The sequence below is a fragment of the Pteropus medius genome, unplaced genomic scaffold (assembly GCF_902729225.1).
Source record: "Pteropus medius unplaced genomic scaffold, Ma_sr-lr_union100, whole genome shotgun sequence".
NCBI classification, from domain to species: Eukaryota; Metazoa; Chordata; class Mammalia; order Chiroptera; family Pteropodidae; genus Pteropus; species Pteropus medius.
The window spans coordinates 47,243,479-47,387,190 of record NW_024349800.1 but is presented as its reverse complement, the minus strand read 5'-3'; the positions used below and the strand labels follow the sequence as shown (position 1 = coordinate 47,387,190).

Below are 143,712 nucleotides of genomic sequence, written 5' to 3'. Positions count from 1 at the left end.
GATGTTTTTGGTCCTGTGTTGCTTTTAAAAACACCTTTTAAAAGAGCAGAGTATCTGATAAGTAATTTTCATAGTAGTGTTTCTTTTCATCTCTTAAGCTAAATTGACTGTATAAGATATTACTTTGTTTAAATTAAAGCATACTGTTTAAACCCATAGTGTTGTATTTAGAAAAGTTGAACAGAATGTCAATGTGCATTCATGCAGAAATCATTTCATCTGCATCTGTTCTAAAAGAAGGGGGGAATTAAAGCAGCCTATCTAAAACTACTGCTTTGCAAAGTGTTTCAGCCTATCCTCAGTTTTGTGTTGATTTTGACAAGTCTGTAGAGACTAATAGTTTCATCAGAGGACTAGTTCTTGTTAGCATTATTTTCTCAGACCTTCCCTAAGAACTAAGAAGTTCAGCTATTGAAATTAAAACTGTACTTGGTCCCTTCAAATGAATAGGGATCAAATTCGACTCAGGGTGTTATTTTAGCCCAAAATTTACAACATTACAGAGTATTAAAATGTAAATGTTTCTTTATCCAAACTATTTCTAGATAGTCTAGTACTTGTTTCTGGTGGAATAAATGACATTAAAATTGGCTAATTTAAGCGAATGAATAGGTGTTTGAGTGCTCAATTTCTAGGTCTTTGTTTCGAGAGGAAATTTGCCTCAATTAGCAAAATCTTTCTGTCATTGGTATTAGAAGTGACTTCTGAGTACAGTTAAGATTTTAAGTTTCTCTTATTTGCCTTTGGGCTCTTGGTTAGGGGCATAGGGATCTGATTAAGTAGGTGTATAATATTGCATTTGAGATAAGTGGACATAAATTCTTCTCTCCTTCACCATGGACTAAATCTTCAAGCATTAAGAACCGCATTCATTCTCGTTCATTTCCATACCGGCCTTTGATTATATGCGGATTCCTAGTAGCATGCCTTACCTATAGCACTATGTGCATTTGCTGTCACAATAAAGTATATTTTGTCTTGCATTGGTGCAATACTGCTACTTATTTTCCACTGATCCCTGTCTAGTAATCATCTTGTATTAGTTTTTACCTATGAACACATATGTCATACCTTTGAAAAGCTATAACTTTATTCACTCGGCAGCCAGGTGACATACTAGTTTTGTTAATTCTACAAAATTTATACCTAGAGATACTGAATTTACCAATATTAACTTCCTGAGATGATTTTGCCTCAGATATTTACTACTACAGTTTAGTTTATATAAAATGTCCTATTGCTAGGGTGACTTTTAGGTGACTGTGGCAGATATCACAACAAGCAATATGAAATATCCAGTCAGTTTGTGTTCTTTACACAAAAGCAAACACATTGAGTTGGGAAACCACTAACAAGAATGATTTTGCTTTGGGATGGGAAGCTTAACCAAATATAGGTGAATATACAACATAATATGTGGGTTACTGAAAGGTGTATGGGTTAAACTTTTTCCTTTGAACACTTTAGAATCAATTACTCTTAGTTTTAGGTGACAGTGACCATAAGTTGTTTTGATCTTAAACAACATGAGTGCTTTTATTTAAAGAGACCCTTAAAGCGAATATCCTAGGTTAAAATTTTGTTAAGCAATTTTGTGATGTTTAAAGTTACCATCATGAGTGGGTACTTTGAGATTGGAGGAGAAAAATAGTACCATGTCTGTTTTCTAAATTTACCTATTCATAAAAGTCATATGGGATGTTTAAATGCAGAGTATGGGCCCCATCCCAGGCCTGAATCGGTCTATAGGTAATTTTTGATTGGGCGTGATTGGGAAACTACAGATCGTAAAATATTCAGAGACATGTTTATGAGTATTCATTTCCACAACATTTATAAAAATATCTCACAGTTTAAATAGAAATTACACTAATCGCAGGTCTGGCCAGCCTCCCACCAGGGGCCATATAAAACCTAAATTTACTTCTAGGGAAGGTGTGAATTGGAAATAGAGCAAGATTAAGTTGAAAAATCCGGTTAGGCTAGCATTTTGCACTGGACGTAGATACCTGTTATAGAAATATAGCAGAACTAAGAAATTAGAGTGGATACCCATTCTAAATTGGGTGTGAAATGTATGGCTTCTTTATTTTAAAATATTGGGACTCTCTATACTGACACTTATGTATTTAGGCATAAAATATACATTAGAAAAGCACCATTAAGGGTTTTGTGATCCTCACTGAGTATCACTTTACATATTTGAGTTTTTTTAATCATTTGCAATTTGATGGGAGGCAAACAGTGAATTGAGTCTCCTTTTCCCTCCTCCAATATTGAATGGGTCTCTGAGTTAGAGTCAAGAAATCCAATTTTTTTTGCCAACTGCAAAGATAACCTATGTGCTAATTCACAAGAATCATTGGTCAAAAGGTTATTCAAACTAAGAATATGTGGTTGTGTAAAACCTGATAAAAGTAGATATTTGTTACAAGAGGCCTGCAGGCTTAGAAGTGTAAATAAGAAAAAAACAGGTTAATAGGATTTCCACCTGCTTAAAAACTTGACTTAAAAATGGATAAGAACAAAAAATGGATAAGAACAACAGTTGAACTGACTTTTAAGGAGAGGCAGGGTCTCTGGGAAAGAGTTTCTAGAAAGATCACTGGACTCCAAGACCTGTCTTTAATGCTGACTGATTTATTGGCTGTGACTTTGGGAAATTTGTGATTTAACCTCTGAAACTTAGTTTTTCCAAGTATGAATTATAAAAACAAGCCCTATCTTAAATGATTCTCGTTAGAATGTAGTGAAATATTTGGCCTAAAAACCTGTTAATTATTATGCAAATGTATGGGATAACTACTTATTTTTTCAGTAATCCTGAACAACCCTTCGCAGTAATCTAATTTTGCTCTAAATTAGAGAATGACCAGACCACTTTCAAAGTTCTTTAAATTCTTACTAGTCTTGATATGTACTGTTAAACCTTTAAGCAAATTAGGGCATGAAGTCTGTTAATCAAATGTTACAGTCTTGACCTTTTCTCTGTAAGGAATCTCATAATCTACTACAAAAGACAATTTACTTTGCTTGCAAAAAACATTTTTCACTACCATGGAGTAGAAGGAAGAAAGATAAAAGGTACATTGAATATAACCTCAGTGATAATGTAAATAAAAAAAGCCTCCATTTTTCTCCCCAAAGGATCCTACAAGAATTTCAACTGATATTGACTAGTTACTTTTCATGCCCAATTTTCTTTCTCCTGTGTTGTTTCACATTACAGCCGTAATAGTGTTAGTTTTCAAAGAATTCTAAGGTTGTGAGAAAAGCGGTGGTTTATATACCGACTCATCTCATTTTAATCCTCTTCCAGTTTGCCCTAAAAATGAACAAGTTACCTCTTGTCCCTGGATTTAAAGTGCAAAGACAAATATGAGCTAATAATTCAAAAAACATATCCAGAGCAAGGCCCAGCTTTAAAAGAGGTATTTGTGTTCTTGAGGGTTGACCAGAGGTTTTCAAGGGGGAGCGGGGCGCAGCCTTGAGAAACTCCACTGAGGTGCCCCTGAGTCAGGAGGTTGGCTTCATCTGTTACCTGGAATTTCCTCTTCACCAACCATTGAGTTCCTATGGAGGGCCTCGCTACTTTCTCAACTAACCCTCTCTACCTGTAGCCTTCCCATGAAATACTGGGCAAAGTGGAGACATTACATGAATGCATGATAATTCCATGTGTGTTAGCTGTCCCTAACTGAGCCATCTCCCTTTCCCCAAGTCTAAGCCAATTGGAAGGGCTCAGAGGCATTCTAAAACCTTCAATATGCCAAAGGAATAAGAATTTCAGTCCCATTCCTAAGTAAGTCTTGCGTCCTGTTTTAAGTAGTCTCCTTAGAAAGTGAGTTTCAAAGATTGACGAGTTATTTTTAAGGACTTGCTTAATGAGTAAAACGTTTGGTCCTGCTGAAGTTTACACTGAAGAAAAATATTTTTTAATCTAAAATCAGCTGGAACGCAAGCTACCAAAAAAGTACCAGTAGATGGCATGAGTATGCAAAAAAAATTCAGTTTTGAACTGCCAATCTGACCTGTCTTTTGGAGAAGAATCTGGGGCAGTATGTTATTGTCGCCACTAGTCGGTTAACCTGAAGTAAGACAGTTTTCCTCTTCCAGTAGGGTGGAGTTGTGGGGGTTGAATGAAATCACATCTGAGAAAGTGTTTTGGAAACTACAAAGTACTATACAAATAATAGTACTGTTTCCAGTTTTTGTGATAGGTCATTTTTTTCTTCCATGTTTTAGTATCTAAAACTTTAGCTTACACAGCTTCAAAAAATGTTCCCAACTGCTTTTTAATTTTGGCTTTTATTTTGATAATGACACCCTGAGGTCATAGAAAATTAAACATCACAGTGTGACTTTGAAGTTAACCTCTTGAAACCTCATTTCCTCAACTTTAAAATACAGAAAATTTTTAGAAAACGTGTGAAAACTTATAAACCATACAGTATTTTAAAAATATATTTCTGTAAGTTGAATGAGGTTCACGGAATTAACTAGCTTGGCTTCAGTTGCTAGAAAGTATTTGCTTGATCATTTATTCAGTAATATTGAGTGCCTATTGTGTGCGTCAGGCAATATGGTAATAGTTAGTCAGCAACACCTGGCACCTACTTCCCAGAGACCATATGAGGATGTTTGCAAAGCCCAATAAAAATTCTCAGAGCCGCTATGTCAATACTGAATGTATTCCTGCTGCAGGAAATGAAAGGCATTCAACATAGGTGCCTCATGCATAAACTCATGAAGCATAATAAGAGGCCTTCGTTCTTCCAGCAATTGATTAATTTCTAAGTTGAAAAAGAGGAAACCTTCCAGATTAAGTGAAAATAACAGAAATCATCTTTCCATGTGCAATGGATTCTGAAATTGGATTAACCACATATTCTAAAACGAGCTCCATCTGTCTCCCTTCCAGAAGCAAATATAAATCAGCATTTTCAGGGCACATGGCAGGCAATAAGGAAGAACACTGGCTCACATCTGACAGCCATGCCCAGTAGAGGACTTCCATAACAGGTGGGGAGCCAAGGCTCAGAGCCTCTGCACAAGAAACATCCCAGGTAAAGTGTTCTTTAAATTGGATTGGTGGGAAGTGGGGGGAGAAGAAAAGTGAAGGTAAAAGAAATGTACGTTCATAGGACTTCAAATTTAAGCATTGTCTGATTGGTGATCTCAAACTCAAATGCCTTTAGATGCCAGAGAGTTCATTAAAATAAGGAAAGTGGTGGTTACAGAGTGAAGAGGGAGCATATGCAAAAGACAGTCACTTTCGACGTAAAAAGAAACAGTAGCTGGCTCGACACAGCTTATTCTTCAGGCTGTGGGGGCTCCAGCTTATATCCCTCATCTAGTCCAACCTCTCATTTTTAATATTTGGAAACTAAGGGTTGAAGAGGTGCAGTGACTAGGCCAAGTTCTCACTGTAAGTGGCAGAAGACTGTTCAGGGTGAGGCCGTTCAACACTACTGAGTATGCTGAATGTTGTGTACATTGATAACATTGCAAAACAGCCTTGGAAGGCAGACTGGTTAAGAGCATGGATTCTGAGCCCAGAGGGCCTGTGCCTGAATCCCAGCTCCAAGACTTAATAACTGTGCTTTTAGGCAAGTTTCTTAACCTTTCTGTGCCTCAGTTCCCTTAGCTCTAAAATGGGGGTAATAATAGTACTAACTTCCTAGGACTATTGTGAGGATAAAAATGAGTTAATACATAGAAAGCGCTTAGACCAGTGACTGGCCCGAAACACATGCTTAGAGATCAAGGTCATACAACGTTACTTAATTAAGGTCTCTGTTGTGGGCTTGAGTGAGCAGGTGGAGAAGATGTGAGGGAGACTTGCCTGGGAAAGGGAAGGCCTTCCTACCCGTTCCTACCAACTGCTCTGCCTTCCCTGCAGACACAGCCACTAAATCTGACCAGGTCACACCCCTGACACTCCTGCTTCCGTTTGCTCCCTACTTCTGGCTCTCTGCAAGGCTCCACCTGCTTCTACAAAGCTTCAGTTCCACTCAGTTCCTTGTCTACCCTTAAAAAGTGACATGCGTCCTCTCACTGTGCTGTGTTTAGTTATCCCTCTGACTAGGACACCTACCCCATTCTTTGCTTGGAGTACTTTTGTTCTTGGAGACTAAGCAGCTCTGACCTCCCATCTCTCAGTCCCACCAGTGTGGGTTCTGTGCTCCTCCTATACTGTCTCAAGAATACCATGGCTTACCTCTTTCATATCATTTGCATACATTGTTGGGTAATGATATATTTACCGATCTATTTCCCCTTCTACATGTAATTCCTAGTCTAAACTAATTTTTATGAGTTCAAGTCCTCAGGGGCTATTATAATATCTGGTCCAGAGTGCGGGTAGTGGTCGGTTCCAAAGCCCGGGACACACGCTAGACCAATTAAGTCACAATCTCTGCAAGTGGGACAGGGCATTAGTATTTTTAAAATCTCAGGTGGGTCCAATGCACAGACAAGTTTGGGAAGCACTAGAGTTTTGGGATGCAGGATGGATGGATGGGTGGGTGGAAGGTCAGATGGATAGTTGGATGGATAATCAGGTTGAAATTGAATAGGAGAGTACCAAGAAGAAAGGGAGAAATGTTTTTAATAAAAAGTAACTGCATAAGCAAAAACCCAGAAATAAGGTACACAGGAACTGACTGAAGATAAAACTAAAAACAGTCGTGAGGGGGCAGATTATGAAGGTCCTGGCTTACCATGCTCAGAAATTTGAATTTTATGCTATAGGTAGATGGAAATCATTGAAAGAATTGTAAGTAGAGAGTGAAATAAACAAATATGTTTTTTAGAAAGCAAGTTGTGATATTTTATTGGAATGGGGAGAGGCAAGAAAAAACGTGATTTTCCTGCTTTAGACTCCTGCTAGGGACTGGCCTCTGGGAGGCGCTGAACTTTTAAGAGAGGCAGCCCCCGTGAAGCTTGACTGTGGGAGCACTTGATTCTCTCAGGCTTGGGTGGGGATTCCTCATTACTGCTAGCGGTAAAAAGACTCAAACCCAGTCATTCTGTTTCCGAGCTTTATAACTCTTCATACTAACCTCAAATCATCAGCTCCAGGTAGTTTCTAACTCCATATCCTATTGTGAAAAGTAGAACTTGACAAATTCAAACATGCAGGCAAGCAGATATTAATTCATCAATGGCCACTGACAAGCAAAGCTGAACCTACCTATTAATTAGCTTTGGGGATCAAACTGCAAAGGGAAGCACTGTGATGAAGCCACCAATTATATATTCCAGTTTTATCTTCTAGTTAATCTATCCCTCAATCAGCTCTCAAATACTCTAATGATTATCCTCTGGATTGGGTCTCCCTGAGTCCCCCAGGAGACTGCTCACCTTGCTGCCACCCCAATTTTACCTGAAACTGGGCTGTCCTCTGGCCAGCTACATGCTGGAGCGTCTCTTCTTTGTCTCATTCCCCCAACTAATGATGGAGATGGGAAAGAGGTGGGGAGGAACATGTGAACTAGAGTTGGAGGAGGCCTCCAGCCACCTACTTGGTCTTCTGTTTCTCTGGCCAGCCACAGACTGTGTTGGAACCTCCCAGCCACACGCTGAGAAGGTCCCAAGCATATTCTTGAAAGGATTAATCTAACCATGCACACTTGGTCTGTTTTCTTTTGTCTTTTCTTTTCCCATCTTTCCTCATCTCATAATTTTTCTCTCCTCTTTTTTTTTCCCTGTTTGGTATTTCTGGCTCCACCCCCCACCTTTCTCTGTCCCCTGCAACCATCCTCTTATGCTTATGACCACTTCTTCTCTCCCATTTGTTTACCTGTTCCCTTCCAGCCACAGGGCTGCCGCACGGATTTTGCTCTGGCTAAGAGCACCCAGCCAAGGAGGAAAGTGGGGACTGAGCTTGCCATGCCCATCACCTGCAGGGCTACAGTTGCCCAGAAGGGGGCGTCCTTTCTGATAGGCACAAAGGTGCTAACCGAGATGGCTACCCTGTTCTTTGTAGTCTTTTCTCCTTTCTGGGTCTTTCTCTTCTATTCAATAGGATCAATATGGTCGGGTGGGCAGAATATGGGCAATGGAGTCAGGCCTCTGTTCTGATTCTGGCGCTGCCATTTACTAATTCTGTAACCTTGACTATGTTATTTGACCTCTCTGAGCTTCAATTTCCTCATCTGTCCTCACCCCGCCTTTTGTTAGCTCTAAATGCCCAGGGAGACATTTAAGCATAGTGAACACAGAACAAAGCTTGAATGCTCTCTCAACCACTTGCTAGCCATGTGACCTCAGTACCTAACCTCCCTAAGCTCCGATTTCCTAACCTCTTCAATGTGTGATACAGGACCAAGTTTGGAAGGTTGTTGTGAGGGTAAATGAGATAACTCAGAGAAAGTACTTAGCATCTGGCATGAATAATTTACAATTATATATTATGATGTTGTTGTTATATATTATTTGTATATTACCTAGTACATGGTAGTTGCTTATTATAGCCAGCCTCCAAAGATGGCCCCTAGGGATCCTTGCCTTCTGGAATTCATATCCTCATGTAGTTTCCCGCCACATTGAATCACAGCTAGTTTATGTAAATATAGTGCAAGTGATAGTGCATGCCTTCCAAGACCAAGTCATAAATGCCATCGCAGCTTGTACTTCAACTTTTTAACTTACTTGCTCTGGGGGAAGTCAGCCTCCATGACACGAAATCACGGAAGTAGCCTGTGGAGAGGCACCCATGGAGAGGCACTGAGCCCTCCTGCTAACAGCCAGTGCAAATTTGCCAGCCATGTGAGTGCCTTCCACCTCCCAAGCAGATCCTGAGGTCCAGCTAAGCCTTGAGATGGCCGCAGGCGTGGCTGACATCTGATGGCAACCATGTGGGAGACCCAGATTCAGAACTGCCCAGCCAAACCAAACTCTGGGCCCATCAAAACACGCGGAGATAATAAATTTGTATTTTCGTTTTAAGCCACTCATTGTTATACATCAATAATTAATTAATTATAGTGCTTAAAAACAGTCAGTCTCCTCTCAGCAAATCTATGCAGTCTAGCATGTGAACACCAGAGGGCAGCAATGTACTGTTTTCTGGTCTGGCTGGGTGGGCATTTTCCTCCCTCAAACAGTGACCATACTCAGGATGGGCCAGAGGAAATACCAGACAGGCCAGGAAAAGGCCAGCCACCTCAGGCGCCTTCTCCTCATGGGCAGAGCTGATGGTGGTCCCATGGGAACAGTTTGGCCCAAGAACCAGCTCAGAGCAGGCCCCTCGGCCCTGTGGCCCTGTGGCTGGGAAGCCCAGAGAACAACTGAGTTCTGCTTCACAGCTGTTTTAGGGCAGGCTTGAATACATCTCCTCAGTGGCCGGAGATGTTCCCGTTCTTGGCCTTGAGCCAAAGACCCTCATCAGGGGCACTGTGCCTATGAGGTACTGTTGGGAAAGGGTTTCTGTGTCTCTTATAAGTGACTCATTTGCTACTGAGAAGAAAGAGCCAAAGAGAGTCTGGCCTAAGTGACAGGTCCTCCTCCCTCTGTTGTGCTGGTGTACCCCAGTCCCCCACCCTGTCAGTGAGCACCCTTGGGATGGCCTCATGATCTGCATGTGAGAGAATCCTGCTGCAGGAGGGCAGTTGTCACTTTCCATCTCATGCCTGAGACTTTGGGGTCCCTTGTCACAAACTTGTAGGCCCAGCCTCAAGGAGCAAGGGCCTGACAACTGGGTCTGCCCCAACCTTAGAAGGGAGACTACACCTAAGGGCCAGACTACCAGCCCTAAAGAAGGCCACACAACAAGTTTGAGGCAGCCAGAGTCAGAGTGAGGGCCCTAGTTCCTGCTGGGAGGTGACAGAGGTGAGTGAGATGGCTGAGCACACCTCCCTGCTCTCCTGTGCCCTCCAGAAAGAACGGAGTGTCCTGATGGCCCTCGTCTCTGAGCCAGAGACTCAGGACATCCAAAGCCTTCCATGTCCTTCTGCTACATCTCCCCGGCCCAGGAGAGGCAGAGCTTTGCACGGGAGGGAGGAAATGGGTAAACATATCCTGGATGCTTCACACCATTTCTTGTTGGTGTTATGAAGGCAAGTAGGGGCTGGGGAAGGGAGGTCATCGGAAGGGGTGAGAGAGTAAAGATCAATACACAGAGAGTCGGCTGACTCCCGATCCCAGGAATGATCCCTTGTCCCTGCTCCTCTTGCCAATAGAAGATCAGAGGCAGGACCACCCTCCAGGGGGCTTGCGGAAATGTAAGGAGGCATGTTTTTTCTTATGTGGTGCGCTTAAGCACCAGATCCACTGACGCCATGATCTTGGACCTCCCAGTCTCCAGAACTGTGAGCAATTGTTGTTTAAGCCTCCTAGTCTATATTATTTTTCTTATAGCAGCCTGAATGGACTAAGATACCAGGTAATACCTTGTTTGGGGAAGCCCCCGGTCTGATTCTATAGTTACTGTCACAAAGTATCCCAAAGCCGATCTCCATCCTGTGTCTTGCATTGGGACCCTCACCCCTCCTAGATTTCGGTCCCAGATCTCAGTGATGTAAACTCCCTGGAAAGCTCTGTTGTTTGATGACTGAACCCACTCGCATCTGCCCAGCGAGTGGCTTTCCCTCCCCAGATACGCCACGTTGTTACTGTAGAAGAACATATGTTTGAGTATTTGATAGAATTACACTCATCCCTTTGTTTTCAGAATTTTTCTGTCACATAGCAGGCATTCAATAAATATTTTTATAAATGAATGCTTCAAGAAGCTTCTGGTCTAGATGACATGCTGAAACTAAACAGATAAAAGAAATAGTGTCATAGGAATATATTAATTGAACGAATAGTGACCAAGCACTTACTACACACAAGGCACTGTGCTAAGTGCTGTAGAGTATTCTAAAGGAAACAAGTAGCAGATATCCGCCATAGGATACTGCATATAAAAGTGCTTCATAAAACAACCCTTTGTTGTTGCCCAGTCTCAAGACACAAAACGAATTGGAGACCGGAGTTTACCAGCTAGATGAGGTGTGTTGAAACTGTGAAGATCAATACAATTCTAAGTTGTTATTCAGGTGCAGATGCACAGCAGTGTGTAACACTGAAAGTACTCTGAAACCATCGAGAAGTTGGGGGTCCCTTCTGGTCCAAAGAACAAAGTAGGGAGTTGCGAAGGTTAAGGTGGTAGATTTTGAGAAGAAGCTGAACACCTAAGTTTTTTTTTTTTTTTTTAAATGATCCAAAAGGGAACTTTCGGGAATATCTAGGTGAGATGAGTGAACGCCTCCTACTCAGGGACACTCACCTTTCCAATCAGCCCAAAATGAAGAGGATCTCAAAAGAAAAATGTTTAGAAAATCGTTATGGCCCCTCTCTATGCGAAAAGTCTTCTGTCAGAACGGTCTTCACCTCCTTACAAAGAAACAAGCTGCTCCCAACAGATCAAAATAGCTTCACCCACTTCTCCGCAGTAAGGAAATTGATTTTCTGTTCTCTCTTGGCTCCCTCTGGACAATGGAACTCAGTTATCAAGCTCCACTTCCTGTTCTCCCAGTAACCCTATTTGGTGAAATTAGAATTAGGAATTTAATTCAATGTAGTGCAAAGCCCAATGAGATTAGCTTTATGGTTTCAAGACCTCTGCTAGGAAACAGAATCCCACATTCTCTATTCCTCTTCCAAAAATTGACAAATAACTGAAGAGGGAGGGGCCCGTGAGCCTGGGTTCTGTGGCTCACCTCGCCCTGGACTGTCGTGCCCCAAACCCTTTCGGTGCTAGGTATCTGTGAACCTGTTTTGTGAAGCTTGGCCTGTACTTATCTTCAAAAAACAAAAACATGACTTTTCTTTTCCACGATGTATAAAAATAAGGTGGCAAATTGATTCAAAACACAACTAGTAGCCATTCTTCAGGCACCTCCCAAGTGAGACACAGTTTACACAAGGCATTTAATGCAATTCTTACCTGTGGCTGGCTTTGTGGGCATATGAGCCATGCAGTTCACAGGGCTCCATGCTCAGAAGGGCCCACACTTGGTTTACTGTTCTGTTGTTGTCTTGCAATTCTTAATAACTTTTGAGCAAGGAACCTTGCATTTTCATTTTGCACTATACTCCAGAAATTATATAACCAGTCCTGTTCTCACCATAACGATATTGCTTGGTAGATATGTCGATCCCATTTTTTTAAATGGGAAACTGATGTTCAGAGTGGGTTCAGTAACTCACCTATCATCGTACAGCTGGAAAAAAGCAGGTCTGGGATTTGAAACCACATTCCTGCTACCAACCCCAAATCCTTTCTTTCTTTCTTCTTTCTTTCCTTCCTTTTCTTTTCTTTATAGGCAAGGCAACTCTTGGTTGACCTCACAGATTGCAAGGACCTTGTCAGCTTACAATCCCTTATTTTTTTATTTTTTATGCCTATAGCACCTGGTCTTCCTAGGTGGTCTCCCATCCAAGTACTAACCAGGCCCGACTCTGCTTAGCTTTCAAGATCAGACAGGATCGGGCTTGTTCAGGGTGGCATGGCTGTAAACAAGAGGATTACTTTAGATCTCTAAATAGTACTGCATGTATAGTATTTATTTTCTGACAAAACATTTCCCAGCAAAATGTCTTTGAAACCTAGGCAATATTTTTAACCTCATATACTTTTTTTAAAAAAGCAGAATTTTTATAAGAGTTTATTTGATTCAAACTGATGACATTTGCTGGGGAGCAAGATCTCAACTACTCGCCTATCCTCATACACTTTTAAAATGGTATTACAGATGTCAGATGAAGAACATTTGCTCTGTAACAAAATTACATTTTTTCCAAGATGTAGTGATTTAATAATTAAAATAATATCCATGAAATATAAATACAAGGTATTCATAAATAAATTAAATTAGATTGTGGTTGCTAAGAGCCAATTACCATGTAAGATATCTCCAATGGTCGAAATAATAAGAGAGCGGAATATTAATTCTGACATTTTCTATAGGCCATGATTATAAATTGCTAAAATGGTCTAATAAGTTTTGGAGTTTTATTGAGATTTGAGATGGCCCTTAAAATATTCATTGCGTGTTCAAAATCAGTTGTCTTGATTGATTTTAGCTGTAACTTCATTACATGTTTACAAGGTTGGAGAAAGACGGGGGCCACAGAACTGAGAAGAAAAGCCTATTCTACTTACAAAATGATAATAGTAGCTAAGATGGTGGCACCGTGATGAAAAAGTTTAGACAAACCTAGATCTGAATCTGTGTCACCGCTTTCTCGTTGTGTGACCTTGAGCAATTTACTTAACTTCTCAAATGTCCTCATCTATAAGAAATAGTTGTGATGGGGAATAAATTATAAAATGCATAAAGCACATGGCACAGAGCATGGCACTTGGCAGGCACAGAATACATGTTCGTTCTTATGATTTCTGCTGCCACAGTGGGGAAACTTGAAGCGTTTGGGAAAACAGCCATTTCCTACGTTGGTTATTTCGCATCAACTGCGATCTTACGGGGGCCAAAACATTATCTTTAGCACCAATGAGAAATTATGAGGATATTCTCAGTGATGTGCTGGTAAATGTTTAACCAGTGGCATGGGGAGCCCTGATTTGTGGTGTTTGCTAATTTCCGTGGTGCAATTTCTCCCACCATGACAGATTTCAAGTTACCAAAGTGATCTCACAAAACTTGGAGTTTCAGAGATGCGCCCTTTGGTCTCAGGAGAGCTGATATGACCCCCACTCCCACACACTGCTGGGAAACAATGGAGTTTAGTTTTGGCTCTGCAATTCCAACCTAACTTCCCTGGGTGTCGGCTTCTTCATCTGTAAAATGAAGATTGCAATACCTACCTGGCAGGCCTCATAGGGTTGATGTGACAAATAAATAAGGGACATGAAAAACTATTGAACCTATGAAATGCCATGGAGATTAAATTGTCAGTAGAGTTGATGCAGACTCCTTTAGTTACATAGGCAGCTCTGTCTGACTGAAAGGTCCCAACACAGCAATTCCTTAGTCTTTTGATCTGCTTTTCAGCTGGGCCCAGGAGCTCCTGGTTTATTTTACCCCAATCCTTTATCCTTCTCTGTGCCCATCAGCTCATAATGATTATCTACACAATTAACATAATAAAGCAAGTTAGTTAGGCTCTTTCAAGCTCTAGGAAACAAAGACTGGCTCCTCTTACTTAAGGCCTAATTTGACCTTGAGAGGGAGCTTGGGGAACCATCAAAGCTATGCCCCACCCACACCTTGGAGCACGGAACAAGGGTTCCTTGTCCTTGGGGGACTGTCAGCAGTCCTGGTGACCTGGTCACCTTGTTTTCCCTTCAGAGGTAGGTGTCCTTAGTTCCTAAGTCTAGTCCTCTTGAAGGTCACAGAACTCTTTGTTTCTCTATCTACTCTGCTTCTCACTGCTTCTGCTTCAATTATATTGAAAAACAGCCAGTGTCACCTTAGGAGCATGAATCAGATTCCTGGGTTCAAATCTAAGTGCTACTAGGTACTTTCTTTGGGCTGGTTGTGTAGCAGTAACATTTTTGTGCTTCAGTCTCTTCATCTATAGAATGGGGATAATAGCATCTACCTCACAGAGCTGTGATGAGATTAAAGGAGTCAGAACATGTATAGTGTTTAGAAGAGTGTCTAGCACATAGCAGTCATTGCTGACAGCTACCCTGCTTCTTTGCCATCTATCTGTGGTCTCCTCATCAAGCCTGGGCCTGAATAGAGAGTTCTCATAGGCCCCTGGCTTCCCTCTTATCTGCCTAAACGTGGCTGCCTTTGGCTACAAAGCACTGTCACAAGACACAAAGCATGGCACATTACAGGTGAGGATCCTACCTTCACTGAGGAGGGCTGTGGTTCTACAGATATCCAGTCTCTTGGCTTTTCTTGTTTATAGCAAGCAGCCCTTTCCAAACATTGAAAAGGAGGTGACACCAGCCGCAAGCATATCCAGGAAGACATTCCATGGCTGAGTAAAGGAGGATTCTGAGGAGTATAATCAGAAGCAAATACAAGGAAGTTTGGTTACTTTTTCAGCAGTAGATGTTTTAGAGATTTGCCCTTCACTCTCCTTGATGTGAAAATTCATTCCTCAAAGGTTGTGCTGGTTGTCAACTTTTTCTACCTTGGCACCCGAGTGGCCCGCTCCATCCGTCACAACCTCTGAGGATGCCAGTGAACCTCAGGCTGGGGTATGATAAGCTCTAAAAGCAGGGCTAGTTTGATAAGAAACGGTCAGCTTCTTCATTTTCCTCAGAGAGAAAGCATTTAAGAGTATGTGTCCAAGGTTCAGCTGCTAGTCTAATAACAATAATAATTACCTTAATGTTCTTCGATAGGGGATTAGTTAAACAAATTACGGTACAGCCATGTACATGATACAACCGTTAAATTAAATGAAGTAGAACAATACAGTGTATTTTATTAATTGTTACACTCTCTAAAGCTGTACCACCTGGGTGGCTTTGCAAGTGTTGCAACTTGGGGGAGTGGGGTTAAGGATTTTGGAGCTAAGGGGCGGTGCCCAGCTGCATCTTAAATTAAAATCATACCCCGTGATGGGAGCCAAAATTGTGTTTTCATCCTGGCCACCTGAAAGGGGAAAGAGAGAAGACCCAGCATGAACAAATTTCTTGGAACACCAATGGAAAGCCAAAGGGACATTGTAGATATGAGCCTGAGGCTGGAATTACAATTTCTGGGAGACAGCATGGCTCAGAACCAGATGTTCCAAGTCGAGAACGATTATGTGAGTCACTGAATTGAGGAAGTCTCTAAGACTCCCCTGCGGAATCAGAATCAGCTGCTCAGGCTGGGTCAGGGCCAGCAACCTGCTGGTCCACTGGACGCTGCCTTGGGCAGCAAACATCTGGGAGGCACCTTGAACAGACTACTTTCTTCTGGGAGCAGAGAAAAGGTTTGGGAAGGGGCTAGAACATGCTACAGAAACAGCGCAAGGAAGAACAGGCACCAGAACAGGAAGATGCTGCTACCTGTGTGAGCATTTCCGAGTCCCCACCTGAAGAGGAGTTGGCAGGAGGATATTTCCAGGTGGGTCACTCTTGCTGCTTTGAAACGAGCATTCGACAGAGTAGATAGCAACTGGGATGGAAGTTAAATTCATAACCTTACAGCAGTGACTTGGGGAGCATCAAAGTCTCCCAAAATGACTGTAGTGGTCTTTCTGCCTGAGACACAAAGAACAGGCTGGAGGGTGCATGCATGCTCTCACTGAGTTCCTGCTGCAATGACATGCAGTCAAAAATCAGCAAGCCACAGGGTATTGGCTCTCATTTTTACTTTGAGGTACCATCTAATGTGAGTGCCAGTTAACTGAGGAAGAAAGAGAAGTAACTTTAAGAGCCAGCAAGATTCAGGACTGAAAAATGGAGCTCTGATCTGAGATGTTCAGGCAGGCCTCAGTCAGAGCTGAGGATGTTGTGGCTTCACTCTTTGAGGACAGATCCCTGGTATTCTGGATCTCAGGGGTGTAGACAAGCAGGTTCCAGCCCAGGACTCTTAAACATTGGTTAGGAGTCTCCAATTTGCTGTCCATATACTAGGATAGTCAGTAAATGAGAACATTGTACTCCAGTCATTTGCCCTCTGGCATTTCACAATGCAAGTAAGATAACCCTAAAAACTGAGACGAGGGTGAGAATGTCTTTGTATAAGTTATCCCTTGCCGTGTAACAAATCAGCCCAATACTTAGTAGCTTAAGACAAAAATGATTTATTATCTCTCACAGTTTCTGTGGCTCAGAAATTCATACAGAGCACAGTGAGGATGGCTTGTCTCTGCTTCACTATTTCTGGGGCCTTAGCTGAAGGAGCAAAGGCTGGGGCTGGAATGATGTGAAGGCTCAACCACTCACATGGCTGACTGTTGATGCTACTGCAGGCCGAAGGCCTAGCTGGGCTGTTGTCCAGAAAAACAACATGTAGCTTCTCCCTGTGCCTTGGGTTCCCTCAGAATATGGTGGCTGGGTTCCAAGGACAAGGGTCTCAAAAGAGAGCCAAGCAGATACTGGATCATTTTTATGTCCTAATCTTGGAAGTCAATTCACTAAGTCCAACCCATATTTAAGGGGAGGATTAGATCCCGTCTTTTGGAGGGAGGAACGTCAAAGAATTTGTTGACCTATTTTAAAATCACCATAGGCCTCGTTATTGCATGGTTTATGATAAATAAGGGCATTTAGAGGCCTCTTGCTCCCCACTTTCCCTTTTCCTCACCGTAATTAAGATGTTAAAGCTCAAAGAGGGTAGAGATTGAAAGATATCATTAAGATTTTTACTCTCATGATGCCATTCCATCCCCAGCCTAATATGTGAGGAGATCAGATGCCCTCATTCAGGTTCCAGCCAGAAGTACCCAAAGAATTTCCAGGGAGGAATTAAATATGGTCCTAAGAAGGTTATGGTGTAAGGAAGGGAAGTTTTAGATTATAAATAGGGAGAGTTAATAGGAGGCCTCATTAGACATTAAATACCTCTTTGGGAAGGTCCACAAAAAATCAACAGAGGAGGATAACTAGACAAAACCTATTAACACGTGAGCAGGAATCTTTCTAATGTCCAGGGTTTGCCCCTGGCCTCTGGAAGAAGCTGGCTATTTAAATTACTAGGGACTGAACACAGACTTGGTTTCCTCATCCATAAAATGTGAATAACACCCATCTAACATGGTCTGCATGAGAGTTAAGTTAGGTGATACAGATAATACACAGTCCTGATATTGCACATCATCTTCACGTTGGTGGTGGTTACCTTGTTACCAGCCTTTCCCCTCCCCCAGTTCCTTCCTCTTGTGAAAGCCCTGAGGAGCCCTGCCTTGCCAGAGAAGTTGCTATGAGCTTTTCCTGTGTGAGAGGAGAAAAGCACCAAGAGAAAGGGAAGAGGAACCAGGACACATGCTGAGAGAGTTTTTCAGGGGATTTTGACGAAAGACGTGCAGGAAAGCTCAGGTGTATGAGCTAAGTGGATGGGAGAGAAAAGCAGGATTTTCTAAGACAAAGCTTTCATGTGGTTCAAAAAATGCAATTATATACTTGAGTTCATTTTTAATTAACTTTAGGTTGTTGGGAATATATCCTTGGTTAGGATACTGCTCAGAATCTAGACCAAGTGGAGACAGTTTTTTATGCATTTCATGCTTTTAACTAAAAGGCCCAGAACTATTGGTATAGTTTGCTTCTGTTTGTGTATTGTTTTTGCATAGAAATTTCCAGAAGAAATACACACAATCATGAACACTAGTTTTCTCTGGGCTGAGAGAAGGAGCTATTTTTTTCATTTTTATCCTTTGGTTCTACTAAGTTTTTCTTCATCCCAGGTACATATCATTTTCTCAACTTACTTAACATAAATTAGGTGGGTTTTTTTTTGTTGTTGTTTGTTTGTTTTGTAAATAGCCATTTATTAAATACCCATTAAATATCTGCGTTAGGAATTTTATATGCACTGTATCTGAATCTTATAACAAGTTAGCAAGGTTGATTTTTTCATCTCTTATTTTATGGATAAGCAATTAAGGCTTGAAAAATGAAGTGAATATATTAGGGTTCTCCAGAGAGACAGAATATATATATATGTTAGAATACATATATATGTATGTATATGAGCATATATATATTAGAATGCATATATATTAGAATAGATATACATATGTAATAGAATATATATAGGATATATGTGTGTATATATTATATATATATATATATATATATATATATATAAAATTGAGAGAGATTAATTTTCAGGAATTGGCTCACACGATTGTGGGAGCTGGCAAGTCCCAAATCCATAGAACTGATGCTGCAGTCTTGAGTCTGAATTCAGCAGGGCAGGAGGCTGGAAGCTCAGGCAGGGTTTCTATGTCGAAGTCTTTTTCTGGAAGCCTCAGTCTCTGCTCTAAGCTTTCAACTGATTGGATGACATGTTGATATTGAGTTGGGTAGTGATTACATAGCCATATTCATATGCAAAAATTCATTAAGATTTGTGCATTTTGCCGTATGTGTGTTATAACTCAATAAGAAAAGGCTAAAGTTTCGAAAATCCATAATATTGAGCAAAAGAAGCCACTATATATTTTTAAAGGTGCAAAGAGGTAATTCTCATGAGAGGACACTGCTGCTTGTAGGGAGGAGGACAGGGGTGGTAATTAGGAGAGGGGAGGAAGGGGTAATATTCCGGACTGCCGATAATATGCTATTTCTTGACCTGAAGGGTGTTTGCACAATGGTCACTTTTAGCAATTCATTAAACTCCTCAGAACATTTATGTTTTATACACTTTTATGTACACAGCTATGTTTTACAGTTTAAAGAAGAAGTTTTAAACAAACAGCAACGTAGTCGTTGCTTTCTGGATGCAGCTGAAGACCCCAGGCTCTGGGAAGGACCCTCAGACTTCAGCTAGGAAGGCTGTCCAAAGCCAGGCTCTGCTGCCTCTCTTCGTAAGGACCACCTCCTTCACCTGCCCCCAGCCTATTAGGACCCCTGGAAATTGCCCCTCCCTCATTTCAGAGCTCCTGATTAAGAGGAGGCACATCTTACTATAGAACGCTTGATCCATTTCACATAAAAAACAGCATTTTCTTCTCTTGTCTGATCTGTTGATTAGATTTCAGACAGGATTAGTGGGGTTGGTGCCATTAAGTAAAAAGTCATCTTCTTTGGAAACAGACCAGAAAGTCTGGATTCCATTTTTAAAAGCCTCAGATCCCATTAAGATGACATATTGAGAACCGTGTGGATTCAAATTCGATGGGAAAAGTCAGAACTCCAAGTACCAGCAGACTTGTGTGGATACCTGGGGGCAGGGGGAGGAAGATGATAGATGAGGACAGCATAATTTGGCTGTAAGATCAGAGAATTCTCAGCCACTCTCTTCCTCCAAAACAAGTGATCAATAAATCATATACTGCCCATCTGCCATCAAATGGCTGAATAAATTTCAGTACAACCACACCGTGAAATAGTGTGCATCCATTTAAAAGTGTAAATTAGAGTTACACCAGTAGACTTCGATGGATTTCCATCAGGTATTATTGAGAGAGAAAAGCAAGATACTTTAGCTCTTAAAGCATCTAAAATGCAGTCAGTCTTAGCATATAAAACAGTGACAAACAACCTTAGCGCTTATGTCCATGTGTACTTATATACACGTATACGTGCCAATATATGAGTCTACATGTGCTGTATGGAGAAAAATATGAAAAGAAACATACCAAGTTGTTAATATCAGTTACCCTCCAGCAGGATTTGGGATGGTGGTGGGTGCTAAAGAGGGTAGAGAAAAGAGTAAAAGTGGAACCAAATGAAAGGGAACAACAATAAAAAAAAAAGCTAAGTATGATGTGATCAAATTTATGTGTTTATGTAAAAATGAATAAGGGGGCAGAGAATTAAACCGTGTAGTGCATCTCTGCCATCTGTAGCCCTCCCCAGGCATTGTAAAGAACAAAGGAAGGTTCCGTCTGCTGGAAGCTTACATACCCTTTGGGAAAACCAGGCATAAACCCTTGCAGCGCTTGGTAAGCAATATGACTTGACAATCTAATTCTGTTTTCTGCTTTTCTACGACTCTCTTATACTGTTTATTTAACAAGCATTTCCTGAGCCCACAGTAGGCATGAGGCATAATAAATAATCACTACCCTAAGGAACATATCTAGTAGTGAGAAATGCAGTATAATTAGAGATGGACACATAGAGATGCTCAGTAAATACTTATTGAATTGAGTTAAAATAGCTATAACTTGGACATAGAGAGGTGCTATGTAAGATTGTGTCTTTATAGGCTTTGTAACCATCACATCAAGCTCCAAAGGGACCTTACTACCTATCTAGTCTAACCTCCCTGTTTTACATATGTGGAAACTGAGGCCCAGGGAAAATAGATGAGAGTAATCACTTCCGGTGTATAGCAGAGTTGGGATCACAACCCACAGTTCAAAGACTAGTCTTGTTTCTTTCCATCATAATATGAAGTCTTCAAGGAGTCCTGAGAACAGACAGTACCTGAGAGTGAAGCATTTGACATTTTGTCCTTTCATGTGAAGCAGCTGATATAATAAGGAAAACATGGTGCTATCGGTTGAATTGTGTCCCCTCAAAATTATGTTCAAGTCTTAACCTCTGGAACCCGTGAATATGACCTTATTTGGAGATAGGTTCCTGACAGATGTAATCAACTTAAGATAAAGTCATATAGGATTAGGGTTGTCCCTGAATCCATTATGGCTGGTAGCCTTTTAAGAAGAGAGAAATTTGGACACAGTGCTGCAGACACACAGGGGAGAAGTTCACATAAAGACTGAGGCAGAGACTGGAGTGATGTATCTACAAGTACCAAGAATTGCTGGCAACCACCAGAAACTAAAAGAGGCATGGAAAGGTTCCTCCCCAAAGCCTTCAGAGGGAGATCACCCTGTTGACACCTCGGACTTCTAGCCTCCAGAACTGTGAGAAAATGTATTTCTATTGTTTTAAGCTACCCAGCGTGTGGTACTTTGTCATGGCAGTTACAGGAAACTAATTAATATACATGTCTTGGAATTTGTTAGATCTGGGGCAAAATCTTGTTTTTGTTGTTTATAAGGTGGATGATCTTGAGCACATCATCCAACTTCTTTGATCCTTGGATTCATTATCTGTAAAACGGGGTAATAGCAGTACTTCACCTACTGTGAGGATTAAACCTGGTGATTCAGGTACAACTCTGAGCTCCTGACCCCTTGGCTGAACTCTGGGAAAGGGAAAGGACCAGGCTGGGCTGGGGGAAGGCAGCAAGCTTTGAATTTCTCTTCCCTCTTCACCTCACAATGCCATGCGGAGCAATGCCGGCCAGTTCTTCATCTTTTCAACTGCAATTAAGCTACGGTAGTGGCTGGCATGTTGTAGAGTAACAATGCTGTTGGCTGAAGTTTGTGCCTCCCTGACGTCAAGAACAACTTCATCCTTTGTCTAAAGAGTGATGCTCCAGAAAGATTAGGCTCAAGCTGATAAGAGAGGGCATTGGTTTGAGACACAAGACCCAAGTTCCATTCCTGGCTTGAGGACCTCAAATTTTGCATCCCTGTGAGAAGAACAACACCACCTTCTTCCTCAAAAGGCACTAGTAAAAATGGATGCATTTTTAAAAGGCCCTTTGAAAATGGAGCAGAGTTAATAAAACAGACTGATTCAGCTATTGATACAGATGGAAATTTGGATTCAGCTTTTAGAGTAAAGGAAAGATAGAATTCCCTCCTTCCTGTATGTATCCATCAAATATTTTTTTTGAACAATTGCTAGTATCTGAGGACACAAAGAGAAAAGGACACAGTCCCTGTCCTCAAGGCCTCACGGTCTGGAGTGGAAGGTGGAGTGTTGTATGCCCATGAGCTCATAAGGGCTTTCAGAAGCTGTGATGCAGTTGAGAAAGACCTGGGGGTTTCTGGAGCTGGAGACGGCAGGAAGGAAGTTCAAGGAAAGGCTTTTAGAGGAGGAAGCCCTATGTCATCTTTTCATTGCCAGTTGTAAAAAGTAATTCTGGTCTCCAGATTTCAAGAAAAGGTATCATAAGTTATGGAATCACCTCCAATTCATTCACAACATATGGAAAATCTTTTATCTCCCTCCGCCTTGTACTTTCTTAAAAATTAGGTACCTGGAAAACTTATGTATGTCCACATAAAAACTTGCACATGGATATTTATAGCAGTTTTATTCGTAATTGCTAAAACTTGAAAGTAACCACGATGTCCTTTATTTAGTAGATGAATGGATAAACTGTGGTACATCCAAACAATAGAATATTATTCAGCACGGAAAAGAAATGAGCTATCGAGCCGTGAAAAGACATGGAGGAAACTTAAATGCAAATTACTGAGCAAAAGCAGCCAATCTGAAAAAGGCTACAGGCTGTATGATTCCACCTATATTCTGGAAAAGGCAAAATGATGGAGACAGTAACAAGATCAGTGGTCACCAGGGATTAGGGTGGAAGGTGGGGAGGGACGAATAGGCAGAGCACAGAGGATTTTTAGGGCAGTGAAAATACTCGGTATGATACCATAACAATGGATACGTGTTATTATACATTTGTCCAAACCCACAGTATGCACAACACCAGGAGTAAACCCCAGTGTAAACTATGGACTGTGAATAGTAGTGATGTGTCAATGTAGCTTCATCAGTTGAAACAAATGTACCCTTCTGGGGAGAGATGTTGATGTGGGGGAAGGTATGTGTGTGTGGGGACAAGAGGATATGGGAACTGTCTGTACTTTCTGCTCAATTTTGCTGTGAACCTAAACTGCTTTAAAATTTGTAGTCTATTTTTTTTTAATGAGATGCCAGTGCTCTCATCTCTTGATAAATTGAAAAATGCATCTCCCAGCTCTCTCCTCTCTAGTAACCAACTGTTTTTTTCTTCACAGTGACCAGCAGATAGGATTGCACTGAGGCCAGCTGTGGAGAAAGAGATGTCCACATGAGAAAGGAGAAATGCTGGCTGCCTTCCAGTGCTTATTAATTGAAAACACAAAGATGCTCTCCCTACTTGTTTGAGGAGGGGTCAGGAGGGGCACTTGTTAGCCTGAGCACACACCATTCTATGCTTCGTGAACTTATTTTTAGCAGATCTGTGTGTCAACGTCACCCTGAAATGAAAAGTGCCTTGATGGTGGCAGAACATCCTGCTGAGGGTACAGGGGTCAGTACTTCCACAGCTGTGGGCTGGACAGCACAGAGTGATACAGAGATGAGGGAGGGGCAATGTCACAGTGGCCCGAATGAACAAAACCCTGTGTCTTGAAGGCGGTAAAACCAGGGGAGGGAGGGAGCTGGGGCAGAGACGGGGTCACCTCCTCTCCTCCTCCCACCTTCCCCACCCCCTTCTTATCATTCATGAGCCACGCTAAGCACTTCACGTGTGCATTTGTTAGTTTCTGACTTAGTCTGAAGAAGACCCCACTACTTTGTGGAGCTGTGGGCCCCTGATCCTCAGTTCCCTTGTGTGAAATGGGGATAGTATCACCTTCCCTGGTTACTGAGAGGGTGGGGAGTGGAGGCAACTCAACCCCTGGGTGTAGCTCCCGACTCTTCTTGCTGGGTCCCTTATCTCCTTGCACCTGCCAACAGAGCCGATCAGTCTTGCATAGTGTTTGGGGGAAAATGCAAAGGGCTTGATGGAGAGCTACCATTTGAAGGTCTGCTTTGTAGGCACCGTTACACCAGTGTTGCAACACACACTATCTCATTTAACACACAACGTCCGCGACAACGTCCGAGAGATTAAACTTTCCCCCGTTTCATAGTGAGAAAACTGAGGAGTGCAGAGGTTAGGTCTCAGAGTTCTCGCTTCCGGTCCTGCAGTGAGCACCCAGGTCCCCAGGTGGTTTCGCTCTTTTCCTGCCACCCGGCTGCCCCTGCCCCACCGCCTCCAGTTCATTCAGGGCGCCACTTACAGCCCATCCCCCGCCCCACTGGGTCCCACTTACAGCACTTCATGCAGTCTGTGCCACCTGCTCTAGCTCTTGGCCTTGTACTCGTGATCTCTTGGGGGTCTCAGTTTCTTCTTTGTAGTGGGAGAGGGAGGGTTGGAAAGCGCTTGGAGGCGCCTTCCGGCTCTGCCTTCCAGTCTGCCTTAGTGAGGATGTGAGCAACTTGAAGGAGGAGACCTAGACTCTCTTGTATATGACTCAGTTCCCACTCCCAGGCTCAGCACATAGTGAACATTTGATAAATGCGTAATGAACTAGATTGTAGATACCTGTAGAACATTCTATTCCTTAGAACAAAGTGCGTTTGTATAGTTCTCACTCCCACTTTCTCTCAACATTCTTTTATATTCCCGGTCATTAAAATTCTTAGAAAACATAATTTTTAGTGAGCATCATTGTCTATCATAAAGCTATATCATAATTTAACCATTTCCCTATGGTTGAACATCTATGCTATTTTCAGTCTTTCACACTCTTAAGTGGGAACATCTTTATACGTCTTTATTCATATCCCTGAATGTGTCCTCAGAAAGATGGAATTACTGGTTAAAGAGCACCAACATTTAAACTTTTATCCCCAAAAGAAACCGTAACCCAAACATCTAGAAGAAAATATCCAGAGGAAGAAAGTGTTTCTACTGTCAACCCTTAATCCAGGAATGCATCTGATTTTGATTGTTTGGCTGATACTGGGTCAGAAGTGAATAGTCACTCGGTAATATCCAGCTCTGCTTCTTAAGTAATTAAGGCATGAACCCAGGCAATGATGAGCACCTGGTTTAAGGTGCCAGGGGACTCTGGCTCAGGGCCGGCCCCTACCAACCTCAGCATGTGCTCTCCCTGCCCTGGAGAGGGAGTGCAAGTGGGGAGGACACCTCATGGCAGAGCTGGCTCCCCAGCACCCTCCCCACAGGAGCTCTGCCGGCTGGGAGTACCGCCAGGGAGCTGAGCATCATTGTTCCTGAGGCCAGGGCATCTGAGGTTTGCTCTTGGCTGGAGTTCAGAGCAGGGAAATGGAAACTGAATCTGGGCCAAGGTGAGCCTGTCTGGTCGGAAGTCCCTGGGCTATGAGGAGAAGGGCACACAGAGCTGGCAGCCAGGTGTAGTGGTGAAGGAGAGCAGAGGAACATGGCCGGCTGACTCACATGGAACTCTGCCCGAGGTGCCCTTTAGTCCCAGATAGTCGTCCTGGTCTGAGGGTGGTCAGTCTCACAGTCTGAACCTCTATGACTTATTCCTCAGTGCCAAGGCCATCCTTTCGTTTTAAAAGGAAGAAGGAGGAAAACCAGTATCCACTGAGGATTTGCTATGTGCCAGCCACTTTACAATACATTGGAGGCTTCTTAATATTCTCCTTTTTACAAATGAGCACACCAAGGCCAAGAGAAACAAAAGGCCTTGCTTAAGGTTACGGGACTAATAAATTAAAGAGCTGGGACTAGAACTGGCTGCTTTTCAATCCCTGGGTACAGAAGGGAAAAGATCACAGACCTTGGGTTCCCATTCGGCTCTGCTTTGTATCAATTCTTCGAACCTAGGGCTGGTGTTCAGGTCATTGGGACTTTAGCTTTCCTCCTCCGTAAATGGGGCCACCTGCCTTGTAGGGTTCCCGCGAAGAGTAACAGGGATAGTGCTTGCAAAGGACCTGGCATCATGTTTGGCCCACAGGAGGAGCTCACTAAAGCCACTTACAACATTCACCTCTTTGGCTTCTGTCACGTCTTCTGAGAGCTTTGATGGGGAAGGTACGGACCACAGGGATTAGTCTCTGGAACCGATCCTCTCACACCCCAACAACCTCCCTCACCCCCACTCTGCTGGTGCCTGGGCCTTTGCAGACCTGGGAGTTTGGCTGAGCACTCCCGCTGCCCCACGATGGTCAGCCCTGGGGTTCCCTTTCAAGGCTCGAGGTTGAGTGCAGCCACCTTGAATAAGATCATGGAGGACCAGCCAAGCCCTGAGAGCTGCTTCCCAGCCCGCCTGGGAAACATTTCATTTTCTATTTGCAGAATCACAGATGCTGACTTTTGATCTCTTCCTCTCTCCCTCTGGGCCTCAAATCAGGGATGACCGCTATTTCATTTCTTTTTTATTATTATTTTTCTTTTCCCTATAAAGAGAAAAAGTCAGGAGGGCTCAGAAAGGCTGTTAAAATATTGGAAGGGTTATTAATGGGGTGAGAAAGAAAAGACCTAGCCCTCTCCATGTGAATGAAGCCAGTGGCAATCATTGCAAGGAGACTGAGTGGGGCACCCTTCAAGACAGTGTTTGTTAATCTTTCGTATATTTATAAATCATCCAAAGATCCCGTTACAATGCAGATTCAGATTCAGTGGGTCTAATGAGCTCCCAGATGAGGTCCACACTGCTGAGTCAGACCACACTGAGAGAAGTAGATGTGGAAATCTTTCCTGTCTTTACCTTGCTATAGTACTGAAATACTATGACCGATAAATCCTTGCAGCTGAGTCTGTGCAGGCAAGATGCTCTTCAAGCAAGCTTCTCTTAGCAGATACTTTAATATAATTAAAACCTACACTTAGGTTTTTTATCATTCCTGCTCTGTTTAAACAGAGGACATTCAGATATACAGATTTCCAAAGAAGGTATCTTTGGACCAACAGGTTATATGAAGACACTTATTGGGGCATGAGGTCTCCATTCATTCTCTTTTGCTTTATTTGAAAACTTTTTTTTTAAATAAAAGTCAGCTCAGTCAATATAATATTATGCTGAATTTTTGCCATCTCACAAATGGGCAAGTCTCTGAATACCCAGTGAAAATTATCTTTTTCCTTATATATTTCCTAGTTACTTAAAAAAAAAAATTTAAGTTCTGTTTATTTTATACACATGGGGTCAACTTTAAGAAAATGAATTATATGATTATAAACATGATACAATTGATAATTATCATGCATTAGAAAGTACTACCAGTTTTGTAAATGAATTCACTGCAGCATGTCTTCAAGTGATGAGCTTTTTCTGAGCATTTAACTATGAAAATCTTGCTATCAGAGATTCTGATTTAATTGGTCTGAGGAGAGAGTAGGGCTCTAACTTAAAAAAAAAAAAAATTCCCGAGATGATTCTAATGCACATTCAGGTTTGAGAACCACTAGACTAAATGATATCAAGTTCCCAACTTTAAACTATTCTGATGTCTAGCTGTTCATTTAAATTCAACACAGTTTTACAAATGTTATATGCCTTGCGAGGCTCCAGAGATATGAGTAAATCAGTTCCAGTTCCTATCTTGAAGGCTTCCATAGCAGGGGAGATAAAACATGCAGAATTAATTCTAGCAGGGGAGATAAAACATGCAGAATTAATTTTATCAGAAAGTCCAACAAATAGTGAAACAGGGTAATGTTGCTTGTAACGCACAAATAAAAGGAGTAGAAGGAATGGACAAACCTGTGTCTATCTCCTCCATCATCATTAATTCCCTTCTCCCCTCTTCCCAGAGGGAATAGAACACAGATCAAATAGAAACACAATGAAGTTGCAGGGCAGACGCCTAGCTTTCAGATTGAATTCTGGGGGTGGGAGTCGGGGAACGGACAGGGCTCTGGGAGGCTGAGTTGCGGAGCCTTCCAGACTAGGTGAATATTAATTTAAGAATGCAAACCTTCCCACAAGCAGCAAAGGCTGAACTAGAGATGATTTCCAGCAGCTCCTCTGCCAAAACTGTCAATTAACTAAAGTCATCGTCTCTACCTTCCTCCCAGCATTTTTTCTGAATACATCTCTAGCCCCTACCTTTGGGTGCCCTTCTTCCCAGATGGCCTCAGCTGGTCCCCTCACTGTTCTGTGCCCCTCACCCCATCCAGGCTTACCTGTCTCCATATTATCTCTCACCAGTGAATTGTGCTGCAGGTGTCAATGAGCTGAGCTGGACTCCAAACCAAGCTTTGAGTGGCCAAGAAGACCTGCTCAAGAACAGTTGCAGTGTAAGATAGGAGTCTATTCTGCCAAAGGCCTCTCTAACATGGGTGAATTCAAGAATGAAATATTTTAATAAATGCAAAGCCAGGTAGCCCCTAACTTAAATTAATTAGCTCGAGAGTAAAGAAAATAGATTCTGGCAAAAAATAGCATATGCCCTAAGCCTGCCCCTTGACCTCAACTTCTGGGCCTCAGCAAGTATGGTTAGTGGGGTTCTCTTCCACGAGGGAGAGAGCGCTTGCCCCGAGGCAGAGCTGGCCAAAGAGGAACTGGACTGCTTCTTGAGATGGTGACTTTCTGCACTAGAAACCTCTTGTGAGGATACGGGGTGATTTTGGTGTGGCAAGACCCATTTGAACAATGGGTAAGGTGTTGGCTACTTTTAATGTGCTTCACAAGGAACCTCTAAAAACCACTTTGTGGCCTGCCTTTCACTGCCTTCCAATTCTATGATTCTTTAAAATATTTGAATCGAGTTCAGGTCTCCTGCAAGTGAAGGAGAAATAACGATCCTTGCAAAGCAATAAGTATGAACAAACATTAACTGGGACTATCCTCGAATCCCCTCTGTGACACCCAGATACTTTCCTATAGCTCAATCCTCACAATCACTTCAACAGGTAGATATTATACTAATTTACGAATAAGGAAACTAAGGCTCAAGGTAGCTGGAAGATTTGTCCAGTGTCCCACAAAAGATAAGTGGTTCTTGTCCAGGTTTCTTAACTTTTAGTCTTATGTTCATAATATGATATCATGATTTGTATTCCGTTCAGACACAGTAAGAGATGAAGACATCCAGAGTGTTTATCTTCAAGAAAAGAAAATGATCTCAAAGAAGAGATGGATTGGGGGGGATTGGACGGGTGGGTTAGCTGTCAGGGCAGTACTTGCAAGTCACCAGGAGGGGGCAGAAGCCTGCCACGCTCGATGCTTACATCCTTCAAGCCCATCTAGAAGTGTTGTAAGACCTTTTCACTGAGAGGGAACTCAAAGAAAAATCAGGAAAGTGTCAGTGTGGACTACTGTAGAGGCTGGTTTCAGGAGGCGTGCATCTGAGAGCCAGGGGCATGGAAAGAAACGCCCTCCGCTCTATGGCCTGTACCCAGAAGGCCGATAGCAGCACAAGCCAGGAAGTTGCACAGGTTTTGAATACAAAGAATCCAAGATTTGGGTCCTCAATCTACATTGTCTAGCCTGTGTCACTTTCCCTCTCTATGGCTGCTTCTGCATCCGTGGAAAGAAGACAATAACAACGGTCTCACAGGACTATTGGAACAATCAGGTAAAAGCCCGTTGCAAACTAGAAAATATGTCCGCAGGTTAGTTGAAGTGAGTTCGAAAGCTCCTACCCCTAGTGTCTCTGGCTTGCACTTGAGCCAGGTGCTGCCAGAGCTGGGAGGCTGGGGGTGGGTGTGCGGGGCTGCACTGAGGAGCTAGGCAGAGGGAGAAGGGAATGCCACTGCCCCATTCTCTAGTCAGAGTCGCCCTGACCTCAGGACACTCCATCTCAGTGTGCTGTGCTTCAAATGGGCTGTCTGTCCCCTGAGGTACTATGTCCTCATAGGAGAGCCCTGAACCTCCCTGGACTGAAACTGAGAGGTCTGAGTTTCAGTGATGTCACTCAGCAACCTCAGCCTCAGGGATTATGGTCACAGTCCAGCCTGATGGATCAGAACTAAAATGCTGCTGGTGAGGCTGAGCAAGAGAGACCACCTACCCCACCCATACCGCTTGTCACAGTAACAGCAGTTTACAGTTCTGCCCAAGAGCACAACTTCCTGTCCCATTCGTGATTTGGTTCATCAGGCCAACAATCTTTAGAGGTGGGTGGGACAAATATGGCTTTAATCCCCTTTTTTTTTAAGATGAAAAACTCTCAGCAAGCTTAACTGATTTGCCCGAAGTCACATAGTGACTAAAAAACATAACAAAACCAAACAAAACTCAGAACCTGGTCTTCTGACCCTAAAAACATCACCTTGCATTGATGTTTCCACCAACAGAGATCTTCCATCTCCATCTGCTCTCTCTCATTTAACTTCTGGTATAGATATATAAGGTCATCACTTTTAACTCAGAGTACATTATCAAGCTATGCAAAGACCTTGCTTGTTTGATTTAATATTTTATTTTCCCATCATCCCCAATTTGTTTTTCCACTCCTCTATAACCCTTCTCGCCCACAAATGGGCATCCCCTCCAATCTGATTGATTAGTTGGTTGGTTGGTGGGTTAATTCATTCATTCATTCGTTCATTCATTCAGAGGCTTGAGCTAGACACATTTCTGACAGATACTGTGTTTACGATGCTTTTTAATGAGCATTTTTGTTACTGTTTTTCACAATTCATGGTCTGTAACCTCTGGTTCTTTTTCTGCTATATTCCTAGTAATTTCCCATTTTATATTTATATGCTTTTCTCATCTCCCTCTCCTGCCATCCCTAAATTTATTACTTGCTACTTGTTCTTACTTTGTTTTATTCTTATGGGCTTCTGATTTATTTTATATTATTCTAGACTTTAATTATCACCTTGGAGTTGCTACCCTGCTTGTTTTGTATTATTTGTTTATTTACTGTACATGCTTTTGAGTCCTTCGTCCCAGTCAGTGACAGTGATGTCCAAAATCAATCACTTTAGGTCAGTTCTCAACCATAAAATAAAAGTCTGACTGAACCCCTTATAAGGCTGACAGTAAATCACTAATATTCTTGCCTTCATCATGATCTTTTTACAAGTTTTACATAATCTTTAATAGCTGAATGATGGAGCCGTGTGTTCAATAAAACTGTCCACAATAATGGAAGTGTTCTATATTTTTGTGCTGTCCAGTGTGGTAGCCACTGGCAACATGTGGCTATTGAGCAGTTGCAATGTGGCTGGAGCTAAATTTTAATTTTAATTAAAATTTAATGCTTTTTAAAAAATTCTTGAGATAATCATGAAAAATATTTTTTAATTTCTAAATGGTAAAAATTACAGTAATTGTTTTTTCTCACATTAAACTTTCTCATATTCCAAAATAAGCCTTACTTGGTCACAACTTTTTAAATACACTGTTGGATATAGTTAGCTAATATTACTTAGAATTTTCATATCTATATTCAAACATAAAATAGCCTTATAGTTTCTTTTAACCATTCTTATCTGACTTTGTAATAAAGGTTATATCAGTCTTATAACAAAGGAGAAAGTAATTCTAATTTTTAGAATAATTTATACATGTCAGGGGATTATCTTATCCTTACAAGTGAGTGGAAATTATCTATAAAATCATAGGAGCATAGGGCTTTTCAGAAAGAGTAAGGGTCTTTGATTATATTGTAATTCTTAATTGAATACTTGACAACTCAGTTTGCTGTTTATTCTTCCAATTTTGAAAGTTCATAATTTTCCAGAATTCTATCAATTTTAGTAAGGCTCCAAATTATAATTCTTCATAATATTGCTAGTTGAAAACTTTTTGTTGTGTTGCGTTTCTTTCAGTATTAATCCCATGTTTACATCTCTTTATTTCCTCCATTAATTTTGACATGTACTTGTATATTTTATAACCTTTTCAGAAAATCAGCTTGTTTAATGTCTTGTTGCTACACTCTATTTCTCTGCTGACCTTACATGTATGTTTTCCTTTCTTCTCCTTCTCCTTCTTCTAGGTATTTTTTTAGGCTCCTTTCTGAACTGAAAAATTAGCTTCAAGAATGTTTCAAAAAGGGGTTTGGGGACAAGCCATCTGATGCCTCATATACCTGATACTATTTTTTATTTTACTAGCATTTAAATGATAGTTCAGCTGTATATAGAATTTTAGGTTCGAAGTCCTTTTCCATCAACCCTTTAAAAGATTACTTCATTGTCTTCTTGTATCTAGTTTCGTTTTTGAGGTTCCCTGCATTCTGACTCTTTTTCTTTTATAGTTGATCTACTTTCTCTCTATAAATGTTTTGAGAATTTTCTCTTTGTCATTATGTTCTTTTTTTAAAACTTTTAAAATTTTTTTATTTATTTTTATTTTTTAGGTGAAGCAACCCTTGGTTGACCTCACAGATTGCAAGGACCTAGTCAGTGTACAATCCCTTATTTTATTTTATTTTTTACACGTATAGCACCTGGTCTTCTTAGGTGGTCTCCCATCCAAGTACTAACCAGGCTCGACCCTGCTTAGCTTCCAAGATCAGAAGGAATCGGGCTTGTTCAGGGTGGCATGGCTGTAGACTCATTATGTTCTTAAATTTTACTGCACTATATCCAAGTGTGAGGGTTCTTTTTTTTTTAATCTATTTTGTTTAACACTGAGTCCTTTCAATCTAAAGTTTTATATATTCTCTATTTCTAAGAAATTCTCAGTCAAATTCAAACGTTTCCTCTCTCCATTACTCATTTTCCCATCCTGGCTCCAAAGCCTATGATCCTAACCATTGCACTATTCTCCTTCTCTGAAAAGAGAGTCAACATTTTGTTGCCCTTGTCTATTCAGGTACTATCTCTCTCTACCACATTGTGAAAGGCGGTGATAGGGTCCTATTTTGTCTCTGTGTTCCTAGTGCATCAGTGCCCACTCTGTGTTAAATGAATGAATGCATAAACTAAGAGCACGGAGGAGTGGGGGTGGCCACAGGGCTGGAGCAGGAGGGGCTATAGGGCTAGGGCAGCAACCAAGCAGCATGACAGTCCTGTGTGTCCACACTCAGTCAAGTGCAGGACCTTTGTCGGGGTGACAGCCCCTTTAGCAGACCACTCTCATAAAGAGTGAGCACCTGGGACAGCTAGTCCAGCCCAGCCATGCTCTGAGATAATGGGCTGAGGTAGATACTTAGCCATATCCTTAGGCAGCTCTCCATTGGGCCCAAAGCTACAATCACAGATGTGAGGATCTTGATGTGAGGCCCGTCTGACTCTTTCCTATCCAGCTGTGGGACCAATGGCAGTCGTCCTCCTCTTTGACTCTCAGTTATCTCTTCCATAACTTGGAGCTAATATCACGTCCTCTTCAGCTTCCAGGGGTGTAAGGAGCCGCAAAAGAGATGGTTAAGTGCTTTGTAAGTGTGAAGAGCTGCATACAACAAAGTGGTGCTCTCATCTGGGACATACCGCAGTGCACATAGAATCTTTAGCCGGGAATCTGAGTTCTAAAGAGAGATCCCACATGGTGATATGGAGTTCTTGATCTAATCCTGCTTCCTCAGAGAAGGGCCAGACTCCCCACAGGTTTGTGGCTTTTCATATCATTGGAAAGAAATGTGTAGGAACCAGAATCAGCTCCCATCCTGATGAAGAAGCAACTCAAGACTGGTGATTCTATCCACTCTTCACCCTTCCCTCCCACGCCTTTTCCCAACTTTGTGCTATATTTCCCCACTCCATCCCCCCCCTTTCCCCTCCTCTAGTTTCACTGAGTCCCCATTCTGGCCTTCCCTGTTTGTAAGAGGTTCTATCCTCTGAGCATTTCTCTTCCCCTCTGCCCAGAAGAACTTCCTTTGCTAAGCTGTATGACTCTGCTCTCAGCTAGGCCTAAACTGAGGAATTTAATCTAAGGGTCTCTTGGATGAGATGATATGGGCTTACTCCTTATAAGTGATATCTATTTTCTTTCAGTGGGGCACCCAAAGCCTTCTCCAAAGGGGCACCAGTGGAGGAAACGTCAGGACCTCTGGCAGCCCAGTGTCAGGGAGAGGGGAAAGAGATGCTCTAAGTCCCTCAAATAGGCAGGGTTGTGGAACCTCGAGAAATATTCCCTTGGTTTCCAAGGCCCAGACATTTTTGGATGAGACTCTCACTAGAACCACCCTCTCACTTTCAGCTGCTCTTGATGGACACTCCCAGCAACCTTTGAACCTTTATCAATTCATGCTTTTTCTACCATCTCTTTTTTTTTTTTAAAGTATATCTGATGCCCTTTCAATATTCCTGCCTTTCTGATCTTCTTTCATAAAAGTCTTTTTTTTTTTTTTTTCCTATAGCTTTATTTTAAGAGGTTTCAAGCATGAAGTGGGAAATTAGATTGGGTTATTTTGGGGACCATCCAACCCTGAACTAACTGATTCTGTGAAATTTGCAACATGGTTAACATTAAACTCTCACTATTGAGGATCACTAATGAGTAAATCTTCAACTAGGTGGGTAATGTCCTTCTACTTAATGAGGAGATAGGACACTAACCAGCAAGTACTTTGGTGTTAAAATTAATGATTTGCTCTGACGTTATCTAGTTTCAACATTCAAACTAGCCACATTCCAAGTGTGCCATGGAAATCCTATCTTAGTCATGATGATAACAGACAACACAAAATATACCAGGTATTGTCCCAAGTACTTCACATACATTAATGTTAATTTCTCCCAATAATGCTATGAGATAATTAATATTTTCATCCCTACATTACAGAAGGGAAAACTGAGGCACAGAGAGGATACGTCATTTGCCCTAGATTGGAGTCAGTAAATGATGGAGCTGGGGTTACAAAGTCTGGCCTCTTAACCACTACCCATACTACCTCCTGAAGCTCAGGAAAGATTATTGTACATCACCCCCATATGTACTCATACTGTCATAGCTCCTCACAGGAGACTCTCAGAGCTTTCTCCCATATCCTCTTATCATTATAATGTGTATCTAGGTTTTACCTTTTGCACACTGACAAGAGTTGGAAGAATTAGGAGACCTTTGAAAGAGATAACTACTATAAGTAAAGAAACTGAAGCTACAATAAGAAACAGGAAGTAAGCAGTGTTTGAGTTAAAGTAAGAAGGGTCGGAGAGGGGAGCAGAGGAGGAAATGAGGGGTCTTGGAAATTATAAGCACATGCCATGCAAAAGAGAATGAATAAAATGGAACATTAAAATCATAAAGATGTCAGTTGTATCTGAATTGAAATCCAACAGGGTGTTGTGTTGTGCTTTGTTTTGCTTGGAACTAGACAATCTGATCCTAGATTTGATTAGGAAGAGCAAAGGGCCAAGAATAACTGAGAAGCAATTTTGAAAAAGTACAAGGTGGAAGAACTTGCCTTATCGAGACTTAGTATGAAAATCTTTAGTAATGAAGACAATAGAGTTTGGGCAAAAGGATAGACCAGTGAAGCAGAATAGAGCCCAGCCACTGGCTCACCCCTCATTGGAAATAATACAAGGCAGAGACGATATTATAAATCAGTGTAGAAAGGGTGGTCTATGAATAAATGAGTCTTAGGAACAACTTTATCCACATGAAGAATACAAAATTAGCTTTCTAGCTTAAACCAGGTAGATTTAATCCAGGTAGATTAAAGAGCTAAAAACAAAGAGCAAAACTTTAAACCACAAGATGAAAATATCGAAAAATTCTTCATGACCTTAAAATAAAGAAGGATTTCTTAAAAATAAACAAAATACACACACAAAATAGAAACCATAAATACATTAAAATTAACTTCTGCACAACAAAAGACCCCTATAACAAAGGGAAAAACAAGCCATAGCCTAGAAGAAGTTATTTGCAATGACAATAACATGTAAGAAATCTCTCTAATTAATTAGAAAAAGATAACACACGGAGAGAAATGGGCAAAGAACATACACTATCAATTTGTAGAAGAAGAACCCCAGAAGATTAATAAAAATATAGAAAGACGTTCACTCTCACTATTAATCACAGAAATACAAATCAAAACAATAATGAAATACCATTCACACCCACCAGATCAGCAAAACTTTATGTCAGCCAATGCCAAGTGTTAGCAAAGACCTGTCAAATCACAGAGGCTCATTCACTGCTGGTGGGACTGTAAGTCAATACCAGTACTTTGGAGAGCAATTCAGTAATAACAAGTAAAATTGTAGGTGGTCATGGCCAGAAATTCCACTACAAGGCACATAGTCTTGTATGTGTGCATAAGGAAACATGTATTACGATGTTTGCTGTAGCATGGAAACAACCTAAGTGTCCATCAACAAGAGAATGAATGACTAAATTGTATTATAGTTACATAATGAAATACAATACAGCATGTGCCAGCATAGATAAAAATTTCACAATTGCAGCACTAAAAGAGATATGCACATTGTAGAATGTTATAATACTTTATATATACATATACAGCTTAAAAGCTGGCATAATAATACTTTAAAATATTTATGGATACATAAAAATGTAATTAAAATATATTTTAAAAAACATGCTTGAGAATGATTAACACTGAGTTTAAAACAGTGCTTAGCTCTGGGAAATGAGGAAAGAGAATGGGATGGGGAGTCACAGAGGGGGAAACTCAGTTATATCTTTAATATTTACTTTCTTTGAAGCAAAAAGACCTGAAGCAAATAAGGCAATATGCTAATATTTACTAAAGCTGATGTGGCCATCATTAATGCTGTCCACCAAATATATCTGGCTCTCCGCTTCCCAGGCCCGTGGTAGGATTGGATTTCCCATTCACATTGAAGTTAGGGGTGGCCTAGAGTCTTACTTTGGCCAATGAACTGGAGTGTAAGTGACTTATGTTTCTGGCCTCCTGAGCCAGTGCACAAAAGCTTTGGCCAACATGGCAGTGCAGAGACAAAGCTCCTCTCCTCCTTAGTCCCTGAGCAAGCATGCTATCCCTAGGCAACCCATGAAGGACAGGTGGATGAGTGAGAAATAAATCTCCGTGGCTTTCAGCCCCTGAGATTTAGGGATGTTTGTTACTATAACACAACCAAGTCTGTCCTAACTGATACAACTGGGAAGTGGGTCCACAGATGTTTACTGTATTAGTCTCTGGTTTTATCCACATGTTAAAATATTATAAATAAAAATTTAAAATAGTTTTTAAATTGGATGGGATTAATCATATTTTTCAGTTTATGGCACATTATCTTTATTGGTCTTTGCAAGGCCTTTTTCTTATTTTATTAACTTTTGTTTTCTTGGTTACTTCATACTTGCGACGGAAGCAAAGTTGGACTCCAGGAGCATTTTCATCAGAGGAATGAATGATAAGTTCCTACTTGCAGCATTAGTCCAGGTTTAATCCAATGCTGTCTGCTAGACAGCCACAAATCCAACTACAAAGTTTTAGTTCTTCTCCAGAGACATGTGAACAAGAATTGCGATAAGGGCGATCAATGGCCCCAACTGTTGCTGACTCTTTGTGTGCCTTTTAGAAAAATCGTTTCGCCCTTTGTTCAAAATTCTGTGATATTTCTGAAAGCAGTAGGCTTGTCCCCTGGTCGTCCCAGCACCTGCCCTCCATCCCCACCAACCAGCAACTGTTTCCCCAGATTCAAGTCACCTTTGTAAGAAATGCTAAGACAACTTTCCTCTACCTCTTGGCTTCCAGATTCCTTTTCTAGGCTGCTTGCAAAGCCCTAAGGGAGTAAAAACCCCAGAAAGGGGTGGGGGGAGGTGGCAGAGTGTTGGGAGAAGGAAGAGAAACTCCACGTTCTGTTCCGTATTGTGCAGCAAAACACAAGCGGTGCCTGGAAGTCACCATGAAATGCAATGCCTTTGAGAAGTTCCGTGGAAAGAATGACATCATGACCAACCACTCCCCCCGCCCCACCTTTTTTCCAGTGGGAGTGAGAAATAAATAGACTGACACATTTTCCAGTCAGGGAGCAATTCTGGAGGGCAAGTTTACCTTGGCACAGGCGCTCAGGTGGGGCTGTGAGAAACCCTATCTGTGCTTGCCCAGTAAACAAGGAGTCCACAATCTCCCCGGAGCCTTGGCCACTGAACAGGTGACTGCAGGAGGCAGGTGAGCAGGGTGAGCCGAGGGCTGGCCAGAGCTACCTGAGAGCCAGCCAGGCCCGGGAGCAGGCTGTATTGGGCAAATAATGCCTAGATTTGATTGACAAACTCATTTACTGACTGTTGGTTGCCAAGAGAAATACCATCAAATCTACCAGATTCACAGGTAAAATTGTCATTCCTTAATTTGATGATTCTCAGTATGCATATGGTCACCTGGGGATCTCATTAAAATGTAGCTTCTGCTTCAGCAGGTTGAGGTAGGGATGAGAAATTGCATTTCTAACAAGCTGCCTGGTGATACTGATGGTGTTGGTCTAAGGACCACACTTCGAGCTTGCAAAGTCTTAATGTTCAGACAACCGTGTACATTTTACCATCAAAATAGTTACCGCATAAGTGGCTCCGTCTGCCTCTGTGACAGGTGCTGTACCAGGTGTGTTCTGTCATCTAGCTCTTTACTCTTCACACCAGTTCTGCAAGGTGGGCATTATTGTTCCTGTTCCCTCCTTGGCAGGCAAGGAAATTGAAGCTAAGAGTGGTTAATTTGTTCTATATATGTGTCATTTCTGAGAGATTTTATCATTACCTTCCCTTCCTTTCCCAGCAATCTGAAATAACCCAGAAACAAAAGATAATAAACACCCTATGGTGGAACTGGGCATTGTCTGCTTGTGGCGATTGGCCCTCTTGACACCCAAGAATGAGTAATTCCTTTTGTACAGAATCAGCAGGTCCAAGCACAGGAATTCAGGAATCCTATAATCAATGTTTGACCTAGTGAGCCCCAGCCTCAATAGAGACAGTTGCTCAGAAACATGGACAAGTCTGGCTTTCAAATCCCTCTAGTGCTGATGTATTCACCTCTAGGACATGCCATTTTGAGATCCTTAATACTGGGAGGAGATGCTTTGATGAGTCAGTTTGGAAAGAATGCCTCTTAGGGCCCGTGCAGGACTGCAGGAGAAAAAAAAAAAGTGCCCCAGCTGGTGGAAACATCAAAGAGAAGGCAATATAACCAACTGACCCACCTGGAGATAATTAAATACCTCGAAGAACTGAGATGTGCCCTTGCAAAACCCAGACAGCTTCCAGGTATAAATTTACATCATGTCTGGATCTCAAGGAGCAAGGTAGCCCGACTGGCTGGTCCTGGCTATACACTACACATGGGGCCAAGTGGGAAAATTTTGAGGCTCTCCCCTGAGACCCTTGGAAGACCTGAATTCTGGTGACCATTCAATGAGTTGGGCTGCTCCAGGACTCCATTAGCATTTGAACCTCATCCACAGTGTTTACAAGGTGAGACCACGATTTCACCACCCATGGGGAAGGTTCAGGCTGTCCTGGAGTTCCCACAACTCCGTTTCCAGAAGTTGTTATGCAGAACTTACTCAGAGTGGCACAACCCAGGACAAACTGAAGGCCTCCAAAGAAGTCATATTTAATTTTTTTATTTACATATTACATCATTCTAGAAAGTATTTAAGGGAGTTTACAGAAACTACATAAAATAGAGCAAAGTTTAAAAAAATAAGAAGAGAGAATATTGGGGAGGAAGGAGAATAAAAGGTAGAAGAGAACAAAGCCTGGTATGATTATTACCTTCTCAAATATTGTAAAGACCTTGCACTTGGACTATTGTATCTTCAGATCAAGTTCTGACTTTCTAACCTAAAAAGCAAAAATGCAAGAACATCAGGTACAGCACTCACTGTACCCATGATACAAGAAATGAAGCAGTTGCTTCAGAGAAGCACACCTATTTCCGATGCTAAGGCTCCTTGTGGAGCCTCAGAGGGACAATCAGAAGGCACAGTGGAATGTCATAAACAGTGTCCTCCACACCAGCTCTGTGGGAAAACCCATAAGTTGTTTCTTGGGGATGTTTCCTATAACACTCCAATTCGGGCTGATGGCCATGCCAATGCCTAGTCGATTGAGAGAAATTATGGAAGGCTCTAGAATGACCCCTGCTAAGCTGACTTAATCCCAGGATAAAGATCAGAGGCAAGGAACTGCTTTAGGAATCTGGAGGGCCAATTTCTAAGCAATCCCCACCCACCGCCCTGCTGCTCTGGGAATCTGAATTTAGTCTTCTCCCCAGGTTTGGTGTGGCCCTTACTCAGTGCTTTCGGGAGTGAGTCCCTAGGGCTCCTAGCAAACCTGAAGTCATCGAAGGGCAAGACAAGGGCACGACATGCAGCCCATCCACAGGCTGGGAGCAGTGGTCTTGCCACCATGACCCAGTGAGCACAGAGCAGTCTTCTCTCTTCAGGCAAACATGGGCCAAGGAGCCAGAGAACCAAGTGTTGGTCCTGGGTTCACCACTCTCTGACCGTCAGAACTGAGGGATGGCAACTCCTCTCTCTGGGCCTTAGTTCTGTTGCCTGCAAAATGGAGAAGACGGACAAGCATCTAATCTTTCCCTTCCCTGAGAACTCTCCCAGCTGCAGTCCTCCGCAGCGCATGGCAAACCAAAGAGAGACAATAAAGGAGTGTTGTAAACTTTGGGGTCTGTGGTAGGCCCAGGCATTTTATCGTAATATGAGATACTCTGACAGGTAATATTTGTCCCAATGCCCCCCATAGGCTTGGCTGAAATTTGTTGAGCCCATATCTCAATTAGACCTCTTTCTCGGCCCAAGCCAGCTTCTTTCCCCTTCCTTTCATTGATGTTGGTCCCAAACCCTGTCTCTGCATCTGCCTCTGAAGAACCCAATCTGCCACAGGGCCCAGCACCTATGGCACAGAGACTTGCCAGGCACATGCTCTTCAGAACAGAAGCCTTAGCCACCATGGACCCAAGAGTGACAGAAACAACTAGCATGGATGGTACGACAGAACTTGAGTCACGGCTGCAACTCGACAGGCGGTCATCACATGGAAGCCCCAGCTGTCTGAAACAGACGTGACCCTCTCCTCCCCAAACCATCCCCCTGGACTCTGCTTTCCCAGGGGATGTTGCCAGTTTTCCAGTCACCCAGCTCAAAAACTCTAAGCCTTTTCAAGTCCCTCTCCCTCTCGCTCCCACATCCAAATAATTACTGAGTCCTGAAGCCTCCACCTTTGCGTTGCTTCTCGCCGTCATCCACACCTCCCGTGAACACTACCTCCCTTCTCGGGCCATTGCAGCAGCCCCCTTGCTGACCTCCCTCTCTCCCATCCGCCCCCTTCTCTTCTTACTATCTGATGGTTATCCCAGTGCAGGCTCCTATCACGGAGATGCCCACCGCTGCTCCCTGTCATCGTTCTACAGAAGGAAGGGAATGCTAGATATATTGGAATCACACCAGTCCTTCACACCTGTTTCCCCTGAAGTCACTGGGAGGCGTTCGTTGCTACTTGTGACAAACACCCAAACACAAACAGAGGTGGTAAAACAATGTGAACTGGATGAGAGGTTTCTGTTTCTATTTGGATTGAGGTCAGTGTTATTTTCCTAACTTAGATGCGGAAAACAGAGCACTTGTTCAACTGCCATGATGCCCCTGGCACGCAAGTGTATGTGCTTGTGTGGACATGTGGAGGTCCCAAGAACAAAAGAGCTCGGTGGCTTGCTGGCACCCAACACCAGGGTATTTCTTAATGTTCCTTGTTGAACAAATAGCTTTAAGATGTCCATGTCCCCATACGTGGAAGGGCAGGCTGTGAAGGTGCGAGGCTGCATGCCTGCCAATGAGGGCTAGCGTAGCACCTGGACCGCCATAGGAATACAGCAGCCCACACCCCCATGTGCTTCCAGCTAAGGTGCTGGCAAGTGCGAGATCCAATGTAAACACTTTAAGAAATGTGCTGGAAAGAGGGAGAGATGGGATGGCAACCATTGTATTTGGCTTCATTCTCTTCTAGGAGAAGTAGCTTGGTCTCTTTCAGAAAATAAGACAGGGTTGCTGCCTCTGCTGCGTTTTCCTGTGAGTGAGCAACAAAATGAAATGATGAATGTGGGTTTCACTTTTCGTTCTTTACTGTTCATCTTCAAGCACATCCAATAGAGGATAATTTAATATCGTACCTTTCTGCCAAGGAAGCCGAGTGCAACGAGCCGAGGGCAGGGAATATCGGGCCCACTTTACGGAAGAATAAACAGAGGCCAGACAAGTGAAGAGACCTGTTTGTTTTCTAATTAAGAATGTCGAATAACATCGTATCTGGTGTGTGATTCATTAGCCTTTATATTTTCTTCTTTTTAAATGAAGAAATGAGTGAGTGTGGTGGAAGGTTAGGGTCCTGGAGATGAGGCAATAACATAGAATAAGCCTGGGACATTTGTGTGAAAAGGAGCCTCGCTAGTGTGCAACGGGAAGCATAGTGAGTCAGGCCTTTCACTGGTGCACTCTCCAAACACCCCCAAACGAAAAAGAGCAGGTGGCTAGGAATGGGGCGTGCCCTCCGATCTCCAGAAAGACTCAAACACGCATAACGCTCTAGCTTTTTTCAATACTAACGTAAGAGGCATTAGAGAATGAAGTTAGAAAACAGCCTCGGGAAACCACCTTCCATCTTTCTGGTTTCCTTACATAAGATGAGGCCTGGATAAGGAGGAACAAGAGAACTAGGCGCTAGCTGGGAGGGCAGGTGGGAAGTGCTCGGTGAGCTTCCTGCAGTGATGCGGGGAGGGAAGTGTGGGTGGCCAGATGCCCCACTGTCCTCGAGAGCTGGCAAGCAGTCATGTCACCGTCTTTCCCCGAGCCCCAGCTGTGCCACGCTGTGTGCTCACTAGGCTTAGAAATCCTTCTTGGAGGCCTCTGCTGCCTGGAGGGCCCCATTAAGCATGTGAAAAGGCATTTGGCCTTTCTCAACGTCATGACTTGTCATTGTCTTTGCTCAGGCTGGCGCAGAACTCCTGCAGTGAGAACAGGGCCGCCTCTCCTGGCGCACACCTGGGCTGCTTGGCCTGGCCTGGACCTGAGCAAGGGTGTTTGGTGCCTGGGGCTCACTTGTGAATTTATTTGTCAGATCAAATTCGCAGCCGATTAAGGATCTGAACGATGAATGTTTCAATGGAAAAGAAAAAGATGGTTTTGGAATTTGGGAAGCTGTTATAAAGAGAATATTGGTTTTTTGAGATCAGTGGCTGCCTGGGGCGGATCAAAGAGAGGTGTGAAACAAGAAGGAATGGAAAGGGGAAGTCTCAGAAAACACCCTGCACCTAAACTCAGTTCGCCCTACTTAACGCTTCTGCTTAGGCCCCATCTAACTGCAGGAGAAATGTTGACATTAACTCAACTCGTGTAGAGGTGAGGAACGCCGGGTTGCTTTGGCTAACAGAGAGACAGGTGTTTTTTTCCTGCTAGAAATTCTGTACACAGTCCATTCTGCAGAGCACAAGGCCTTTTACTAACAAATGAGACTTCCATTTAGCATGCAGACTCGAAGTCATGGGGGCTCCCGTGCCCACTCCTAAGATCCGAATTCTCGTGCTCACTCCTGGTCCCCGGTGCCCCCCTGGCACTTTCTCACCCCTGGTCCTTTGTTTGTGGTGTTCTTGTTGCGGGGCTGGCCTTTCTCTGGCTTCTACTCATCCTTCGAGGGCAGTGCAATGGCCTCCTTTCCCTTTATCTCTCCTGATACCATTCATTCATTCAACAAATATTTCTTGAGTGCCTACTACGCGCGGGCACTCTTCCAGGTGGCGGAGGTACAGCAATAAAGAAAACAGACTCAATCCTTGCTTTTCCGGAGTTTATGATATGGTGGGCAGCATCCCTCTCCCCAAGACAAGAGTAATCATACCACCTCCACAGTAACATGTCTCTACTGTAGTAGTTACCATATGGTCTGATGGACACCATGCCACTCTCTAGAGGCAACCCCGATTTCTTTAGAAAAGGATCTCGGGGTAGCAAATCTAGTAGGAAGGGCAGAGGTTAGGGGTCTTCTATGCAAACTGCACTTGCATAGCATGTGTGCCGTTTTCACTCAGTTTTATGATTACGTAGGGAATCACTAAAGCAATTTAGAGACTTTGTCTTAAAGCTGTGCTGTTCTGTCACTTAGAGTGTGTGTTCATTTGGGATGGTTTTGGGGATGATCCAAAAGGGAGAGAACTAAAGTTCTCCTAAAGCGACGCCTTGGAGCCACCACGGTCTGGTACATAGTAGGTGCTTAATGCCTGTTGGTAGAATAATTGTTGAAAAGGCAGGAAGATGGAACGTGGACCCAGCTATATGATCCCAAGGCTGGGCACCATGTGGGTGTGAAACACACCTGGGACTCCCGCGAGCTGGTGTGAGCTCTGGTTACCAAGTTGGCAGAGGCGTTCGGAAGGAGCTGCTCCTCTGTGCATAATTCACCGCTTGCTCCTCCAAGTTGGAGCAGCGGGTGTGAAATCAGCAGGGACACAGCTGCCCCTGGAGGAAGCTAGCCGACATCCTGTACATTTGAAAAGAAAACTGAAAGTGCCTTTCTTCGCAAGAAACTACTGTAAGTGCTTCCCTCTTTTTTTTTTCCGTAACCTTACAAGTACAATGGGTTTTCTCTGGTCCAGAGTTGTGGATGAAATGGCATGGGTGTGGGGGGAGGACAGAGTGGTATGAAGGAAATTTGGATGGTTCTGTGGCTCGTGCTCTTTGTCTAATCTGGGGAAGGTATCAGCCTGCCAGAGCCCACGCCAAGGAGCCCTCTGCTATATGATATGTGTGTCCTGGTGATAGTAACCTCTTTGCTGGCTGCTAAAGTGCATTCCTGTGTAGCTGTGGAAAGAGAGAAAGCATGCTAGAGTCAGAGCTAGGACAGGAATGTGAGTATTTCCTTAATTGGACACAAGAGCCTTGAACTGGTTCCAGTTTTAGTGTTTTCTTTTAAGAGCCTGGACCCTAAAAATTTTTCTTTCTCTGAAAAATCCCTTTGGTTCAAAGGCCCCTTGATAGAAATAAAGAAAAGGCCAGGGCTGAATCTCTTTGATATTTAGGAAGGCAAGAGTTCATGAGCTGCCAGATCCCAGGCTTCTTTTGGATGTCAGAGGGTTCTGGGCAGAAAGAAGGAGGCGCCTGCTGAGATGGTACATGGTGAAAGTACTTTATATTGGGCCGCAGAGCCCTGATGATAGGATGCAAGGCACCTTCCCCTTGAGCATTTATAGAAGCAATTTTTCTCATCTTTATTAGCACCCCGAGAGCTAAAAAGAGACCTCTATTGCCCGCTTTATTGCCTCAGGAGTGTGAGACGGAGAGAGGTCATGCAACTTGCCTGAGGACTTACAGAAAAGCCAATCAAAGGCTAGAGGATTTTGTCTGGTGGGTTTGGGTTGCATTGTGTTGTGGACTGCTAATTCCCTAATGGCCAAGATGGGAAAGCGTGCCCACATTTTCAAGCTTTGCCTATTCATGGTGTGTCCAGAACCCAGATGGACACTTGCTGGGAGGCACCAAAGACTGGAAGAGTTTGGGGGGGGTGGAAGGGTTGAGGCAAGATGTTGGGACACAGACCACAGCAGTGCCCACAAGGCAGACTACTTGCCTCTTCCCCTCAAAAGCTGTAAATTGCAGTCAAGGGGCTCCAGGGGAAAATGGGGCGGTTTGTGGTTGAAATGAGTGAAAAACTAAAACAGATGCAGTCAACTCTGCTGATCACCCTCTTTCCCCCAAACACCTTAAAAACAAGCCATGTGTCTGCTCAGTGCTTTCCAACTCACCAAGTGTTTTCATAACATTATCTCATTTCAGCCTCACATCAACCCACACACATTCTTGCCTTTCAGATTTCTTATGTACTCAAATGAGTTTCACCGAAAAGTTGGCGAGAAACTCCCCTTCTCCTACTCACTTTTTTCCTCTTAAACCCCAAGCCTTTGACTGATATCTTTAAGAAGATCCCAGATTCCCAGGGTGGGAAATTTGTTTATTCTGTCAGCCCTGCCCCACCAGCTAGACCCGTAGTCCTGGACTTTGCTATTGGAACCAATGCTTTTGTATTTAATTTATGTTCAGTCATTAAACAAAACCACAGAGACCAGAATAATGTAGTATCGTGAGGAAAACATAGGCTTTGGAACCAACAAGCCCCAGAGTCAAATTCCGGATCAGCCATTTGACAGCAGTGTGGCTATGCCCAAATTACTTAATCTCTCAGAGCCTCTCTTTCTTCACCTGTAAAATGGGGCAATAAAAAAATAAAAAAATAAAATGGGGCAATAGTGCCTACATCTTAAAGTTGTCATGAGGCATAAATACGCTAATAGATATGACTAACTCAGCAAACAGCTACTTCATGAAGTCCCCTATTGCTAACCAAAGGACCAGCTTCACGAGGACTAGGCAAGTTAAATGCGATACTTTCTTTTTGGAAGCCAGAAGGGAGATAAAGTGTGGGAATATGTTGCCAAATGAATTTAGATGGAGATTTTTTTTTTTACTTGGTGAATAATTAGCTACATGTCCTGCAAACATGGCACAGTGGTGCCGGAGATAACTCTAGTATGATATAAAGGTCAATACCTTTCTTCTTTTTTTAATCATTATTTTAGGTGAAGGAGAGAAGGAGCTGGAAAATGGGATTTATGTAATATTGGAAAGCAAGACGGCTCTGATTCCACTGGGATTTTTACTGAAAGAGAATTGTACTTCAACACTCTGGGTCCCAGGGACAAAGGTGGGGGAAGGAAAGGAGGGCAGAGGCCCCTGACTGGGAATTCAGTTCACTGATCTGCACATAGTAGATGCTCAATAAATGTTGGTGCTAGACCGAGGTGGTTGAGAGAGTCCAGGTCATGTATTTGACTCCCGCTGCTGACTTCTTGGCAAATGCAGTCCAGGCGTAGGGTTGTAGTGGAAAGAACATGTGACCAGTCTGAAGGCCTGCGTTCAGGTTCCATCTAAACTACTTAATAGCCTGGTGACCTTGGACATGCCATTTAATCTCTTAAATGTCTTCTCACCTGTAAAATGAGGAGACTGGACTAGGTGATTTGAAAGGTCTCTTTCAGCTCTAAGGTTCTGGGGGCTCTAAGTAACTTCATTTGCTTGTGTTTCTGTTTATTTATTAAAAAGAAAGGGGATAGAAACTTATCTCCTAGGATATTAAGAAGAAATAGTTAGTCTACATGATAAACACCCCATGTCTTTAGAGATCTGAAGCAAATGCAGTAACTAAGAGCAATGTAGCAGAGTAGCTGTGTCATCTTTGGCAAATCTAATTTATTTCAGCCTCAGTTTGCATATTTGTTAACTGGGGACTGTAAGTTGTGTTATGTTACTCTTATTACGTTCTTTTGAAAGCTGAGATAATGAAAATACTTTGAAAAACTTCAAGGCACTATATAAAGTATTATGATTGAGAAAAGGCATACTTGTTATAGTATATCGAAGTTTAGCCCCATGCATTCCATATTTTCAAATGAATGTGTTACTGTGGTCCCAGAGGGGTTATAGAAGGTATAGATTTGGGGTCACAACTCAAAGCTTACTTTCCATTCCCAGTTACTTGACAGAAGTGATATTTAGTTAAAATGACATTAATACAATGTTTCTTCTACGAGAGTAGGCACCAGGTAAATTACCTCAGTGTTCTCCAAAGTAGGGAATGTTTTAAGGGGCCAGATATCTGTTCTCGGAGGCCTATGTCCCACCCTCTTCTCCAGACTGAGGCCATTTTGACACTTACCGGTGTTTGTGTATGGAGGGGGTAGCTTTCTGAGTTCTGAAGATGTCACAAAGCAATAATGATGGCTATGTAATGTGAGGCTGTTGGCATGTAAAAGTGGTGAGACAGCCCTTTCATCCAGGTCCTTACTACTGGGGAGCAATGGCAGAAGGCCTCAGTCCTTGCTTGTGGGGGCCCATCTCAGGCCCCCAAAAGTCCCATCCTAGAAACCAGCTCTCCAAGCATTGGCTTCTCCTTTGACCAAGTAAATGACAACAGGTCACTGCAGCCTTTGAGAAGCTTCCCCACCCTGTGCAAAAGGCATAAACAGCACCCCGCCCCCCACCAGTAGTAACACCACATCTGGATCATCCCCATCTGGCTTTTGTCCACAGAAGCATCACCCTCCATCAGGACACTACCTTGAGAGGGGGCTTGTCTTGAAGCCGCATTTTCCTAGGAAGTACACTGTTTTTATTCAGTCTGTATATATGAATGACTAAAAACAGCAAGATTGTTTTAAATTTAATTACTTTTTAAGCAATTCTTATCAATTATTTTTATTTGCGTTGTCTTGGGAAGGCTGATAAAAATTATAAGGGCCTCTGTTAAACCATTACCATTGATCCTATCATCCCTTATTTGAGATAGGGTTATGTATTTTCACTTTTTAAGCATATATCAATGGATTGAATATAGTCACTACCTTTCAAAGAGCTGACTTCAAAGTACATTTAATTTTGCCAAGTTTTTGATACTCTCTCCTCCAACACGTACACTTCCTCCGTCCCCAGTACACACATAGGTTAGGGTTATAAAAGAACTGAAAAGCCATTTTTCAGTTTTTGCAGAGGTGTGAAGCAACGCACTACAGCCACAGAGGGGCAGACTCTCATCCGGGCTGGGGAGGGCGGGCGAGGGGGTGGCGGAGCGGGAGGCGCAGCCTGACAGCCTGGGCAGACCCCCGGAGTTGCAATTCCTGCTCAGTGTGGGAGGGGGTTTGACTGAAGGTCTTCGTTTCTCCTCGTTGGAGCAGATTTGGGAGCCAAGGCTGGTGGGGTGTGCTTGAGCGGCGCCCACCGCACCCCTGTCCGGCTCCACCGGCGTGTGTCTTTGTGTCCAATGGAAAAACCTAAGACGACACCACTTCTTTTCTCAGACAAATAAAGCCCTCCAAGGACCTCAGGGCTGCGGACTAATCCCTCGAAAGCTAGCGCGACCCCCGCGGGCTCTTGGTTCCCCCCAGCTCCGCGTCGCCCCCCGCCCCAACCTTCCCAATGCCTCGTTTTTAGCAGTGCTCTCATTTCCAGGCAGCTTGCCGGGGACAGAGGAGACGCGCCTCAGGCGCAGCGACCGAGATGCCGCGGGCGAGGATGCCAGGGAGAGGCCTTGTTTGGGAGATGAACGCTGAAGCGGGGTCGGGAGGTGTGGGCTGAGGACAGCGAGTGGGTGCAGAGGAGGGCACTGGTGCCAGGAGGCTAGGGTCGAAGGATGGCGTCTTCCCTAGGTTCAGCGCGGCTGCCAAGCGGTCAAGTCTGGAGCCAGTCCAGCGCCCTCCTGATGCCCACTGTCCTCCGCCCCCAAGCCTCCGGGGGTCCGTGCAGGGAGCGGGGCGCCGATGCAGGCGGGTTTGCAAGCGCCAAGCGGCGCTGACATTGAATTCTAGCCCCGGTGCGTGTGTGTGTGTGTGTGCGCGCGTGTGCGTGTCCACGCGCGTGTCTGCCTGTGAGTTGCAGGAAGGGGGCCGAGCTAGAAGCTGCAGCAAAGCACGGCCCTCCGGGAGCAGAGCTGAGCGCGCCACCGAGCCGCCGCGCGCAGAAGCTCTGAAGCCATTCATGATTTTGGTGACGTTATTCTAGGAGTGGGTGAGGGAGGGCGGGGCCTCCCGGGGCCGAGCCCCGCCCCCCGCCCCTATAAATACGGCTTCCCGGGCTCTTTGTGGGGCCGCGAGCTCGGTGGAGAACCAAGAGCTCCGTCTGCTCTGCCAACGCAGCTGGCAGTGGGTCTGTCTCCGGAAGGCGGACCGGCGAACGCCCAGTGCCCGCACTCGGCCGCCTGCTCCCTACCTGCCGCGCCCGTGACATCCTTACTCGGGACGCAGTGACCGTTTTTAAATCACAAGGGCGTGGGTCAGCCTCCCCTAGGACTTCATGTCTGTATATTTCCCTATTCACTGGTGAGTATCCTGCGCCCTCGGCGGGCATCAGTCTCGCGGCCGTGGCCGCGGGGACCCCGCGCTTGCTCGTGCCGGCTCCGGTGCGAGGGTGGCCGGGAACTAACCCAAGCCCGTGCAGGAGTCAACGTCAAGGTTGCAAAGGTGGGGGTGGGGGGACGGTGGTGCTGAGAGCATCCAGACAAAGGAAGTGAACTCAAAGCCCTCACTCAAGGAACGGCTGGGAAGGTGTGTATGTGGTGATTGGGTGCGGGGAGAAACAGGGGTCGCGCCTGAATCCCGCTAATAAAACCCTCTGTGCGGAGGGCTGCAGGAGGCGCAAGCCCTCCCTGGCACTGGGGGCTCCAGCTCTCCTCGGGCCCCTCCCCCCCTTTTTTTGTTTGTATGCAAGTCTCGGCGTCGAGGCCGGCGGCCGCGGGGCTGAGCTGGTGCAGCGGCGGCGTTTGCAGAGCTCCAAAGGGTGGTGGGGTTGGGGGGCGGGGATCGCTCTCCCCACACGTAACCCGTCTGAAGCCACAAGCAGCAGCACAAGCACACGCTGCACCCTCCCGACCCCTTTCCTCTCCATAGCCCTTAAAAACCGACGCGCCTTTGCAGGGGCCTGGACTGAGAAGGAGCTGCCCTCTTCTGCCCCGGCTGGAAGAAGCCTGGGCCGTGCAGGGGTCGACGGAGGTTCGCAACCCACCGAGAATCTGGGCTGGGAGGGATGCGCCACGGCGCCCAGCTCATTGCAGAGCGAGGCCCCAGGCCGCTGGGACTTGCGTGCCGGCCGCTGCTTCCTTCCTGCTCTGGGGAAGAGGAGGAGCGGCCGGGGAGCGAGCGCTGGCGGCTCCGGAGCGCGCTCTCAGGTGCGGGCGAGGAGATCCTGACCCCGTGGGCTCTAGCTCGGCGCGGTCCTGCTTATCCCAGGCACGGGAAAGTTCATGCTTCTCGCATCAACTTTTCGGGCCCGCGCCACAGTCCGGAGCCGGGAGCGAGCACCCCTACCCCAGGCAAAGAGCCTGATGAGAGCCCTGTGTGCGCTCCTCTGGCAAAATTCTTTGCGAGGTCGACGGCAGCCTTTCCTTGACTCGGGAAGAAACTGCCTTTGGAGTCCCAGCTCCTCACCGGAAACTTGCCTGGACACCCAGCATCTTCGCTTAAGTCACCCCTCCCTCGTCCTGGCCTGGCTCTGTTTAGAGAGAAAACTGAACTATCAAAACAAAGTAAACATTCTTATACCCCTGAGGCTTTCGTACCCCTCTCCTGGGTGCCCCTTCCCTCCCATCTCCGTGGTGTGTGAGCAGCTAGGTGCCACATGGATGAGACTGAAAGCTATCAGAGGCTTTGTGCGCTTGGCCACTCAAAACTTGCCAAAGAGGTTGTTAGGGCCTCAATCGGGGTTATTATCCCGAAGGTTTGGGGTTATTTTATAGTCCATTAGCACATAGTTTGCAGCACTCCCCCCTCCCTCGAGATTTGCCTTTTAGCATATCTGTGAGATATTTATTATTAGCATTATGGTAACAAACAGGGCACTGTGGCTCAGAGAAGTTATATGACTTGTTTAAGATCGCACAGCTCTTGATTGGCAGAGCTTGGACCAGAACCTATTGCTTGTTTTCACATCCAATGCCATTTCTATTCTATAGTAACCATAAAAAGAAGAAGAATTTAGTACCCCTATTTCCTTGGACATAGTCTCTCTAAAACCCGCCCCACTTTTTTATCTTTTTAATCCATGTGTGAAAGCATGATGATGAAAACATTGGTTATTTGTGTCGTGAATACATTGATTTCGGTATGTACCATTCGGCATTTTGCTTTCCAGAGTCTGTATGTGCCCATGGCTTGTGTGAGGATAATGGAACATTTGTATCCTGCTTTCAGAGTACAAAGTACTTTCACATGTCAGCCATCGGTGGGCCAGCTTGGCCCCTCTGGAAATTTCCTTTGCAATCAGAGTCTGGGCATCCTTAAGGCTTTTAATCCAGGGGATGTTTTTCAAGCTGTGAGCTTGCAGCTGCTGTGGCTGGGGCTAGAGAAGGGGGTTGGATGGCAGATGTGAAACTTGCAGAAAGCTGACCCCTTGGGGCTTAAAGTGGGACGTTTTGCAAAAAGGCACACCAGAGTGACAGAGAGAAATTTGGGAAGGCGACATTGTTAGACTGAGGTTGACCTGTTATTATTATGTAATAATAATATGCAGTTCCCTTAGAGAAGGATTGAATCAGTTTTAATATAGACAGATGGACTTAGCTACCTACTGTTTTTTTTGTTGTTGTTGTTTTTTGTTTTTTTCTAGTTCTGTCACTTAAAAGAAAATCCAGAGTCACTCTGTGCCGGTGGGGACTAGACTAGTCCAGGAAAGAAGGGAAGTGGAGGTTTGCCAGAGAGGTTTTTCAGACAATGGCCTTTGTTGATCGAGGTGGAGGGCTCCGGTGCTCTGGGCTTATAAGGTGCTTCCTTGGGGTGTGAGCTTGTTTTTCTGTAAGTTCTGTTTTGCACACCTCTCATCTTGCCTCCAGACAGTCCCCTGATGTAACAGCAGAGCGCACCAAGAGTAGGAATGTGAAAGTGCGTATGTTTGTTGATTTTGGGTCTGGGTTTCTTGGCAGCCCTGACTATCTGAGATCAGCCGAGATGACTGAGGTGATGATGAGCACCCCATCCATGGAGGAGATTGGCCTCAACCCCCGGAAGGATGGCCTGTCCTATCAGGTGAGTTTAGTACTGAATTTCTTCTGGCTCTTCAGAGCTTAGTGGCTTTTGCTGAGCCTGGAGGCAGACTTTGTCCTGCATCCAAGTGCCACTTATAAGAGCTGTGTGACCTTGGGAAAGTCCCCTAATGCCAATAAGCCTCAGTTTTCTCATGTGTAAAATGGGGCAACAATAGTCCTGACCTCATAGAATTGTGGTGAAGATCCGGCATGATGAGAGGATGTGTATAAGGTATTCATAGTTCCTGGGACACAGTAAGGATTCAACAAACATGAGCTGATGCTATTAATTAGTCATCTTGGTGGCTGTGGCCTCTCCCGTTCATGGCAGGAAGTAATTTACACACTCAGGATTCAGACAGAACTTCCCTTCCCAGCCATGCCTTGGGCAGTGGGAACATGGCTATGAGGGGTGGCTCATAGGGAAGAGTGGTCTGGTGGAGGAATAGTTCCGTCAAGTGCTGCTTTCTTCCTCAGGTCGATGGTTGACCAACCGATTCCAACCTCAAGTTAGTGTTCAAACTATTTAGAGCTGAGAAGAACTTTCCCCAAAGAGAGGCTATCTCAGGGTCACCATTGCTGGAATCTAGCTTAGAAATTGTCCTGTACGGTGGATTCAAAATACATAAAGAATGAAAAAAAGTGACCGAAGTAAGTGCGTGCTTTGGGTTCTTAATGCACTGCTCCTTCTGGCCTGCAATGTTGCTCTGCCACTGCCCCCAGATGGCTGCAGGTAACCTTTGGTTACCTGCAGGGCAGTGAGCTTTTTAAGATTTCTGAGGAGAGCGTCTAGGTTATTACGTTTGGGAGAGGAAGGAGTCTGTTTTTAAGGGAAAACCTTGGGGCTAGGGAATTTGTATAGGGTGGCTGGCCTAGGGAAGAAAAATGGGCATGTGATGGGCCCATTCAGCGATATCAACGGAATGTCTGCCGTGGGCCATGCACTTCATAGATGCTACGCATTAGTCTTTACCATAACTCTGAGGTGGGAATTCTTGCTCTGGTCCACGGATGAGGAAACAGGCTCAGACTGAGTAGGCGATGGATCATGTGCCTGTACCTTGGGTTGGTTCTTGGCTAGAATCCAGACTTGCTCTGGCTGGTCATTCCTTAAAACCATTCTAAAGGCATTTATTGTGTAAAGGAAGAAACAATTGTGGGTGCAAGTGAGGGAAGGTGATCAAAGACTGCCTAGATGAAAGCTAAGGTTGGTTAAGGTAGTTTGGCAGGTGACAGCAGAGTCACCCACAGACACGTTTGGGAGGTTCACGAAGGCTCCTTTGTTTTGTGTCAGTATGGTCAAACCCTGTTCGCTGGCTGGAAATAAATATTCAGGTTGCCCGAGAGGGTATGAGGGGAATACCCTTTCCTGGTAGTTTTATACCTTCCACACCTAGAGTGGGTCTGAGCGAGACAACTGTATGCCCCACAGCCTGTGGGAGGGTAGAAGTTTCCTGGCTCAGCGGCTGGGGTGTTTTCAGATACTAGTTTCCAAGCCACTGAATCAGACTGAATCTCTTTGTGGTTACAGGTGAGATTTTCTTTCAGCTCTGAGTTTTAGATTTCTATCACAGAATCTTTCCAAACACAGTCGTTGGTATGTATTGTGTGCGCTTTTTATGTTCTCCTTTTGAATACGTCCCAGGATAAATGGCCAGGTCCTTCGGGGCACCTTTCTCAACACTTCAAGTCCCTCAGGCCATTTTGCTGGGTTTGAGGGTGAGGGCAGGTGACGATGGAGGAAGGGGGTACAACACTGGGTGTTGAGCTGCCCAGTTGGGCTGCAATGGTAGGAACTAAATAAAATCACCTCTGGACTCCTGAAATGTCTTGGCGCTGACTGAGAGCAGGGCCCTCAAATCTTCCCTGTGGTGCTGGACTGAGAGCCCCCCCAGTTCTCACAGCCCCTCAGGAAACCTGTCCCTGAGGCCTTGGTGGAGGCTACTGCTCAGTTCCAAAATATCTTACCTGGAACTTTAAAGCAGTCTGTCACAGGATTTCAGAAAGGTCTTCTGGTCACCCGATGAAGAGAGATGGGAGAGGTTGTTATGTTTAAGCAACATTTATTGGTCACTCACTGCGTGGAACGTGCTGTGCTGGGCTCCTGCACAGAGAGGCTTCAGGGCTCGTGTGGGAAACCAGCAGATTCGTAACAGCTGGAACACAGGGAGTCTGGTGGAGCGACGCAAAAGCTTCCATCAGTCCACGTGTGGGTGGCAATGAGAAGGCTTGGAAGGAGGTCAGACTAGGGCTGGGCTTTGAAAGAAAATTAGGACTTTGAGAGGTCACCTCCATCTCTAGTCTAATTTTGTTGCACCTTCAGATACCCCTTGGCTCGGCCCTGTTGCTGCCAGGTGCAGGGCTCTGCAGAGAGCTGGCCTGACAATTGCCATATGACTGATCTTCTCTGGGCCCACTCAAAGCTGGTGCCATCCAATTAAACACATTCCCACCAGAGCTCTGGGGACTGGCTGGGACGGCACTCGGCTAAAGCCCGTCTGCTGTGCATGCTTGGGCTGTGCTCAGATCTGGGGGTGGGAGATCTTGGAGCTCTGTTTTTGGCATTCTGCCTGAGGGTAATAATAGTACATGGCTTTTTACTGAGACCTGCTTTTCCAAGGAACTGAAAGTGGGAAGGAGACATCAATCCCAACTTGGCAGATGAGATAGAATCTTAGGCTTGTCATTTGACCTTGAAACAATGTCGTAAAATAAATAGACACACAAGACTTTGTCAGTCATTCCCCCACCTTCCAGACCTACCAAGAACGAAGCTTTCCTGATTTCTCTGCCCCAGATGTGACCTCTTTCAACACCTGTGGCATTTTGTGCTTTGAAATGATGCTGCACTGCGTTTTAAGGATATGAGTCATGCCTTACTTTCTCCCTGCCCAGACCTCTAAGGGCAGGAGATGACTTCTCACCTTCTTGTGCCCATCAGCCAACACCCCTCTTACACCCCGCCCCAGCTCAAGGTGCCTGCTGGCTCAGGGCCTTCACAGAACAAGCGCTAAGTGATGATGCTTGTTTCAGTGAAATCCAGTCTCTTGATTCTAAAGCTGGCCACCTTCACTTCTGCTTTAAAATCTGTGAGGGATCTCCTCAGGCTCATGCCTATCATGGCTTTGCATAGATGTCATTTTATCCCCTGAAAGTTTTAGGTAAGCCCTATCTCTTATGCTTAGAAGTAAGTGGATTTTTTTTTTTTTTTTTTGTGAGCATGTATAAAAATTAAAAGAGCTGGTGCTTTGTTTTGTCTTTCAATTCGTGAAATCCATGTCTGCTCACTCACTTGGCATGAATTGTGACACCCGCTGGGTGAGTGAGTAAATGGTTACTAGAAAGTCTGAGTACATTTCAGGCGGGCTGTGGGTGGCAGCCAGCTCACCTGGGCTGAGTGGGAGGGTCTCCATGAGGACAGTGGTGTCCCCGCGAGCTGCAGCTCCCTTCCCACACTGCATCGGGGGCCTCCTGTTCTCCTGCCCCTGGGACGGGACTGTCTTCCAAGTCCTTCTTCCTTTCCCCAATTCAAAGAAGTGGGCCAGTGGCTGCCTTGCACAGCCTTCTCCAGGGGCTCTAAGAATGTTGCGTTTTGGAATGCCTCTCTGACTGGGTCTCCTACCATGCTGTCCCTGATTGGCCTGGGCTCTGAATGGGGAAGAGTCCTGGGCATTTGCCTAGGGACAGCATGCCATAACCCAAGGGTCCCAGCAGAGCACGCTGAGGCTTCTGCAGTTTTATTGCCCTTGCCAAGTTCTAGATAGAGATATGGCTACTTGATTTGTATTTAAAACTATCCCTTCTAAAACATCTGGACCGAGATCTGATAACTTTATCCTTCCCTAGGCTCTTTAAATTCCTCTCTGATCAGCACACATGTCCCTCATGGGCTGCCCTTTGTATTCCTTCTACTGTTTTCTTGGTCACGTACTCCTACCATCTGATGTCCATCTACCAGTCACACAGGCAGCAGGCGCTGCTTCTCAGGAAAGCCAGGGAGGATGTGCTGTAAACCAGAGGGAGCTATATCTTCATGCTCCACTGTGCCCCGTGCCTGTGCCTTGCCTTTGATCCACAGAGCTCAGAGCTTCCCTGTGTTTTCCCTCGCATTTCCCAAGACAGGAGGGAGGGATATCTTGGCATTTTATACGGGAGGGAGAGGGACAGCGCGGAATGACCTCTTCTTGCACATCCCTGTCATTTGCTTCTGGCAGTCTGAAAGCCTCAGCTCTAGCTCTGCTTTTAGGACGGGTCTAAAGCACTATGCTGGTTGAGGGCTAGCCTCTCCCCAGACAGGATCTCTCTGCCTTTTTTTTTTATCTCCCAGGCCCAACAACAGCAACTCCTTTCCCGCCCCCTCCTCACTCTTTCTCAGAAGCGGCACCTCCTCTGTCAGGGAACAGGCTCAGTTTAATCACTAAAATCAGGCAGAGGTTCAGAGACACTTTGTCTTTGCTCACATCTACGCCGAGGCTTCCTTTGTGAAGATGCCCTGAGCCTGGCTTTCCTTGTGCTGCTCCCACCTGTGTGAATGCACATGTTGAAATAAGTGATGGGTTGAGTGTCCTCCCCAGCTTAAGCCCTCAGAGAGGTTCCTCTTCCATGTCCCTACCTCTGTCTCCCGTAAGCCCCAGCTCATGGGGTGGTTCTGGGCATAAGTCAACATCTAGCTTTGTCTCTTCCTCCTTGTGCCCCTTGTCTTGTTGGTTACCCCCAGCCATGGTACCCTACGTGTTCTGCTGAGCGGTCACATGGAAGGCCTATGGTCACCAGGAAACCGTCTTTCACAACATCAGACTTAAAAAGCCTCAGTTGTCCCTGGAGAGATATAAAGCTAAAATTCCAAAGCACTCGGCAGGAGACGTCCAGCATGGACACGACATGTTACTGGAATCACAAAGAGTTTTCTTTCTCTTATCCCTACCTCCTCCACCCTGCTCCCTCCATGGTACAAATCATAATCATGTGATGCAGAATAGGCGGTTATGGCCACATGGTTCAGAATCACAGGAGGTCTGTTTCTTTGAGTGGCGTTGGGCCTGTGTCTGCACAGACTGCCTCCTTCTGAGTCAGTGTACACTTTGTTCAGATCAAGACTACTTTGTAAGAGGGATCCAGCACCTTCCTTCCTAGGCCCAAAGCCTTGACACAAACATCGCGTTCTTCACTGTTTTGGAATGCCTCTGGGTTAGGGCGTGCAGAGGGCTGGAATTATTTCCACGGGGGATTCACCCCCCTCTCCCCCCAGCATGCACACCAGGGTCACAACGGTGAGTCTGTAGCCCGGCCAGGGAGAAAACAAGCTTTCTCCACGTTCCTAGCCAACACGCTGCACACTGGAACCATACAACCCGGCCTTCTCTCAAAGGGCCCGTGTTAGGCCTGACGCCTCTCAAGTGCTGGTGTGTTCATCGGTACCCAGAGTAGGGTCCATGTCTTAGACTGTGCTTTGTTCCCTCACGCCGGCCTCGGTGTTCCACAATGGTTGCTTACTGAGTGCTGAGTAATGGGTCAGTGCCCCCCGCCCTTTCCTGCACCGAGAATGATCCCTCTACTTTGGCCATCCTGTGGCATAGATTTTTTGTAGGATCAGCATTTTCTTTACGTCAACCCAGTCTCCCACGCTGGATGGAAAGGAGGATTGTACCATTAGGCAAAGGGATGAGATTGGGTGATGAATCTTGTGACTGGAGCCAAGAGCTATTCCTGGGTGTCTAGTGAATGTCCTGAAATGATCTTTTAGGCCCGAGTCCTGAAATAATCCTCGGAGGATATGAAGACAGGCTCTCGTTTACACGGAGCCCAGAGTTGACAGGGCTTCTCTCCCTTTCAGTCTCCTGGCCACTGCGCCACCTCTGCTGCCCCTCACTTCACCATCTGCCCTTTGCTTGTCCCCAGGCCCACCCACCTCAGGAGGATTCTTTATCAGTAAATCAAATCCTGTGTCTGCTGCTTCACTCCTTGGCTGGGGGAGGGCCCCTTATTTTACAGACCAGTCTGAGAAGAAAATTGAAATTAGCCAAAGGTTTCTCCAGACTGTTGTCCAGTTAGCATTTTGACCTGAAGGGCTGTTTAGAAGCTCCCTTGGCCCCCTCCCCGCTAGAACTGATTGCCTTGCACTGTCAGAATCTCCTTTTTGGTAAACTGTTTAGAAGAGGCACCTGAACATTTAGCTGAAGCAGCACTGACTACTTGCTTCTCGGCCAGGAATTTCGTTGGAGCCAATAGAAAGGAAGATTCTGGATGTCTCACTCAAAGGAGAGTTAGCCTGAGCAAGGAGGGCCTTCACAAACCTCAGTCCAGAGGTGGTTGGTCTGTAGGTCTGACTTTCTCCACACTTGAACCTGAAGGTGGTTCCCAGGCAGAATTAATAGTATAACTTGAATTTATCTTCTGCTTTTACTTTGGAGAGTGGAAGCACTTGCTCAGCTTGGAATTGAGAGGCCTCCTTGGCTTTCCTTTGGTGTGTGTGTGTGTGTGTGTGTGTGTGTGTGTGTGTGTGTGTGTTTGGGGCAGGGGTGTGTGATAATTATAAAGGTACAATTTATTCCTTTCAGAAATTTATGAAAATATAGAGAAGTGCAAAGAAAAACAAAACACCCATATTCCTATCACTGAACTATTGTGGTCTGTTTACTTCCAGGTTATTTCTATGTGTTTATATTTAAAAAGAAAAAAAAAAGAAATTGAGATGATATTGTCTATGCTGTAGTGAATCTTTTTTTTCACTTACTGTAATATCGTGACTGTGTTCCTGTCATTTGGTTTTCTTTGTATAATGGCATTTATCTTGCCATGTACCACTTTTTATTGCTGAATATTTAGGTTGTCACATATTTTGTTCTTATAAAGAGCTCTGCTCTGAGCCTCATTTTTCATAAATCTCTGCATAGGTCTGATTCATATCCTTGGAATAAATTCCTGGAAGTGAAGTTAATGATTCAAGGAGATTCAACATCATTAAGCTTCTTGATTATATATTACCTTAAAAACAGAAAACAACAACAAAAAAAGTGTTTATCAAAATATAAGCTTCCAGCACTGAATGCTCTAGCAAATAGAATCTCAGAGGTATAAACTCTGTAGAGATGGAGTAATGGAGGAACTTTGTGGATTGAGTCAGAAAGGTGTTTGGTTATTTTAAAGTGTTTAGGAGATGTTGTATACCTTCCTCTAGTTTGTTAATTGCTTATTTTGAGCAGAGATGATAACAGTTGATGGTGTTCAGACAATTAGCCAGCATTGCAAAATAGCTGGTGATCATATTCTTGTCCCACAATGGGTATGTCGACATGCTCTGTGGATTACAAATGTATATTTGTATATATTATGTATACAAAACTATGTATTGCCTTACTTATCTCCTTTATTCTATTAATGACATTGGAGCACTGCGTGACCTTAAAGAAGACCAGGGAAGTTGCCTCAACCTTGAGACCCATGAAGATTGAACAGATAAGATGTTTAGTCCCCTGAGCCATCTCGGTTTTCCTGGGGTTCCAGGCCTGGCTCATGGAATGGTCATGGTTCAGAAATATTGCTTTCCTGAAATCAAGGATGGACTGGGCTCTAACAAGTAGATCTGAACATAATAGAAGTGTTAGGCCTAGTGTTTAACTCTGCAAGGCTCTAGATGCTTTGCAACAAGTAAACAGCCTAGGACAATATTCCAGTAGGGTCCACATACTTCTGATGATTTCAAAAGTTAACTTAGGTTTTAACAACAGACAAACTTTTAAAATGTTACTATATTTTTATGGTAACTACCTATGATAAATAATACTAGCTTTCCATTTATGTAGTGATGAATTTTATTTTAAAAAATGTTTCAAACGAGTGAGTAAAGAAAAAATATAATGGAGCCATCATGCGTGTGTGAACATGAAGGAATAATGACAGTGGTGTTCGACTTCCTGGGGCCGATGACACTTGTTATCATGAAGGAATTTTTTTTCTTCAAAAGTCGAATGTATCCTCTTAGGTGGCAGCTATACTAAATTACGATATCTGTATTTCTTTGGTCATTTGTCCCCTTGGACATGACAGTTGAAGATCAGAATCTTTCCTGTCTGTTTTTTTGGCATCCTAATGTTGGACGTTTTCATGCCAGCCAAATTACTCCTTAATAAATATATATATAAATATATAATTATATATATAAAACATTATTAATATATATATTACTAATATATATATCACCTTATATTTTAGCAGTGTTAAAACCGGAGGACAGCTGCCTCTGGGGTTCACAGAAACTTTCCAAGGGATGTGACATTTTCGGAAAATCAATTTCCACATCTTCAACTTCCTTCTGTTGCTTTTCTAAAATTGCATTTCCTGAAGACAGGCTTCACCAGTTTTCTTTTCCTACCTTTCCTGTCATGATTACCCTCCTCCTACTTACAAAAGAAAGATCTGCCACTCACCCTCTTGAATCTTTTAAGGTACTTTTCCCCAGGATATAGAAACCTTAGGGACATCAAACAAATGGGTCATTCAAAATGTTTACTGTCTAGGAAGCTCCATAAATCCTACCCATAGATCACCCTAAGAAACCAGTCTCAAAAAATATACCTTTGTGTTTAATAATTATTCATTGTATGTTTATTAATCAGTTATATACTAATAGCTGCAATAAGCCAATCCAGAATTTTTTATTATTATTAACAAGCCTTAGGATCACATGATATAAAACTATTAAATGTCAATTTATATGCATAAATACATCTTTTCATTGCAGAGGAGTGTGAAAAGCTAATGACTAAAAACTTTCGAACATAAAAATATATTACGTTAAGAAAAATCCTATAGAGAAGTAGACTGGAAATACAATTTCGAGTAGAGAAATGAATAAGATTTGACTTAGGAGCTTGTTTATGAGTTTTTTAAAAAATAGATGATGGTTACTATCAAATTGTTATAATATTGATAAGCCACTGAGTGCATTTAAAAGAGTGGTATAAAACTCTTACTTTTTTTTAATTTAATTTTTATTTTTTAAAATTTTTTCGGTGAGGCAACCCTTGGTTGACCTCACAGATTGCAAGGCTCTTGTCAGCTCACAATCCCTTATTTTTTATTTTTTACGCCTACAGCACCTGGTCTTCCTGCTTGGTCTCCCATCCAAGTACTAACCAGGCCCGACCCTGCTTAGCTTCCGAGATCAGATGGGATCGGCTCGTTCAGGGTGGCATGGCCGTAGACTAAAACTCTTATTTTAAAATGTTAACATTAATAATATATCAGAAGATGTCCGTTTAAAAACATGTGAAAGGAGACACGGTTGTTCTTTTAGGGAGTACACAAACAAAAAGTTTATAGAGACCGTGGACATATTCCACTTTTCTCAGAATCAAAGTGTAGCACTACAGCGTCTAGGGTGGGGCGGCACCTTTGAGATTGGGCCATCTCCTATCAGATGTGGGAATGCACTCTACAGTAGCATGGCATTGGGTCACCTAGATGTTCTTTGGACACTGGCAGTGACAGGGAGCTCAGACCCTCTCAGCATAGCAGGATTATGGACTACGAATTTAGGTAACTGGCTTCTAATATTGGCTTTGCCACAGTCTGTGTCATAATCACGTCACCTCTTTGGGCCTTGATTTTCCTCTTTGTAAGGGAGAGTTAATTGTAATGTTTTCATTAGAAAATTGTATAATGAAGTGAAATCCTCCATCCTGATCCTAGATCGACTCCTGGAGTTAAAAAATCTGCTCTCTTCCTTATGTTACCTCGCAAATATTGAAGGCAAGCTTCTATGTTCCCCTCAAAGCTTTTCCAGTTTTAAAATATATTGACCTTGACTTAGGTGGTCATTATCCAGAGAGTGTTTTTTTTCTCTAGGCCAGCGGTTCTCAAACTTTCTGGTCTTAGTCCCTTTTACATTCTTAAAAATGGTTTAGGACCCCCAGAGATATTTGTTTATGTGGATTATATCTTTTGATTGTATCTTTTGCAAATTATATCTTTAAAATTTTTAATTTATCAATTCCTTTAAAAATAACAATAAAACCATTACAATTTAATATAAAGAACAGTTTATAATAACAACAATACTGTTTTTCAAAACAAGAAAAGTTCAGTGAGAAGAAAAGCATTGTTTCACATTTTTGCAAATCTATTTGGTATCTGCCTTAATAGTAGACAGCTAGATTCTCATCTGCTTCTGCATTCAATCTGTTGTGGTATGTGTTGGTTGAAATTAATGAAGAAAATCTGGTCTATGCAGACATATAGTTAGAAAAGGAAGAAATATTTCAATAGCTTTTTCATATGTTTTTCTTTGATATTTCACTAAACCTCGACAAATAGTAATTCCTTAAAAGTTAGTGGCAATGCGGAAGCTGAAAGCTTATCAATGAACTACCTATACTCTTACATTAGAATCCATTAGTCTCTCTTGCACTTTGAATCTTTTACCCATGCTTGGTTTTGTAATATGGTACATTGATCATTTGGAAAATATAGGTTCACTGAGTTATGCAGATCTTCTAAATGTTGATATATTTCATTATATAATACAAAAAAAATCACATTTGTTACTATCTCCATTGGTCTCATCAGAAAATTTTCAAGTATTAGGAAACTGCCTAGTTTACGGTAGCTGATATAAGTTTTCCAAAATTCTGATTTTTGTTTTAAAGCTCAATTTTTATCATTGGTAACAAACACCATCAGTCATTTTTTTTTTTTTTGAAGTGACAGGTTCATTTTACTCATTTTTGGGAGCATGTCTGCCAATTACTCAGGTCTAAATTACCATAGTTTGTGGATCATTCTTTCAAGTAAAAATGGTGTTCCGTGGAAAAGATGGCTAGTTCAGCTTGCAACTCATTCACATAAGTGCTTCATTTTCCTCAAGAAAACCATTGCGCATCGATATGCAGAAGAAGTGTTTTATGCTGACTTTCCATTTTATTGCATAGAATATTAAAACAATGTGCACTTAAGAGTCCATATTTAATAAAAATTAATTTTTACTTCATCACAGATGTAATTTTTTTAAACCATAAGTGTGAGGTGGTGAGGAATATTATGATTACAAGTATAGTTTGCTGCTGCTGCATTCATTAATTTTTGCTAAGGTGCCGGCAATTTCACCCGCCACTGTTTTTTATACCATTAGTGCAAGTGTTAACACAGAGAAAAAGGCAAATAACACCTTAGTGTTATTAAGAAAATGTTTAACTCCATGGATATCCTCTCTCTTGAAAGGACCTTGGGAATTGAGCTTTGGGAACCACTGCTTTAGACTGACCAGAGCATGTTTTGTCAGAGGACAGTAATGCCCTTACCGTTGGTATAGAAGACCTCCATGAGATGAGGGACCGCTAGGCATGTAGTCTTGTTTGCTTCATTTTTTTGCATCGATGTTCCTGTTATGATCAACTAGAATCTTCAAGCCTCTTTTACAGGACCTACTATCAAGCAAGGCTTCTTGTTGGGGAAGAAAGAAAGATTTTAACTTAAAGAAAATTTAGTTGATGACCTCACTTTGGGACAAGATGAGTTGGAGGTGATGGATGTCCTCCAAGTGGGACATTTCCCAGATGGTGGGAAGGTGGAAGTACAGCTATAGCGTGGGGAATCCTTACCCTAAGATGGATAGGTGAAGCCGGGAAGCTGCCTGAATCTCAAGAAAAGCCTAGGATGACAGAGTCCAGGGAGGCACAGGGAAGATGAGGTTAGACAGGTCAGGTGAACCTGAGCAGCATCGTGAGAATCAGGAGAGCATATAAGGCCAAAAGCAGGCTGACTGGCCTGGTCATGTGCTGTAGAGGTGGTGGTGACCAAAGGCTGAGCAAAGGCCATGGGGCAGGCCTGTAAGGAAGTCCTAGAGACTTGAAAGCTATTTCCACACAGGGATGGGTTTGGAAGCCTTGTTTTAGGGATTAAGAAGGGAACTCCAGACACGGATAGGATGGCTGTGGGACCAAGCCAAATGTTCAAGACTTTTGTTTCCAAAATGAAGAATGAGAGTATGGTTGGAAATGGCAGCCATGTCAGTCTAGTCTTTCTGAGAGGAAGTGTGGCTGTGGGACATTTGTGTAGCTCCAATGGAGAAGGCTGGAGAGAGGGATCTGTCTTCCCCAGAGGTGACTGGAAGGCACATCTTCTTTCCAAAGGGCAATGATGGTATAGTTGCAGGAGGTATTTGAAATCATCTCCGGCCTGATAACTGCAGCCTTTTCTCATCACCCTGGAGAACTTTGAGAAAACATTCTTTAAAGTTTCAAAAGCCCCATCAGCTTTCTGGGCCCAGAGTTATCAGCAGTAATTAGTGCTAATTAATCGGAATTTGGAACTCTTGACTTGCAGGATGGGTGTGTGTTTGAGAGATGTTTATGAGGGTGGTGTTTATCCAAAGGATTTCCTTTTCTTTTAAGTTTCAAGGCTGGATGCTTAAGCATCTTTAATCCAAAGGAAGGAGATCCAACAGTTATAAAGCCCCAAATATCTGCTCAGGTCTCCTATGGATTAGAGACACCAGAGAAGGGTAGGAGAGGGTGAGGTGGATATTCCGTAGCCCCAGTCCAGGGGAGATTTGAGTGAGGTGAGAATCTCAAGGATGGCGAACCTGTGACTCACATCAGAATGGAGACCAGAGAATGTTTTTCCCTCCCCAAATCCAGTAAGTAGCCACTCTGCCCCTTTGCACAATTCTTTCTGTTCTTACCAGCCACATTTCACTCTGAAAAGTCAATAACAATAAAGTGCAAATGATGATGATGATGATGATGATGATGATAAGATAGCAGGAAGCAAGTATTTCAAAGAGAATATTTCTTGCCTTCATCTATTGTTAGCGGCCAAAAGTGGGTGTACTTTTCATTTGAATTAGTTGCTGCTCATTCATTCAGCCCTTGGAAAGCCCAGATGCTGTTAGAGATCTGCCCATTGTTACGAACCAGCCCCTCCTGGGAAGGAATAAACACACAAGGCTAATCCATTGTTCTTCAGCAAAAATAAGAAACCCAGGCTTTGAGAAGCCATGGGGCAGGAGGGGTCTGAAGCCATGGAGCAGGAGGAGGGGGAGGTGCATAATGAGAACACCTCTAGCTGTAGGGGCTTCTACTGAAAAGACCAGAATCTGGACAAGGCAGTGGCTATCCTTCCCGCTGGCCTAACCCAGGCCCTGGGAAAACGGAAGCACTGGGAGGAAAGTGATGAAGTCAAATCATTTCTCCAAAGAACCTGGCCTAGAATTTATGAGCACAAACCCAAGAGTGCTGCTAAGTTGCTCCTGTCCCAGGCCATAAATATCGATTTTCTGGTCCCTTGCTCTAAATGTTCCTTAGAGACCCCAGCTTTACCTAATAAGAACCATCATTAGGAATTTAAAGTTTATAGAATATGTTCATACATACCTCTATGTGATTCTCTCCAAAGCCCTATAAGGTAGGAAATAGCATTAATCCCAATTTATAGATGAAGAGGGGAGGGAGATGGGAATCCACATCTCTGAGCTGGTCCGGTACTGTACTGGTGCTCAACATATAGCATCGCAGACTCCTTCCAACAATACTGTAAAGTGGAAATTTCTTCCTCATTTTACTCAGGAGGCAACTGAGGCTCAGAGCAGTTAAAATGACTTGACCATGGTCACAGAGACAGTATGACATGGGGGCCAGGTCAAAGCCAGATCTTTCAGACTCCTGGTCTACTAATAGGAGTGATTTTCCATAGCAGGTCAAAGGTTGATTTTTCTCTCCCCCTCTGGAACCAGAGAGAGGAAATGTAACTGTAGTTTTGTACGCTGAAGCGGATGGCTCTCAGGGCCTCGGGGAGCTATCTGGTTATTCATCTCAGGTCCTCTGCCCTGCCTCCCCTGCCTACCCTACCCCAGCACTCCTCTTTTTTCCCTCTGTTCCACCAGAGAGGAGCAGGATGGCCAAGCTCCTGAGGTCTCAGCTTGCAGAGCTGGTAATTAGCCCTTTGTGTCGAGTTAACCACCTTTCATCTCCCCTACCTGCTGGTGTCCGCTTTCCCTATTAGCATCTCTCAGCTCTTTGCTGAGCCCTCCACCCTCTCTGTGTCCAGCTCAGGTTGTTTGTCAGGCATGATGGCTAAGGGACGCAGGCACACAGGGGAGGGCTGCTGCAACCAGAATCGCTCACATTTTCCATCCTAGGTGCCAGACATCTCTCTCCTCTCTCCACCCTAGAGACAGCCAGGTTTAGGTCACCTGGCTTAGAAGCAGACAGTTGATAGCTTGGCCCCCAAATTTCGGGCCTTTGGAGCTCTGGTATTGCCTTTCAGTTCCCCTCCATGGCTGAAACGGGAGCTGACTGACTGGCAACTTTTTATACTTAAACAAAAAGCCTACTGACTAATTCCTCATCTCCAGGGGCTCACCCTCAACCCCAGACTTCTGCTCTGAGGCTGCCTGTGTTGGTCCATCAGCCAGACATCCTGAGTTTTCCTGGACAGTTCTGCTTTCATTGTCCTCATATTTAAACATTTACGTTTGTGCTGTCCAATGCAGTAGCCACTGGCCACATGTAGCTATTTAATTTAAATTTATATTATATTTACATATACCATAAATTTAAAAATGAAAGAAAATTAAAAATTTTTGCCTCATTTCAAGTGCTTGATAGCCACATGTAGCTAGTGGCTACTGTCAGGCAGCACAGGCAGACAACACTTCCATTATCACAGAAAGTTCTGTTGGACAACTCTGATCTATAAAGCCAGAAATTCTAGTATATTGGCATCCAAACTACATCTCACAGACTGTTTCTTCCTCTTAGAAGGTCTTAATTTTTTCTTGACTGTTCAAGTAAATACATTTGAGTTTCTGAAAACATCAGGGCCTGTTGGCATTAGAAGCCACCTGGCAAAGGAGGCCTCTGAAGACATGCCCCCTATAAAATTCACCATTATCAAGTTTGAATGCCTGCTATTTCTACACAGTGGGACATGTGGGACCCGGGATATTCTTGATGTGTATGATCTTCAAAACTTCACTCCATTTACAAAAGAGGGAACTTGGGTGTCTATTAGTTTCATCCAAGTCATCAGCTGTGACAGCCTAATGTGACAGCTGGATGTGGAATCCATTGCTGGCAGAAGGAGGATTGGACAGGGCGGAGAGAATCATAGCTGGGGATAGATGCTTCTAGATCTTCCCTGTCCTGGGAGTGAGGCTGCAAAATGCCTATCAGAGCCTCCCTATCTTCCTTTCTGGCCCTAAGCCTTTGCTACAGAATGAAGAGACAAGGATTTTGGTGAGACGGGGCGGGGAGGGGGCAATTTGGCTTTTTTTTTCTGTCCAGAGAGCAGAGGCGCTTTGGGGTAAGAAATTTAACCAGAAGCAATTTCTTTCTGGAACAAGGGCAGTTCCTTATTCCCTGCCAGTTCATGCAGGCAAACAGCATGCCGGGCTGGCCTGCTGCCTCAACCCTACCTGTCATGTGCTTGGCAAGTCTGACTTGAGTCCTTTTTTCCACTGGCTTCCCCACACCGTCAAATTACAGTTGCAACCTCTCATTTTTCTGCTGCCTAGATGATTAAAAAGCATGACTTAGTGGAAAAATCTTGACCTCCTTAGGGTCACCCTCTTAAGCAGCTGTCGTAGATAAGATTGTGCTGGCAAAATACTCAGCAATACTTTGCAAGGCTTTCTGTCTGTATGTAAGGAAATGAGAAGCTGTTTGCTTCTGGGTGCCTTTTGTTTGTCTTTGGAGAGAGCTACAATTTTCAGAGGCATAAACTGGTTTTATCTGATAATAAAGTAAAATCTTCGATGGAAGGGTTAGATTATTATAGTGATTTTTTAAAATGTAATTAACAGACTTTGTAAAAAAAAATTTTTTTTAAATGGCGCCTGCTTTGAACAATTCAGGGAGCAAAGTTCTCTGACGACTAAGCAGTACCAGAAGTTCAATGCTCAGACTTCTCCCAAGGACTTAAAAGACTTAATTTGCAGCTCCTGGTATGAAAAGCATTGTTTGGAGTTATTTTAATTACTGTTAGTATTGCTGCCTCTTGCTTGGAGATTGAATACTTATCGTAGTCCTGTTGAAACTGTTCCAAGAAGGACATTCCAATTCGAATTTAGCATATGTCATCTTTGTATTTGCCAAGATCTTGTACCCATCTATTGAGATAAAAAGGTCTCAAAAGGAGAAACTGAGGCACGGGTGGTTGAGACGACTTAGTTGGGGTTATGCAAGTGATATCAAGGACATAGTAAGAATCTGGGGTCTGTGGCTGGACAACGTGTTATTAAATGAATGCCTTGCCTGAAGTCTTATCTCTGAGTTTGGGTCTCCAGTCAGTCACTTCCTAGTTCCATGGCCTTGAGTAAGTTACTTGCCTTCTCTGTACTTCATTTCCTCTTCTATATAATAGGGATCACAGCACCACATACTTCATAGAATTATTGTGAAGACTGAGATTCTGCTCAGCGAATGTGCCTGGCATTCTTCCATCATCATCATCATCATCAACATTTTAATGTATTCTCTCCTAATTTTATTTAAAGACCTATTCTTGGCTTAAAACCAAGTTTCATGCTCTCCACCCTTACTGTCCTCTTCCTACTGTTGGCCTTGCTTCTTCCTGTCCCTTTCATGCTTCCTCAACTTGGATGATCATAGTTAGAATCTGGAGTCACAGGGTAGGCACAGCCCTAGGTTTGAGGTCAGAGGGTAGAGTCAGGAGCCCAAGTCTGTCCTGGGCAAGGTGTCCATCTCCTCTTACTATTTCACAGCTCTGTCTCAGGTCCTGAAGATTTAGAACAACTGTCCAGAATGGGAAGCTCAGCCTCTAGACCTGGCTGCCCAGAGGATCATCCTGGGGCCTCCAGCTGCCAAATGGGCAGTTAAAGCCCAGAGTCTTGCCCACTCTCCCTGGTCAGTTTTCTTTTTGTGAGTTGAGAGTGTTGACCCAGTGGCATCCATTTATTTCAAAAGGTATCGTGCTGAGGAGAGCAGATCTAGGAGTGAAACCTGGCTCTTGCATGTGACCCGCAGCGCCCCGGAGTCCCGTTGCTCCTGGACGGGAGGTGTGTGAAAGGGTTTTATAAACTGTAGCATGCTTTCCGCTCATTGGAGTTCTCCCCGCTCACTCCAAAGCTGGGTTTGGAAGGGCGCCTTGTGTCGTCACCCGAAAGGAGGAGCTCTACGTGAGGAAACATGAGGCAGGGCCCAAGGAGGCCACTTGACCCTCTCCCTGCTCAGCACACGCGGGTCTGTGTGCACAGCACAGTCCAAGGGCAGAGCTGCAGAGTTGGTTGTGTCAGGAAGAGAAAGACCACCCAGTGGGGGTCAACCTTTCCTATGCCTTCACTTCCATTCACCGAGCCCCTCCTCTGCCTTGTTTTCCTCCTGGCTGCCATTATGGTACTTTTTATAAAGCTTGTTAAGTCTTTAATGATGCCTGGTTGTGCAGCTGGCTTAAGACTTAATCCCCAGCAATGGGGCTTTATTGGATAAATGGTTAATAATCACTTGTCTGCAGGGATTGGGGAGGTTTTGTGGAGGACTGTGATTCCTGGAAGCCCCACGTGACCTGTGACGTGGTCAGTGACGTGACTGGGACAGCACTGCTTTGGGTTGGGGGATAGTAAGATGAGCCACCCTAATAGCACCATGGAAGGCCTGAGTTTGTAGGAGAGCATTCCTTCTACTTCTGGAGACAGAGGACACCTGTCTGCTGCCATAGACTTGTCTGGATCTCAGCCAGGCACGGGCAGTCCCTGGGATGTCTCCACCCACTTCAGGTTTTGCTTTCCTTTCTTTGCCATAACAAGCCATGTGACCTCAAGCAAGTCTCCTGACCCCTCTGGGCCTCAGTTGCCTCATCTATCAAATGGAGAGGTTGGAAGAGATGGTCTTGGAGGCACCCTGTGATTCTGTGAGCTCCAGTGTCCCAGATGGAGTCTTCTCATTCCTGCTGCCGGGTGTGAGTGTCACCGAGGGCTGTGAATGGCAAGGGACCAGCAGCCCATCGGATTAAGTACTTAAGCTGCTGGGCAGAGAATTGGGTCAGCGGTAGTCACAGGGCAGCGTGGGGAAAGGGAATCCACAGAGCCAGGCATGGCCCTTGATTTTAGAGCCCGGCGTGGGGTTTCTTCCAGCTCTGCACAGGACAAACAGTGGGCGTGAAAAAAGCCTTATTGGTGGGACTATGGAAAGAGAAGTAAACTCAGGTGTCAAGCTGTCGAGGGCCCTGGATTTTTGATCCCAGCTTGCCTGTGACTGGAGGCCACACCCTCAATGCTTCTTTGGCCTTGACTTCACAACTGGACTGAGATCAGAACCCATCTACTGGAGGGGCAGGTGGTATTGGGGCATAGAAACCAGACAGACCTGGGTCTGAATCTCCTTCCACCACCCGTTTGTAGGCTGCGTGATTTGGGCAGCCTCTTTCTCCGAGGCTGTGATTCTTTAAGATAATATCAGCAACACCTATTTATCAGCATGACTATGTTAGGTCAACATTACATAGATAAAGCACCTGGTAGCCAGCTCACACTAGGGGCCAATAATGATCCTGGGAGGAATTTAATGTTGTGGGACCTGTTGTATGCTTTGCACTGCTGGAGTAAAACGCTTGCTGAAGTCTACCGCCATGCCACCCTGAACAAGCCCGATCCCATCTGATCTCGGAAGCTAAGCAGGGTGGGAGCTGGTTAATACTTGGATAGTTGACCACTTAGGAAGACCAGATGCTGTAGGTATAAAAAATAAATTAAAAAATAAGGGATTGTAAGCTGACAAGGTCCTTGCAATCTGTAGGTCAACCAAGGGTTGCCTTGCCTAAAACAAAACAACAACAACCAAAAAAAAAAAAAAAAAAAAAAAAAAAATGCTTGCTGAAAATAGAGATGTGACTTACTGTGGATGGCAAAATTTTAAATTCGTTTATCTGAAAATAAAACGAAACAAAAAGTGCAAAAAGAGCTACCCCACCTTTTAGACTTGGTGGCAGTGCCCTGAAAACTTTGGGCTTCAAGCTGAGGGATGGTTTCCCACGTGGTTCCAGAATTCACTCCCCAGCTCCTCCTGCCTTACACGCGCCCACCGCCATTCCCAGGCGTAGCACCGTCTGGACGTGCAGCAGGTGCTCAGCCCTGCGTATGCACATGAGGTGAAGGAGTGGACCTTCTCTTTTCAGATCTGTATGTGACCGGGCGCTCGCTGTTTTTATTTCAGATCTTCCCCGACCCGTCAGATTTTGACCGCTGCTGCAAACTGAAGGACCGCCTGCCCTCCATAGTGGTGGAGCCCACAGAGGGGGAGGTGGAGAGTGGGGAGCTCCGATGGCCGCCTGAGGAGTTCTTAGTCCAGGAGGATGAGCAGGACAACTGTGAAGAGACAGTGAACGAGAACAAGGAGCAGTAGAGTTCCCGCCGGCTGCCGCGGGGTCACACCCGACAGCATCTGTACCTGAACTGTGTTCTTTCCCATTGTGATGGAAGAAGAGAGTGAGCCACAATCGTTCTGAAACTTCAGACGATGGCTTCCGTTTTGCACCTGAAAATCACTGAGTTGGTCTTCTTTTCTTTTCTTTTCTTTTTTTGAACTGTGTCGGGCAGTGGAGCCCTCTGCGACACTTTGCAAGGCCTGAGAAAGGAAGCTGCTTAGAGCAGGGGTGGGGGTGCAGGGAAGCTGTGACTTCAGATCATTATCGGAACTCAAGCAGCTAGAGGCAGTGGTGGGATTCTGGGGGGCGGGGGGATCAGGGAGATGTGCACAGCGAACAAAGAACATTTGGTATACGAAAACAAACATGAGACAAAAGAGAAAATACACTTTTTAAAGAAAACAGAGAAGTCCAGCCAGGAAGTACTATTCAGTGAGCATTTACCCTGGCTGCTGGGGCATCGGACGACCAAGTCTTCATCTCTCTCTCCAGCTTTGCCCACTGCTAGCCTTTGCTTTTATTTCAGGTTTGTTGTCTATTACAGGGGAGGCAGGTAAAGGAGAGCAGGAGAACCTGGCTGCCTGCAAAGCCAGCTGGAGGAGATGGGAAAGAAAAAGGTCTCCCATTCCTTCTCTGTGGACCCTCTGCTCCTGGCTGTGGCAGGTTCACGTACCAGCAGTAATCTGGAGGTTGGTTTGTTTTTTTTAAGAGGCAGGGCTATTGAGCTCCAATTTTCCCTTTTTGCCCCCCAGCCCTTTTAGGAGTAGTGAGAGTACTTCCTGCCCTTGTTGGAGGACCCAAGTGGATGCTTGGACACGAAGTCCCTCCGCCACTGCTCCCCTGGGACTTAGACTGAGCAGAGTGGGTGGACTCTCCCAGGCTGGCCCTTCCTTCTCTCCACCACCCTTCCCAGCCCTGCTGTGGGCTCTAGCCTGACCAGCCGCAGTTCCCACTCCCATTTGGGCTCTTGGCCTATTTTTCTGGTAGAATCTGAGTGGAGAGCAGAGGCTTTTTCTGTTTCTTGTTGGAGAGGTGAGCTTTAGTGCAGGTCTCAAGAGCTGCAAAGCCTGGGAATTATTGGATGAAGCTGAGGGGGCTCTCATGCAACAGCCTGGAGATCGAAACTAAAGGCTGTCATGAGATCCCTGGCTTCCCCCCATGTGTCACTGAATGCAGGGGGGAGGACAGTGTAGTGAGGGAGCATGGAACGGTGATTCTCACCCCTCCCCTCCCACCTCTCACCTGTCCCCAGCAAGGGCACAGTTGCAGGAGAAAAGTTAGCCTTGGACTTTGACCTTCTTGTCACAGTTCAGAACCGCCAGGAACAGCAGATTGTGGGACAAACTTTTCAAACCATCTCTTTCTCTATCTTGGAGGACTGTGCCTCCAAGAGGTGGGCTCGAGAGCCTCCCTGGGGCCGGACTTGGCCAGCTGAGGCACCCACGTGTCCCTTCAGATTTCCAGTCAGTCCAGGTTGACCCCGGTTTTGAACTTGCATGTAGTGTTGTATTTAATACCTCAAGGTTAGTGTGATTCTGGGGAATGTTGAGCAGGAGAACCAGAGCGTGCTGTTGACACATCAGCAGGATTTGGTTCTGCGAAGCTGACGCTCCTCCTCCCCCACTGCTCCCTTCCTCTGTGTCGTCCGCTTGTGTTATACACACCGATGGCAATAACTTCTTCCAGCTCCTCGAGGAAGTGGGAGAGGCCTGCAGCCTGCTCTGCTGGGTATTTCACTCTCTTGCTCCCCGCTTTCCTTCTGTGTTGGCTGCGGAGAGCCTTTCCCCCTGACTCTCATTCCCTCACAGCAGCATTTCTCATCCTGTGCCTCCCTTGTGGATGGGGTCTTGCCTTTTAAAGTCCCATGTTTCTGTGTCCCCCTCTCATCTGCTCCCCTGTGTCATCTGTCCGTGTGATGGGAACGTGCTTGTAAACTGCATAACAGATCTACTTTGTGTATACGTGTGTTTTTCGGAGTGGTTTATTATTTTTGCTGGTCGCTAGACCCCTTTGTATGATCATTTGGAGTCTGAGCAGGCCAGAGGCTGACAGCTAAAGTCAGGACCCTGTTGGGGGACCCAGCTGCTCTTGGACAAGTGGCTGAGCTCCTGTCTGGCCTCCTCCTTTTTTTTTTTTTTTTTTTTTTAAGTATCTTGTGTGTATTTCTAACTGATCGTATTGGAAAAAAAAACCCTAGTATTTCAGTAAAAATGCCTGTTGTAAGATGAACCTCCTGTAACTATCTGTTCTTTTTTGAGGCTCAGGGAGAAACTAGCATTTTTTTTTTCCAAACTACTTTTTGTCACTGTGACAGTTGTAAATAAAGTTTGAAAATGCTTTCCACTCTGGTCTGGTTTCCTTCTTCTTGCTCCGTTGGAATGGAGAGAACACAAAGGAAATTAAGGTGTGACTGTCGTAGGAAGTTGGGTTGCGGGGAGGCTTGTGTGAGGTTCCTTACATACCTTACCTGCTGGCCCTTCTGGGGTGAGCTGATCCATTTTTTTTTTAATCACTTGGCTGAATGAAAGCAGCCTTTTCTTCTATGTCAGTGGTTATCAACTGTGGATACACATCAGAATCACCAAGAGAGCTTTAAAAAAATACACAAATAATTTGGATCCTATACCCCACGAATTAGATTTCAATAAGTAGGGTGAGGTCAAAGCATTAGTATTTTTTGGAATCACTGGGGGAGATTTTAACACGTAGCCATGATTTTAAACCATCTTTCCAAGGGAAGAGAAATACCCAAGATATATTCAAGTTCAATCACAAAGACAAGAGGTGAATGGAAGGGTGTATATGTAGCGAAAGAGAGCTCCAGCATCCATTCGCACCATTGACTGAGTGCCTACCTTTTATCAGGCTTTGTTAAAAGATTGGGGTAAACAAAATAGCAGTGGTCCTAACCCTCAATGCACTGTTTTAGTGTAAAATTAAATTACAAATATGGTGAGTCAAAGGTAGGAAAAAGGAAAAATAGTGTGCTCTGAGAATAGCTGTTGGAGTGAGTCAGGAAGAGCATCTGAAGAAGTGACAAGGAGCAGGAGAAGAGGGGTGAGGTGTATGGAGAGAGTGCTTCTGGCAGAGACGGCTTGGGTTGAGTTTGACCTGTGGGGGTGGGGAAGAAGAAATAATGCAAAGAGGGCTGCTTAGGCCTTGGTGAAGAGTGAGTTGGATTTTATTAGAAATGCAGGGCTTAGAATGATATTTACATCTTCATACAATCTGGCTCTATGGAGATGGACTTGGAGGGGGCAAGGTGGAAGGCCTAGAGACCCAGAAGGGGCCTTCAAGGTCAGAGCGAGAGAAAGTGTTGCTTTGTGGAGGGGTTTTTGAACATTTTCTTAATCTGAGGTTCTTAATCTGAGGCTGGATGTTTTTGCCTTCACTCAGCTCACATCTGGGCTTGTCATCATCGTGAATATAGAAAGTCAAGTGATCTGTGCTGAGGGTATCCTCAATATTAATAAAATATCCATACATTTTAACACTAGCCTAAGTAAAACCACTAGATCTATTATGGATCTGCTGCCTTGAGGATAGCTTGCAGGCCTTGACCATCCTCATTTTGGATTGTTCCTCTATTTTTTTTTTTCAACAGCCTTAGAATGGAATTTATTAGAACACGGTGTCCTTGAATATAGCCCCTCAGAAAATTGTCTTTGTTAACAGATAACATCATCTATGTAGAAAATCCTATGACATCTATCCAAAAAAGCTACTAGAACTGATGTGTGAGTTTGGTATGGTTGCAGGATCTAAGATTGATATACAAAAACTGACTATGTAGTATTTCTATGTAGTAGCAATAAATAATTGGAAATTAAAGATTGAAATACCATGTACAATAGCATCAAAAATAGAAATTGTTTAGGTATAAATCTGACAAAAGACATGCAAAATCTTTTCAGTGAAAACTACAAAATGTTACTGAGAGAAATTAAATAAGACCTACATTAACAGAGGTATACCATGTTCATGAAACTGAAGACACAATGTTAAAATGTCAGTTCTCCAATTGGTCTATAGATTCAACGCAATTAAAATCCCAGAAAGCATTTTTGTAGAAATTGACAATTTGATTCTGAAATTCATATGGAAATGCAAAGAACCTAAAATAGTCAAACAACTTTCAAAAAGAAAAAGAACTCAATTTCGAACTATTTCAAAGCTATAGTAATCAAAATAGTGTAGTATTGAGATAGACAAATAGACCCATAGCACAGAACAGAAAGTCTAAAAATAAATCTACACATATAAGATCAATTGATTTTTGATAAAGGTGCAAAGGACCTCAGTGGTGAAAGGATATTTTTTTCAACAAATGGTTCTGGAACAATTGTGTCTCCATATGCAAATAGACCCTGGAGATGGAAACATGAGTCTTCACTCTGTCTCTCATTGTTTCCAGGTGATTTTCTAAATAAAATAATTATTTATTTAGAAAAAAATTTTCTTTTTCCTTATTGGCCGATTGCTTCAATACAGTTCCAATCCCCAGGTCACCTCCTCTCTCCCTAAAGGAAGAGCATTGAATGGCAACTGGTGAACTTTACTGTGTTGTTCAGGTTGATTACATTCAAGTCCTGCTCTGCCACTCCTTACGTTATTTGGGGCCACTTTCTTAACGTCTAATATCCTCAGTGTTCCCTGTGAAATAGAGATAAGATTAGTACCTCTTGCACAGGAAGATTGAGGACTTAGGAGATGATCCACAAGTCAGGGTTTTTTCTCTTTCCCTTGAAGACCTGGTGTCTATGAAACTAGCTCCTACCCTCTCTTTCCTGCTTTTTGCTCTGGGTCCTTCGTGCACACCAGATTCAAGGGGACCTTCAAGGGAAAGACACCTCCCTGTTTGCAAACACAACTCCTTTAGTCTGTCCATTTTGTTCATCACTGTGAGCGATTGGAGGGTGGAAAGTAGAGACAAGGGGGGAATTTTAATGCCTTCTGCCCACCAAAATATTGGAGAGGGAAAGAGAAAATATCTCCCAAGGTGGACCTGATGCCTGGCTCCTTTTTTAAAGGAGTGATCTTTGGGCAGAGACCTGTTTGAAGTGATAGTTGAGCTTTGTGTAGACTGAGAGATTTCAGGCAAGGGTGATACCCATTGCAAAGGCTCTGCGGTAGAAATCGACTTGACCTTTTTGAGCAATATCAGCGAAATTGGCATGGCTGGAGTATAGGGAAAGAGAAGTAGCTGGTCAGATACCACAGAGAATCACGACTGCCCGTTGTGAGAAGCCCTCTGGGAAGGAAGCAGCTCCTCAGGCATCCCAGGCCCTGGAAGTCTGCTGGTCAGTCTATCCAAAGTTGTCTGACTCATGAAAAATGACAGTCACTATTACATCCTGAAGGGGCTCTGGGTTATCGAAGGAGGATTAAATCAAGTAGAGTTCAGTTTATACATCTGTCCTCAAATTACTGAGGGGTAGTTGTGGCTAAGAGAATGGGCTCTGAGATCAGACTCCTAGATCTGTAACTCAGTCCTTCCCCTTACTAACTGTGTGCAAGTTACTTAGGAAAGTTACTTTTCTTCTGTGTCTTCTTTCCTCATCTGTAAAATGGGAACCTACCTCATAGAGTTGTGGTGAGCTTTCAATGCATTATTACAAGTAACATGCTTAGGACTGTACTAGGCACATAGTAAGTGCTCAAGAAATGTTAGCCATTGTGATAGGCAAAATAATGCTCCCCACTCCCAAAGATCCCCACCTCCTAATCTCAGGAAGCTGTGAATATGTTCTGTTATATGGCAAGTGGGAATTAAGGTCGTAGATGGAATTAATGTTGCTAATCAGCTAACCTTGGTTTGGGGAGGAGGAGCCTGGATTACCCGGGTGAGCCAATCTAATCACAGGCATCCTTAGAATGAAAAGGAGATGCAGAAGAGTGAGTGTCAGAGTCAGAAAGATTGGAAGATGAATGCTGCTGGCTTTGAAGATGGAAGGAGCTACCCGCCAAGAAATGCAGGCACCTCTAGAAGCTGGAAAAGGCAAGGAACCAATTCTCTCTAAAGCCTGCGAACACCTTGATTTTAGCGCTCTGTCACCCATTTTGAACTTTTGACTTTGAGAGCAGTAACATAACGAATTTGTATTGTTTTAAGACACTAAATTTATGGTAATTTGTTACAGACGCAATAGAGAATGAATGCAGCCATTGTTATCATAACTATGATGATGATGACGATGATCTAGACCTTTCCTGCGTGGCTTCAGAGAGCAGGGTGACAACGAATGGGAGGGGATCCAGGCAGTCAGAGGCCACTTTCCTGCAGCTGGGTCCCACACCTTCCTAAGGCACACCATCTTCTCTGGGGGTCACTAGACAGAGGTATCTGTCAGACGGAGGGAGCATTACTGCACTGGGACAAGATAAATTTGAGACTGTAAAGTCTCTATTCTAGAATTTTGAAAATTAGTAATTAATGTGGATGGACCATTCACCAGGATGGTCTATGAATCAGAATATTCCTCAGAATCCTCCCTTCTCTCCATTTACTTTGATAGAAAGTCCTACTTTGAAATGCAATTCATTTGCAATACTTTTGTTGCCATTTCCAATTAAAAAAAAACTTGGACTTACTCTTTTCGAATATTAGCTACCATTTACAGAGCACTGGGCTATAGGTTTACCTTCATTTTTTCTAGTTCATAACAGTTTTGCAAAGTGTGAATTTTCATGTATAGAATTTTGTTTTTTGTACAAATTACAGTTAGCAATGATGGAAATCATATAAGATAGTGAAACTTGGGGACTTCATCTTTCAAATCTCACCACAGCAGCAAAATCAATTATTTGCATTTTGTTTCTTCTCAGTCATTGTCTCTCTTAGTTGCCAGACTGTACTCAATGAATATAACTTTTTCCATTAAGTAGGCATTTTAAATGTTATTTTACAGTTGAGGAAGCTGAGGTCAGAGGGCTTCAAAATATACCAAAATTCGAACCAGAAAGACCTGGGTTAGAATCGATGGTGTACTGGTAAATGTGTAAGAACTGGCTCTCTCGAGGAGCAAAAGAGAAAAAGTCTTGATTTGTAGCCAGTTTCCATAATATAAATGCTCCCACCATGGCTGATTTCGTGGGCAAGCTACTCAGCCAGTCTGAGCTTTAACTTCCTTTTCTGCATAGCTCCAAAACCAGGGCAGTACTCAGTTCAGAGGCCTCTGTAAACTCTAGTCCCCTTTCTTCATTCAGAAAAGAGAAATCTTCCAGAAAGTGGTGTCTGGTGCAGTATTTTTCAAACTAAATTGTGAATACTTATCGGGTTGTGAAATTGATTTATTTGTGGGTTGCAACTAGAATTTTTAAAAGAAAGAAAGAAAACAAATAGAAAAGACTAGAATAGGACAGGAAAAAGTCAGAGAGCGGCAGACATGAGATTACGTGTTATTCCCTGAAATCTTTGTTTCGTTCCTACATATGTATGGATGTGTGTACTTGGTCATGAAAAAAGATATTTTTCTTGCTATAGGTTGCCGTCCAAATAGTTTGAGAGCCACTGACTTAGTGAATCTAGCTTACTAGAAAGCAATGTTTTTACCTTAAAGAGCTGCAAGGTGAGGGAGAGGCCACTAGAAAAAGTAGCTTTATACCCTTCTTTGCAGAGGAAACGGGGCTGGGACACCCAAGGCCAGACCATGGGTGGCCAGTGTGTGTGTGTGTGGTGGTGGAGGTGGGGGGCAAACCAGGGAAAGCAATGATGCCCTTGATCTCCCCCATGGCCATGGTTAGTCTCCAGGAGGCCCTGGGCCTCTGATTGCCTCATGAGCTCTGGAGGAGGGAGGGAACCTTGCCTGAAGCGGGTGGAGGAAGCTGCACAGGAAATCCTGGCTGCAAGCACACTGCTGCTGGAACTCACCACAGCAGCTACCAGACAACCAACAATAGTGCCATTAGATAAAAATAACCCATGGGGTCTGCAGCTCTGCCATGCAGGGGCAGGGGCATGGTGTCTAGAGGGCTAAAATGCCACTAGAATACGGATGGGGTTATGATGTTTGGCACCGTGCTGTGCCTTGGTTTCCTGATTGCTAATTAGAGGGCAGTTTTTCAGCTGGAGGTCATTTGGGCTGGTGCCAGGAAAGGGGCCCCTTGCTCTCTTGCACAGGGTGATATGAAAAATCATTCATGCTAAGACCTTAAGTTTTGAATGCACCACCTCTCCCAGGTAGATTTTCATCTTAAAAGAAGATCCCAGGAAGCTTATCTCACACAGGGGGATGTTCAGGGCACTGTGAGGGCACTGTAGGGTAGCCCTGGTAGCATCTCTCTTCGCTATAGCAGGGTCTGAACCTGGACTGACCCCAAAACACCACCAGCTGTTCCCCAAAGGCCCCTCTCCAGGCTGAAGATTCAGGCTCCTGGTTCCCTCAATGCTTGAGTTCTGCCAGCCAGCCACCCTCCTGCACACTGGGGAATGGTAGGAGGAGGCAAAGGTCACCCTAAGTGTTATTTTTACCACAACAAAGACTATTGAGGATCAGCAGCCAGCTCTGGAACACAAAGACTGGGATCCCTGTTTGCTTCTGGCCTCACAGTTTGCGGGCTGGTGATCTGGTGTTAGCCTACCTCTCAGCCTCCCTGGCCCGTCCCTGAAGCACCCACATCCCTCGAGGAGTCACAGTATTCACAAGGAAACTGTGCCCTCTGGTTTGCAACACACACATCTGATCTTTCATTCGCTTATACAACATTTACTTTTTACCTGGGCTCATGGGTAGAATTCAGGAGTATGTGCACTTGGATGAGACAAAAATTATACTTATATTTTCATTGCTAAGTGAAATTTAGTTTTCTGCTATTAGGAATGTAAGTGAGTCTATGGCCATGCCACCCTGAACAAGCCCGATCCCGTCTGATCTCGGAAGCTAAGCAGAGTCGGGCCTGGTTAGTACTTGGATGAGAGACCACCTAGGAAGACCAGGTGCTGTAGGTGTAAAATTAAAAAAAAAAAAAGGAATGTAGATGAGAAACCACGGTAGTGTCAGCAGTACCTGTGATTGTCCCCAGTAGCAATCACACAGATTTTCATTTGTCTACTACACTTGTGGCAAGTATCATGAATTACCATTTATAGTCATGACTGCCTCAACATCACACCTGCTGCTGGATCGTATTAGGTAAAGCCTTGATAAAGGAGGACACTTATGACTTTATCACAAATGTGTTTTAAAAATAAATCTTTGATAGCTGTATCTCTGCATAATTGATTCGCTTTGCAACCCTCCGCATTTTATTTTATGCATATAAAGCATTATTCTGAGAAGAGGATTAAAACTCCTTCAATTTGCCAAGAGGATCCATGGCAGAAAGAGGCCCTGAGGCCCTGAGCAGAGCAGAGCACAAAAGCAAGGAAGCCTCAACCATACTCCCAGGGGCTTCAAGCTGGGAGGAAAAACCCATAAGCAAATAAACAACTGCAGACCATCCTGGTGGGTGCTGTGAAGGCTGAGACTGTACAGACAGAGACAGAGCTGGGGGAATACCTGAGAGGGCCACAGAGCAGGTAGCCACTACCTCATTTCAGACTCTCGGTCCGTTCACAGCCACCTCTGCTGAAGAGGAGAGAGCCCACCTACCTAACCCACTGAGGGATCTTCTGGAGCAGCTTAGGGCCCTGGGTCGGGCGGCTCCTCATGGGGCCTGCTCCGTTTCCCCACCCGCCTCAGCCCCTGGCCTGGAAACAGGGCGGTGAGCAGTCCCCATGGCCTGGGCCTGAGACGTTTCCCAGAACTTTTGGTGCTAGAACCAAGAGTCATGGACAAACTGGCAAGGTAGTTGGGCACACTTTTTGGAACCCCCCCCCGCCTTTTTTTACCTAAGACTAATTCAACTGGCTAGAATTGGGGTCGACTTGTTCCCATGAGCACCTTCCCTGTCTGTTTGTCCCGCTCTCTCTGCACCCATCTCTCTGGGTGTCTCTCTGGCTCTCACTCTCTCCCCTTCTACCCGATTTCTGCTTTAGCTTCCAAGCCAGTCAGTCTCCAGCTCCTGGCTCTCAAGTGATTTGAACTTCTCACTCCCCTGGGTGCCCGTAAAGCACTACTTGCTCTTTGTTTTAATTGAGGCATAATTTACATAAAGTGCTCAATTCCCATGTGAATAGCTCAGTGAAGGTTGATACACCCATAAAACCACCACCCAGGTCTAGATATAGAATGTCCTCACACTGCGGAAGGCTTCCAAATGTGTCTTCACTGTCAATTACTTCTCCAAAGGGTAATCACCATCCTGACCCTGGCAACCCTCGTGTGCATGGAATCACGCCCTCTGTACCACTTAGGAGCTGCCGGTTCTGCTGGAAGCTGCTAATGATTCCAGTGCTGACAGCCTGGCTAGGAGAAGCCCCCTTCAGCAGGACCATGAAACAGAACGGGAAAGATAATGTAGGGGAAACATTAGAACTCATGGCTGGAGGGAATAAGTAGCCTCATTTTTAAGTGAGGACTCCAGGACTCAGAGAGGAACAGTTCACTTACTTGCCCCTTCACTTGACCAGCAGTGACTGGGCTCAGGGACACAGCCTGTTTGGGGAGGCAGAATTGGGATTAGAACCCAAAATCCCAGGGCAATGTCTTTCCTTTGAGCCCTGCTGCCTCCTTGGGGCAAAAGCCAAGGCTGACTCTTGCTGGCCAGGAGGTTTTCGCCTAGGAAACGCTGCATCCTCCGTTTCCTCTGCTTCTCCCTGGACCAGATGCTTCTCACGCCTGAAACTGCAGGGCCGCAAAGCTGTGGTTCTCAATGTTTGCTGCACATCAGATCACGAGGAAGCTAAAAAAAAATCTCCACGCTCAGGCCTCACCCCAGACCAGCGAAATCAGCGTCTCTGGGAGTGAGACCTATGCGCCAATAGTTTTTAAAACTCCTTAGGCAGTTCCAATATTGAGAAGCAGAAGCACTTCTCAAACTTTACATGTGAATCTTCTGGGGCTCTTGTTTCGAATGCAAATTCTATTCCAGCAGGTATGGGGTGTGGCCTGAGATTCTGCATTTCTAACAAGCTGCGGGGTGAGGCCAATGCTACCTGGAGGTCCAGGAAACACGACTTACATGCCTTGAAGAGCTAAGATATAGATGACCATTCTGCCCCTTTCCTTCTGCCTCCTAATTCTTTCTTTAGGTAAGTATATTTTGCAATGAGTCACTTTTCAGTTTGTCTCTTAAACATAAGTCTCAACTATCTACCCCAATAATTATATTTTTACCCACCTTTACCAGGAAAGGGTACCATGATTTACCATGTGCTTTTTATGTGCCTGATAGTATCATCAGCTTTGAGGCTAGAGAAATAAAGAGATTAAAAATATAAAAATATTGAGTACAGACATAGAGAGTGTTGTGTCCAGAATAACCAGACCCAACTTGAGTGCTCTTAACCAGGAGACAGTTTATTAGCCGGCGGCTGTCCTTGCAAAGGAGCAGCCTCGAAATGCCAAGATACAAGGTTTTTAAGCCCCAAATCCCATTCCTCATTCTGTCTTAAAGGTCCATCTTTCTCTTATTCACTACCTGTCAACCCACTGGTCAGGTGTGCAAGCGGGAAGTACAGAAGCAGAAAGCTTGTGTTAGAATGTTATGTTCCTATGGGTGATTGCCTATGTTCCCATGGACAATAGCCAGTTTTCCCATGGGTGATGGCCAAACAGTAATTTTCAGCTTATATACAATTGATTATTTTTCATGCCATGCAAGCAAGCAGGGTTACACAGGCTAAAATTGGCAGTTAGCATATGAGCTCATTGTTACAAGTTTCATGATTAACAGAATGTGGTTAGGGGTTCCAGAAACTAGGCCTAAGTTATAGACTTCCTTTGTCCAGTTTCAGGTTTTAATTATTTTTTAACCCTTTCACATTTCAGCAGGCCATTACAGAGAGCAGAGAAAGAATGTCTAATATACATTCACTGGGGCTTCCAAACGAGATGAGAAAGAAAATGAAAGAGAGAATGATATTCAACAAGAAAAAAGATGAGAATTTGTCATCAATGGTTAGATATAATACTCCACAGAATGATCAATCTCCCCAAAATGATAAAAAGAAATATATACCAAAACACAACAATATAGAAAACCTAAGGCAAAAAGGAAATCCTAAAAACAGCCAGAAAGAAAAAGATGGGTAACTTCAGTAGAATTAATGTTAAAGCGACTCCTGAACTCTCCCCTATAACGTCTCCCCAAAAAAACTAGCTTTGAGAAGTGGTAGCCCCATTTTAATGATGAAAAACAGCAGCTAAGAGGCCCACAGCTCTAATGACAGTTTTAACTCCAAGGCACTAAGCCTCTCTTGACTAAATCACTTGCCCCTCCCTACCCATCCCTTTTCAAAATTGTGAGCATTAAGCTTTTTTTTTTTTTTTTTTTTTTTTTTTTAGGTGAAGCAACCCTAAGTTGACCTCACAAATTGCAAGGACCTTGTCAGCTTACAATCCCTTATTTTTTAATTTATTTTTTACACCTACAGCACCTCGTCTTCCAAGGTGGTCTCCCATCCAATTACTAACCAGCCCCGACCCTGCTTAGCTTCTGAGATCACACAGGATCGGACTTGTTCAGGGTAGCATGACTATAGATGCATTAAACTTTTGGATTTAATTAAAAATTGACGTTGGTGATCCAACCTTGACTAGATGAAGGTCCTGCCATTTTTCTAATCTCTGCCTCAGACCTCATGTTCACTTCCAAGTCCCCTGGTTGCTTGCCTGACTCAGTCAAACTTTCACCAAAACTTCCATCCCAAAAGCCCCTTCCACCTCTCACCCTTGTTTCTATCCACCTACCCCAGCCCCACTGCCCCACCCCAGACCTATGGCAGGGCTTCTCACCAAGAGGGTTAGAGAGAACTGTCCAGCTAGAACAGCCTTAAACAGCCCTACCTTACCCGCCCCCCAAACACCACAGTCCTAGGTTGCCTCTCCATCCTTTACCCAAACTACCAGTTAGGTTGGGGTGATGGGATCCTGACCTGAACGTCCCCCAACAGCCCTTCAACCAAAGAGAATTTCTCCATAGAAGTAAGAGCTATGTCTCCAGCATTGTGATACCAGTTTAAGGAGCTGCCCTCCTGTGCCTTCACCTAGGGCAGGAGAGATGACAGCAGATAGAATGATGCTCAGCCGGACTTCCCAGCTAGTTTTGTCCACTGTCATTCCCAAGACTAGTGATGGGTAAAGTAGGTTCTCTTTGGAAGTCTGTGTCTCTGTGTTTGGTGGGAGGGAACCATGAGCAGCTACACTTCATGAACTCTGTGGGAGGTGCTACCAAATTGCCACAGCTGGGCATACAGGGCCATCATGGCCAGCACGACCAGCTCTTAGATGGGGAACAAACTTGTATGGTGACAAGAGGATAGATTTTAGAGTTAGAGCTGTGTTCAAATCCTGATTTCTCCAATAGAGTTTTTGTAAAGATCAGGTATATACAATGTCTGGCATCTAGTATGCACTCAGTTTAAACAATTCTCTACTGCTGCGAGGATTACATAAAATGATGCATGTTAGTTAGCTGAGCTCCTGGCCCACAGAAGGTGCTCACCAAATGTTATCTGTCTTCTGCCCCTTTCCTGATGACCATCTCTCTGATTCAGAACAAGCCATTTTTCTACTCTTCCTTCATTCCAGGTAACAAAGGAGTGTAAGATAGAACTGGAGGTCAGGCCTGAGCTCACAAGCTTCCAATCTCCCTTCTATGGCCATCTTTTTCAGAGAGCCTTTTCTGACCGTTTGCAGCCTGTACCTTTGCTAAAATTCCTGGGACCAAGAAACTTCTAACGTCTTAGCTTCTGAGATCAGACAGGATCGGGCTTGTTCGGGGCGGTTATCTTAGGTGTGGGGAGTGGGAGAGAAAGAACATTGGCCTGTGGACTGGTTCTCAATGACCCCAGCTCACAAGCTGCCATGGATAATCACTATCAACTCAATTTGTTGGAAAAAATGACTGATTACATTTCACACATCAACAAAAAGGAAAAATAAAAGCCCCATTGGAATGTCTGAGTCACTCTTTAGAGCTTCTCAATTACCCATTCGTTATGACCCTTCTCCTTATGGCCTCCCCTCCCTGGCAGGAAAGTGCAGGGCCCTATACTAAGATCTATTCAGGGGGCTTAAAATAGACCACAAAGAGTTATTAAAGAGACCCATGGGACATGGATGGTCATTCTTTTAGGTGCTTGGTGCTCTGGGCTGACTGGTAACTGGTAACACACAGATACGAAAGCCAGGAGGAATCATGTCAACAAGGAGACCGTGCTGTCACTTGGGGCCAGCGTTTGTGCACAGATGGAAAGCTTGCTTGCTTAAAAACCAGGAAAAGAGGATTGGAGGATTTTAGGAAAAGAGGGTTGGAGGATTGATCCGTGTCTTCTTCCCCACACGTCCCAAACACTGCACTTCTGCCTCCAGCTGTGTGCAGTCTAATACATCATTTGAAACTATCTATATGCCTCCTAAAAACTGGGTATAAGTTAAACACTGATCTCTGATATCACATTTTAAATTCACAGAAACAGTGATATTAAGAGCATTTTTGGGTCACACATCCCTTTGAGAATCTGATGAAAGCTATAGACTGTCTCCCCACAAATACCACATATTGCTTACAAATTCCAGGAAATGCACAGGCTCCCCTGAGAGGCGGGGTGCCCCTGGAACCCATATTGTGCTGGGCAGACTTGTTATCTGAAAAAAACTTTGCACTGAATTTGTCATGAAGCGTCCGCCTGACCTGGGAACCTCTCTCCCACTTCACCCTTTTTGTGTGTTTTCTAAGACTTCATCTTGGCACATAGGATTTGCTTGTGGAAAGCGAAGCAGCTCCGACACCAAGGCCTACGGATCTCTGTCCCAGGTCGTAACACCCCCCAGAGCTCTCCTTTCAGTTTATTCAGATATCAGGACACTCTTTCAAAACCAGAACATCAGACTAGGCCAACTTCAGCACAAAGTGCTCACTGTCAGGGCCTGGGGGGTAGCCTGGCCTCGTGCCACCAACACCAAGACTATCACCAAGAGATCTCCTGGCCAAGCCCATAGACCGTGGTCCTCCACAGGAAATGCTACAGGAGGGTGAGGAAAGACAGAGTTCCACGATGAGAGTGTACGCTATGCTACCCAGTGCTTCTAGAATCTTGGCTATTGTCCATTCATTCTTTGACTTGGTCATTGAATCTGTGGGCTGCAGTGGGCGGTGAGCAACAGGTCTGAGCTTGTGAGAGCTGTGTTTACGAAGCAGTTTTATGCCTGCCCGTCCGTCTGGCTTTGGAACGCTTGTCTTCCACAGCCACCCAGTAGTTATCAATGATGATTTTTCACATTTGCATGACATTTTACCCTGTGTAAAGTGCTTATGCATATTTTTTTTATTGTGGTAAAATATACATAAAATGTACCATTTTAACTATTTTTAAGTGTTCAATTCAGTGGCGTTAAGTACATTTATAAATAATATTGTGCAACCATCATCACTATCCATTTCTAGAACTTTTTCATCATCTCAATCAGAAACTATGAACTACTTTCTATCTCTATGAATTTGCCTATTCTAGGTGCTTCGTAAGTGGAATCATATAATATTTTTCCTTTTGTTTATGGTTTATTTCACTTAGCAGAATGTTTTCAAATTCATCCATGTTGTAGCCTCTCTCAGAATTTCATTACTTTTTATGGCTGAATAATATTCCATTATATGTATATAATACTACATTTTGTCCATTCTTTGGTTAATGGACATTTGGGTTCTTTCCACCTTTTGGCTATTGTAAATATTGATTCTACGAACATGGATGTACAAATATTTGTTTGAGTCCCTGCTTTCAATCATTTCTGGTATTACCTAGAAGTGGAATTTCTGGATCATATGGTAATTATTAAATTCTCCTACTTATATTGTGATGAACAACTCTTATTTGATTATAAACAGTTTAAACATGAGAATACTGAAGCTCAGTGAAGTTAAAGAAATAAAATCACTCGATGGAGGTTGCTAATTTAGGGGCTGTAAATATCCCCATGCCAGGCTGGGACTAGGGTGAGGCAAACGAGGCATCTAGGGCACAAAATTTAGGACTCATTCTCAGGTTTGTGAGACCCCCTCGCCAGGGCTGAGTTAGCCATTAGACACAATAAGCACAGTGCCCAGGGCCCAGGACAATTTTAGGGACTATGAAAATGTTTTAATTTACTTTAAAATCAGAAGAAAAACTGAATACAATCTGGCCTGGATTATATTTATCTTTACATCAATGCAATTCAAAAATATAATTTTAATACATATTTTTTAAGGAGGAAGTGGTCCACAAAGGCAAAAGTACCTTAGGGCCCAAAAGTCATCTTGGATCCCGCCCTGAGAGTGAGCTTCCTATTAAGAGCACAGGATTTAAGGAAGCTCTCATTTCCAGGTTCCTGCAAAAGCTGACCCTGCACCGTCACTAACCCCAGAGTGGGCTCCTCCTTAAATTTTGTGTCCTGAGCCTCCTGGCTTGCCTCGCCCCAGACTTGGCCCTGCCTAAATCTTGACCTGGTTCCTCCTGGCATTCTGGGCAATGGCATCTCAGACCAAGAGCTCCTCATTTGGTAGCAGGCTTTGAGTTACCAAGGGAGGGAGTCTGGCTGAGGGAAGCCAGCTTTAGTCATACAAAGGCTAGGAGTTCGCCTGTGGGAGGAGCATGGTGAATCCCACCCCATGGCAGCCATTGCTAATAACATTTACACCACTTATTCCATTTCATGGAATTTGTCATATCTCTAATTATTCTTATTTTACCCAGTAATTCTCTATTTATATTCACTCCCAAACCATTACCCAATTTTACCAGTCCATTAGGACCAGAAAAGAAAAGATTGCCTCTCTAAAGGTCTACCTCTCGGTTCATAATCTTTCTTATTTTTTTCTTTCTGGGAACCCCACTCACCCCTGCTTCACGAGACAGTCATTTTACATGTACTTCTCCAGGGAGAGGCTATTTGGGAAAACAAGAGAAGTTTTACTTATCAATTGGTTCATTCAGCAAAACCTTACTGAGCACCTACTATATGCTTAAGCACTGGGTATACGAAAGTGAACAAAACAGTTGAAAATCCCTGCCTTTGTGGAGCTTACATTCTAGAAAGAGGTGATAAACAAGAAAATAAATAAATGGCAAAATGTATAGCGGGCCTGAGATTGATATTTAACAGAGAAAAATGAAGCAGAGGATAAGGAATGGTGAATGGGGTGTAGTTTTAGGTTGATGATCATAAAAAGTCTCACAGGGAGGGGTACATTTGAGCAGACCTGGGGCGCATGAGGGAACGAACCATGGGAATATCTGGGAAGTGCATTCAAGAGAGCAAAAACTGCAAAGTGTAAAGGCCCTGAGGCCAGGAGCAAACCTGGCCAGGTGAGTCACTCTTGTGTCCCTGGGGGTTGATTCTTCTGTATAGCATCAGTCTCTAATATTCTCCGCTGAGGATATTAGAGCTCACAGTGACCTCCTTTTCTAGGAGTCACAGGGGTGGCAGTTAGGTTTGCTCTCCTTTGGCCTATCAGATTCTATTTTCAAGAGATTCTGTTCTCAGGTAGACCTGTGACGTGGTCTCTGGAGCCATGGGGCAGCCCCATTTGTACACCCCACCCCACCCCACCACACACACACACACACACACACACACACACACACACACACAAACTTGCTGGTGAAGAGATGGTGAAGCAGATGTGCTGAAAGGCCTGAGACAGAGACAGAGGTTGACATAGGCAGAGAGAGAAAGACCGGAGAGACCCACACAAAGAGAGATTGGGGGGTGGGGTGTTGGGAGAGAGACCACCTTTGGGGTTCCTAACAGCTTTAGGTTTGGGATTCTTGTCCCTCCTTGGAGAGGCCCCACTGGGTTCCCATACTTGGATTCCACCAGCTACCTGTACCTCCATAATTATTCCCAGCACCCCCTTTGTTTCTCCTAACTGAGCTCCAGAGCCCAACTTCTGGGCTCCTTCTCCTTGTTCCTGCTTCTTCAGAAGAGAAGGCCCTCTCTTTTGTCCATCTGCATCCCTGGAGGAGCTTGGCCTCCCAGGTCTGCGCCCTGCTGACTTCAGGCAGCATCGTGAAGAAGAGAAAGCACTGGCCTGGACTCAGGAGCCTCGGGTTCACCCTCCAGCTCAGCCCGTACTAGCTGTGTAACCTTGAACGAGTCACTTGAATTTCTTGAGCCTCTCTTTCTTCGCCTCTAATGTGGAGGCGGAGGCTGTAACCCCCACCCTGCCTGCCTCTCCATGCTGTTAGGAAATTACAGTAGAACCTTTGTGGACATGTTCTCCAGTTGTCAAATGCTATATAAATGTAAGTGGTTATGACCGTGCCCCGGACCAGCCCCCCACCTAGCCATGAGCCCGTGGCTTAGCTGGCTTTCCTGGCCCGGTGCCCTGTCACTCAGCTTTGCGGCTAAGCCTCCACCTCAGTCCCACCCAGCTTGGGTTTCACCCAGCAGCTCTCTCCTTCCTGTTTCCTCCTCCTCTTACCCTTTAAGTTTTCCTATTGAGTTGGTTACTCTGAATCAGCCTACCCTTCAATGGCTTCTTGAAAAACTGCATTTTTTCCTAAAGCTTCATTTGCTTTATGAGAGTCCCCACCTTCCCTGAACGACTGGGCCCACCTACTACCCCACCCACCCTCTTGGAGGCTCCCCCACCCATGGGCATGCTCATGCCACAAAGATGAGAACAGCTACCTCTTCACACTGGGGAGCTTCCACACTGTCCTTCCTCCAAATGTTTGAAATGCCCAAGACCCTAACTCAACTCATCAGGGGAGTCCCCTTGGGCCATACCAGGAGGGCTGGCTGGGAAATCTGTCCCTTGAATCAATTTTTTTTATCCATAAATACTCTCAACCTCTAATTTAAGTCACCATTCTTTCTCAAGGTTATTGCCGTGGCCTCTGGCTCTTCTGCTCAAATCTCTTCTTTCTCCCTAACCAAGCTATCATCCATCCTGCCCCAGAGAAAGCCTTTTAAAAACAGATCCACCACCCTCCTGCCTCAAAATCACCCATGACTCCAAAGAGTCCATAGGGTGAAAGTCCTTAGTTTGGATCTGTGGCCCTTTACAACAGGACCAAAGCCCTTCCTCAGCCTCATCTCCTATAACTCATGCTCCAAATAAACATTTTTCAGACCTCATCTTTTTTGACCTTCAGGAACATTGAAATGTTGACTGCTCTGGGCTTCAAGACCCTCCCCAGCCTCTCATTTATAGATTCTGTTGCCAGCTCCTCTCCTCTACTTAACCTCCAATGTGGGAATATCTCAGGCTTGGTCCTAGGCCTTCTCTCCTCCTCCCACCCCACACACTTTTCTTTTGCTAGGCAATCCCAGCCACGTCTCAAGTACTGTCCCTACAGCTATGACTCTCAGATGTACACCCCAGCCCAAGCTTCTTTGAGCTCCAGGTCTTTGTGTCCAACTGCCTGCTGTCCACTTAGATGGCTTATAGGTACCTTATATTCAACATGTCCAAATTTGAATTCATGTCGTGAACCCCGTGATTAGTACTCCTCCAATGTTTGATTTCTCAGTGAATTGCCGAAACCAATAATCTGGCAGCCCTTGGTTGCTACTATTCTGCCTTCTAAAAGTACCCATCCATCTCCATCCCATTAGGCCAAGCCACCAATTTCTATCACCTCAAGTAGAATATCCTCCTCCCCCTCCTCCTCCTCCTCCTCCTCCTTCTTCTCCTCCTTTCTTCTTCTTCTTTTTTTTATTTTTTAAGCAATATCTTTCTAACTCAAGTGTCCTCAACTCTAGATATATGTTATAGTAACCTGTAGAACTTTAAAAATCACTAATGCCCAGGCCTCATTCCAGACCAAGTGAAAAGCCTCTGGGAGTTGGTCCCAATCATCCTTATTAAAAACTCCCCAGTTAAGTCTAACTTACAGCTAAGAGACTCACTGATCTAACTGGTCTCCCCACATCTATTACTATTCCATTCCATTTTCCACATGACAGCCACAGAGGTCTTTTTCATAATGCAAGTCTCATCACCTCCCTCCTCTTGTTCTTGGGATAAAGATCAAAGCCTTCTTGTCCTGCACCATCTCACTCTGCTTGCCTCCTGCAAGCCTGGGTGCCCTATCCATTCTGGAATATCCGTTCAGATACTCTGGACCCTATGCTCTTTCTACTTCAGGACCATCACACTTGCTGTTCCCTCATCCTGGAATGATTTGCCTGACTAATCCCATTCATCCTTTAGGAATCAGCTTAACTGTCTCTTCCTCAGGGAGGCCTTTTTTGATTCCTAGATCAAAAGGGCCCCCTCTTACCCCATTCATGCTCCCTCAGCTTCCTCTTTCTTTTCACAGACTTAGCATAATTGTAAATAAAATTATCTGTGTGATTTTAAATTTCCGTTTTCCTCTACAATGAGAGAAGGATTATGTCTGTCTAGTTATTTCTGCATCCTGGCAGCTAACTCAATAACCTAGAAACTAGTAGGTTTTGAATAAAATTTTACAAGATGGTAATAAACAAATGTTCTTTCATACCCCTTAGTCTCGTATATTTTTCCATCTGCCTGGAATGCACCAACCCTGACTACAGCCTCCTCACGTTGCCTCCTAGAAAACTCCTACTTATTCTTCATGACCCAGTTAAAAAAACCCATCTCCACAATTCCTCCCTGGTTCCCTCAGGCAGAAATTAGTTTCCTCCTTCTCTGTTTGCTGATAGCCTTTTCCTTCTTGTGGTATTTTAGTTACCTGCTTATACACCTTATTCCTGCTGGAGCTGGACTCCATAATCATATCTTTTTCTTCTAGTGTTAATAATTCATTTGCCAAATGAATGAACAAAAACAAATAAAAGAGTGAAAGTGATCCCATTATTTATTACTTAATGGTAACTTTAAGGTAATGAACGTACATATGAATTACTCTACAACATATGTGCTAAACTTGCATCACGTGTAAATGCTTGTGCTGTACCCCCTCTGGCCAAAGCTTTTGGGACTTTCCTCCTGGGCTTCCCTAGACAGGTCTGGAGCAGGTCTTTGATGCAAGCTACTGGCTGGGCTTTCGAAATAAGGAAGGCCATGGCACTCTGTTCCTGGGGGTAGAAAGTGGAGGTATAGTTTCAGCCCTGCCCTTTCCTCCATTACTGGTGAGCTGTTTTCCTGGAGAGCCTGACTCTGCTTTAGGCCCCAATGTGGAACCACTGAATTGTTCAAAGCCATCAGGCTTTAGTTCCAGACCAGGGTGCTATGCAGAGACCAAGGCCAGGGTGGAGTGAGAAGAAGGTCTGCATCGAGGATGAGGAAATGAGGGAGAGATGCTTCATGGCCAGGCTCCTAAAATGGAACTTCCTGGTATTTTCCAGCAGCTGCTCCACTCTTCCCAGGGCTGGGGAGGGGCGGGGCGGGGGGTGGGGGATCAGCTTGAGGAAGAGCCTCTGCCTCCTCAGAATGGCATTGTATATACTGGGTTCTAGCCCTGGGGCAGCTGGGTGGGAGGCCTGCTGTGTTAGTTCACGTCTGCTGACCAAGTGGAGAGAAGCAGAAGCAGGGCCAGGCAGGGCCAGGGGACTGGGGTGGGGGTGGGGATGAGAAAGTCATCTGGGGAAACGCAGCTGAGGGCTCCCCTTCCAGCACAGCCCCACCCTGCCTACCTTCAGGCCCACTTTCTCTTTCTTTGACTAGCTCTTTGGCCAGAATTAGAGGGTGACGTGGGGGAGGGGAATGGCCTTTGGAAAAAGACCAACTGCCAGGTGTTAGGAACATTGTTGAGGGGTTTGGTGGTTGTGGGGACAAGAAACACCTTTTCCACATCAGAGAGGAGGAGCAAGATTGATGCTGTGGATGATAATAGTAATAATAGTAGCTAATGTTTATTGAGCTTTTCCAAAGTACTGGGCCAAGAACTTTACACAGATTGTCCTGTTTAAGAACCTACCCCTCCTCACATGTTTTCTGAGAGCCCTCTGCCTGTGGTGGATGTGGGGCTGAAGTGTCCACGAGGAACCTCTTAGGGGCCACCTCGCCCTCTGAGCCTCGCCGTTTCTGTGGCCCTGGGTCAATGGCTGTGCTACGCTGTGTCTGAGGTGGTCAGCTCAGGGGCAGCTCTGGCCAGCTTCCAGTGGGCATGATCTCGCAAGCTCCTCACCTGGTCCCTTTGAGGTTTGAGGTGCCATTAGCGGGCCTCATAGGCACAACCCCAAAGGGTGAGGTTGGGCAGAACTTTGGCCGGTGGAGACAGGGGAGAGTGGACACGTTCTGCCCCCTTCCTTCCCCCTGAACAGGCTGTCCTGAGCGGTTCATAGCCCTCTTAGATGGCCCCGCAACATCAAGCAATCGGTTTATTCAGTAAAAATGGAGGCCAGCTTAGTAGCAAACTTCGTGTTGGCTCTCTTGGCTTCCTGACTCACCCCCTTTTCATTTGCTCTTGCTTCTCCAAAACTCACCCCCTAAGAAAGCAGAGCATATTCGTGTCTGTCTCTAGCTCTGCTTTCTGGTGTACCCAGGCTTAGGCAGTCTAGTGGGGAAACAGATATGAATGCGCATCACTTATGCCAAGAGAAAAATAAGATTGGTGGAGAATTCCAGGCTGAAAATTATGGATTTCCTTCTGCGATAAGAGGGAGCTGTGATTTATAGGCAGATAACTCTCATGGGTGGGTGGAGGGGAGAAGTGAGAAAATGGAGGCTCAGACAGAGAGTCTGCCTGGCAATTTTGGGGTGCTTACTTACCTGTTGGACTGTGGGTGATTGCTCTATTCTGGAAGAAATAGTAGGAGAGGGAAAGAAAAGAGACCCAGCTGTGGAGCCCCACTTATCCTTGACCAATATGTCCCTGCCACCTGGTCACATCTCGGAGCGTGTCCCTTCTCCTCCCAGGCGCCACTATCATTTACCTGCGTGGAGGTTTCTGTGCTTTTTCAAGCACAGGGGGTTATGGGCAGTCATCTCTGATGTGAGGCTCTGAAAGCCAGTTCTGGGAAAATGTTGCCCCAAATGGCTAAACACTTTAGAAGTGCTGCTGAGTCCTGAGCATTTTGCCTGACAGAACAGAACCATCTTAGCCCTTCGTTCCTCCCCCAAAATAAGGATGTTCCTAAGGGCCCACCGCTTAGCCTGGGCCTGATGAAGCCTTCTTGGTCCAACTCTGCCCCATTGGCTTTGACTCCATCTCTCAGGTGACTGGCTGCCCTTCTTCCCTGTCTGCCTGGCTCTACTCCTGCCCACCAAGGAGCTCCTTTCACAATCTCGACAGTCCCAATTGACAGAAAGGTAATCATCAGCAGCCATGGCAAAAAATTCCAGGCAGCTGGAGTCTGGCTTTGTGTGCATGGCCAAGCTTTGGTGGGGGAAGGGTTAATTCAGTCTGAACAAAGTATGTAGAATTGCGCTCCACTGGGCCTGAGCTCATACCCCAGACCTGAAGAAACCTCTACCCTCTAGATGGCCCAATACTCCCAAATTGATAGCATTCTTCACCCAACAGTATTAAAAAAGGTTTGAGTAATAGGAAATAATACCAAGACCATGTTCACTCAAAGGGACCCTGTGCTAAACTCAGCCTGGCTGGGGAGTCATGCTGACCTGGCATCTCTTCCAGTCACTCCACCCACAGCTCTCCCTGTGGGCACTTTTCTAGCAGCCAATCCTGCCCGGACACGAAGACGACGCCAGTCTTTCACCCAGATGCCTACTCTCCTCCGCCTTCTCCAATGTCTGCTCTTGAGAGGCTGCACCATGACTGTTGGGACTGCTGATGTCCTGCTGTACAGCAGTTCACAGAGGGAGACGATCTGGCCTCCCCAGGAAGGGAAAGTGTGGGAGGAACATGGCTGACATCTTGCTCTGTTCTTCCTTTCCCAACCCCTGCAGTTTGGGTCTGCGATTATTCCTATACACATTAAGCTGCTTAAAATTGTTGTTAGCTCATGGACGCTCTGTTTGTTTTTGTTCTTCAGTCACCCTGTCTATTATATTGTTATTCCTATCCATATGTTTTTCATCTTAGACATTATAGTTTTTTATCCTTAAATGTTTGATTTTTTGTAAAAATAAATATTATTCATGTTTCTCTTAAAAAGCTCACGCTTTCCTCTATCTCCTTAAACATATGGAGGATATTTATAATAACTTTAAAAAAATTTCTTACCTATTATTTCTATCATCTGTGTCATCTCTGTATGTTTCTATTGATTGGTTTTTCTTATTATGGATTTTATTTTCCTAGTTCTTTGATGCCTGATGATTTTTTTATTGAATATCTGAAAATGTAAATTTTATATTGCTGAATGTTGATTTTTTTCCTTTAAATATTTTTATCTTTATTTTGAGATTCAGTTAAGTTACCTGGAAGCAGTTTGCTCTTTTGAGACTTGCTTTCAAGCATCTTGGGTTGGACCAAAACAACCTTGAGTCTAGGGCCAATTTTTTCCATTTCTGGGGCAATGATTTGTAAGCATGAGAGGGACATGGTAACATTTACATTTAAGACAACCTCTCTAGCAGCCTGATTAGGTAGAAGGAACAAGATGGGGAGGGCAGAGAGAGACCCAAGCAGAATCCACTGCTTATCCAGGCAAGTGAATGAAGACTGGAGCTCAGGCATCAGCCAACACAGGGTTCGGGAATAATCAGGATTGGAACCCATGGTGCTTCCTGTGGGCAGAGTTTGAGGGAGAAGGGTGAGTTGGAAATAATCTAAGGTTTCCCACTGGGGCTTCTGGTGGGTTCAGAGGAAATGAGATCCGCATGAAGCCTTTAGTGGGGTTGCCAGAGGCTAGGAATTTCCAATCACCCCTTCTTGAGTCTCTATCAGAACCAGAGGGCCAACTCCAGGGAGGGGGCTCACCAGAACCCTTAAAACCTAGCACGCCCCCTCTGGGTATCTATCTGCTGGGTTTTTCCTCTGCTGGCTCATAAAAACGTCATTACCCAAATCAAGATTCTGAGCAGTTATGATTTCTCCTGCTTATGACATCACAGACTTTCGCCTGTTTAAGGAAAAGATTTCTCTATGTAAATGTACCATCTGGTGCTCTGTAGAGTTTGGCAAATTAGAGTCTTTTACAGCACTGTGTTTTTATAATGTGATATGATGCCTCAAAGTTATATTGATATCTCTGGTATTACAATTATATTAGTCTAGGATTAAGTCTGACTTTCTCTAACGAAAAAATGTTAATGAAGAATTTCATTCATAAAATGTTGAAATGACCTCCTCAGTTCTCATCGAACTATCCAGAGAAATTTCCTTAAGGCCCAGAGAGTCTATGTTTAGTTCCAAGGTGTGATCCATCCTCTATCTATTTTCAGAAGAAAATGTTCCTCCATAAACTATATACCACACATATTATATCCTCCTTTCTTTAATGTAGCATCATGTATTTCAGCAGGAAGTCTGAGAACATTAATCAAGTGTACCATGGAAACCATGACATTTCGGATGAAAACGTACTTTGTCAACACTGGAGTAAAGAAAGAGTTAAATTAATAAAAAGTAAGCAGCTGAGACTTATCTACTTCCTCTCTCTCTCCTGCCTCCCCTGGCTATAAACTTGACCTAGGGTAAAGGGAGTGTCTCTGATTTGCTTGTTCAAGTAACCAAGTGCCTCCCACCCTGTCAGGGGTCCGAGAAAGCCTTGAACTTGGGCTGCCTGCAAGCGCTCTTGTTCACACCCAGGATAATAAATATTTGGGGCTCAAAAGCTGACAGCTGAAGAAAATGGAAATTATATCACAGTATACGCTTTGCAAATTATTGGGGCATTCTCTCATTTCCTCTATCTCCTGTGTGTGTTTCACACATATGTGTGTACACTCAAATAAGCCAGCTAAATATACTGGTAAAATTACATTTAAAGTTTATTGTAGTTCTTAATTAAAACCATTAAAAAACAAACAAACAAAAAAACCCCCAAAAAACATTAAGCAGAGGTAACAGAGATATTAAATATTAAGGCCCCTCTATTGTAAAGTAAAAAAATCTGAAACAAAAGGTTGACTTAGTTGCATAAGGAATATCACACATATTATCTGAAAAGATGCAGGCCCTAACTGCCTTCCAAAGCTAAGAAAATGCTATGGTCTCTGTCTCCTGGCACCAGATAGGCAGTTCTTAAATGATCCCAAATACCAAATACCAAAACATGCCCAGGCTGTATTTCTTAAGCACTGAAGCTGAAATTTCCAAAATAACAAACCCCAAAACATTTGGTTTCCAGCAGTGCCTGGATATGTTCAAGCCTGATTCTGTATGAGTCCAGGAAAAAAAAAAAACAACAACAAAAAAACAGAAGAATCTAAGTAATAAATGGGGCGGGGTAGGGAGGAGGTAAAGGGTAAATGGTGTGGATAGGAGAACACTGAAGTAGAACAAAATTCAAATGATGTGATAAAAGTAGAAACAGTCTCCTAAAGGTTAGGAAGAGACGTTATATTATTAAAAGAATTTTCAGAAAAAGGTAAAATCATGACTCACATACAGATATAAAATTGTACATATTCAAGAATTTATTTTCCTCATGATAGGAATCAGGCAGATGTTCAAAGGAAAAGTCAAAACCGCACAAATTTATATTGAGTAAAGGAATGTTGAGATGAATTGTAGATAAATGGAGATAAAACTGGTAGGAAGTCAATTAAATCTCTATCAGGACAGAATTTATATACCTGTCAGTTACTTACAATTTACAGAGCTCAAAGACAATGAACAGCAGAATCTGATAACATAGAAGAGTATGCTATAGACGATGCATAGTTTCCCATCGAAGCAAAAAATCATTTCTACAATATTCATAAAAATTCGATAAGGGGAAGTTGTTTCTTGGGGGCGAGAGGGGGGACGCCCCTTCCCAAAAAAGATGATGTCATGGAGTGCTTAAACCCACAGAGAGGAAGGCCAGGGCTATTGATGGGGTCTTCTAAGGCAAGGGTTCAGTTAGGAAACAATAGACACAGCCTAGTACTTTTATAATTCATTAAATTTGGTCTCTTCTCACAGACATATACCCTAACACTAATGTGGAATCAGAGTATGAAAACTAGTAGAGACTTCCTTGATCTTCTAGTCTGGGCTCCACATTTCACAAATCAGAAACCTGAGACTCTAGGCTGGGATTTGCTCAAGGTCACTCAGCTTCTTAGTGGCTATGAGCTTGGCTGTTAAAGTTTATGAGCTTAGTGGCCATGGCTGGGTGGCTGCAGAGGATCCAACCCTGCTCCCCACCACACTGCACAACCACCTTGGTGTATGCAAAGTTTACATGCATCATCAAAGCGCATTTTTCTAAGGATAAGTTCAGGTGACCTGTCTCCTGAAAGACGGGTGACCCTGGCTTTATATTATGCTCAGCAGAACACAAAATACACATCTAAATCTAGTTATCACAAACATAATTGAAATGTGGCTACCTTCATGGAATTTTCAAAAGGCTTTTTTTGAAGGAAACATTTCAGTAGCCCACATCTCTTTAAAAAAAAAAAAGGCTAAGAAATTTGAACAATGCATTTCTTTTTCCTGTAACAAGTGGAGGCATTCCAAATCATTCCATTGTTCCTTCTAAAGTTAACTCTTTGAGCATTGAGTTGAAAGGCTGACAGAAGTCTTCAATTGTGAGAATGCGAAGAAAAGAAATATCCTTCAGTTTCTTGTGTGCATTCTCTTTCCAACCCCGCCTCATCTCTCACCTTATCCCCTCCTACAGCAGAAACAGCGCTGGGGGCCTTAATGGGAGGAAGAGGGGAGTGAGAAAAAGCACTCCCGCCCCTTAGCACCCCAGGAAGGGAGGTCAACATGCTCAAATGGACATTAGGCTGAAGGCTTTCTTTTAGGATTCCAGCTGTCCCCAGTCCCCTCTGCCTCCCTACTTTTCGTTTCTTCCCTAAACCCAGTGCTGGTGATGCAAACCCTACTGTCGAAACTAAGTCGATGAGTAGAAGAAATTGACAAGGGGCAAACTGAGAATGAATTGCAGGCATCGCGGGCAAGAACAACGACTTGTAGTTTATCTAACATATGTATTCAACATCAGTGACAATCAGGTCATCTCAAAGCTCCTGTGAGGTGATCCCTCTAGCTTGGCATTTAAAATAAAAGTTAGTGTATAAACCACAGGCAACTCCCCTCAGAAAGAGGCAGGTCAGGGCCAGGGCAACTGGGAACCAAGCAGAAGTGAGTGGATGTTCCTGGGGGAAGCGGGCAAAGACAGCAGTGTGGCTGCTAAGAAAGTTCCGAATGCTCTTCCTCTAGTGGACCCTCTGTGTACCCAGCTTCAGGACCCCTATCTGCTTTAGGAGTAAACTTTGCATTCAAATGTGCACCTTAGGTCCTCGTGGAGTTTTTGGAGTGGATGCGTAGTAAATGTTATCAGCAACAGAGACAGTGGGGACGGAAGAAAGAACAAGCTTTGAGGGAAGAAGATACTGAGAGGAAGTTTGAATCTGGGTGAATCTGGGGAGTATGAGGGACTCTCAGGTGGATATATATCTCCAGACCAGGGGAAAGAAGATTCTAGAACTCAGGGTAGCAGGCAGGCTGCAAATACGTGATGGGAGTCATCCATGATGGCTAGGCATGGGTCAGAGTTTTCTCTCCAGCAGCTACGAAGAGCTGGGCTGACCCTGCATCCTGTCTCCACTATTGTTCATAAGCATTGAATGCAGGGCAACTGACTGCAGTTAGGATTGGGGTGGGGATACAAGGCCCCCTGCCCACCACCCAAGGGCTTTCTGCAGTTGATCCTTATTTCTCATGGAACATTGTGGTCCATGTGGATGAGTGAAATGCTCTGATTCATCCATCAAAAGATCACAGTGTTTGTGATGCCGTAGTCCAGTAGTTGGATTTTCTGTCCATATTAGGCTGGGAGTAAGGGTGTCCTCCAAGGCTGTGTAAACCAGCAGTGGGTGATCCTATCCATGTGCACCTGCTTCATCATTCACTGATGACTTCAATCAGCTACAGCAGCCAAGAGAAAAGAGGCAATGTGTGGGCAAGACGTTGAGTCATCCCATGTATCTGCCCTATGAAGACATAAAAATGCCCACTCTGTGCATCCTGCGTGATTCTGTGCCACGTTCCCAGACAAATATCCTCCTCGGCCTCCTCCTTCCCTCTTCTTTGCTCTGCACTCAGCCCTGCCCACTCTCAGTCCCTATTCTCAGAGGACTGAGTTTGCATTCAGCCTTAAGGGCCCAATCATTCATTCCCAGGGCTTGGAGTTTAAAGTAAGGAGATCCAGCTTCTGGAAGCAATGAGACCTGATCTGTAAGGAGCCCCAACTACAGAGCTGGAAGACCTGGGTCCAGATACTAGCTTGAGTTCTAATGAGTTGCATGGTGTCCTTGATCTTTCTGACCCTGCGTTTCCCCATCTGTAAAATGGAAATGATACTACTAACCTTTAATAGTCTCTTGACAGCTAAAAGATGTATTTTTTGAAAGTCTAGCACATGCTGAGTGGTGACATTTTTGAATGTTTACATTTTATCAGGCACTCTTCTAAGCACCTTACACATTTACTCACTCATTTAATCTTTACAATACCCTACAACAATCCTAAGGTACAACTATCCTTATAGGTGAAGAAACTGAGATACAATGAAGTTATGTAAATTGTTCAAGATCTCAGAGCTAAAAAATGGCAGAATTTTCAAAGGGGAGTGGCTCAAGAGCCCACATGCTTAGTGTTTACAGTGTCAGATGGTTCTCAAAGTGTGGTCTCCAGGCCAGTAGTTCTGGGAGCCCAGGCAACATCTATGAACTTGTTAGAAATGCAAATTCTCAGAACTCACCCCAGAGCTAGACTCAGAAATTCTAGGGCTGGGAAGCAGTAAACTGGTTTGACAAGCCCCACCTACCCAGGTGATTCCGATGCTCAGCCTACTAATTCATTCTACCTCTTTAGCAGACAACAACTGAACAATTAGATTTCTTCTCCTTCCCTCACCCATGGTGTATAGGCATTTTGCGTGTTATTGCCATTTAAAGCTCACAAGAACCTTTCAAGTCTGGCTTTCCCATCCCTATTCTACTCACGAGGAAACCCAGACTTGAGCAGGGGCAGTGTCTTGTCCAGTCCATATTGCTACTAGTGCCTGATTCCAAAGTCACACTCGCCACTGCTCCCAGCTCATGGCATCCCTCACAGTTGGCTGTGTCATGTCACCCCCAGTTCCCCAGCAGGGCCTCCGACCCCAACTGGCAGGCCCAGCAGCACCACTCCAGGCTGTGACACCAGGCTTGGTTCTAGCCCCTCGTGCGTCAGCTTCAAGCTGGCTTTATTAGAATTTCCCTGTGACCTGTTTGAGAGCAAGTGGCAGAGATGTCCCCAGGTTCCCATAGCCAAGTCCCCACCTCACACTCAGATCCTGATTCAGGGACCCTGTCTTGTTTCTCCTTGGTTTGGGCCATCTGATGAGTTCTTCAGGCCCTTAGCACCTTGAGCTTGCCTTTCAGGGTCAATCCTTCTGGGGTATGAAGAGCTGCCCCTTAAGCCCAGCCCCCATCAGAGTCCCCACTTCCCTTTCCCGACCTCACTTCCCCTGCCAGTCTCAAACTTCTGGTCACCAGGCTCCACCGCCCTTCACAATCAGCGCTTACTGCCAGCCAGTTTCTCTACCCCACCCTCCACATTGACTCTAACCTGTTTTGTTTCCCTGAGGAGATTAGGTGCTTGAGACCCATTTCATTTTCATCCCCAAACCCTTTCTTCTAGAAAGGAGACCTTTGCCCAAGAGGGTGCTGCTATTTCATGAGCCCAGCCAGAGGCTTCCCACACTGGGAAACAGACAGGAGCACCTCCGCTGCCTCTGTGAGCCCCCAGCCCCCAGCAGGACCTGGAGAGGCTTTTGTGCTCAAGCCTTTCCCTTTTGCCCACACGCCCAGCCTTGATCCTCTGTCCCAGTGGGACTTATCAGCAGTACCTCTGTGACCTGACATGTGCTCTCTTTGGACTAAGAGTCAAGATTAGGTCCGTGTGAAGGGAGGTCAGGGCCTCCAAAATGTGCTGAGGACTCTGTCAGGTGGCCCAAGGGCCAGCTCAGAACAGGCTTACCAGGCATATCTTGCAGCTTTTAGCAGATATTTAGATTATTTCTTACTACATTGCACAAGGACGGGAGGGCGATTTGCTTAAATTCTCTTTGCCTGAAGCTGTGCAAGTTGAAACCCAGACTCTCGGTGGGGCCCTGGCCCCCCTACATACCCCATCTCCACTCAGTCATGCTGAGACGCCCAGGTGAGGCCAGGGCACTACTGGGAGGTGGGGGGAGCAGGAGGCCTGCTCCTGAAGCCTTGCCTGTGGCTCCTAGAGGTAGAGGATGGGGAGGGGGAGGGCACAGGCTGTGGAGTCCCAAAGAAGAGTTAGAAGCCTGATTCAGTCCTTTCCTAGGGACTCAGGCAAGTCACTTAACCTCCTTAGGACTCAAATATGTCACCTGTATACAGGTGAGCAACACCTGCTTTGTAAGACTGTTGAGGACAAAAGAATTACATCTGAGCGGTGACTGAGGAAGTGCTTGGCATAGTATTGCTGCTTACCCACCCACCTCTCCTGCCCATTCACCTAGTCCCTCTTGCTCTTATATTGCCCCTCCTCAACCCACTCCTACTCAAATCTGGGGTGATTTTAATCATGAGGGAAAAAGTCGAATTCACAGCAGAAATGGCATGAACCAGAGAACGCAGACTATGTGAAGGGGGCTATGTTGGAGAGGTTGGACCAAATGCTGCCCTACGGTGCGTGGCCTGAGCTGTCTGGGTATCAGACACACAGAAATGCAGCTGTTGCCAGGCTTTCTGCTGCCTCATGCAGCTCCCGGGGCCCAAGGGGAGGTGACTTTTTCCTAGGAAAGGAATAACTGAGATGGAAGGTTAGAGGCTCATGGGCAGGGGCAACCCAGTCTTCAGAATCACCTACTGGAATGTGAGCTCTCTGAGATCAAAACTTGGCCTTGTACTTGTACCTAGAACAATGCCCATGGCAAGAGCCTAATGTTTCCTGAATAACCTTCTTCGGAAGTGCTCAGCGCATCCATTACTGGGTTGTTAAGAGACGAGTTAACGATTCAAAAATGCTTTATCACTTTTGCTTTTTGTATTCTTAATTTACATACAGTAAAACTCACTCTTTGAGATGTGCAGATCTCTGAGTTTTAACACATGCACAAATTTTCATAACCATCTCTGCTGACAAGATGAAGAATAATTCCAACACTATAAAGAATTCCCTCATGCTACCCCTCTGCATTCAGGCCCTTCCTTCACCCCAAACTCCTGGCAACCTCTGATCTATTTTTTGTCCCTGTAGTTTTGCCTTTTCCAGAATGTCATATAATGGAATGATACAGTATGTAATGAAGGTAGCAGAATGTGTCATCCCCAAATATGCCTTTTTTCCTATAAGAATTATTTTGAGCTAATTATTTTAAGAAACAGCAGACACAGGAGAAGCCCTGAAAACAGAAGAGAAGTTACTCATTTGTTAGGGACACTTACATTCATAAAGGAAGTCTCCATTTGTAAAGGTGTCTCCTTCTCTGTACTAGGAAGAAAAGGGTGACTCTGAATCTCCAGAAACAGTTATCAGTGGGATAGGCACAGACTGAAATCTACATAACAAGCCCTCCCCTTGTTCATCGTGCTTTTCCTGGTAACCTCCCATAACCAGCATTCCCCTGTACCAAAAAACAAACAAACAAACAAACAAACAACCCCTTCCTTTTGATTTTGGCTGAAGATGATATTTAGGGTGGTAGCCTGGGCCACCTTCATATTTTTAGTCCATTTTTGGGGGGTACCATCCATGTATACATGAGGTATATCTGTTAATAAACTTGTGTTAGTTTTCTCTTGTTAATCTGTTTTTTAGTACAGAGATCTCAGCCAAGAACTCAAGGGGTAAACGGAAAATTATTTTTCTTCCCTTATAGTAACCTTTTGAGACTGGCTTTCAACTAACATCATGCATTTGAGATTCAGCTAAGTTGTTGCATATGTCAGTGGTTTGTTCCTCTGTATTGCTCAGTAGTATCATATCTCGTATGGTTGTGCCAGTCTGTTTATCTGTTCACCCAATGAGAGACATTTGGGTTGTTTCCAGATTTTGGCAATTATGAATAATACTGTTATACACATTCATATACTGGTTTTCGTGTGAACATAAGTTTTCATTTCTCCAGTATAAATACCTAGAAGTGGGGCTGCTGATTCATACGGTAAATATACGTTTAACATTATAAGAAATAACCAAATTAGTTTCCAGAGTGACTGTGCCATTTTGCATTCCTACCAGCAATGTGCGAGAGTTCAAGTTGCTTCATATCCTTGCTTGCATTTGATATTGTCGAGATTTTTTGCTATCCCAATAGGTATATGATGGTATCTCGTTCTGGTTTTAATTTGCATTTACTTAATGACTAATGATGTTGAGTATCTTTTCATGTATTTATTTGTCAGCTGTCTAGCTTATGTGATGAAGTATCTTTTCAAATATTTTGCCCGTCCAAAAAATTTGTTTGCTTTTTTTTCTTCTTGAATTTTAAGAGTTCTTTGTGTATTCTGGATATAAGTCTGTTGTCTGATACGTGATCTTCAAATATTTTCCTCCATTTTGTGGTTTTTTTTCCTCATTCTATTCAAGGCGTCTTTCACGTGAGTAAAAAACGTTTAATTTCGATCAAGTCAAATTTATTGATTTTTTTCTCCTTTTATGGATCCTAGATTTGTTGTATCTAAGCACTCTTTGTCTAATCCAAAATTACAAGGACTTTCTCCTATATTTTCTTCTAAGAATTATATAATTATACATTTTACTTTTAGCTCTATGATTCATTTTTAGTTTTTTTTTTTGTATAAGGTATGAGGTGTAGGGCAAAGTTTATCATTTTTGCATAGAATGTTTAATTGTCCTAGTACCATTTGTTGAAAAGACTCTCCTTTTTCCATTGAATTGCTTTGCATCTTTTTTGAATCAGTTGACCATGCTTGTGCAGCCTTATTTCTGGGTTCTTTATTCAGTCCATCCTTTCTCCGACACCACGCTGCCTTGCTTACTGTAGCTTTATAGTACGTCTTAATGCCAGGTAGTATGAGTCTCCAACTTTGTTGTTTTTTTTTTTCAAAATTGCTTTGGCTTTACCTTCTCATATAAATGTTAGATTTTACTTGCCTATATCTGCAAAGACTCCTGCAGTGATTTTGATGGGGATTGTGTTAAATATGCAGATCGATTTGTGGAGAATTGACATCTTAACTCTGGGGAGTAGTTCAATCCATAAACGTGCTCCCGTGATGAGACTGGAAGATGCAAAGGCCCATGACAGCTGAGTGATCTTGGAAAAGGCACTTCCTCTCTTTGGCCCTCAGTTTCCTCAGCTGTAAAATAGAAAGGTGGGATTAGATAAAACGGAAGTTCACCTTTCAGCTCAGACATTCTGTGATTCCCATGATAACTGTGAACTGACTTGCCAGAAACATAAGAGATGCTTTCGGGTCTCCCTTCATGCCCTGTCTGATGAGATGCTCCAACAGCCACTGTACCCCCCAAATCAGCTCCAAAGCAAAGCGTTCATTGTCGTAGCCCTGCTTAGTTAAGAGCCTAGAGGCTTTAGCCAGCTGAATGTCCTTTCTCATTCCTGGGACACCACAGGCCAGGTCAGAAGTTTCCCAATGATAGCCCTTGCATCCTGGTGGACTGGAGGACCCTATTTCCCCTGATATATCTGGGGTTCCTAGAGGACCCTGGTGCCACGGGTGGATGTTTGTGTCCCTGGTGGATTCAAGAGTTCCTGGAGCACCAAATGTCCCTAAAGAACTCCAGTGCCCCTGGTGGATCCTGGTGTTAATGGAAGGTCCTGGTGGATCCCGAAGTCCATAGTGGATCCCTGTGTCCCTAGTGGATCCAAGTATCCCTCACAACTTGGTATCTCTGGGGCATGAAAGTGTCCCTAGTTGATTTTGGTGTCCCCGGTAAATCCAAGTGTTTCCGGTGGATCTCGTTGTCCTCGATGAATCCCGGTGTCCCTGGTGGACCCTGATGTCCCTGGTGGACCTAAATGTGTCTGGAGGACCCCAGTGTTGTTGGTGGATTTTTGTGTGCCTGATGAACCCTGACCTGTCTGTGACAGAGCATCAGACATGTAGCTCTGTTTTCCCCAGCCCAAGGAAGCAGAGTGAAGAATAGACCTTTCCAGGAATGCAGGAGAGAGGAGGTCCCATCCTCACCCTGCCCCTTATGACCAGGTGTGGGGGAGAAAAGCCAGGTGGCCCAGAAGTGCTATTTATAGTGTTCGAACATTGGAGGCAACCCAAATGCTCAGAAATCAGGGAATGCTTAAACAAAGCATGGGACCTTGGGACCTTGGAATCTAGCATAGCCATTAACAACGACAAGTATGTGGATTATGCGTTGAAGTGTGCAAAAGATAAAATATAATGTCAAATAAAAAATTTTGAGAATCAATAGCACTTGCATACCATTATAGGGATGCTAACATGTTTAGAAATTACACTGACAAGATTTGGAAAGAAATTATAGTAATGTAAACAGTCTGTGATTGATAATATGCGTATAATTGAGCAACCGCTCAGCTGAGGCACTGTGCTAAGTGCTTTGGGAGATTCAGAGGCTTGTCCCAGGAGGACCTCACAGCATAGCTGGGAATCCATCACCAAACATAAGACTGATTGGAGGCTGCTTCCATGGTTATTCTGCTTCAAGCCTCCAAGTTGGAATAGCAAGAGTCTGGTATGGGGCAGGGGGTAGGGGAGATTTTAACAGCCCTCCCTGGTGTCCTGTGGACATTGGAGGCACATGATTAAACAAAGCTTCGGGCCAGCTGGAACCCCATGAGAGCTTAGGCCCTAACCCAAGTTCAACGGCTTTGGGCCTCTGAGCCCTCAGGACTGGGGACGCCAGGCTGAGATCCCTTCAGCTTTGCCTTCTGGAATTCCTCAAACTCCTGCTGGAGCAGATGGGCCTCCAGCTCTTTGCCAGCTGGAGCTCCTGGCCCGCCACCTTTGGGAGCCAGGGCAGAGAATGTGGAGAATCACTGCCCCTCTAGGTCTGCTGTCCTGAGAGTAGCGGCAAGCTAAGGCTCCCTCTTCATCGAGCTGCGGTGGGCCAGGCTGGCCAGGCAGGCCTTGGACTCTGTCTCAGGCTCCACTGGCCTGCTGGTGGTCCTGAGCAAGCTGCTTAATGCCCTACACCTCAGTTTGCACAGCTGCACAAGGAGGGGTTGTGTAGTGCTTTTATTTTTTACAAAGCACTTTTACTTTCACTAAAATAACAGCTTTTGTAATGTTCATTTACTGATGAAGGACAGAAGCTCAAGGAGCCTCAGCGATTATCCCTGGGCCATAGTGCTGGCCACTTCCTAAGGGCAGTGGTTGGAGGCCAAGTGGGTTTCTCGAGAGTCCAGTGATCACCCTCATGGCAGCCCTAGCCCAGCCCCATCCTGACCCCTGGGACCAAGGATGGGAGTAGCCTTGAACTCTGGCTGAGTGATCAATGCTGAGGCTTGCAGACATCCTGTTTAACTCAAGCCTCTCTTGATTCTAGTTGGGCTCAGGGGGGTTCTCTGGGTGGGAGGTTTGAGGAGCCAGGCTCTCTGTGTCATAACTGCATCACCCTTTATTAATACTTAATTAGTTAATTACTGTGGGACAGGCAGAATCAGAACAGAAATGCCAACTCTAGGCTGGAAGCAGCACTTAAACCATGAGTAACTCTCATTACCTCTGATACCAGGCCTTCTCTGCTGAGAGCACAGTGCGGGGGCGGGGGGACAGAGAGCGGAAGCTGAGCACTGGCCAGTTTCAAGAGTGAGGAAGCAGGAGAACTCAATTGCTTCTGGTATTTACCAAATAGTTACCTTAAAGGTAAGAATGATCCGACCAATGCTCTGAGATGGTATCGCCCTGTGGCCACAACCTCCACATCACCGGAGGAGCCGAAAGTCTTCTGTCCCCGCACCCTCCCAGCCATTGCCTCCTCCGCTACATTCTCGCTGCCCCATGGATAGACGACTGTATATCACATATCATCCAATCCCGTGGTTCTGCAGAGTGAGGGAAGTCGTGCCATTCACCATTCCCCTGAGGCAACAGGCATCGGCCATGACTGTCCATGGCAGTCTTGTCACGTTTCCTAAGCAGGACATCCAAATGGCTTTCCAGGCACATGTAACCCTTCATGACGGGGCCCTGCTGGCACTGCAGCCTCATCTGGACACATTGCCCCTGCCCTTCTCCCTCCTGACCCCATTTCCTACCCACTCCACCCCTTTGCACCTTTGCATCTGCTGTTCCCTCTGGCAGGAAGCTTTCTGACCCACACTCCCACCCGTTCACAGCTTATTCCGAATCATCCTCTGGCTACCACGTAACCAGCACTTCTTCCCTGACGCATTTCCCAGCCCCCACTCCCACCCCCAAGTCTAGGTGAGGTGCTACTGCTTGGTGCGTCCATGTCTGCCAGACCACCCATTATCACTGTACTTCCTCCTCCTATTGCTGTTCAGCGTCTCAGGTCTCCGCTGGACAGTGGCTCCATGAACACAGGGGACATGCCTGTCTTGAGCACCATTGTCCTACCAGACAGAGCATCTTCCCAGTGCAGAGTAGATGCTATCGAATGGATCACCTCCTCAGAACTTGTGCCCAAGAGTATAAACTCATTCTCACTGAGATGGGGCATTTTCATGCAACAGGTAAGAAAATACCATCTAGCTTAGCCTAACGTGATAACATTCTGATTATAGCTTTCAAATATCAGCAGCCAGTTTGGAAGTCACCCCATGTAAGTGGTGGCACATTCCACTTAAAATTGACCCTGGTCTGGTTAAAGGTCATAGCTGAAAAGTCACCCCACTATTTTTTAAATGGATGCACTTCAGTGTGCTTGTCACTGTTTGAACTCCCCAGTCCCTAGGAATCCTTGGAACATTCTATTTTTTAAAATACTGATCTCCTGTTACAAGAATAATAACTATGTTTTGGTGCTATTACTAGTTTGCAAACTATTTGCATGTCTATTAACTTACCTGTCTTACAAAAATTTGGCAACGAAGCAAGGCAAACCCTCTTACAGATGAAGAGTCTGAGACCCAGAAAAGTTAAAGCACTTGCGAGAGGCCTCACAGCTAGCACATGGCCGAGTCCGGAGTCCCTTCTGGGTGGGCTGAGTCCAGACCCAGAGCTTTCCACCACATGTCCTTGTCACAGACACTGGAACCGGGGACCACTGTTCCCAAGTGTGAAGGGTTGGCTGACTGGTTATTGACCATGGCTTTTAGATAAATATTGCTGATTGATCACCATGTTTTATTTTTCCTGTTCGATTACAACTCCTTAAGGATTGGGAACTTATTCTTTTTATATTTACATATTTTCATATCTCTATTATAGTTTCACATGCTGCTAGAATGTAAGTTCAAAGGGGGCAAGGACTTGCCTCTTGTTCACAGCCACATTCTCTGCACATGGTAAGTACATTCTAAATATTTATTGAAAGGAATTATTTTTATATTGCAGGGGGAAGGCCTACTACAGAGCTTTGGGCATAGCAGATGCTCAGTAAATGCTTAAGACTCATACAAAGGTAAACACCGGCTCCTCCTCCAGGAGGGTGATTCTGTGAGGCAGATGTCTTGGGAAGAAGTCTGGCTACTGAGATCGATTAAAGAGCCTAGTTATTTGGAAGACAGCTGTGCCCTCACAGTAGGTTCCTCCTATTGAGAGGAAAAGTACAACAGAAAGGAGGCAGAGCCCAGGGCTTAGGCTTGGAAGCACTTAAGATGCCCTCTTTTATTGCAGAACAATTAATTTCACACCAAGATCACAGCTCAAAATCCTCCTCTGTGTGCACGTGTGCTGTGAAAGGGAGGGTAGGTCCTTTAGTTTCTGGCCTCCTAGAGCTGGGAGTGAGAGAGGGTAAACCAAGACTGCGAATCAGGGCAAAAAGGGTTGTGTGCTGACTCGAGAGTCTAAAGACATGGGTGTCTGATCTGGGTCAGAGCCGCTGTTAGCTAAAGTCCCTTGGATAGGTCACTCCCCCTCTGTAAGTCTCAGTATTTCATGGTTATATCATCTCGGCTCCATCAGCAGAAGGTGCAGAGCTGGTGACATCAGCATGGACACTAGTATCCTACCCATGGCTGATTTGGGGAAGGAGGAAAGAAAGAAGAAGAACCTGAGTCACAGACACACCTGAAATGTTTCTCTATAGACAAAGTGCCCATGGCACGCAGTGTTGGAGCGCTATTCTTAAATAATAAACTCTTGGCCTAAGACGAAGCGCGAGCATGGGTCTGGTGGCAGCCAGCAAGCCTCTCTCCTGCGGCCTGTGATCATTTGTTGGCAAGGAAGTAAGTCTTGGCCCTCATGTCAGGGAAGCAGCCAGCTCACTCAAGTGGATCTGAGCCTGGGCCAGGCGCTGAGAATCCTAGGGTTCCTTTGTTTCCACAGGTGACTCGTGGCCCGAGCTGTCATTTGGACCCTAGATGTCGGTAAAGTAGACCTTGAAAACCATTCAGAGTCAAGAGTTGGTGGACTATGACTCAGGATGGAACCAGGGGCCTGAGCACACCTAGTGATGGGGGTACCTGAAAAAAAGGAGTGTCATGTTAGAGGAGTAAGGTAGGCCTCCCGGGAGTGAGTACTAGAATAGGGGACGAAAGAGAAGGTAGGTTTCCTGGAAAGTCTAAGGCAATGACACCACTCCCCGCTTCCTCTCTACCCTGACGCCATGTTGGAAACTTGGGCTCAGTTCATAAAATACCTAAAGTTAAAGGAACCTCAAAGAGCATCGAATCCTATTGTTTCTTCTACGAAATGTAGGAAATGCGGCCCCCTAACATTAAGTGACTTGTCCAAGGACTTGCTGCTCTTCAGAGGCAAAGCCGTGAGGATAACCGGCTCCCAGACTGGTCTCAGGCTCCTCCTTTACTGCACTCAGACCTGACAGGATGTTGTGTAGCCAGTGCTGAATGAAGCTGGAGGGCAGCCAAGTCTGCAAGGACAAGAAAAAGCATGTCAGAGGGTATCAGATGAAGTAAAAAACACAATCGTCAGCATCTCGGAGGATCACAAAAGGTTATGGAAAGAGACTGGGGTTGGACAAGGAAGGGCAAAATCTAAGAGTTGGTTATACATCAAGGGCAACGTGAATAACTTGTTCAGACCACTTTTATAGTATTTATCATGATGTGGTATGAATATTTGTTCTTGTAGATATTTCTCTCACTAGACTGTGAGTTTCTCACTAGCAGGATCTATGTGTGTTTTTCTGTTTGTTTTGTTTTGTTTTTGTTTTTGTTTCAGATTCATGGTACAATCCTTTACTCGGTTAATGTCTGGTAAAGGAATGAATGAATGCATGCATAAAGGAATGAATAAATGTCCGTAGGGCTTATGGGACAGGGCTTCTGGATTTCCATCCTCAGCTCTGCCGCTTACCAGCTAGAAATCTAAGGAAAGGAACTGAAAACCTTGAGTACTCCTGAGGACTGTGTGAGGATTAAATGAGATCAGGCATATGAAGTGCTCAATAAATATTAGCTCTTTTTATGACAACTCTTTTCAGGAAGCAAAACCAAGGGGGAAGTTGAATTAGATGAGCCTGGAGAATGACGTACAACTCAGGAGAAGTTTAGGTTTAGGTGCATTATGTGTCTTGGTTTCCCTCATCACCTCTACTTACTTCCCTGTCCTCCCATCACCATAAGTTTTGCAAACCACCTGATTTTTATTTAAGATCTTTACTTGAATCTGCCTGATCTTTATTTAGGAAGATCTTTATTTGAGGATGAGGGCAACCTTGCCTGTCTCTAGACTATGCTATCATATAAACCCTTGCTTTGAAGGACAACATAAATAAGAAGTGCCCCTGTTTTATGATTCTGCAAATGGTGATGGCATTTCAGACTCTATGGCACTTAGGAGGAGCATGGCGTTTGGGGGCTTAGCCCTCTTGAATCAGATCACACAATGATGACGGGAAGCCATGCTATGATCTGTTCTTAAGGCTATCTTGAACAGGGTAACAGGATAGGTCATTGAAGGTCGAACTCCTATTTCTGACCACCTGTCCTCTTAAGCTCTGGAGAACCCTAACTAAATTACAGGGAAAACATATATTTCCTTTGGCCAGGTATAGGGATCTGAAAGCAAATAACTAAGCGGGAAATAAGAAAGATAGAATGGAATTAAGTCCTAGAGGGCCTGACATGAGAAGCTATAGGTTTTTCGGCTTTCTCCAGCATCTGATGGGGGAGTTGTGGAGAGGAGGGATATAACTTGATCAAAATTCTGTTTTTGAGTGATTATTTGGCAGATGTGTTCAGGAGAGAATTGACATGAAGTTATAAGGGAGGGAGAGAAATAAGAACAGCAAGTAAAGCTACTAGTGGCAGAGGGCAAGTGAGAAAGGGAGGAAAATCATTTCAGAAGCTTCCCAGGAGACCTCCCTTGGCCAGAACCAGGTCACATGGGCATGCCTGGCTGCAAAGGATGCTGGGAATGTAAGCATCTGGATTTTCTTTCTCTATCATGTTAAATGGGATCTACTGATAGGGAGGGAGGGATTGGGGAATGGCTGTGGAATAGGCAACCAGCAGTTTCTGATTACAAAAAGACTAAGCAACATGCCTGGGGAGCTGAGGACCACGGCCATGGAAGTGAGGAGGAAAAGAGTTCAAGAGACTCTGTGGAAGGAGATTGGCAGGACTTGGTAATTGATAAAATATAAAAGAGTAAAGAAAAGGAGGAGCCACAGATCACCCCGGAGTTCCGAGCCTGGGTGACTAGAAGAGTGGTGATACATGAGCAGAAACAGGAAAGTCAAAGAGAGAAAGGAGATCCTGGGGAACAGAATGGTGATGAACTTTCTGGGGTTGTGTTGAGTTTGAGGTGCCTCTGGAACATTTAGATGGAGACATCCAGGTTGGAAACATGCAGCTTAGAGGGACTCAAGAGAAAGTCCCTATGTCACAATCCATCTGTTTAAGTGCTAAAGGGTAACAAAGGGGAGACTGGGTGGGGTAAGTGAAAGAGCTTCCTAGAAGGGATGAGTTGGAAAGACAGCTTTGAAAAAGGAAATGCCATGGGCTCACAAGAAATAAACAAGGAGGGTCACGTGCAGTAGGAATGGTATGCAAAGCCAGGAGAGGGACCGAGGACAGACTCTCAGCTGCTGGAAAGAACAAACTTATTGCAGAGATGAAGACAAGCTGCTACCGATGAGGTCTGGCCAAAGTGGGAGAGGAGCGGTTGTTAGTAAATCTCTTTAGACATAGAAGGAGGAGCTTGAATCTCCTCAAATAGGTAAGAGAGAGCCAGTGACTTTTCTGGAGCAGGAGAGGATATCAAAATGATGTCTGAGAAAAATCAATCCTGTGAATACTCCCAGGGGCTACAGCCTCGTATAAGAATTTCTTCACTTTGGAAAAATAGAATCTTCTTACATTATGTTAATCTTCAAAGTTTTTAAAAAAACTTCGCTATTATCACTTTTTTGAGGAGGATGAGGAAGATTAATCCCTGCGACAGACAAGAAAACTGAGATTCAAAGAAGTTAAAAAATCGCTTCCTTGATATACGAATGGTTAAATAAGCACATGAAAGGATGGTCCATGTCACTAGTCATTATGGGAATGCAAATGATGACCGTGATGAGATGCCACTACACCCTACTGAAAGGGCTAAAATTTAGAAGACTGACAACACCAAGCATTGGCGAGGATATTGAGCAACTGGAACTTTCATATTGTAAAGGTGAAGTATGAAATGACTTCATCTTTAGAGAAGTTTGGCAGTATTTTGTTGTTGTTTTTATACATACATATAAAATTAAACATACTCTTACTATGTGACTCAGGAATTCTACTCCTACATATTTACCTAAGAGAAATGAAAACATATCCACACAAAGACATGCACATGTATTCATCACAACTTTATTCATAATAGCCTCAAAGTAAAAAAAAAAAATGTCCATCAGCAGGTGAATAGACAAAAATTCTGTGGCTTATCCATACAATGAAATATTAGTCAGTAATAAAAAAGAACTAACTACTGATCCACGCAACACCATGGATAAATCTCAAAAAAACATGCTGAGAGAAAGAAGCCAGACACTAAAATGAACATACTCTTTGACTCCTTTTAGATGAATTCTAGAACAGGCAAAACCAATTTATAGCTGGAGAAAGCACACCAGTGACTTCCTGGGGAGGAACTGTTTGGGGTGATAGAAATGAACACCTGGCTGTGACTACCACCTTAGTCGCCAGCACATAGCTGTCATGAGTTTAGCCAAAGTTTGACCTCTTCCCTGTCAATCACCCACCTGCTTCTCCGAGAGGCACAGCTCCAGGCTCTGGCCAGGGGTCAGAGCCTCACGGCTGGGGACTGCAAGTTCATAACCCAGAAGGCCGTGCATGTCTGCTCTTAGTCAATGGGGGAAAGCCCTTGTTTAACTTTTCCAAGATATGTGGGGGGCATTATACCGTGGAGATCTGTCTTCAGCCATGTTTCCTTACCCTTTACTCTTCTGTTTTCTTCTTTGAGTGACCTTAATCCAAGCAACCACCACTTTTGCAACCACATCTGGTTTAAAACATGCAGTTACAAAAATGTCAGCTTCCACCAGAAGCAACTAACATATGAGTCAGTACAGATATACAGAATCTATTTAAAGACTAGCACATGGCAAAGATATATGTTGGCCCCCATCAAAAATTATATGTTCAATTGCTTTATTACTCATTTTGAGCTTTTTCTCCATATTTTTCTCCTTAAAAAAATGCCATGAAAACAGTCACTTTACTTAAATGAAATATAAATGACACTTATTTAAAATTATGATTTAACCAATTTGATTTTAATTTCCTACTTGATGTCTCATTATGCACAGCACTGAAAATGTAAACTTTCTCATTATATATCATGTTTTGCTTTATGTAAATTTAAAAATTTTAATTAATAAAATGGCTAAGATTTTTTGCAAGAGTTGAGCAGGTAACATTAATTTTTTTAAAAATTAAAATTGCTCTATTTTCTTTTAAGTTTTAAAAATAAAATATGTGCTTGTAAGAAAAACATACACACACATGGACACACACAAGTTCAATTTCTCAATGCTGGTGGCCCATCTTATCACCTGGGAGCTTTAAAAAATCTTGAAGCCTGGGCCCCAACCCCAGGAGATTCTGATTTAATTGGTCTGGGCTGGAACCCAGGCAGTAATATTGCTTAAAAGATCCCCAGGGATTTAAATGTACAGCCAGGGCTGAGAACCACTGATGTGTAGGAAGGCATGAAGAAGAGAGTATCATGTATACTCCCATTCTTTGGAGCTAACTACTTTCGATTTTCAGTGAGGTTGTCTGGAGGAGTCGTTGGTGTGGGCTGCAGCTACTAGGTCAGAGAGTAAGAACATTGGTGTCTATACCTGTCAAGGAGCAGCAGTGGGGGTGCTCCAGGTATTCCACATCAGAAGCAGTCATCACCCCATCGTCCTGCCTTAGAATTCAGGTTTTTAAGATGTGTGTGGCATCACTTGTCTCTGCTTCCCAGGATCACGAAGAGGCTGAAAAAGCAAACATGTAGGCAGCACTTAAAGTCTGTGAGACTTGACTCTAGGGGAACTGAAGTGGAAGATGTGAAAACGGTAGTGGACGGAAGGATGTGGGAAATTCCTCCATGACTCAGGGCACTGGTGCATCTTCTCCGGCTCACCTAACCACCAACAAAGATTGCTTAGCTGAACCCGTAACGTCTCCATTTGCCTACTTGACTAAAGTAGGGGTTGGAAACACAGTGGTCTAGTAATGTGGAGAGAAGGACTCACTTCAGAGGAAGGTGGGGGGATTAGAGATAGATTCTAGAAGTGGAAGAATGTGAGAAACCCCTTGAGCCCCTGTATTTCTCACTCTGCCTGAAGTTAACCAACTGTTCGAAAAGATTGGTCCCTTTGGTTTTTCTCTGAGTGTGGTGGTCTGGATTCATGCGAGCAGAGTGCTAACGATCCAGAGCCACAGATTTCATCTTGTTGGAGCCACACACACAGACAGAAAAAAACATCCTTTGAATCATTTCACGCTGCCGTTCACCAAACTTCATAAAAACCTCCTTTAAACGTCTGTGTTCTTTCCCCCACATTCCCTTGCCTATTCTCATTATTATCCCCAGAAATTCAGCTCTGGCCCTCAGTTTACAAGCCCAACTTACCTGTGGAGGTAGCCAGCCTTGCTGCCCCTGAAAGCAGTCAGTGATGACATGTGTAATCAGCGTGCCCTTGGAGTTTCACACCTACTCACACACCCACCCCGTAGCTGCCCCACAAAGCACGTTTCTTTCTAGGCAGAATGTGGCAAACATTGTTGGTATCTGTTTGGCTGTTATTCCCCAGACTTCCTGGACAAAAGCTAGGTCCCCAGGCCCTGGCAATTAACTGTATTGGTCCATGTCAGTGGTTCACATCCTTTTTTTTAAAGACTTTATTTTTTTTTAGCATAATTTTAGGTTCAAAGCAAAATTGAGGTGAAGGTACAGAGATTTACTGTATACCCCTTGCCCGACACATGCATAGTCGCCCCAGGGTACACATTACCAAGGATGGACCTACACTGACACCATGACCGCTCAGAGTCCATAATTCACATTAGGATTCACTTGTGGTGTTTGCACTTTATAGGTTTGGACCAATGTATGATGACGTGTGACTATCATTATGGTGTCACGCAGAATATTTTTTGCTGACCTAAAAATTCTCTGTGCTCCACCTTCTCATCCCCACACCGACAACTCAATCCCTGGCTTTCATTGACCTTTTTACTGTCTTCATAGTTTTGCCCTTTTCAGAATGTCGTATAGTTGAAATTGTATAGTATGTAGCCTTTTCAGATGGGCTTCTTTCATTTAGTAATACGAATTCAAGTTCCCCCCATGTCTATTCATGGCTTAATAGCTAATTTCTTTTTAGTGCTGAATAATGTTCCATTCTATGAATGGACCACAGTTTAAGTATCCATCCACCTACTGAAGGACTTCGTGGTTGCCTTCAGGTTTTGACGATTATGAATAAAGCTGCTATAAACATCCATGTGCAGGTTTTTGGGTGGATAAACGTTTAAAATTATTTTACGTTCCTAATGATCTTCTTTAGACAATTTTAGACAATTGCCCCCCATGAAATGTAAAACCACAGATGTATATATCTTTATAGACTCTATGTAACTGTGCTTTATACATAAAAAAATATATAATTTTTGCCCCCAAGAACCAATTTTCACCCCCTTGAGGATGATATCACCCCAACTGAGAATGCAGAGTTTTAGTCAACAAAAAATTGCTTTTGCCAGTGGTTGGGCATCTGATCCAGTTTGGCCGGTGAAACATGAAGGAATCCCTTTGAGAAAAACTTCCTCCTTGATCAAAGAGAGATGAAAAGGGAGGTGACCTTTAGCCCTGTCCACTTCCAATTATGGTCTCTCATGTGAGAATTTGCAACATGGAACTACAGCCGCCATCCTGTAATCATGGGAGTGGTAAAGAGAAAGGGCAGGAAAAGCCTGCGCGCCACTGAAAGCATTGGACCACTAAACAATCATAACCACTGCTTGCTTCCAGACTTCTTGTTAAATGAAATAGTAAATGTCTATATGCTTTAAGCCACTATCAGCAAGATATTTTGTGACTTGAAGCCTCAAACCTCCTAACTGATAAATGGGGTTTCTCTTACTAAAAAAGAAGCTTTTTCTCTCAACAGCACATTTTATTGAGGCAGGCTTGAGCGAGAAGGGCAGAAAGGAGGTGAGTTTGGTGGGGTCACAAAAATTTGGACCTTAATAAGGGATGTGGTTCTGGCATCTCTGAAGATGGTCCCCAAGGGAAGCTGTGCTGACACATCGGCCACTACAGCTACACACAAGGTCTCCTTCATGAAAATGGCCCACAGCAAAGCGCTAAACTTTGAAGCTTGTTTTACAGAAAATAAATGAGGGAGCATGATAGCTGTTTTCAAGTGCAGGATGTTTTTCTGAGAGTGCTTTCCCCAAAATAAAGTGCTTTTGTTCTCAGACTGCGCATCTTAACAGTGAAACAGGCCTCGAGGCTGTGTGCTTCTGCAGCAGAAAACCCCACGTGGAACTCTCCTGACCCTGCTTCTCTCTGGCCCATCAGTCGTCCGGTGTGGGGAGGGGGTTGCACCCCCTGGAGTGGGAAGGTGAGGTGCAATGACAGGCCATGCTGATGTCTGCCACCGGTCTTGTAGCTGGGCCTTTTACCATGAGCCTAGTCTCAGCCCTGAACTTGGGTAGCAGGTATTCTGAGACCCATGGAACAGACCCAGAGAGTGAGTGCTCAGTCCCATTGTATTTATAGGATGAGGAGATTGGGGGCCCAGATGAGTGAACACAGAGAGTTAAGGGTCCAACTACCCACTTCTCAAGAGGTCAAGGATTATTCAGGTAACAGAGCAAGATGTTGGCAGTCCTGGGAGCAGAGCCGTTGTCTCCTGACCCCCAGCTGGTGACCTTTCCTAGTACCCTGGGGCTGTAGCTCTTACCTTATGCTGTGTTAAGATGTCTTGAACTGTCATTTATAGCTAGTGTCATTGAACTATTTGCCTGTTTATAACTTATCTTCTCAACCAGATTGCAAGCTTCTCAAAAGCTGGGATCTTGACACCCCTGTCTTGGGATCCCTCATGGCACATGGAGCACACTATATCATGCACACTAGACACCTAACCATTGGTCCACTTGATTTCTAAGTAGCTGATGTAGTGAAGAGACCAGAAGAATGTCATAGGCTAATGAGATGTTTGGGGAACTTTTGCCCCTTGTTCTGTATTCTTTCATATGATGGTCAGTCAGATGGGACCACAGGAAGGGACAAAGACAAAGGAGAGGCTCAGAGGAAGGCACAGTTTATTATTGCTCACAGGAGCTAGAGACAGGGGCATGGTGCTCCATACAGGGTCACAGAGAAAGACGCCAGGTAGTTAGGAAGCAGAAGACAAGAGCAAAGGGGAAGGTTTAGGCCACAGCTTTATTGGTTGTTCTACAGGAAAGGCAAGGCAGCTAGGGGTGAACAGTTTAGGACTAACTAGTTGGAATAATTTTAGCAGGCTTTGGGCTATAGGGGTGGCCTCTACTTGCCTGGCACCTGGCCCTGGGATTAAGGTAGAAGAACATTGTTTTCTGGAGTGGATGGGTCAGCTAAAGGAGTGTGGCTCTGGATTGTTTAGTTTGTACATCAAAGGCATATGCCTGGCTGAGTCATTTGCTAACCCTAAGAACTGGCTAGCCCTGGGAGGAGCAGTCTCTCCTCAGCTAGAAAGGATTTTAAGATGTCAAAAAATAATGTATACATATGTGTGTTTGTATGTACACACACACACACACACACACACACACACACACACACACTACACATTTCCTTCAGGCAAGGCTACAAAATGGCCTCAGACGAATTTATGAGAATGTCCCCAGAGTCCCTTAAGTTTTATCCCCTGGTTGGAAATGATGCTGTGCCTTTACATAAATGAGTATCAGAATCATATGGCTCCAGAGCTAGAAAGTGCTCTATATATTCTGACTTATATTCAAATCTCCTCCTGTAAATACTTCCTTTGAATCAATCTCCCTTTAGGCAAATGAGAAGTTGAGAAACAGAGAAGGTCTAAGACGTGGCCCTGAATCTACGTCGAGAGCCCAGTGCTGCTGCTCTGGGACCGCCCAGTGGCATCCCTGCCACCAGAGTCTCTTGTCTAAGCAGCTCTTCCTCAGGCTTCCGTCTGGGCGCCTGCTGTGACGGGCACTGAGCAAAGCCAGCTGTGTGCATGGCTTCTGTTCTTGTTCATGAACAATGCAAGACCAGCCATGATGGTGAGATGGAGTTAAGGGGCTTGTTTGTCAACAACGAAAATATGAAATGCTTTTGTGCAAGTGTTTGGTGGGCTGAGAAGAGAGGAGGAGGGCAGAAAGGGCTCTGGACCCAAGTGCTGGCTCTGCCACTAACTGGGAAGCTTCCGGAAAGTCTCTTCCCTTTCATTTCCTCATCTTCAAATTATGTAATTGGATAAGAAGATCACGAGGTCTATTTTCTAGTTCTATTCGAAGACTCTGTAAATGTGGGGAAAGGAATGGAGAGCAGTGAGGCAGTAGTGATACTGGTAAATAGTGACAATAATAGCGGACAACATATATCGAGTGTTTCCTAAGACCCCGGGCACTTTTCTACGTGCTTTCCGTGTTCAGTTCATTTAATCTCACATTGACACTAAAAGTAGACAATGTTATCAATCCTAATTTTACAGATGAGGAAGCTGAGACCCAGAAAAATAAAGCACTCCAAGTGATGCAGCCACCGAATGTGCCATTGGGAAGGCTAGCACTGGTGTCCCAGCCTCTATGAAGGCGCTAGGGTGCTGTTCCATCTAGCAGTCTCCCTGGGGAGTGGAGGCCCTGCTCCTGGGTTCCCAAGGCTGAGGAAACAGCTCAAGAGCCAACAACAAGCAGAGAGAGGTGGAGAGAAGGAGGAGGAGGCTGGCTGGCTACTCTTCTGTTTCGGGCACACACATACCTTGCTGATTAGCAACGATGGGAAAGGAAACACACACTGAGGGCCTTTGACAGCTTAATGGGGTTTTAGAAAAATACACATCTATATTTTTAAACTTTTTTTTCCATTCAAACATTTTTAGCTTCAAGTTCTGGACTGAAATAGCAACTATCTTAGATAACTCTTCATCCTTAGGCTCCCACGTTTGGAAAAGGTCTTGGCTCAGTCTGGTTAAGAATGAGAGAGAGAAGGAGGGAAAGAGGGAGAAGGGAGAGGAGGAGGAGGAGACGAAGACAAGCTGTATAGCATCCCAGCATAGATCATAATTGATACATGGGTGGGTAGATGGATGGATGGATGGATGGATGGATGGATGGATGGGTGGGTGGGAGAAGAAAGAGATATAATGGGGTGGGAGAAGCATGATTATCCATGAGATTCTCTGAGAATTCAGAGTAGACCCTTCTGGAGAGATATATTCACCCTGCTTGCCAATAACAAAATCCAGGGGCACAGCTAAAGGACTGACAGTCTACAAGGACCTGGCCTCTTAAAAGCAGTTTAAGCCGAGCCTGGAGAAAGAGGGGAACCCACCATTTACTTTCCATGTGCTGTCACTTCTCACATCTTCTGACTACTCTTGACCTCTCAGAACTTTCCTAAACACACTGTGGCAGTTTCCATAGTTTGATTTGATCAACCTCCATGTCAATACCTTGTGCCCTGCCTTCCTGTACTATAGAGAGTGCAAAGAGAAATACTCAAATTCCTGCCTTGCAGACAAGGTAGGTTCAAGGTAGGTAAAAGTCCTGGAGGAAGGCTTTCCACCAATATAGATAGACAAAGCTTTGTCCATCATTTACCGCTTCTTCCTAACTGGAACCCTGATGCAATGTTTGAAGTGGCAGCAAACATTTTGTGACAAACAGGGCAAAAGCCTTAAGCTAAGGATGTCCGAGCAGGAGGACAGAGTGATTTGGGTCCCCAAGGGCCTCATTAAACTGCCACACCAGCCCTGTGTTCTCTCCCTCCTTCCAGTTATATGAGAAAAATGAACCCCTCACTTGTTTAAGCCCTTGGGCTAGGGTTTTCAGCTACTCCCTGCTAAAAACAGTCTTAACTAACACATAGATCATGCAGTCTAGGCCTGCATATCTTTGTGCATGTGACCCTCCCTGCCTGAAATGCCACTTCCTGTCTTTTCTTCTAGTGAACCCTTATTTTCCATTCATCTTAAATCTCGCAGACTTCTCTGAGACCCTCCCATCCCTCCAGGCTGCTCTCTTTTTTGTGTGTCCTTATTACCTAGGGAGGCCATTTATTTTAAAGGCCACTCCTCACCCACCCCATCCCACCCAGAATCTTTCATTTCTTTCTATTTTGGGGTTTCATCTACATTGTCTAAAGAAATGCTTAAGGTACTAGATTGGTTTAAGAGACACAAAGTTGACTTAAGCATAATTCCCGCACTTCCTTCACTCTTCGGTTTAACCGACCTCAGGCTTTGCTCCTTCGTGTATTTTCAGTTCCAATGCTTTGTTTCTCAGAGATCTCATTCATTCACTTGCACAACTTCAGGTTTCAGCTCATAGTGAATCAGTTGCTCCTAAATTTGCAAATCTAGGGCCCATTCTTCTAAACAGACGGCTCCTAAACAGACTCTGCTCCTAAATGTCGTGCCCCATCTCCGTCTCCCTGGGGACATCTCCCCCTGGAGGTCCTCCTATTAGCTGCATTCTTCTTTCTTCCAAAGCAGAAACACTTGATAAACATATTTATCTGTCCAATGTCCCCAAGGGGTAGCAAGGAACAAGCATGATGAATAGCACACTCTCATCAGATTACGACAGTTATTAAGCCACGTGATGCTCTCTTTCTTAAGAAAAATGACGTAAATCGGTAAGGTGTTGAGTTAGAGTCTCTTGTCATTATTGCAAACCTTGGCTCCCAGCAAGAAGAAAAATGGAAACTAGGAGAGCCGAGCCTGCATTTGCAGCCTTAGTGTCTATCCTGGGAATTTTGGGCTGTGACCCTGGGAGAGCTCCATCCTTCTGCACAGAGGGAACACACTTGTCCCTTCCCATAGGGGTGAGCCCTAGGCCTTGGCAGTCTTCAGAAGCACCTCCCCCACATCTCCACTTAGATTTTTTAAATGCCTAGTTTGCTCTAATCAGTCCCAGTTCTCTGCGACAACAACCCCGGAGTCCTTGCAAAGCACTTGGTGGAGGCTTTCTGTGGAAGCCTTCACCCCCACCACCAGAGCCTTTCTTTCTTCTTGGAGAACAAGACCTCATGCCACTGGTGAGGCCCCTTGCTCAGCTCCCCCAGCTGACCCACTGCAGAAGGGCAGAGGGCAAAGGGCAGAAAATAACTCATGAGAACCAAAAACAAAACCCCACTGGAACCGCAAATGGAAATGGCTTAGGAAAAAAGGGTCCTGGGATACTCGGGCTATTAATAAAGCTGTGCGTGCCTCTGCCCTTTTCCTCCAGGGAGGAGGCTAGGCCAGCTCGTGGACAGGCATGTTCATTCTGGGGAAGACCCCAATTTACCAGATTAAATGTGCCCCAGACCCTGTTTACTTTGCAAGCCCTTCCCAAAGCATGCGGGAGCGTCATACCACCACCACACACACACACACACACACACCCTCCTCACACTAATGCAACTTTCTATCCATCAAGTCTTCTAGGCATTACTTTATCTTTAACCCTTTGCTGGTCGCAGTAAGGGAAAAAGGCTGGAGAACAAAGGGTACAGGGCTCAGAGACTCCTGAGGACTTGGCCAGAGGTAACTATGTCTTTGTACTTACCCCCTATGACCTTGGGAAAATAGAACCACCAGGACTTGTACTATATTCCCATCAGGGACAGACAGACAGACATACTAACACATACACTTGCTCATAGATTAGTAGGAAAAAAATTCCTAGAACCTTCTCCAAAATTGTCTGGTATCTTCAGCTTGAGTAGCTGATGGATTTATAATTTCCACTCCTTGCTTGAATTTTCCACCACTTGTCTCCTCCTCATCACCCTTCCCCCATGTCCTGCCCCAAGATCATTGAAAACCCTGGGGAATGCTTCAGAATGGGCTGCACCAGAAGACCTGGCCCTTTCCAGCTCACGTCCTGGAAAACAGCATGTGAACTAATTAGCACCTCTCAGCCGTGAAGAAGCTCTGAGTCACCTTCACATAACTGAGCTTCCGAGAGGGAAATGAGAGCACACATCGCTGTCCAGCCAGCCCCTGGCCTTCAAGCCTGTTGTACAGATGAGGCTACTGATACAGCAAAAGCCCCATTCTGGAGCAATGCTAGATTGGTCTGCATGTCTACTGGATCCACCTGCTTCCTGAAAGTGTCACAGTCTTGGGCTTTGTCCTGGTTCCTCACTTCTTGATACTCACTGAACGAACCTAGTGGGGGAAATAGAGGCATGGCATCCCAACCCTCTCAGCATGACAACGACATTTAGTTTGTTAGCCACTCTCAATTTGATTTGGGAATAGCGCATGCTTTTATTAACATAGGAGAGTAAGATCCATCCAAACCACCCCATGTAGTGCGGGGAAACAGTGTGGCATAGTAGGACAGTTCTCGACTGACCTGGGTATAAGTTTCTGCTCTGTCCCTCGCAAGTGGGATAGTTGACTTGGGTCACACATATAAGCGCTTGGAGCCTCAGTTTCCTGATCTGTATAATGAGAGTGATGACGACTCCTCACAGGTTTGTTGTGCCATGCAGATACTGTTATGAAACTCGATATGCCTCTAACAGCCAAGCAGAAGATGGTAGCAACCACTCTGCTCTGCACATAGCGGGTGTCTGTTTTTCTCTCCACTGGTCCCCTAGCACAGCTCGGAGCACATAGTAGGCATAGAAAATTACCGGTTAAAGGAATGAACAATGACTCACATCAACTTATTATTTCAACAGCCAAATGCCTTCATCACAGCCCCCGTTCATTTTAAAGCTGGTGGTTTATCTTAGTCTTGATTGGGCTTTGGTGGCCTGGAGAGTAGAAAGGTTTTAGCTCTGGTTCAGAGCTGGCTATTTAGAAATATAAGACTAAGCTGCTTGGTATAGGATGAGTACAAGCTACCTGTGTGGTGAGCGCTGCTGAGTATCTGTGTGGGCACCTCTCATTGGCCATCACAGCAGACATCATAAAAGAAGCACCTTGTCCAGGTAAGCTGCGAATCCTTGGTGGTGGGAAAAGCCACAGTAATAATGCATGTTTAGCACCTGCTTGACTTGTTCAATATGCACAAGTATCCTATGGGGTGGGTGCTTTATTGATCCTCATATTACATGCGAGGACGCTGAACCTCAGAGAGGTTAAGTCATTTGCTAAACGTCACCCAGCTATTAAATGGAGGAGCCAGGATTCGGAATGCAGAGTTTGACTTTAAAGCACTTGCTCTTTAATTGCTGTGCCTACTCTGAGCCACACTGCAGAACCAAAGAACTAGGCACAGAGTCATAGACTGCCAGCGCCAGATGGACTCGGCCAAGACACCTCATTTTGCACTGGAGGCCCAGAACTATTCACAGATTAGTGGTTGTGCAGGGCCTGCCACCAGGCTCTTCTCTTAACGTCTGCTCTTTCTGCAGCCCTCCCCACTCTTTCCCCACTCCTTCTGCTCCTAGCAAGATTCCCTCCACCCACTCTTCCCACTGCCCAAGGTCCTTCCCAAGGCAAGAAAAGTAATTTAAAAGAGACAGAGATTCAACATGGTCCTGAGCACACCATCATTTCTGCTGGAGACTGAGCCATGACAGGGACTCGCAACAGTAATAATTTAATAAATGGGTTGCCATGGGGGATAATAAAAACTCTTAATCTTGAAAGCTTTAAAAATTTTGATAGGTTGCATCCATCAGGGACAGCTGAGACAAAGCCGAAAGGACAAACTAGATCGTGGGTTCTTAACCTCATCAGATGCCTTCCTTTAACGAATATTTTATAACACCCCCTATATTGTCCAAAAATGTAATTTATAAAAATATAAACTACCTACACATATACTTTCAAAAATTCAATTTAATGCCTTGATGATAGCACAAAGGAGAAATAAAAGGATGTATATATATATATATATATATATATATATATATATATATATATTTGTTCATTATATATTCACCATGTAATTGCCCAACCACCATCACACATAATGAGAGATGTTTGGATCTCTACGGAGAACCATGTGATATAACAGCTACACATGCGGACTGGTAGTCACGTGTTGTTTTCTTGGTGACTAATGCCAGAGGCAGAGTTGCCATTATGATGCGATTTTCCAAAGCAGTGAACAGCCCTTAGCAGACTGCTGATTGAAATCCAATACGGTTTCCCCTCAATGCTCACAGCAGTTGTATTGCCGGAATATTCAATATATATTAAAACTATACAAAAATACTTTGTGTTTATAAATAATACGGAGTTAGAGGTTCTAGGCTCAGAAGACCAGGGCTTTCAATACGTGAATGTCTGGAAACATTGGAAAGACAGGTGGGTTAGAGAATGATTCTTCTTTGTACAGTACTGTCCCATGTATCACAGGAAGCCCAACATCCATGGCTGCCACCAGCAAACAAAAGGGGCTCAGAATTTTTCAAAACGCTCTTGGAGGCTGCATCACCCATTAGAACCACTGGGTTAGATAACCTTTCAGGTCCCCTTCTAGCCCCTGCGTCAGCAAACACCTATGGAGAGTCCATGAAAAGCAAGGCTTTGGGCTGGATAATAGGGCCATTGCGAGGTTGGATATGGGAGGATTCAGAGAGGAGTTAAGCACTGTCCCTGCCCTACAGTGGGGTGGGAGACAAGGAGGGGAGAAATAGAGTAAGAAAATAAAGCATGGAGGCCCCACCTGACTGAGCAGCTGGAGAGCTGTGACTTTTACTCACCTTTTAAACCTACTACAGGCCCTGGAAGGGAGCAGGGGGCGCGGCTTGTTAAATCCTTGTTGTCTGTGGGATGAAGGAAAGGCAGTAGGTGGGAGGCTGCAGAAGCTGCTCCTCTGTTTGTGTTATGTCTCAGAGATGACTGAAATGAAAAGTGGTTTTGGGGGGAAACATTCTCTTGGTGATAATTATCGACTGAGAACACACTACAGCCTAGTCCCAAGAGCAAAAAGGAGGCCAGGAATCACCTCAGTGACTGGAAGAGTCAGTGAGTCAAAGAAACCGGGAAAGGATTCTAAGGCAACCCCCTCCCCCAACACACACACACACACACGCACCTGCATGCATGCATGAACACACACACACACATGCATGCACAGGATAGCCTCCTTCATCTCCCAAGGGGCACACTCTTAGAGTCACACTAGATTGTCTTCTGGGGCAGCTGTCTTCCTGCCATTTACAGATTGGGGCCAAAGCCATTCCCATTCTAGCCAAGAGGCATCTTCCATGCCTCCCAAGGGGCAGCAACCTGTCCTAGGCTTGATTGACCTTGAACTTTTCAGGTAGAGGCTGTTCTATCCAGAGAGAGGAGAAAGCAATGCTTGGATTATCTGCAAGGCTGAGCGGCCCATGCTCAGGGCACCAGCCAAGCCAGGAAGAAAATGTATTTTTGGAAAGATTTTTTTTTTAAAACATGGAAGTAGTCATCAGAGGAAACAATCAGAACTCTGCTGTACCTTCTCACATTCTCGTATGATTTAATCCTAGTTTTATTTTTGAACTACATATGTGTGGGGGATGCTATCAACCTTTCTGAACTTAGAGCAAAGTATCCCAAAGCAGTTAATGGTTTAGCCTCCGGAGTCAGACTGACTGTCTCTTATTAATTATACGACCTTGGGCAAGTTACCACTTCACTTTGTTGTGAGTCAGTTTCTCTCGGTATAAAATGGGATGATTATAACACTTACTTCCTAAGTTTGTTAAAGGAATGAAAAAGAGTTAATATGTCTACAGCCATACTACCCTGAACAAGTCTGATCCTGTCTGATCTCAGAAACTAAGTAGGGTCGGGCCTGCTTAGTACTTGGATGGGAGACCACCTAGGAAGACCAGGTGCTGTAGATGTAAAAAATAAAAAAAAAAAATAAGAGATTGTAAACTGACAAGGTCCTTGCAATCTGTGAGGTCAACCTAGGGTTGCCTTTGCAAGTGAAGGAAGGTTGGAAGGAAGGAAGGAAGGAAGGAAGAAGCAAGGAAGGAAGGAAGGAAGAAGAAAAGGAAGTGAAGGAAGGAAGGAAGGAAGGAAGGAAGGAAGGAAGGAAGAAATAAATATATATAGAGAGGGGAGAGAGGGAGAGGAGAGGAGAGGGAGAGAGAGGAGGGGAGGAGAGAGGGGAGGAGGAGGGGGAGAGAGAGGAGAGAGGAGAGAGAGAGAGAGGAGAGAGAGAGAGAGAGAGAGAGACCCAATGACTAGGGCTGAGAAAAGTCATTGTAGGAATCCCATTCTCAGGAAAGTAGGTTAAAGGTAGCGAGTTCTGGAGATGTAAGGAAGGTGCTTGATTCCCGAGGCAGGCCGAACTGCCTGAGGTTGGCTTCCTGTGTGTGTGCATGTGTGTGATTAGCTTTAGCAACAGAGACCATTGATTGTTTATTTCTTTGTTTTAAGGAGCAAACATTAATTAGGAAGAGCAAAGTCATCTTCGTCTGGCCCACCCAGACGAAGATGACTTTGCTCTTCCTAATTTCTTGGTCTCATTCAAAAATTCCTTGGATATTTAGATCATTTATTCAACAGGTCAGGAGATTCAACCTGATGGCAGCCACCACACAGAGAAACTAAGATTTTGACTAAGGTGACATATCGAGGCCAGGCCCCATCCTGAGCACATTGTATTCATAACTCATTTAATCTTCATAGTAGTCTTAAGAGGTAGCTATCATCATTCTAGAGGAGGAAATTGAGGCATAATCATTTAATAACTTGCCAAAATATACCCAGCCTATGACCAGAGCTGGAATTGGGACCCAAGAAATCTGGTTCCAGAGTTCAGAGTTCGTGGTCTCAATCCCCCATCTCTGCTACATGGCTTTGACCCTTCCGGCTCCTGTGAGGTGGTGTCGGGGGAGTGAACAATTAACTAGGTCACTCAGAGAAGAGCCACAGCTGAGGTCCCGCAGTAAAGCAGAGGACCTCACAGGAAAACAACCAGCTTCACGTCTCTTCTCCTTGCAGCTCCAACAGATGATCCTCTTATTGTTCTTTTGACAGCTTCTTCCACACTCCCACCCCCTAAAGTTTTACCTTTTGCCATTTCCTGCTAAAAGAAAAGGAGGAGGTATAAAAATCGCCTCCACTGCAAAGAAGATGCTCCCACCCGCTGATTTCATGGCAGCAAACCTAGCTTTTCTCTTGCTGTGTCTTAGTTGATTAGAGAGGAGAGAAAGACCAGGCATGGACGTGGTTGCTTTTTTAAGGTGAGTCACTTGTTGTTTTCCAGAACTGGCAATGAGAAGCGTGAAGTCACCTGTCCATTTAGCTCTATATGGCAAAGAAAAGGGCATCATAGATGGCAAGTACAATACAGACTCATCCCGTCTGCCACTGTGCTCTTGGGACTTGAGCTCAGCAAAGAGATAGATCATGAGATAGGGTGTCAGAACCTAACTTCAAAAAAGCAAGTCTTAAATACAAGTGAGTTTGTCCCTGTGGGAATGAATTCCCAGTCTTCAACACGATCAGTGGCACAGTCACTATCAAGGAAAATTGCGCTTGGTGGCCTTTGGGTCCTGTTGGCTTTTGATTCCAATCTGCCTCTCTCTCAAGTCCCCTGAGACTTTGGATCATCCTACTTACTTTCTGGTTTTCCATCCTGCCCAGACACCTCACTCCAACTGTATTAGTGAGAGTTTGGGTTGCGAGCAACAGAAACCAACTCTGGTTAACTTCACTGGGAAAATCATTTATTGGAAGGGTCCTGGGTCACCCACAGAATCAACAGGGAGGCTGAGGAACAGGCAGAGGCAGGAACCAAATGTGGCAAAGGCTTAGCCAAGTCCATTACAGAAACAGTCTGGGGGTGCTGCTGCAGCCACCACTGCCACTGGGATCCATCACCTCTAAACACTTAGCAATCCTCCAACGCTCAACTTCAACACTGCTGCCATGAATAATCCCTTGAGACTTTGCGTGGCCCCTCTAGATTCCAAGCCCCAGTCAAGTGCCTGAGATTGGCTGTAGTTGAGTCCATGCTAATATTCTGGATGTCAGAGGTGAGGAAAGGGGCTCTCTCCCCCACTTAGCTCCCATAGTTGGAAAGGCCTTGCCACTTATCTGTTTTGTTGGTTCTCCCAAATAGAAGAGGTTTGGCAAAGGTGAATATACGGAAAAATCTGCCCCACTGCAGCTTCTTTCTGAAGGGGTGACATATTATCTTCATTGGATGGAGAAAAGTAGCCGAGCCTCTCCCACATACACAAGTGGATTTCTGTTTTGGCTGAGCTAATTTAAGTATAGTCTTTGTCATTTGCATCCAAAATAATCTTGACTCGTACTTCTACCTCCCAACCTATGATTCTCAGCCAGGGATGGCTTAGCCTCCCAGGGGACATTTGAAAATGTGTGGTGTGTTCGTTTGCCATTTGGTGAATGTCGACTAAGGATACTGAGCATCCTGAAAGGCATGGCACAGTAAGAAGTGCCCTTACCCAAATGCCAATAGTTCTGTTAGGAAACACGGCACCTGCAACTGTCATGACAGACACCACCGATCAACTTCTTCAACTCAGTCTGCTCACTGAGGTTGGCTGGGGCTTCATTATTCTCCACACAGGACAGAGCAGTGACTGATGCATCAGTTGGAAAAACCACACATTTGACATCCATGATTGTAGACCAACTTTTTTTTTGCAGCTAAGGAAAATGAGATGAGGAGAGAAAGCCTAGTTTACCCAAGGTCACACAGCTCAGTCTCGAATCAGTTCTCTGGTCCCAGCTGAGGGCTCTCCACGGCACTCCGCCGCCCTTGCTCTTTTTATTGAGGCAGGCTTGGGAAGTCCGGACTTGCTTCGAAGTGCTTCCAGGAATCTCCCTGAGAGCTTCTGGAGATGGCTCACAGGCTCAAGTCAGGGCTCTGGGTGCCAGGGTGCCACCTGCAGACACAGACAGAAAAAAAAGAGAAAGGCTGTCTGCGGAAGGGGCTGAACTTTGTGGGCAGAGCTGGCATCCAACAAAGAAATAAACAGAGAACTAGAGTCTCACCCAGGGGAGGGTGAGGGCTAAGGATTTGCAGAGACCTGGAGTGGTTGCTTCAACCAGATAATCACACAGGAACTAATTAGCACCTTCCTTCCGAGCTCAGCCCTCTCGGGGGCAGGAAGATGCTCAGTGGAGAAGAGAAACCCATTAATTACTTTTTCAGGAAGCACTGATAAGCACCCAAAAAGGTATCACTCTAAGGCTCCCAGCTAATTAAAGAGGGCTGCTGGGCGAAGGGAAGTGTGTCTCACTGGGACAGCAGAGCCGCTCACTTTGGTCCTGAGCTGAAGCCAAGGCCCCAGAATGAAAGCAATGACAGGCTGCCCCAAAGGGATGCTCGTCCCTTGAAGTTCAGCAACCCCAAGCCTGCGGTCATCGGGAACCAGGGAGTCTGCTGGCTGTCGTCCTGCCCAGTCCAACTGGGGGCTGAGGGGTCCTGAATGAAGAGGTCTGGTCTATTTCCCAAGACCCCGCACAACAGCCCCACTAGGATTTGATATGCTGTGTGCATCTTCTCTCTGAAATTATCAGCAGGCCTATCTTGTGGAGGCAGAAAACAAGGCTCGAAAAACCATGGTATCTACTCAGGTACCTCTCAGGTAAGGAGAGGCAGAAGACTGACTCGAACCCAGATCTCCAGCTATGTTATTTGCACCACACCATATTATTCCACAGGGTCTAAGGCACTGCTTCCAGCCAGGCAGACCTGAGTTCTAGTCCCTGGCTCCTTCCTTAGCTCCTGGGACCAACTCCTTCATTTCTCTGAGCCTTGATTTCCTTGTCAGTGAAATGGGGCTAATAATACCTACTCAGATGGTTATAAGGGGGAGCATCGTGTTACAAGATGACACTCGTAGATCACCTAGAACTGAGCCTGGTGGCCATTATTTTAAGTCCCTAAAGCATCAGTTTCCAGATTAATTTCTAGCTGCAGAATTTTTAGTTCAAATGTAATCCTACAGAGAAGCCCAATATGCAAATAACTAAAAGAGGGACTTATTTGGAGGGAATATGGTGGGCAGCTCGGCCCTTCTTTCCCCTGTGGAGACTCCACTGAGCACCCAGAATTCTTCAGAGCATGGTTGGACAACCTAGATATAAGGGAAGCAGGATAAGATCTCAAGGGCCTCTGAATAATGCCCCACATTAAAACAAATAGTGTCCTTTTATCCTACAGAGGACATTAATAACCCATCATCAACGGCCCATGCTTTGGAGCTTTTCTCTTGGAAGGGCTAATGCATTCAGTTCCACAAGTTCCTCTTGCCTTGTTCCCAGATGCTCCCCTGGCTATGGAAGAGGGACGAAATATAGTCTGCACTCTTGACCTTGGCATCTATCACTATACTTTAACCATCCCTTCCCCACCCCTGGGCTAGGCAGCCAGTCGTCCATTAAGGCAATAGTAACATTTTGTGTAGACACTTTTGTTTCAGGCTTTCCAGAAAGATTTTTAAAAACCCAACAATAACAATAGCATTGTTCCACTGGATGATTGTAAAATGGCTTAGAGAGAGTGGAATGCCCTTCCTAAGGACAGACTCAAAGATAAGAGCAGAGTCCGAAAATACAGAAGCCTGGATCCCAGAGAGTAAACATGTTATAAGAACACATCCTCACGAGAGTTAAATGCTTGTTTTTTGTTTTTGTTTTTTCATTTATTAAAGGTGGCCCAGAATCACTAGCTGCATTAGCCTTCTGGGTGGTCAGAATTGAGGGGGCGGAAAAAGGGCATTTATTGTAAATTCTTCCTTCTGTGAATTTATTTGTAATTACTATAGACGCCATTATATCTCATGGATATGTGATCTCCCTCCTCTGCCCTCTCCTCTGCCAAGCCGGCTGCTCAAAATTTGACTAATATCAATTGAATTACTATCCACTTACTATGTGTCTGGTACTTGCTAGGTATACCTAAAGTGTCACTTCATACAATCCACAAAACTTCCTAGCAATTCAGGGACTCTTGTTCCAATTTGTGGACATGAAACAGGCTCAAAGAGGTTTGGGGCCTTAGCCTTGGCCTTGCAGTTATTGGGTGGCCAGGATTCAAGCCCAGGTTAAGTTCAGTGCTCTTTCAAGCCTTCTCCATGAAAGCTTTCCAGAGAAATCCTACCTGTATCCATTTATTCTAGACGCTGCCCATAAAAACAGCTTAGAATCATAGAATAGCCTAGAATATTCAGTCTAGAGGGAAGTAATGAGAGAATGGGGAGAACTCAGTTCTAGTTGGTTCTAATTTTAACCAGCTAGCTAGCTCCCTTCTCTAGATCTTGGTGTTTTCATCTGTAAAGCAGAGGGAGTGGCTCCCTAAGCCACTTCCTGCTCTAACCCCTCCACCTAATGATTGCCTGTGCGTGTCTGAAGGCCGTTGTGCTTGTTTTGGTGTCTCGGTCTTATGTGTTGACATGTCCACAGGCTTTCCTGCCCATGCTCGACCGGTCTCGAAGGAGGGATGCCAGGCCTGCTTCCTCCATCCCCCTGAACTGTTGCTGTTTACCTGGTTTCTCAGCTTGGCGGAGCCTATCCAACCTGTACTCTGGGGAAGTTAGGAAGGAACAGGGTCCCTGGAAGGTGGCACAGCCCCCTGGTGGCAGTGAGGGAGGCAACTGCAAATGCTGCAGCTGAGAACTTCCTCCCAGCAGCCCTCTGGAGCGGGGACTCCCCACCAGAGTATCTCCTGGGCTGTTGTAATAAAAAGGCAAATACACTCTGCCCTGTTCTCATTTCTTATTTTCTGATGTGTGTGGAAATTGTAGACTTGTTTTAAAAAACAAAATCCAATGTGCGGTGAGGTGGTGTCTCAACTTCCCAGATGGGTGAGAATTGTAAGGGACTCCAACACTCCCTCTGAGACTCAGTAGTTGACTGGAAGCATCATCCGCCCCCAAGCTGTCCTCAGCATCAGCAGCAGATCACTGAACTGGTGTGCAGGCTAGAGCAGGGGCGAGGATGGTGAGAACCACTCCAAGAGTCAAGTTCATTCCAGTCATTTGTTAGTAAAAGGAGGTACTTGAAGGTGCTAGGACTACAATACCAACACAACAGCCATGGCCCTTGCCCTCACACAGCTTAGCATAATAAGGGAGGAGGTCGACGAATAGATAAAGTAATAAATAAATAAATATGTAATCTCAAATTGAGAAAGTGCTAGAAGAGGAAGAAGCAGAGTAGTGTGATGGAGAATAAAGGGGTGTGTGGCAGGGGGTGTTGGGGAGAAGACTTTATTAAAGCACGGTTGTCAAGGAAGCTCGATTTGAGATGAAAGTCAAGGAACCAACTGGGTTAAAAGCCGGAGACAGAGCCCGAGAGAAGGTCAAAGGCCTTAAAACAAACGGGGGCCACAAATCTTTTCTGTAAAGAGCCAGATAGTAAACATGGGGGGCTTATGGCCCATAAGTCTCTGTATTGCCTTTGTTCCAATAAGAACTGACTTATAAAATAAAAGAAGACAATAGTCTGCCAATTTGTGTCCTAAAACATGAAAGGACTGGGTGTGCGCCAAGGAAGAATGAGGCTGGCCAACCGGGAGCAAGGAGGGGGTGTCTCAAGGTGAGGTGGAGACGACAGAAAGAGGTAAGATTATGGGGGGCCTTATAGATCGAGATAAGAGGTTTAAGTTGGATTCTAAATGCACTGGAAAGCCACTGCACGGTTTTAAGACACCAAAGAGGCATGACCTGGTTTATATACTTTTAAAAGATTACTCTGGCTACTACGTGGAGAAATAATTGGAGAGAAGAAAGAAAAGAAACAGGAAGACCAGCTTATAATCTATTGCAATAGTCGAGAGAGAGAGCTAACGGCCTAGCCATCGGGTGGAGGTGATGAAACATGGATGACTTTGAAATAGAATTTGGAGGTGGAATCGACAGGACTTGCTGATGGAAGCATGTGGGGCTGGGGATGGTGCCCAGGTTTCTGGCTGGAGCAAGTGGATGAATTTTCTGAGCTATAGAAGGTAAGAAATGAAGGGTTTGTGGTCAGTGGATAGATCCAGGGATGGATATCAAGAGTTAAAGTCTCAGACAGGCTAAACTTGAGATGCTTGTGAGATATCCTAGGGGAAAAGACCAATAGCAAGTATCAGTCAGGATTTCAGAGGAGGAGTGTACTGGAGCTCGATGATACACCACCCTCCCTGGTTCCACGTGGCCCCAGCTGCCCCTGGGCTTGGTCTTTTCCCTGATTCCCGGCTGGACCAGCCCTAACCATGACCTCCGTGCAGTCACAAAGCTCTACTGTCACTGTATTGCCTCATCCCCTGACATTGCTGACTGACTCTCCAGGGATAAGGGTCAGGCTTCATCAAGCTTTTCATGATATCTGCCGTGTCTGGGGCCTCAGTGGCTTGAGAACCCAAGTCCAGCCCACCTAGACCCCTGGAGTCTTTGATTTCCCCACTGCTCTCCAGAGGGCAGTGACATAACCAGAAAGTGCAAAGGGACCACCTTTAACCAATATGAGACAAGAAATGAGGAGGAACTGGCAGATAAATAGTTGACCTTCAGCCCTCCAACAACTCTTTCAAGATGTGGTGGTTCTATATGGCCTCACTGAATGGCTCACATGATCAACCAACCAGCTACACATTTTCTTGTGAAGCTGTGGCTGGTTTCACAATACCTCACCTTGCATTTCCTTCCTTCCTTCCTTCCCTGCTTCACTGACGTTGTACCCTCAGTCCCGCTTCCGTGGTATCATGTCCTCCAATAAAAGAGTAGCCCCTGGGCTTTGCCTCAAATTCTGTTTTGTAGGAGACTGGGCTAATACAAGGGGTCTAGATATCGAATAGAGTAAGCTTCATTTATTCAGTTCACAGACATTTAAAAAGCACTCGTTATATGCCAGATATTGTTCTGTCTTTCAGATATTAACTCATTTTATTCACACAGCAATTCTATGAGGAAGTTATTATTGTTTTCCTCATTTTACAGATGAGGACACTGTGGCAGTTTAAGTAGCCGTATAGATTAGCACCAATACAATGCAAGCCACACATACAGTTCTAAATTTTCTAGTAACCATATTAAAAAAGTAAGAAGAAACAGGTGACATTAAATTGTATATTTTATTTAGCTTAATCTATCCAAAATATTATCAATAATATTGAATCAATATTAAAATTTTTATTGAGATAGTTTACATTCTCTCTTTCCTGTTAGGTCCTTGAAATCCAGTGTGTATTTTGCACCAAGAGCACATCTCAATTTGCACTAACCACGTTTCAAGTGCTCAATAGCTACTTGTGGCCAGTGACTGCTCTATTGGACGGCGCAGGAACAGATGGTATGTGATCTTGGGAGTGGGTAAGAATACAGAGGAAGAAGAATGCCCTCTAAAACTGGAATATACAGAACATTCCAGCGGGTAATTAGGGGAAAATAGTAATCAGGAAACCACTTTCCAGATCCTCCATTTCCATATGCCCTCTTTCCTAAAATGGAATTAGCATTAAATTTGACTGAATTCACATGCCTGAGCTCTCTCCCTTTTACAAAAGAGTGGGGACTCGATACAGGGACCAAGTCCCTGGGTAACTGCTACCCATGGGGCAGGCTGGTGGGGGAAGCAGTAACGATTTTCACTGAATGACTGTTCTTTTCTCCTACTTTCATCAAAGAAGAAATATTCTTGAGATAGAGTCCTATGAGAGCAAAGAAGAGTGTTGAATGCTAAAAATGTTTTTTTTTTCCCCCATGTATTTAAATGTGCTCAGTAAAATACTTTGAAGCGTAAAAAGTAATACGGGAACAAAAATCTGTGGAGCAACTAGGAATAGTAACACATGTTCAAGGAGATAAAAGGATGTAATGTTTCTGAATGTTAAACGAGCTTTCACATACATTTTTAAGTGAATTATAGTGGGTATCAAATCATAGATGTTCTATTTCATTGGATAAATGTAAAAGTGTGACGTATCAGTTTTAAATGTCAATATTTACAATGTGCCAAAAATTACACTCTTTGTGGCTATTTAAACTTAGATAAACAATTTTCACCTTTAAAATGTGCTGGAGACAGGAGTAGATCGTTTTGGAAAATTACGTTAGGGGTATGTACATAGGCAAACAAGGTTGAATGAAGACTGCTACCCTTGCCTGTCTAATGACAGTTTATGCTTTCTTTGCTTCTCTAAACTAGCCCCTAGGACCTTCTAGATATTTGGGTAATAATGACATCGAAAGGCAATAAAGACTGGGGAGTGGGAGAAATGGGGAGATTTCGGTAAACATTTTCATTTCTGAGATGAGTTAGTTCTGGGGACCTAATGCACAGCATAGCGACTGTAGTGAATCATACTGTACTGTATGTAGTTGAACTTTCCAAAGAGAGTAGATCTTAAATAGTCTCGCTGCAAAAAAAATGGTGTTAACAATGGCAAAGAAGAAATAAGCAACTTTTTCTTCTGAACTCTAGGAAGTTGGTAGGAAACCAATCTATATTGATTGAATACCTACCACAGGGCCGGCCCTGTTAGGGGCTTTGCATCTAGCAGCCCTTATTGCTCATGGTGGGCACTATTATCCCCATTTTCCTGATAGGAAAACGAGAGCTCAGAGTTGTAAATGAGTTGCTCATGTGACTGCCTTATGGCTTAGAGCTGGTAAGCATAAGAGCCAGGATTCAGCCCAGCTCTGTCTTAATTAAAAACCACTATTTCTCCATTACACTACGCTGCCTCTGGAAATCAGAGAAGAATTCGAATCCACATTCAAATTTTCTTTTCCTTTTTCTGATCAGAACAACATAGGTCACAAGACTGCCCAAAGCTTTCCTCAGTCCTCATAACATTCCCCATGGCCCGGGGCATGGTGCCCTCTAGCGTTGGGGCAGACGTGGGCGGTCAGTTGGCCAGCTCACCAGAGAGCTTGGCCAGGCCCCTCCTACCCTCCTCCTGCTTCTCTCTCCATCCAGGCTCCACGGTGAGCCTGTCCCAGACTCCTGCCCCTTGCAAACCACAGTGATCAAAGGCAGGGAGAAAAACAGTGCAAGCCGGAACCCCTTGGGCTTGCTGCTGAATGGGGATTTTGGTCGGAAGTTGCATTCACCTGGAATGCCCCGGTGCTATTTTGGGAAGGCAGACATCCTAGAGAAACAATGAAGTGGGAAAGAAAACGGCTAAAGCAAACCCCAGAGCTCGGTTTCTGCCAAACCAGCCCCACGTGGCCTGGGCGGGCCCCGGAAGTCCAAGTCCGGCGTGGGAAGAGCTGAGGCCACTGGTGTTTCGTTTAACCAGCAGGAATGTGAGATGTAGGAATAGGGTACCCTCAGAGTTCCCAACAAGTAGGTGACAAAAGGGAAAGGTTCTGAGAACAGCCGGGCCTTAGGTGGAGGTTCTGCTCCACTGTTCACTAGCAGGGTGGTGACCTTGGGCAAGTAGCCTCATCTAGTGGATGAAGAGGCTTGGAGGAGCTTCCCTGAGCTTTCTGTGAGAAGGCAGATCAAAGGTCAGAACCAGAACATGTTTAGTTAATAGAATGCTGACAAATACTGGCTATTCCTGCTTGAGCCCCAAGGGGACTAGTTAGTGCTGTGTAAACTGTGATTGTCCTTAAACCTCATATTCCTCAAAGTAACAAAGAACACACCCCTGTATGTAGCTTCTCTAGGAACTAAGAAGAGAAGCATTTTCCCTATTATTCTCTTTTCTACCGGGAGTTGGGGGACACTCCTTTCTGAAGTGGATCCCAGCTTGTGCGTGGTTGGAGCAAGCAGGAATAACCGTGACATAAACGAATGGTTTAGATGTGTTGACATTTACTTCAGGTGCAAAAAAATTTAACTACTGGCTTGTGTGACAATCCTTTTGTCAAAGGACCAGAGGGAAGGAGTCAAAAGAGAAAAGCAACTTTTAAATGAGATTGGGAGCTAAAGTGGAGAAGACAGGCAGTAACAAGTGTTGGTGAGAATATGGAGAAGTCGGAACTATCATACACTGCTGGTGGGGGTGTAAATAATGCAACTAGCTTAGAGAACAAGTTGGCAGTTTCTCAAAATAATAAACACGGAGTTACCGTGCGATCCAGCAATTTCACTCCTAGGCATCTACCCGAGAGAAATGAAAACGTATAATTACACAAAACGAATGTCCCCATCAATGTCCATAGCAGCATTATTTTGAGAGAAAAGACTGGGAACAGTCTAAATGTCCATCAACCGATGAAGGGATAAGCAAAGGTGGTATATCCATACAATGGAATGTTACTCTACAAAAACAAGGAAGGATGCATGCTACAGCGTGGATGAACCTTGAAAACGTTATGCTAAGTGAAAAAAGCCGGACATGAAAGACCACGTGTAATGAGATTCAGTTTGTATCAAATACTCAGAATAAGCAAATCCATAGAGACAGAAAGTAGATTAGTGGTTTCCATGGGCTTGGGGAAGAAAAGATGCGGGGTGACTGCAATTGAATTAGTGGCTTCTTTTTTGGGATGATGAAAGTATTTTGGAATTAGGTAGTGGTGATGGCGGCGCAACTCTGAATACTCTAAAAACCACTGACCTATAAACTATAAGAAGGTGAATTTTATGATAGGTAAGTTATATCTCAATAAAGCAGTAAAGAGAGATTGGGAGATCTCAAGTCTGGGATGTAATAGAATTTGCTCTAAAGGAACAGGAGAAATTTAAAAAAAAAAAAACCAGCTTTAATTGATGAGCATTGTAGATTATAGGGAGCAATCATCAAATTAGGATCAGTCACTGAGGAGAATGTGTTTAAGACAAAGCCTGAGGAAGAGATAAAGAAGCTCCATGGAGCCCAGTGGGAGACTTCATCCCTTATAAGATCCCCATGCATAGTTTGATCTTGGTTTGTAGCCTGGGATCTTTATACATATATTACACAGTATTTTGGTTCTAAATGGCCCCTGCAAATCATATTTTATTTATTAGGAATTTATTGAGAATCCATAGTATGCTAACACCATGCTAGCACTGTGAGGAATGAGGAGCTGAGTCATGCATGTGTCCCCAAGAGTTGCCTCCTGGTTGTCCCCGAGTCCTCCAGCCCCTGAACCCACCTTTTCCTTTAATATCCAGGTCACTTGTCTAGTTCTCCCATTCCAGTGGCGGTTAGAATTCCAGGTCCTCCCTTCTCCTCCCTGCTTGGTCCCCGGGAATCCTGCAGTTACATTTCTTTCCATCTAATTGATTGTTTCTAGCGGATTCTTGATCAACACCCTCATAGGTCTGCCCCCTAGAGCTGCCACCAGCTCTTCTTATGGCTTAACCCCACACATCCTTCTCCCTGCAGTTCCCAAAGAAGCACTACTGGTGCAAGACTATTGGTCTAAATGACTTTTACTGTCCGGTAGAAAGAGCGGCTGACAGAAGAGCAGAGGAGAAGGAGAAGTTTCACGTGAAGCAGAAGCCACCCCTCTGCAAAGTTCCTTTCGCCACTCCTGCTTCAGGGACCTTCTCATCAGCCAGCCACTCAGGTCCTCGTGGCTCCACCCACTGCCGTCACTTCGACAAAGAACTATCTTTCCTCTCTCCTCTTCTCCCTCCTTCTAGATTCTGCCACCCCTCAAGAGGAAACACGCATACCTCTTTTGTTCTGAGCTTCCAAGAATCCTTCATGAATTTCTGTTAACAAATTACGTGGAGCAATTTAACTCTCTTTCTATCTGGTCCTCTCCTATCCAGCCAGGGTACCAGCCGTGCCCAGTTTGGGGGACAAGGGGTGGAGGAGAGGGAGTTGCTTTCCAAACGCAGCATTGTTTTCCAGAGCACTGCTGACCCTGGCCAGCTGGTACAAGCAATGCTTTCCGGCCATTAACCACAGTACCTGTCCTCAAGGGTCGGGAGCCAGACAAGTAAACATCCCCAGGACACTGACTGTGGGCAAAGCTTGGCACCGTAGTCTGCCTCAAATTCCCAGTTGACACATCTGTGTCATGGAGGCCAGGCACTGCTCTGCAGACTCCTCCTGAGGACCTAGGTAACGAGAGGTCTTGCCTTGTGTGTTAGTGTCCCAGAGCTGCCATAACAAATTACCACAAACAGCCTGGCTTAAAGCAACAGAAATCTATTCTCTCACAGTTCTGGAGGCTAGAAGTCCAAAATCAAGGTGTCCCACAGAGCCACACACCCTCTAAAAGAATCCTTCCTTGGCTCTTTCAGCTTCTGACGGCTCTGGGTGTTCTTTGGCTTGTGGTGGTGTGACTTCAATTTTTCTGTCTTCACATGGCCTTTCTCGCTGTGTGTCTCTGTTTCAAGTTTTCCTCTCCTTTCTTTTATGAGGACATTATCATTGGATTTATGGCCACTCTTGAAATTCTTAACTTAATTAAATCAGAACCCTATTTCCAAATAAAGTCGCCAGGAGTTAGGACTTCGACATATTGGGGACTCAGTTCAACCCACTACACTTGGTTTGGGGCTTTGGTAGAATTCTGGGTTGTTAGCTTTGTGGCTTTAGAAATGCTAGAGAGAAGGGTTACAGTGGTAGTAAAGGAGGAGGCTTGAGGCCAAGGGTCAAGACAGTGGAAAAATGATAAACAGCACACACAGGAAATTCCTGTGTCTGAATTACCTTGTTCCTATCCCGCCCCAATTCTCACCTCTTTCCTCTCTGCAGCATCCCAGATTTTTCTTTTTCTGGATGAAAAAAAGAATGAGCCATTTCTGTCCTGAAACATCCAGTGGAGCTGGCTAGAGAACATGCAAGAACCTATCAGCCCCAAGAGCTTAGCCATCCCGTCCTGGAAACAGACGTCTGTCTGTGTCTTTGTCTAACTGAGCCCTTGACTCTCACTGTGGTGGGAAGAATACAGCACCTTCACCCTGCACAGACCTTCTGCTATTCAGAAGTAGATGAGCACAGGTTGTTGGGATGGTGTGAGTAAACACTTGGAGTGTTTTCCTGATACCTGCTTTTTGAACATACATCTGATCCCGAGTAGGGAGGAGGAGCGTGGTTAAAGGGCAAGCTCTGGAACTGGATCGGCCGGGCTGGAATCCCAGCCCTATCTTCTTGCCACTTGTGACCTCGGGCTGGAGAAAAGGGCTTAACCTCTCTCGGCACGATCCCCTCATCTGTAAAATGGGAGTGGTGAATGTGCCTGCCTCACACGGTTTCCAGGCTTAAATGAGGGGATGATGCATGTAAAACACCATGTGGCAGGTAAACACCAGATGCTACAATTAAAGGAAAACTAATCATAATGCTGTTGATTAGAAAAATAATAAAAGACGCCAGTTGCCTTGTTCAATGAGGCACTCCCAGAAACAAACTTTTTAAAGTTTAAAAAGAAGTCGGTAGTTTGAATCATGTCAGGCCCGCAGCTACAGGAGTGCTGACGAGGCACCAACCTCTCTCCTTTTTGGCTTGCAGGGTTCCAGCAGAAAGATAACAGAATGGCCTCGGAGGGGACACTGTCTTCCAGCCCACCTCGGGTGAGCATTTCCTTTCCCGCATTCCAAGAGGCGACAGTCCCGAAAGAGAATTAAAAATAAGCTTCCAGTGGCAACCGAGAAAAAAGGTGCTGAGTTTCCCAAGTGTGGCAGACAGGTCATTCCATGTCATTAGTTAAGCACGCTCACATTTGCATGGTGTAGAGGACAATCGTCAAGTTGGTAGCTGTCAGCTTTGAGTGGTGTTTGTGCATCTGGATGACTTGTTGGCCCTGGGGGTCAGACAGCAACTTCATTTTACCTCTTTTTACCCTGAAACTCTATAGAGATTCCACAAAGCCTTGGTTTTAATGGCTTCTCAACATGAGCCTGTGACATGGGTCATATCTTACTCCCTCTCCCATCACTGGAAAAATTGAAGTGGAGGAAAACAAAGCATGTAACACAGTGTGGCTGGGATCCAGGTCAGAGTCTCCCAGATGTGCGCAGCCATGTGTGGTCAGCCCGACGCGCCTCACCACCACCCGTCTCTGTGACCAGATGGGGGGATGACTTAGGTTTAGGCCAGATGCAGGGAATGAGGAAGTGATTTACGTCCTTTCCTTGGACTCTCCAGGGACAAGGCTGCCAGAGAAAACCAAGGCCACTGTGGG

General features: G+C 44.5%; 2 protein-coding genes, 2 long non-coding RNA genes, 1 other non-coding gene and 5 pseudogenes across 7 annotated transcripts in view; 7 read left to right on the top strand and 3 right to left on the bottom strand.

Moving 5' to 3' along the window:
• YPEL5 (yippee like 5) overlaps window positions 1–983 on the top strand; it is a 14,645-nt gene extending 13,662 nt beyond the window's left edge. For both annotated transcript variants that reach the window (XM_039887487.1, XM_039887488.1), the window contains exon 3: window positions 1–983. This exon is cut by the window's left edge and continues 930 nt beyond it. The gene's annotated coding sequence lies outside the window, so the exon portion shown is untranslated.
• An 11,407-nt stretch (window positions 984–12,390) lies between these two features.
• Window positions 12,391–12,509, bottom strand: LOC120622381 (uncharacterized; annotated as a pseudogene).
• A 20,009-nt stretch (window positions 12,510–32,518) lies between these two features.
• Window positions 32,519–32,637, bottom strand: LOC120622493 (uncharacterized; annotated as a pseudogene).
• An 11,794-nt stretch (window positions 32,638–44,431) lies between these two features.
• LBH (LBH regulator of Wnt signaling pathway) lies at window positions 44,432–74,301 on the top strand. 2 transcript variants are annotated; one of them, XM_039887486.1, is made up of 3 exons: window positions 44,432–44,553; window positions 52,480–52,582; window positions 71,748–74,301. In XM_039887486.1, exons 2-3 carry the CDS (start codon window positions 52,505–52,507, stop codon window positions 71,934–71,936), a joined length of 267 nt encoding a protein of 88 aa, XP_039743420.1. In that variant the 5' UTR covers window positions 44,432–44,553; window positions 52,480–52,504; the 3' UTR covers window positions 71,937–74,301. The 2 variants fall into 2 exon arrangements, with proteins under 2 accessions (XP_039743420.1, XP_039743418.1); XM_039887484.1 differs by lacking the exon at window positions 44,432–44,553 and adding an exon at window positions 49,639–49,885.
• On the bottom strand, window positions 61,668–61,785 carry LOC120622660 (5S ribosomal RNA). Its single transcript, XR_005658503.1, has one exon. It is a non-coding gene; the product is annotated as a 5S ribosomal RNA (ribosomal RNA).
• On the top strand, window positions 71,154–71,272 carry LOC120622517 (uncharacterized; annotated as a pseudogene).
• Window positions 74,302–80,786: 6,485 nt separating the features above from the next.
• Window positions 80,787–80,905, top strand: LOC120622223 (uncharacterized; annotated as a pseudogene).
• A 1,823-nt stretch (window positions 80,906–82,728) lies between these two features.
• LOC120621808 (uncharacterized) lies at window positions 82,729–112,012 on the top strand. The gene is made up of 3 exons (XR_005658303.1): window positions 82,729–83,089; window positions 110,362–110,438; window positions 111,793–112,012. It is a non-coding gene; the product is annotated as an uncharacterized LOC120621808 (long non-coding RNA).
• A 16,434-nt stretch (window positions 112,013–128,446) lies between these two features.
• On the top strand, window positions 128,447–128,565 carry LOC120622317 (uncharacterized; annotated as a pseudogene).
• Window positions 128,566–143,058: 14,493 nt separating this feature from the next.
• The window catches only part of LOC120621807 (uncharacterized), a 48,019-nt gene continuing 47,365 nt past the window's right edge, over window positions 143,059–143,712 (top strand). Inside the window, exons 1-2 of the long non-coding RNA XR_005658302.1 lie at window positions 143,059–143,101; window positions 143,676–143,712. The exon at window positions 143,676–143,712 is cut by the window's right edge and continues 70 nt beyond it. This is a non-coding gene — a long non-coding RNA (uncharacterized LOC120621807). The remainder of the gene's footprint in view (window positions 143,102–143,675) is intronic.

Coding starts and splice junctions, on each gene's coding strand:
- LBH (XM_039887484.1), top strand. CDS start 49,860: ATGTCTGTATATTTCCCTATTCACTG. Junction 49,886..52,479: donor GTATATTTCCCTATTCACTG/GTGAGTATCCTG, acceptor GTTTCTTGGCAG/CCCTGACTATCTGAGATCAG. Junction 52,583..71,747: donor AGGATGGCCTGTCCTATCAG/GTGAGTTTAGTA, acceptor TTTTTATTTCAG/ATCTTCCCCGACCCGTCAGA.